Source organism: Moschus berezovskii, chromosome 1 (genome assembly GCF_049115385.1).
Source record: "Moschus berezovskii isolate FMDL1 chromosome 1, NW_MosBer_1.0, whole genome shotgun sequence".
Classification (NCBI taxonomy): Eukaryota; Metazoa; Chordata; class Mammalia; order Artiodactyla; family Moschidae; genus Moschus; species Moschus berezovskii.
Genome location: NC_142460.1, coordinates 92,993,914 through 93,108,169, shown reverse-complemented (window position 1 = coordinate 93,108,169; position 114,256 = coordinate 92,993,914). Strand labels below are relative to the sequence as shown.

Sequence of the window (114,256 nt, the reverse complement as noted above, 5' to 3'; positions counted from 1 at the left end):
TCAATATCCTACATCAGAGTGGTAAATTTATTACATGAACCAACACTGACATATTACCAACCAAAATCCATAATTTATACTAGAGTTCATTCTTTCTATTGAACATTCTATGCAATGTGCAAAATCTATGGGTTTTAACAAATGCATCATGACAAGTATCTATCATTATAGTATCATACAGAAGAGTTTCCCTACCCTAAAAATTCTATACTCCATTTATTCATTCCTTCTACCCCATGGGCCCCTGGGAAACACTAATCCTTTTACTACTTCTATAGTTTTGCCTTTTCTAGAATATTATACAGTTGGAATCAGTGTACAGTTGGCTATAGTATGTAGCCTTTTTAGACTGACTTCTTTCACTTAGCAATATGTACTTCACCTTCCTCCATGTCTTTTCATGGTTTGATGGCTCATTTATTTTAGCACTGAATGATAGTTCATTGTCTGCCTGTACCACAGTTTATTTATTCATTCATCTACTGAAGGACATCTTAGTTGCTACTGACTTTTGGTAATCATGAATCAAGCTGTTATAAACATCTGTGTTCAGCTTTTCATGTGGATATAGGTTTTCAACCCATTTATGTAAATACCAAGGAGTACAACTGCTAGATTGTGTGATAAGAATATGTTTAGTTTTGTAAGGAACCAACAAACTATCTTCCCAAATAGCTGCACCCTTTTGCTTTCCCATGAGCAATGAATGAGCGTTCCTATGGCACCACATTCTCACCAATGTTTGATTTTTAGTATGTTTTGAATCAAATCTTTTGGATTTTCCAGGTATAAAATTATGCCATCTGGGAATAATAACTTTATCGCCTTCTTTCTGAGTTCTATACCTCTATGTTCTATTTTTGTCAACTCGCATTGACTACCATACACAGAAAAATGGAGGCAGCTATAAAATAATAACTCTAATAACTTTCAGTTTAGTTCCATCACTCAGTCGTGTCTGACCCTTTGAAACTCCATGGACTGCAGAATGCCAGGCTTCCCTGTCCATCACCAACTCCCAGAACTTGCTCAAACTCATGTCTGTCAAGTCGGTGATGCCCTCCAACCATCTCATCGTCTGTCATCCCCTTCTCCTCTTGCCTTCACTCTTTCCCAGAATCAGGGTCTTTTCCAGTGAGTCAGTACTTCGCAACAGGTGGCTGAAGTATTGGAGCTTCACCTTCAGCATCAGTCCTTCCAATGAATATTCAGGACTGATTTCCTTTAGGATTGGGTGATTTGGTCTCCTTGCAGTCTAAGGGACTCTCAAGAATCTTCTCCAACACCACAATTCAAAAGTGTCAGTTCTTCAGTGCTCAGCCTTCTTTATGGTCCAACTCTCTCATCCATATATGACTACTGGTAAAACCATACCTTTGACTGCTGCTGCTGCTGCTGCTGCTAAGTCACTTCAGTCGTGTCCGACTCTGTGTGTTCCCATAGACGGAAGCCCACCAGGCTCCCCCTTCCTTGGGATTCTCCAGGCAAGAACACTGGAGTGGGTTGCCATTTCCTTCTCCAATGTGTGAAAGTGAAGAGTGAAAGTGAAGTCGCTCAGTCGTGTCTGACCCTTAGCGACCCCACGGACTGCAGCCTACCAGGATCCTCCGTCCATGGGATTTTCTAGGCAAGAGTACTGGAGTGGCTTGCCATTGCCTTCTCCGATACCTTTGACTAGATGGACCTTTTTCAACAAAGTAATGTCTCTGCTTTTTAATATGTTGTATAGGTTTGTCATAGCTTTTCTTCCAAGGAGCAAGTGTCTTTTAATTTCATGGCTACAATCACCAACTGCAGTGATTTTGGAGCCCCCAAAAATAAAGTCTGTCACTGTTTCCATTGTTTCCCCATCTATTTGCCATGAAGTGATGGGACTGGATGCCATGATCTTCCTTTTCTGAATGTTGAGGTTTAAGCCAGCTTACTTACTCTCCTCTTTCACCTTCATCAAGACGCTCTTCAGTTCCTCTTCACTTTCTGCCATAAGGTGGTGTCATCTGCATACCTGAGGTTATTGATATTTCTCCTGGCAATCTTGATTCCAGCTTGTGCTTCAGCCAGCCCAGCATTTCACATGATGTACTCTGTGTATAAGTTAAATAAGCAGGGTGACAATATACCACCTTGGCATACTCCTTTCCCAGTTTGGAACCAGTCCATTGTTCCAGTCCGGTTCTAACTGTTATTTCTTGACCTGCATACAGGTTCCTCAGGAGGCAGGTAAGGTGATCTGGTATTCCCATCTCTTTCAGAATTTTCCATAGTTTCTTGTTATCCACAGAGTCAAAGGCTTGATGTAGTCAATAAAGCAGAGGTAGATGTTCTTCAGGAATTTGCTTGCTTTTTCGATGATCCAGCGGATGTTGGCAATTTGATCTCTGGTTCCTCTGCCTTTTCTAAATCCAGCTTGAACATCTGGAAGTTCTTGGTTCATGTACTGTTGAAGCCTCTCTCGGAGAATTTTGAACATTACTTTGCTAGCACGTGAGATGAGTGCAACTGTGCAGTACATTCTTTGGGAATGTGTGAACATTCTTTGGCATTGCCTTTCTTTGGGATTGGAATGAAAACTGACCTTTTCCAGTCCTGTGGCCACTGCTGAGTTTTCCAAATTTGCTGGCATATTGAGTGCAGCACTTTCACAGCATTATCTTTCAGGATTTGAGATAGCTCAACTGGAATTCCATCACCTCCATTAGTTTTGTTCAGAGTGATGCTTCATAAGGCCCACTTCACTGCATTCCAGGATGTCTGGCTCTAGGTGAGTAATCACACCATCATGGTTATCTGGGTCATGAAGATATTTTTGGATACTTTTTCTGTGTATTTGTGCCACCTCTTCTTAATACCTTCTGCTTCTATTAGTCCACACCATTTCTGTCCTTTACTGTGCCCATCTTTGCATGAAATGTTCCCTTGGTATCTCTAATTTTCTTGAAGTGATCTCTAGTCTTTCCCATTCTATTGTTTTCCTCTATTTCTTTGCACTGATCTCTGAGGAAGGCTTTCTTATCTTTCCTTGCTATTTTTGGAACTGTGCATTCAAATGGATATATCTTTCCTTTTCTCCTTTGCCTTCCACTTCTTTTCTCAGCTATTTGAAGGCCTTCCTCAGACAACCATTTTGTCTTTTTTTGCATTTTTCTTAGGGATGGTTTTGATCACCACCTCCTGTACAGTGTCATGAGCCACCGTCCACAGGTCTTCAGGCACTCTATCTATCTAATTCCTTGAATCTATTTGTCACTTCCACTGTATAATCATAAGGGAACTGAACTGAGTGGTCTAGTGGTTTTTCCTACTTTCTTCAATTATAATAGCTATAAAACTGGACAAATTTCTCTTCTTCCTGACTTTGAGTTGGGGAGTTTCTCACCATTAAGTTCAATGTTGCCTTTGATATTAAGATAAATATAGTTTATCATGTTAAGGAAGAATACACCTACTCCTATTTTATTGAGTGTTTAGCAAGATTAGTTTGTTGAATTTTTAAACCTTTAGAGAGGTAATCATATGATTCTCTTTTGATCTATTAACAGTAAATTATATTGATAGATCTCCTAATGTTAAATGGTTCTCATACCTTTGGAAGGTAGCCTTTTTAAATTATTTATTTATTTGGCTGCATCAGGTCTTGGTTGAGGCTTGCACAATCCTTGCTGCATCACATGGGATCTTTCCTTGTGGCTCAGGGATTCTCTTGTGGTACCTGGGCTTAGATGCTCCATCACATGTGGGATTTTAGTTCCACAACCAGAGATTGAACCTGCATCCCTGTCATTGCAAGGCAAATTCTTAACCACCGGACCACCAGGGAAGTCCCCAAGATAACCTTTTTTTAAAAAAAAAATTAGGTGAATTCTTCACACTCCAAAAAACTTTATTTTCTGAACACTTGTCTCTGGGGAAAAAAAAAAGTCAAATGTGCAAATATGAAGAAGCTACTCATCAAGTGCTCCTGTTCCTTTAATAGATCCAAGTCACCTTTGTATGAAAAAACCAGGCGCCTGTGGCTGGAGAGGCAGGGAAAATGGCCCAGAGAAAATCCCTTCCCGCCGGTACAGATATGAAGCTTTGTTTAACTGTAGGTCAGACAAGGGGGGTCTTTGCCTGAGGACCATCCCTGGGCCCAGGGAGCTCTGGGGCCCAGAGCCCCGTCCAGCCTTCAGGTGAGGCACTCTCAGCTCTTAGGGTCCCCAGTCAGTTCTGTTAATGATCTCAGATCTGTCTCTCAACTTCTTTCACAATCCTGGGGGCCCAAGGCCAGCACCCCTCGTGAGGGACTGAGGGAACGGGAGGCAAGGAACAGAGATCAGGGTCACCTGGGCATGGTATGTCCTTTGAGTTCCTTAGGAAATGGCTTTCTAGGCTCAGCAAGGAAATTTGAACTCATGGAAAATGGGAGACCTTTGCCTCTACAAATCAAATTCCTGTGATCAGCAGCCTATGGCTTCCCTGGCTCCATCCTTAACTCTGATGTTGTCCTTCCCAGTTTGGATGGGCCCTTTCCCCCTACGTCTCTGGTGTCAACTCTGGGCGGCCCACTGGATATACTGCAGCAGCCTAGGCTGTCAGGGTCGTACAGACCCCGAGCTTCATAAATGCTTCAGCTGGTGAGTCCCTGGACTGTGGCAGGGTTTGCTGAGACAAAGCCAAAGGAAACAGTCCAAGGCAGGCGACACCTCAAAATTTAGGTAGAACCATACAAAACTGGCAACAATCCGCTTTTTTTGACCTTCAAAAAACAGTACTGCTTTGTCCAAAATAGTCACAGAACCAAATCTGTGGTGCCACCCAGTGGTCATAGCAAGAAAATGGTGCTTGTTTCATTAAAACGGTGGTGATTCAAAATAACATTTCTGGAGCTCTCATTACATCCTGGGGATTAGAGCTCTAAACAAGTAATTATTTGATGCTATTGTGGTAACAGTTACTGATTTTTATATACTACAGACATCTCTTCTGAGGTAGGCAGGTAGCTATTACTACCCCCATTTTATAGGTGAGAAACACGAGGCTTAGGGGATTTAAGCAAGTAATGTAGGATCACACAGCTGAGGGAGGCAGACCTAGGTCATACTCCTCACATCCAGTGGTTTCCCTTCCTGCTTTAGGGAGATGAGGCTTCCATGCTGGAGATCAGAACTCTCGGAGGTCCCAGCAGAGGCTGAACCTGGTGAGCACGCTCGATGTCTGAGCACTTACTGTCATACAGGAGCAGAAGATGTTAGTAGAGTCGTTAAGGTAGGCCATTAAATCAATAGATTTTTTACAAATTATATTAAAAATTTATTAAAATTTTAAAACTGTATACTTTAAAAAAAATGATCAAGTAATTGTTGGATTAGTGAAGTTCACTCTGGAAAATTCTATCCAAAAATTATCCAGGATTTGTGTAACTTGGATTAAGTGTTTTAATTCAAATCTTCCTTTGGGATAAAAGTGTCCTTTGAATCAAATGGCGAGGTCCAAATACCATGATGATAATGTTCCGGCTGTTTCCTCCCATCCTTGGCCTGAGGGGCCAAGAGGAAAAGCTGCTTTGTTAGGCAGGCTAAGGAAATGGTAAAGCAGGCAGGACACCCCACCACCACCAAGGCTCCTGAGCTGACTGGGAATAGTGAGTCAGGAGGGCGTTGCAATAGCCAGGCTGTGGGACATTGGTCAGAGCCTTCCTGGCAGAAGAGGGCCAGGGATATTTCAGGTGACTTACTTCCAAGACATTAGAGCTTTGTGGCTTTCTAGAGGTGACTGTCATTTTACAGCTGGAGGAGCTGGAGCACAAACAAAGGAATCAGCCTGCTCAGGATCACACATCTGTCTAGTTGTTGGCAGAGCCAGGTCATTACCCAGGTGCTGACTCCACAGCCCAGCTCCTTCCAGCCCCTGGATCAGAAGGGAAGCACTGTTGCCATATCTGACCTGTGATTTGTGAACTGGGAAAACCCCAGAGGACGTGAGCCAGGACTTCAGCTGTTCCTGAGCCTGCACCACCTGAGAACTTTGTCCCATTCCAAGTGGGCCCAGGGCAGAGAGAGGAGGAACTGAAGTCATTTCCAGCACAGGCTCTGCACTGCCTGCTAGTTTCCCATAGAGTCTAGTCCTGATTTCAGATGTTGACAAGGAGGAGGAAGAAAATTGAGGAGGGGGGACAGAGGAAGAGCAAGGGGACTAGAGGACCAGAAGAAGAGGGCTCTGACCAGAGATGAGAAGGCCTCAGGATTACTAGGTTATGTCTTCAGGCTAAGAAAAGGCTTACATACTCAGTTCAGTTCAGTTCAGTTCAGTCGCTCAGTCGTGTCCGACTCTCCGCGACCCCATGAATCACAGCATGCCAGGCCTCCCTGTCCATCACCAACTCCCGGAGTACACTCAAACTCATGTCCACAGAGTTGGTGATGCCATCCAGCCATCTCATTCTCCGTCGTCCCCTTCTCCTCCCGCCCCCAACCTTTCCCAGCATCAGAGTCTTTTCCAGTGAGTCAACTCGTCGCATGAGGTGGCCAAAGTATTGCAGTTTCAGCTTTAGCATCAGTCCCTCCAATGAACATCCAGGATTGATCTCCTTTAGAATGGACTGGTTGGATCTCCTTACATACTAGGCTGCTGTTTTTCATGTAAGCATTGTATACCCACCTGAACATTTTAGCTGTGTGCATGTATTACTTTGATTAACAACGTAGACTAAATAAAGCAGGAAAGACTTTCATTAGACAGGATACTGAAGAGTGCCAGAGTACTGCCCTGGCAACTAGAGAGATTAAGATCCCCAGGGAGCCAGGGGGCCCAGGGGAAGGGCAAACAGTACCTTCCATCTAGGCCAGAGTGGAGAAAATGAGCCCTTGTCTATACTGTATTCACTACTTAAAATATCTGGTATTTACTATATGCAAATAATATCTCAATAAAGTAGGCAGGGTTTTTTGTTGTTTTTTAATGTGACGGCAGCTGCGAAGCATGAAAGGGAATACAGGTGAAAGGATTCTGCTCAAGACCTTCCAAAAAACCTTTGACTGTTACAAAGGGTGGGAGGCTCTCCTCCAGGCCAGAACAGCCCCTAGGAGGCTTCATGCAACACTCTCCCGCTAGGGGGCAGTAGTTACCAGCGACCGCGCTCCGTCCACAGCCCCGGGCGTGGGCAGGGACGCAGAGGGACCCCGGAGGTGACAAGGTGCCCGGTGGCGCACCGAGCTCAGTCCTGGAGCCCATAAGTTGGGGTGGCTCACCCCGCGGAGGGACCGAGAGCGGCAGGCCCGGCGGGTCTCACCTTGGGGGCAGGGAGCCTGAGCTCCAGGACACACAGTGACCGCCTCCGGCTCTGGGCCAGTGACCTGTCCCCCACCTGCGGAATGTAGGGGGCGGAAGCGGCACCAGCCCCTGGCCTGTTTTCGGGGTGCAGGACGCCGCGGCAGTGGCTGCCGAGAAGAAGCTGCGTCCGGGTGAAACCCACCCTGCGTCTCCTGCGCCGCTGCCCAACCCGGCCGGCGGAGCCTCGCCGCCGCGCCTGGCTTCCCTGAGCTCCACCAGCGGAGCAGGTCTTCCGAGCAGCAGCAAGCCCCACCCCCAGAGAACTCAGATCGCCCTTTGGAATGGCAAAGAGGCAAGGCCTAGACTGTTCTGCTTAATTGTCCCTCATGCTAAACAGGCGGATCTCCAGGCGCCGCCAAGGAGGGGGTTAAAGGGGATGAGCTGAAAAGCGGGGAGGGGAGACCAGCCACTGCCCACGTGCCGTGACCCAAGGCCACCGGGGACCGTCCCCCCGCCCTGGGGCGACCCCGCCCTGGGTGTGCGGGTCTCCAGCCCTCTCCACCACACCCCCGCCCCGCCTGGCGCACTGCCTGGTTTGCCTAATTCCCCGGACCAGACCGAGAGGCCGCTTCGCTGAGGACACGCCGCCGGCTCCAGCCCTTTAGTCCGGGTGGCTCCCGACCCACCCCCTACCCGTGGGGCTCTCGCGGGCCCGGCCGGAGGCCGCCAGCTGGGCAGGTGCAGCCGGGAGCAGCGCGCACTCGGTGAGTCGCCCGAGCGGCTCTGGAAGAATTGATGGGGATCAAGGAGCAAGGAGGGAAGGTCAGGGAGGAAGGTGATTGTTTCCTTTCCTATCTTTGCTAGCTGCCCAGAGACCAGCAGAAGCTAGGGACTCGGGAGGCAGGCTAGGGAGCGACGGCCTCCACGGTTTTAGGGGCAAATTTCCACAAACTGGGATCCACTGGCTCTGAGCCCTGACCTGCCCCAGCCTAGAGACAGGAAGCTCGCCGTGAGGTTTTCTCAGGAAGGGGAAGGGAGGCGGAGGATATCCTCCACTATGGAGCACTAGCTCTGAACCCAGATAGAGGCCTAGACTTAAATCCTTTCCTACTACTCTGCTGCTGGGCGGTTCTGTAACTTTACTGAGCTTCACTTTCCCCATCTATAAAATGGGAATATAATGCTACCTCCCAGGGCCCCTGTGAAGATGAAATCAAAAGGCGCTGTGAAATGCTGCACAGATAGACCTGCATTTGCCAGAGAAGAATCGCAATTTCTGGTCTCATGGGGTGCACTTTGGGCCAGACCTATCCTCTCTAAGGGTGAGGGGATGGCCTCCCTGACCAGGAATCACAGGGGAACACAGGCAAGAGCACTGCTCCAGGAGAGCCTGCGGCACTCTGGTTAGTGGCTGTTCAGGCCTTTGCATGGGCCACGCAATTGACAAGGACAGTTCTCCTTAAGGAGGACATCCCTCACCAGACCTTCTTCCCAGACACCATCTCCTCAGAAAACTGAGAACCCCTGTTGAAATTATGAACATCTGAAAACTCTCTGCTACAGAGCCAAGTTCTCATTTGCAGGTGGCAACTGCAAGGTCAGGGATGGTTACATGTTATGAGTTGGTAGAACTACCTTCCTCTCGTCTACTCTCTCTTGTGTGTGTTTAATGTTGCGTGCTGCCTTCTCTGTTAAGCAAAGGATAAATGTGGGGCCGCGCAGAGAAGAAGGCACCAGGGTCAGACTGGCATGCTTCCAGGACAGAGCGCTCTGCAGGGTTTACTGGGGCCCTCTGGGTCCAGGTGAGGATGAAATGCAGCACCAAACGGGAAAATGAACTCAGGAAAGCCACCCTCACTCTCTGCACCTGGGATGGACCCTGGAGTTTGGAATAAGACCTTGCCCTAGAGGGACATGGTCCTGGCCAGTTTCGAGCCAGAGAAGACTATTATTTGCCTGTTGAGCAGGGGCCCCCTTCTCCAACACTTCCTTCCCCGCAGTCTTTAAAACCTGCTCCTAATCCCGGATCCGGAGAGGGCTGAACCTTCAGCTTGCTGCCCTTTCCTGTAAGCAACAATCTGGCAGTTTTGTCAGGAAGAAGTTTAAGTTGGACACGAATAAGTGACTTCACTTTCACTTTTCACTTTCATGCATTGGAGAAGGAAATGGTAACCCACTCCAGTGTTCTTGCCTGGAGAATCCCAGGGATGGGGGAGCCTGGTGGGCTGCCGTCTATGGGGTCGCACAGAGTCGGACACGACTGAAGCAACTTAGCAGCAGCAGTTTAAGTTGGAAGATAACATGTGATGGCTGCCATTCTGGGCCATGCTCCTTCACAGCTGCGTCCCCAGAGCAAGATGCTGCGCATACAGAAAGATAGGGCACGGAGATCCAGCCCCAGACCTCTGGACTCGGTGAGAAAGACGAGTCTCTCTGCCCAACCGTCCAGTCTTCCAGCCTCCCTGTGGTGCTCTCTTCCCCAGCCACCTTCCCACTCACCCCTACCCACCCCGCGCCCGGCGCAGTGGTTTCTGCTTCTTTGTACCCCTGCCACTAAAATGGTCTCTCCCTGCTGGCTGCACTCAGAGACCCCCCCGCCGTCCCCCCACCGTGCACACGTGCGCTGGCTACCCCTGACTATAGGTACCAGCACCCGCTCCCCTGCTCTGCAGTCGAATCTCCGCGGCCCTGGGTGCTAACCCTTTATTCCAAAGCCTCTTGTTCCCTGTCCTCGCAGAGGGCTGTGGGACCCCCGCTGGGCAGTTCAGGGCGCTTCCTGGTGAATAAACAGGCTTGCATACTGATTGGGTTTAGGTGGGTAGTTGCACGCCCCATGCTGTGGGCTCCGCCCCCTGGTGCTGTTGCGGAGCTCCAACAGCAGCTCCTCCAGCGTGGTCTCAGCCCCGGGAGCCAGCCGCTGGATGAACAGCGGTTGTTTCCTAAAGAACACTTGTTAAGTTCAATGCCCTTCGATGTTGCCATCCGCTCCAGGGATCTCCGACTCTATCCTTGAGCCTAGCCCCGCAGTGGTCCCATCCAGGTGGACTCAAGGGGCTGAGATGAATCCGAATGGATCCCAGATCTGGGGGACCTCAGACAGGACAGAGAAGCGATGAGAAGGCACAGTGCAAGGCCTGGCCCAGGATGTTGCAGAAATGGGCTAGGGATAGCTTCTCGGGGGTCCAGACAGTTTGTTTAATCCATCTTCACAACAGCCCTGAGGTAGGGTTATACTCATTTTACAGATAAATAATGCATTGGAGTTGAGAGATTAAGTGCTCTTTCACCATGACAGAGCAAGAATTTGAAACTAGGTCGGCTCAATGCCAAAGCTTGTCTTAACCTCCACGTTTTAAGGGTATCCTGCAAAGGAAGCAATGTGAACAAAGAATAGAGGAGGAGAATACAGATAAACGTCCTGTTTCCCGAGCACCGAGCTCTGTACACAAAGAGCTGAGAGTGGAGGCTGGAGAGATCGCTGGGGACCTTGGAGAGCCTTGGAAGTCATAATCAGGAATGTGGACTTGGTCTTGAGGGTGGTGAGGGGCTGACCCCCCCTTCAGAGGTTTTATACAGGACAGTAACGCATGCTCTCTGGCTGCAGTTAGGAGGGTGGGTGCAGGTGGGGGAGGAAAAGCAGATAAATGAGTGTGGTCTGCTTTAGACCATCTTGCTTCTCAATATTTTATTATGCACACATAGAAAACGATTCGTTTTTAAGATGGGAGATGACCCTTGGGTCTCTGGACTCAATACCTGGATAAACTAGTTCCCTCTCTGCTGCAGGGAAGGGGGGGCCAGGGGGAGGAGGGGGTAGGACAAGTCATGGGTAAATGATATGTTCTTTTTGGCTGCCCAGTGTTTGAGGGAAGTGCAGAAGCCTAACAGGAAGTGGATTAGGTTTCTGGAGTCAAACAAACTGGGTCCAACTCCTACTTGCATCAACCTGCTCAGCTTTGAGTAAAAAAACTTAATCTCTCTAAACCTATTCTTTCACCTATAAGATAGGGATAAGAATAGAATTTGAGGGTTGTGATGAGAGTAAAATGAGATAACATACTGTGCCTGGAGCATGAAAGTCGCTCATTCTGACTCTTTGTGACCCCATGGAATAGTCCATGTAATTCTCCAGGTCAGAATACTGGAGTGGGTAGCCGTTCCCTTCTCCAGAGGATCTTCCCAACTCAGAGATCGAACCCAGGTTTCCCACATTGCAGGTGGATTCTTTACCAGCTGAACCACCAGGAAAGCCCAAGAATACTGGAGTGGGTAGCCTATCCCTTCTCCATCGGGTCTTTCCAACCCGGGAATCGAAACAGGGTCTCCTGCATTGCAGATTCTTTACCAGCTGAGCTACCAGGGAAGCCCCTGCCTGGAGCATAAGTACCTTCAAGTGGCAATTCTATTATTCTTTTTATTTATTATTATGAGTAAATCTGAATCTCAGGAAAAACAATTTCTGAAGTCATCAAAAGGAGATGGAAATCCTGAAAATAAGTGAGATGCCCCAAAGAGCGTGGATGAGCAGGAGGAAGTGCTGAGTGGACAGTGGCGGACAGAGAGGAGGTGCCTAAGAAGAATCGGTCAGAGGAAGAGAAGGAAAGCCGTGGCCAGAGCCTGGCGTCACAGAGGCCGCACGCATGCCGTGGCCACACAGCCAATCCTCTGTCTCACTTCCGCTTCTAACAGAACCTGATGCGGTTATGGTAAGCCCTCTTCTCTGGATGTCAGTGTGCCTTAACGGTGGCAGCCAAGTGCCCCAACTTCAAACCAGGAAATGGGTCCTCAATGGAAATCCCATTTCCCTTGCCACTGATTGGTTTAGGAAGGTGTATCTGATACCCTTCTGGCCAATGGGATTTAATGAAAAGTCAGGTGGGGGATATCTAGAAATGATTCCCTTGATTTAAAGAGATGTACATGCAAATCAAAACAATAATAAATACCAGTTCACATCCACTAGGATGACTAGAATTAAAAAAGCCAGATAGCAACAAATGTTGGTCATGATATGGGAAATTCAGAGTCCGTACTGATGGGGGGAAACCACTAGAAAAACAACCTGGCTGTTCATCAAATGACTAAACACAAAGTTACCATGTGACCCAGCAGTTCCACTCCTAGATATATGCCAAGGGAAATGAAAATGTGTTTCCACACAGAACTTTCTAGGCAAGTGCTTATAGCAGCATTATTCATGATATCTAGAAGTTCAACTCAAATATTCATCAACAGATGAACGGATACACAAATGTGGTATATCCATGTGATAGAATAGCACTTGGCTATAGAAAAGGAAATCAGTACTGACACCTGCTACAACATGGATGAACCCTGGAAACATTCTGAGAGAAGTTGGCCACCAAAGACCACATACCATGTGACTCCGTTCATACAAAAATCCAGAACAGGAAATCTATAGAGACAGAAAATAGAGTTGTGGTGGCTTAGGGCTGGGGTGGTAAGCAGGGGAATGGGATATGAGGTTTCTTCCTGGAGGTAAATATTCTGAAGATAATGATTACACGTATCTGTGAAAATACTAAAATCACCGAACTATAGACATTAAGTGAATTGTATGCATCTTAGTTGTATGTCAATAAAACTATTTTAAAAGCAGCAACAACAACAAAAGATATACATAAAAAACACAGACTCTTCTCCACATTGTCTTGTTTAGATGGGATGGCTGGAAAGGTACCAGCCATCTTGCTGCCTGTGTGAGGATGATGTCTACACAATAAGAAAGGCAGAATCACAAAGATCGCCGAGAAGCCCAAGGGAACCTTGGCAGCAGCAAACTCTGCTCGTCTTGTTATGAGATGTGATAAATTGTTTACACCATTTTGAGTCAGAGTTTTTGATGATATTCTCCAACAATCATGTACTTTTTAATCCCCAAGGAGTTTCATACAGGAAAACAGTTGCTTATGAAAACTTCAGAGGTGCCAGATGGGCAGGCTCAAGCTGACCCTCCAGGAGCGTCTCCTAGAAGCTGCAAAACTGACCCATTGCTGGTGCTACTACCTTTGTCCCCCTGTCAGGAGGGTGGGACACAGGAAGCCACCCCTGCAATGATTAAGTTCAAGGACACAGTGCAAACACAACACTGTAAATCAACTATCCTCCAATACATTTTTTAAAAAAGAAACACAATGTATTACTTGTGACCTCGGAACCAGCAATGTGTTTGTGACCTCATAACCCAAAGATCTTTGCTCCCTGTCAGCACCTACGAAGCTGGTGAGTGAAACTGGAATGCTGATTGAGAAAACGTACCCATCTCCTTGACCTTACCACCAGAAGAAAACAAGGCAGCAGGAGGATGGCCTTCGCTTGACTTCCACCTTCTGGATATCTCCCATCTAAGGACCAACTCCTACTTCCATCTCAGATCTCTCCTCTGAAGTCATTTTTCCTTCTGCCTGATATATATTTGTGTATACGTCTACATGTATGTATATATGTACATCTTTCAAATGTTCTAGGATCTGCTTGTGAAGGTCCTTCAATTTTGGTTTACCTGAAAATACCTTTGTTTTGTCCTCATTCTTGAATTTTTTTTCCTAGACAAAGAAGATAGACTGGTAGTTATTTTCTCCCCTTTTTTCCTTTTATCTATTTGCTTTAGTTCTTGGGGGAAGGAAGGCAGCATACATCTGGACAATTTGACTGTTCTCTTTCCCCACAGTGTGGACCAGATTGCGAGGTGGAGCCTAGGGACCAGAAGGTCTTCCAACACAGACACAGCAGATGAAAGCACAGTGGTGGGACATGTGGTCAAGGGGGCAAAGCAGGTGGGTGTGGGATGGAGTTTCACTGCTGTGGCAGAGCTGGCCATTGGCCAGGAAGCTCTGGGTAGCCTCGGGATAAGACAAGGGGAGGGTGGATTTCTCAGCCATAGCCCAGGAGAACACGTTCCTGGCCCCAGGAAGGCACAAGCAGTGCCCACACAGCCCCTGACTAACTGACCTGTGACTATTTCTTTCAGCCTATAAATATTCTCTTTCATGAAGGCCGACTGCCTACAGCCACTTCTGATACCAAGTGGCCAGAGTTCAGTATGGGAAATAGAAGTCAATAGAGAATCTAAATAGGCAGTTAGATACTAAAAATCAGTAGGTGCACTGGAAGAATAGGCTATAGTTTGGGCCACTAGGAAAGACTCTGAACACCCAGAAATAACTCTCTGGAGGAGGTATCATTTGTGTGACAGGCAAGTATAAAGGCCACCTCAGAACTCAGTTGAACTTACTAACAGCAATGTTGCTAAGAGTTGGAATGCTGCCATAACTGCCATTACACCCAAAGCCAGGCTGGACACTGGAGAGCAGAAGTTGATGCAGGAAAACCCATGTCTGTATAATCTTGTTTGCCAGGAGAAAGAAACATGGCCTGTTTCAGTTCTGCTTTCTTCTTCTTCTTTTTCAATTGGAGGATAATTGCTTTACAACGTTGTGTTAGTTTCTGCTGTCCAACAAAGTGAATTAGCTACAGGTATACATATATCCCCTCCCTCTTTTTGCCTTTGGCCCCACTGTACAGTTTGAGGAACTTCCCTGACCCAGGTGGAAACTGCGCTCCCTGCAGTAGAAGCACAAAGTCTTAACCATCAGACCGCTAGGGAAGTCTGACATGTGCTTTCTAAATTCTTAAAACCTAACTTGCATAACCCAACTTCAAGGGAATCTACAAAATGTAGCTTTTGGTTTCCCAGCCTCTCACGATGTCAGAGGATCCTCTAGAAGGAGATAGGAATCCCTACTGTCAAATGGCAGGCAATGTAGGGGCCTGCAATGCCATCTCATTGGGTTAATTGGGTTTGACAGTTAGAAAATCAGGCGGCTCTTGAGAAGGCTGTGTCAGGACAGCAGTGGTGAGAAAAGCCAGACTCTATGGCGAAGAACAGTGAATTCAGCAAATGTGAAGGGTTTGAGGTTTCCTGTGAGGGGAAGGGAAGATGGAGGAAGTAGATAGAGGGCACATCCAGTTTCAGGGAGAGTTTTAGTCGCTCGTTTCTGTAAGAATGGTAGAGAATCAAACACGTTTATGAATGGAAGTTCAGTTCAGTCGCTCAGTCATGTCCGACTCTCCGTGACCCCATGAATCACAGCACACCAGGCCTCCCTGTCCATCACCAACTCCCGGAGTTCACTCAAAGTCATGTCCACAGCGTTGGTGATGCCATCCAGCCATCTCATCCTCGGTCGTCCCCTTCTCCTCCCGCCCCCAACCTTTCCCAGCATCAGTCTTTTCCAGTGAGGAAAGGAAGGTGCAAATGAAGAGAGCAGAGGGAGCGAATAGATGCGTGATGGTTGGAGAGCTTGCCGCTGGTGGAAGGGGACGCTCTTGATGTATGGAAAGATGCTTGTGACATTTTGCTAAGTGACAAAATCATGTGTATCATAAAGCAAACATTGTAGGATTCTTTCCTGTTTAAAAAATTATTAGGTACTTTGAAAACACTCACTGAATTGTTAGATAACCCTCACAGAGACCAAAATAAGTTTTTGCAAGGCTGCACCATGGAGATGGAGCAGCCCCAGCCAATGGCATAAGCTTGGGCAGAATAAGAGTGGGCGAGGGTGGGATGGAGGACACAGACTTCTGCAGGCCGCGTGGCCACAGGCTGGCTTGCTCCGTAGGCCTCATGCTCAAGTTGTGATCCCAGCTCACCTTCCCTCCCATGTGCTGAGAAGCAGTCAGCCAGCAGTTGTTCTTGAACCCGCCTCAGAGGCCTAGACATAGCATCTCCCCATTGCATCTGGCTTCAACTGTTGTGGAGCCATTTAGGCTCCCCATAGTCGTCTGGGGCCACATCCTGAAAGAGCACTGATGTGATTGCTGTCCAGTCCTCTCACGTTGGCTTCCCTGGTGGCTCAGACAGTAAAACATCTGCCTGCAATGCAGGAGACCCAAGTTCAATCCCTGGGTCGGGAAGATCCCCTGGAGAAGGAAATGGCAGCCCACTCCAGCACTCTTGCCTAGAAAATCCCATGGAGGGAAGAACCAGGCTACAGTCCATGGGTCACAAAGAGTCAGACACGACTGAGTGACTTCACTTTCACTTTCCTCTCGTGTTGCCTGTTCCCCCACCCCAAATCATGATCACAAAGATTCACTGGCCAAGGCTGACATGTAAGTACATGACTTCCTTGAAGATAACTCGAGATGGCTTTAACTTAGCTTTACTCGAACCTGTCTTATCCCTTTAATTGATGAATATTGACATACAATAGTGTGTTAGTTTCAGGTATACAGCAAATTGCATCACATAAATATACTTTTTATTTCAGATTATTTTCCATTACAAGGTCATTACAAGATATTAAATATAGTTCCCTGTGTTATACACTGAATTGTTTCTGCTCATCTATTTTATGCTTGTTAATTTATATCTGTTAATCCCAGATTCCTAATTTATCCCCCTCCCTCTCCCCTCTGGTAATCGTCAGTTTGTCTTCCATGTCTGTGAATCTGTTTTGTGTATAGGTTCGTTTGTATAATTTTTTTGGATTCTGTGTATAGTGATATCATATCATATTTCTTTCTCTGAATCTGCTCAGAATGATGTTCTCTAGGTCCATTCATGTTGCTGCAGATGGCAGTATTTCATTTTTTGTGGTTAATATTCCGTTGTTTATTTATACCACATCTTTATCCACTCATCTGTTGATGGACACTTAGGTTGCTTACATGTCTTGACTATTGTAAAAGTACTGCTATGAACATTGAAGTGCATGTGTCTTTTTTACTTAGAGTTTTCATCTCTTCTGGATAATTGCCCTGGAATGGGATTGCTGGATGATTGGTAGCTTTATTTTTCATTTTTTAAAGGCACTTCTATATTGTTCTCCATAGTGGCTGCACTAATTTACATCCCCACAAACAGTGTCAGAGGGTTCCCTCTTCTCCCCATCCTCACCATCATTTATTATTTATAGACTTTTGGTGATGGCCATTCTGACTGCTGTGACACGGTACTTCATCGTGGTTTTGTGGTTTAATAATCAGCAATGTTGGGCATTTTCTCATATGCCTGTTGGCAATCTGTATGTCTCCTTTGGAAAAATGTCTATTTAGGTCTTCTGCCCATTTTTTAGATCAGTTGTTTGTTCTTTTGATATTGAGTTGTGTGTGCTGTTTGTATGATACTATGTATGGATATGAGAGTTGGACTGTGAAGAAAGCTGAGCGCCGAAGAATTGATGCTTTTGAACTGTGGTGTTGGAGAAGACTTTTGAGAGTCCCTTGGACTGCAAGGAAGTCCAACCAGTCCATCCTAAAGGAGATCAGTCCTGGGTGTTCATTGGAAGGACTGATACTAAAGCTGAAACTCCAATACTTTGGCCACCTCTTGCAAAGTATTGACTCATTGGAAAAGACCCTTATGTGGGGAGGGATTGGGTGCAGGAGGAGAAGGGGACGACAGAGGGTGAGATGGCTGGATGGCATCACCAACTCGGTGGACATGAGTTTGAATGAACTCTGGGAGTTGGTGTTGGACAGGGATGGCGTGCTGTGATTCATGGGGTCGCAAAGAATCAGACACGACTGAGGGACTGAACTGAACTGAACACCTTGTGGGTGACATCATTTACAAATTTTTCTCCCACTGTAGACTGACTTTTCCTAGTTTCCTTTGCTCTATGGAAAGTTCGTAAAGTTTGGTTAGAGACTAAGTTAACAAAACATTGATACAATTTATGTCAGAGAATGTTTTGCCAATGTTCTCTTCTAGGAGTTTATGATGTCATGTCTTATATTTAAGTCTTTAAGCCATTTTGAGTTTATTTTTGTGTCTAGTATGAGGATATGTTCTAACATCATTGATTTACATGAAGCTGTCCCAATTTTCCATCACCAGATGGTCAACACCAAAATCAGATTGATTATATTCTTTGCAGTCAAAGATGGAGAAGCTCTATACAGTTAGCAAAAACAAGACCAGGAGCTGACTGTGGCTCAGATCACAAACATTTGAAAAGGTGTTGAGGACTTCCCTAGTGGTCTGGTGATTCAGTTCAGTCGCTCAGTCGTGTCTGACTCTTTGCGACCCCATGAATCACAGCACGCCAGGCCTCCCTGTTCATCACCAACTCCCGGAGTTCATTCAAACTCAACTCCATCGAGTCGGTGATGCCATCCAGCCATCTCATTCTCTGTCATCCCCTTCTCCTCCTGTCCCCAATCCCTCCCAGCATCAGAGTCTTTTCCAGAGAGTCAACTCTTCGCATGAGGTGGCCTAGGACTCTGCTTTTCCACTGCAGTGGGCACATGCTCGATCCCTTGTCAGGGAACTAAGATCCTGTGTAGCCAAAAACAAAAGGTTAGTAATCAGAGAAATACATGCTAATGCCTACAAGATTCACAAAATCAAACATCAGACAATACAAAGTATAAATGAGCATATGAAACAGGGGCTCTCCACTATCTGCTAAGCGGTAGTGACCTTTGGGAAACAGTTAGCCTTGTTTGATGAAGCTAAAAGTGAGCATACCCAAATATATCTTTTGCCTATATATTTTTTCTTAATCTTACTGAAAATATTATTTCTTTTCTGAGTTCTTTCTTCCTTTAACTACAACATCTTCATTTTAATATAAAATTTATCCTTCTTATTTTCTCATGATAATGAAATTTTACTTTTTCAGTGGAGATTTAGCCCCTCATCTGCTGCTGCTGCTGCTGCTAAGTCACTTCAGTCGTGTCCGACTCTGTGTGACCCCATAGACGGCAGCCCACCAGGCTCCCCCGTCCCTGGGATTCTCCAGACAAGAACACTGGAGTGGGTTGCCATTTCCTTCTCCAATGTGTGAAAGTGAAAAGTGAAAGTGAAGTCGCTCAGTCATGTGTGACTCGTAGCGACTCCATGGACTGCAGCCTACCAGGCTCCTCTGTCCATGGGATTTTCTAGGCAAGAGTACTGGAATGGCTTGCCATTGCCTTCTCCGAGCCCCTCATCTAGTTGATCTTAAACATTTTAGTATCAAGATTGTATTAAAAATATACTGAGGACCCCCAAGGAGCTTTTTATGTGAGGTATAACTTATTGTTATTTACCAATTAGAAATTAAAACAGAAATTTTTTTAAAGATAAAGTATGCACACCCTATGACTCAGAGATTCCAATTCTAGGTATGTACTTCAGAGAACTCTTGAATAAGAATCTTATAGCAGTGTTATTAAGAATAAAAAAGAAAAAGCTTGTAAACCCCTGGCAATAACCTAGCTGGTAAATAACAATAGAAGGGTAAGTTAGCTTTAGTATATTCACCAGTGGAATACATATAGCAATGAAAGGAACTGCAGCTACAGAGAACAACCTGATGAATACCATTTTCAAATGTTGAATAAAAAAAGCAAGTCATCAATGAGTTACATAAAGAATTACCCCATTAATCTAAAATTCAAACAGTTATAAACACTGAATTGTTTACAGTGTGATGGTCAGTTTTTTTGTGTCCACTTGGCTAGGCTAGAGTTTCCAGTTATTCAAGCAAACACTAAGTGTTGCTGTGAAGGTATTTTATAGATGAATAAAAGCCCATAATCGGTTGATTTTAAGTAAGGGGGATTATTCCAATAATAATCTGTATAGACCTGCTGCAATCAGTTGAACGGCCTTCAGAGCAAAACCAAGGTTTTCCTGAGTAAGAAGAAACCCTCCACAGTGGACTGCAGCTTCAACTTCTGCCCAAAAGTTGCAGCCTGCCTTTCCTAATGGCCTGCCCTACAGATTTCAGACTTGCCTAGCCAGCCCCACAAATGCATAAGCCAATTCATTGCAATAAATCTTAATACTGGTCTCCTACTGATTCTCTTTCTCAGGTTGACCCTTGACTTTTGGATTTTGGTACTGGAGGTGGTTCTAGAGGAATAGAATTTTTTTTTTTTAATTTAGTTATTTGGCTACATTGGGTCTTAGTTGTGGCAGAGGGGATCTTTTCAGTTCAGTTCAGTCACTCAGTCATGTCCAACTCTTTGTGACCCCCATGGACTGCAGCACACCAGGCTTCCCTGTACATCACTAACTCCCAGAACTTGCTCAAACTCATGTCCAATAAGTCGGTGATGCCATCCAACCATCTCATCCTCTGTCGTCCCCTTCTCCTCCTGCCTTCAAAATTTCTCAGCATCAGGGTCTTTTCAAATGAGTCAGTTCTTTTCATCAGGTGGCCAAAGTGTTGGAGCTTCACCACATCAGTCCTTCCAATGAATATTCAGGGTTGATTTCCTTTAGGATTGACTGGTTTGATCTCCTTGCAGTCCAAGGGACTCACAAGAGTCTTCTCCAATACCACAGTTCAAAGCATCAATTCTTTGGCACTCAGCCTTCTTTATGGTCCAACTCTCACATCCATATATGACTTCTGGGAAAAACCATAGCTTTGACTATGCAGAGCTTTGTCAGTAAAGTAATGTCTCTGCTTTTTAATATTCTGTCTAAGTTTGTCATGGCCTTTCTTTCAAAGAGCAAGCATCTTTTAATTTCATAGCTGCAGTCACCATCCACAGTCATGTTGGGGCCCAAGAAAATAAAGTCTGTCACTGTTTCCATTGTTTCCCCATCTATTTGCCATGAAGTGATGGGACCGGATACCGGGATGTGAACTCTGAGTTGCAGCATGTGGGATTTAGTTTCCACCAGGAAAATTACCCTAGAGGAACAGGATCTTAAGGATCTCTGAATACATCCTGGATTTTCTGGAACTGGATCTGTAGTCTAATTAGAGTTCAAGGCACTAATGACTTTATTTCACATGGTAAGGAGGGCACTGGTAGTCCGTGGAGGGATGATATTAGAGCCATGAAAAATATTGCTGTTGGATACTCCAGGCAAGGTTTTGAGTGATGTTCAAATATTTTAGTTAAACTAAATAGTATAATGAAAGTGCCTGGTAGTTCCTAACTGTGCTGGACAAAGTGGGAAAAGAAAAGGATGAGCTCATGATTTCAAATTCCCAGCTCAAGAGCCTCATAAAGTGACCCCAAAACTTGCTGAAAAACAAACCCAGTATCTCACCCAGTGAGTGGCTGAGATACAAGGGAAATTAAATTCCCAGTCTCAATGGCATCTACTGTTAAAAGAAGGGCATTGACTGGGAAGAGACGGGATACTGTATGTTGGAAAGAGAACAAACTGGAAGACCCTGACAGAAATGGGGATGTTGAGTCCCTGAATTCTGATGAGACTCTGACCAGTACTAATGCATCTGAGGGGATTAACTCTACATTGAGAACTGTAATGGCCTCCCTGAAGCAGCTCTTTGCAAGAGTGCTGTTCCTCCTCAGGACCCTCCCCCACCACTCCCTGTGCTTCTAGGTCTGTCATTAGGCTCAAGTCCCAGCACGTCCCTAAGGTGAGGTACAACATGTGACCCACAGGGAGGCGTGCTCTACACCAAAGGCTGCACGGTCTCCCTAGTTTAGCGGCCAGCCAGGGAAGATATAATTTAATGTCAGAGTGGAGCCACTATGCCAGACCTGCTCCCCAGCCCCAGGAGGGCAGAGGACACACTTTTCACCAGCAAAGGAATGAGGTCCCTCCCACCCCTGCAGCCTCACCCCAGCAAGCCAGGCACACACAAGAAGGACCATGACTCACCTTTACCAGTACTTTTCCGAGTCCCTCTGATCAGACCAGTGTGTCATGTGCCCAACCCTGAACCAATCAATGTGGCCAGTGGGATGGCAAATGTTATTTGACTTAAACCTTTCAGGATCTATACCTGGGTTTGGGGATGGAATTAAATCCCAAGCCATATAGCTGAAAATAGGTGATAGAGGGTGAGGAGTGCAAGTTCTGAATGTGAGTTCTAAGTGCTGTTAGGGGAATAGATGGTGAGCGTAAACAAGATGAATTTCCTGTCGCTGCAGAAGGAAAACAGTACAGACTCAGGACCCAGGCTTGTTCTGTAACTACTCACAGCAGAGCAGGGCAGGCTGGTTTCTGTGCTCCCAGTCAGAGTAATGGATTTGGTATTTTAATCTAATCATGCGATAAAAGTTCTTAGAGAAAAGCTTTGAACCCATGCTAAATGTATCTTGACAATTGTACTAAACCAAATCCTGTTTATTTTAGTAGTCAGTAGATGTGTTGGAGGAGACCGTGGAGAACATGTGACCCAGGAGCTGGACTCTGGCCACTGGAGGTCCCTAACCCCCTCCCCATCCTTGGAATGTGTGTTCTGCTTGCCTTCTTCATGCCAGAAGCTGCCCAAGGACAGAACTCTGAGATATTCCTGTGGTGCTGAGACCATCTGGACAGTGTACATAACGGAGCCCAGTTCAGTCCTCTGTATAAACTTTAGGATTCTGACAGGTGGTATGTGGAGGTCTGTTATCCTGCAGTCACCCAAGACAAGCCTGGTAAGTAAGTTCTCTTGCTTAAACCTGCCACCTACCAATCTGCAATGGTCTACCTCTTTCTTCTGGTCTTCCCTGGTGGCTCAGCTGGTAAAGAATCCTCCTGCAATGTGAGAGACCAGGGTTCAATCCCTGGGTTGGGAAGATCCCCTGGAGAAGGGAATGGCAATGCACTCCAGTATTCTGGCCTAGAGAATTCCATGGACTGTATAGTCCATGGGATTGCAGAGTCGGAAATGACCGAGCAACTTTCACTTCACTTCGCCTCTTTCTTCAGGCTTTCCAGGCCCCTCACCTATGGGGCATTTCAGAAGCTCCTAAGGAGACTGTGAACTAACACCTAGGTGTCTGGAGCAGCCTGGATTTATTATTTGTGCCTCAACTGAAAATAGTCATAGCAGTCTCCCATTGGTCACTTGCACACGTGGACCCTGTATACTAAGTGCCCACCGTGCGTGCGTGTGTGCGTGGACGCTCAGTTGTTTCCAACTCTTTGCGGCCCTATGGACTATAGCCTGCCAGGCTCCTCTGTCCATAGAATTTTCCAGGCAAGAATACTGGAGTGGGTTGCCATTTCCTACTCCAAGAGAATCTTCCCAACCCAGGGATCGAACCAGCATCTCTTGCATATCCTGCATTGGCAGGTGGATTTTGAACCACTGACCACCATGCATCAGCTCTCAAATCTCCCTCAACTCTATGAGCTTAATATTATCATCTGACTTTCTCAATGAGGAGTCTGAGGTTAAGGATATAGGCAGCTTGTCCAAGGCAACAAGCTACCTAAGGGCAGAGTTGGGATCTTGGCCAGGCCTGCAGGCCTGCAAAGTCTGTCCTCTATGATGGGTGTCATGCTTCTTCCCCACCCCTGTCTCCACTGCAAGTCCCTGCACTCTCCTGCAGCATCATACTGGCTGTTAATGAAAAAAAAAACTGATTAAACCTTTACATCCCAGTACTAAGTTTGACCTCATCTTCTATCTGAAAGATACTTGACTTCCCTGGTGGCTCAGACTGTAAAGCATTTGCCTACAATGTGGGAGACCTGGGTTCAAACCCTGGGTCGGGAAGATCCTCTAGAGAAGGAAATGGCACCCCACTCCAGTACCCTTGCCTGGAAAATCCCATGGACAGAGGAGCCTGGTAGGCTACAGTCCATGGGGTCTCAAAGAGTCGGACACAACTGAGCGACTAAACTTTCTTTTCTTTCTTTTCTCTCTGAAAACTCTAAAAGTCAGGATATTCACTGGCTCTGGAAAAGCAGTCTGTACAATTCAGTTGTAAAGTTCGAACCAAGGCCCCCAAATTTACCTTTTAAGCTCTGTGAGGTTTTAGTATCAGGAGGCTCCTTGTCAGATTCCTGTTCTGTTGCTGCACTTTGTCTTGTCTCCTCTGTTGTGACTTGGTATCACACCTGTGAACAATAGCTGTTTAAGTTTAAGCTTTAAAAGAAGCCAGGGAGCAGTTACCATATGTTTTTCTGGAGGAGTGACAAACAGGTTGTCAGACCTGTTTTTCTGTTCACCCATGATGAACGCTCCGCCTCTGGCAGAGGCGTGGGTTGGCGGTGGCCTGCTGCAGGGTCGGGCATGGAGTGCCGCAGTGCATGCATGGGGCCTTTTGAAGGACCATTGTCTTCATTGCCCCCACCATGTTTACTTTCAGGTCAGACAATAGGAGGGGAACAGAGCCCTGCAGCATCAACAGGAAATTGGATTAAAGATTTACTGAGCATGGCATCGGAGAAGGCAATGGCAAGCCACTCCAGTACTCTTGCCTAGAAAATCCCATGGAAGGAGAAGCCTGGTGGGCTGCCGTCTATGGGGTCACACAGAGTCGGACACGACTGAAGTGACTTAGCAGCAGCAGCAGTAGCAGAGCATGGCCCCACCCATCAGAACAAAACCCAGTTTCCCCCCAGTCAGTCTCGCCCACCAGGAAGCTTCCATAAGCCTCTTATCCTTATCCATCAGAGGGGAGACAGAATGAAGACCACAAACACAGAAAGCTAATCAAACTGATCACATGGACCACAGCCTTGTCTAGCTCAATGAAACTATGAGCCGTGCCGTGTAGGGCCACTCATGACACTCAAGTCATGAGGAGAGTTCTGCCAAAATATGGTCCACTGGAGAAGGGAATGGCAAACCGCTTCAGTATTCTTACCTTGAGAACCCCATGAACAGTATGAATCCGATGAACAGTATGAACCCCATGATCAGTATGAAAAGGCAAAAAGATAGCACACTGAAAGATGAACTCCCCAGGTTGCTAGGTGCCCAATATGATACTGGAGAAGATAATTTCTCCAAACTGGAAAAATAATTCCAGAAAGAATGAAGAGATGGAGCCAAAGAGAAAACAATGCCCAGTTATGGATGTGACTGGTGATGGAAGTAAAGTCCAATGCTGTAAAGAACAATATTGCATAGGAACCTGGAATGTTAGATCCATGAATCAAGGTAAATTGGAAGTGGTCAAACAGGAGATGAAAGAGTGAACATCGATATTTTAGGAATCAGTGAACTAAAATGGACTAGAATCGGCGAATTTAATCCAGAAGACAATTATATCTACAACTGTGATCAAGAATCCCTTAGAAGAAATGGAGTAGCCCTCACAGTCAAAAAAAGAGTCCAAAATGTAGTACTTAGTGCAATCTCAAAAACTACAGAAGAATCTCTGTTTCCAAGGCAAACCATTCAATATCACAGTAATCCAAGTCTATGCCCCAACCAGTAATGCTGAAGAAGCTGAAGTTGAATGGTTCTATGAAGACCTACAAGACATTCTAGAACTAACACCCAAAAAAGATGTCCTTTTCATTAAAAGGGACTGGAATGCAAAAGTAGGAAGTCAAGAGATATCTGGAGTAACAGGCAAATTTGGCCTTGGAGTACAAAATGAAGCAGGGCAAAGGCTAATAGAGTTTTGCCAAGAGAATGCACTGATCATAGCAAACATCCTCTCTCAATAACACAAAAGGAGACTCTACACATGGACATCACCAGATGGCCAACACTGAAATCAGATTGATTATATTCTCTGCAGCCAAAGATGGAGAAGCTCTATACAGTCAGCAAAAACAAGACCAGGAGCTGACTGTGGCTCAGATCATGAACTCCTTATTGCCAAATTCAGACTTAAATTGAAGAAAGTAGGGTAAACCACTAGACCATTCAGGTATGACCTAAATCAAATCCCTTACGATTATACAGTGGAAGTGACAAATAGATTCCAGGAATTAGATCTGATAGAGTGCCTGAAGAACTATGGACAGAGGTTCATGACATTGTACAGGAGGCAGTGATCAAGACCATCTCCAAGAAAAAGAAAGGCAAAATGGTTGTCTGAGGAAGCCTTATAAATAGCTGAGAAAAGAAGAGACACTAAAGGCAAAGGAGAAAAGGAAAGATACACCCATTTGAATGCAGAGTTCCAAAGAATAGCAAGGAGAGATCCTTGCAAGGAGAGCGCCTTCCTCAGAGATCAGTGCAAAGAAATAGTTAAAAACAGTAGAATGGGAAAGACTAGAGGTCTCTTCAAGAAAATTAGAGATACCAAGGGAACATTTCATGCAAAGATGGGCACAATAAAGGACAAAAATGGTATGGACCTAACAGAAGCAGAAGATATTAAGAACAGGTGGCAAGAATACACAAAAGAACAATACAAAAGAGATCTTCCTGACCCAGATAACCACCACGATGGTGTGATCACTCAACTAGAGTCAGACATCCTGGAATGCAAAGTGAAGTGGGCCGTAGGAAGCATCACTCCAACAAAGCTAGTGGAGGTGATGGAATTCCAGTTGAGCTATTTCAAATCCTAAAAGATGATGCTGTGAAAGGGCTGCACTCAATATGCCAGCAAATTTGAAAAACTCAGCCGTGGCCACAGGACTGGAAAAGATCAATTTTCATTCCAATCCCAAAGAAAGGCAATGCAAAAGAATGTTCAAACTATTGCACAATTGCACTTATCTCACACACTAGCAAAGTAATGCTCAAAATTCTCCAAGCCAGACTTCAATAGAACATGAACCAAGAACTTCCAGACATTCAAGCTGGATTTAGAAAAAGCAGAGGAACCAGAGATCAAATTGCCAATGTCCGTTGAATCATTGAAAAAGCAAGAGAATTCCAGAAAAACATCTACTTCTACTTTATTGACTATGCCAAAGCCTTTGACTGTGTGGATCACAACAAACTGTGGAAAATTTTTAAAGAGATGGTAAATTCTTAAACAGACCACCTTACCTGCCTCCTGAGAAATCTGTATGCAGGTCAAGAAGCAACAGTTAGAACTGGACATAGAACAACAGACTGGTTCCAAATTGGGAAAGAAGTATGCCAAGGTGGTATATTGTCACCCTGCTTATTTAACTTATATGCAGAGTACATCATGTGAAATTCCGGGCTGGATGAAACAGCTGGAATCAAGATTGATGGGAGAAATATCAATAACCTCAGATATGCAGATGACACCACCCTTATGGCAGAAAGTGAAGAAGAACTAAAGAGTCTCTTGATGAAAGTGAAAGAGGAGAGTGAAAAAGCTGGCCTAAAACTCAACATTCAAAAAAGGAAGATCATGGCATCCAGTCCCATCACTTCATGGCAAATAGATGGGAAAACAATGTAAACAGTGAGAGACTTTATTTTTTGGGGCTCCACCATCACTGCAGATGGTGACTGCAGCCATAAAATTAAAAGATGCTTGCTCCTTGGAAGACACGACTGAAGTGAATTAGCAGCAGCAGCTCCTTGGAAGAAAAGCTATGACCAGCCTAGATAGCTTATTAAAAAGCAGAGACATTACTTTGCCGACAAAGGTCCATCTAGTTAAAGGTACGCTTTTTCCAGTAGTCATGTATGGATGAGAGAGTTGGACTATAAAAGCTGAGCACCGAAGAATTGATGCTTTTGAACTGTGGTGTTGGAGAAGACTCTTGAGAGTCCCTTGGACTGCAAGGAGATCAAACCAGTCCATCCTAAAGGAAATCAGTCCTGAATATTCATTGAAAGGACTGATGCTGAATCTGAAACTCCAGTATCTTTGGCCACCTGATGCAAAGAACTGACTCCTTGGAAAAGACCCTGATGCTGGGAAAGATTGGAGGCAGGAGGAGAAGGGGACGACAGAGGATGAGATGGTTGGATGGTATCACCGATTCATTGGACATGAGTTTGAGCAAGCTCCAGGAGCTGGTGATGGGCAGGGAAGTCTGGCGTGCTGCCTTCCATGGGGGTGTCAGAAAGCGACTGGACTGACTGAACAAACAACTGTCAGACCTGTTTTTCTGTTCACCTGTGATGATACACTGGTGTTGACGAAAAGGTCCATTGTTCAGTCAACTCAGATTCCCTCTAATCTTTGAGTCAAAAGAGTGAGACTCCCCATTAGGAAGAGTCCATTTGGGTTGGTTTAACAAGATAACACAGACTTATAAACAACAAAACCTACACTTATGGCTTATTAACAGCATAACCTTATTTCTCACAGTTCTGGAGGCTGAAAGTCTGAGATTACGGCTCTGGCATAATGAGGGCCTTCTTCCCTGTTCATAGTCAGCAACTTCTCACTATGTCCTCACCGTGTGGTGGAAGGAGTGAGGGAGCTCTTTTATAAATGCCTGGTGTCTCTTATAGGAACACTAATCTTATTCATGAGGGCTCCACCCTCATGACCTAAGCAGATCCCGAAGGCCCCACTTCCTGACATCATTACATCAGAATTTCAACATGTAAATTTGGGAAGCACTGTTTCCATCACCTTCCAAAAGGTAGGTTCCAAGGTGTATGACATTTGGAAGGAGTAAACTGGAGACAATGAAGTCAAATGTAGTTCATTTTTTGCAGATAAATGGGTGGAATCCATTGAAGTTCCTACGTTTTCAGAACTCTAAGAGCCAGGCTGCCATGCTTGCTTGTAAATAGGAGCTGGTGAGTAGATTGGGGCTGGAGACCCAGATTTGGAAGGTACTTTAACCCTACTTGCAAATATTGTATTTAGACACTTAACAAATATGGTTAGCAAGTAACCAGGTTACTCAACAGAGGCCTCAATTTCCCCATCTGTAAAATGGAGATAATAAGACTCACTATCTCAGAGAGTGGAAAGGATTAAATGAGATGTGTGTGTAAAGCTCCTGGGTGTCGCAGGCACTTAGTAAACAGCAGCTATTATTATTAAGACTTTTAACTTGTGTAGACCCGTTTTGAGTTTGTTCGGACAACTAAACATATGATTTATGTTACAATAACTAACAAATGTTGTCCTTGGCAGATGTAGAGCTGTGGAGCCAGAATAGCAACTGTAGCAGCTGAAGTCATTCTAGACTCTGGCCCAGTGTCCCTGCCGCGATTTGATATGGAGATGGCAGCCAGGGTGCTGTGGGGCAGCCTTGGCCTGCTCCGCCTGGCGTGGTGTCTCCTTCCACAAACAGGCTACGTGCATCCAGATGAGTTCTTCCAGTCTCCCGAGGTCATGGCAGGTAAAGCTTCCCATGTGTGGTTAAGATAAGTTTGTGCAACAAAGTCTGGTCAAGGAGCTAGTTGGTTATTTAGAGCGTGCATGAATGTTCAGTTGTATCTGACTTTGCAACACCCACCAGGCTCCTCTGTCCACGGAATTTCCCAGGCAAGAATGCTGGAGTGGGTGGCCATTTCCTTCTTGAGGGAGTCTTCCCAACCCAGGGATCGAACCTGTGTCTCCTGCATTGGCAAGTGGATTCTTTACCAACTGTGCCACCTGGGAAGCCCCTGGATATTTAGTGCAGAGGGAGAAAAATGTCTGTGTAAATGAGCAGTAAATCCACAAGCCTCTCTGGCATAAGAATTTCAGAGTAGGAACTTCACATCTCCTTCCTGAGGAGCAACACTGACCTTCTAAATGTTACCAATAAAATGACAGCCTCTTTTATGTTTTCCTTCTCAGTAGAAGGATTTCAAAGTTGGCTTCCCTAGTGGTTGGGGAAGCCTATACAGGGCTGTGACATAATAATGAAACCTTCTATAGGTTCATGTGATGTCTGAGGGAACTCAGACCTAGACTGCTCACTTGTTAGAACTTTGCTTCTAGGTGGTATGCTGCTGCTGCTGCTGCTGCTAAGTCACTTCAGTCGTGTCCGACTCTGTGTGACCCCATAGACGGAAGCCCACCAGGCTCCCCCGTCCCTGGGATTCTCCAGGCAGGAACACTGGAGTGGGTTGCCATTTCCTTCTCCAATGTGTGAAAGTGAAAAGGGAAAGTGAAGGCGCTCAGTATAGGACATATCGTTAAGACAGTTGCTGGAAACCTTGAGGCTTTTCCGATGCTGTGGTCACAAGCCTTCTTCCTCATGGCTCAAGATGTCTGCTTGAGCTCCAGCCATCAGGTTAAACACCAGGTCTTTCCCACCACCAGAAAAGAGATAGGCATTCCTACTTTCTTTAAGGGAATATTTTGAAAGTCACATACTTTTTGCTCATTTTCATTTTTTTGGTCAGAATATGTCATGTGACCACACCTAGCTGCAAAGGGATGCTAAAAAATATAGTCTTTATATCTGACCACATGCCCAGCTAAAGAGACTAAGGATGAAGGAAGAAATGGATATTAAGGAGGTATCAGTCCTTTCTGCCATAGACCTCAACAGGGGGATTTGTTTTTCAAGTTGAAAAGTCCAGTCTGATTCGTTTTTTAACCTTATTTATTTTTGTCTTGCTGGGTCTTCACTGCTTCACGGGCATTTTTCTCCAGCTGTGCTGAGCGGGGATATTCTTAGTTACGGTGCGAGGGCTTCCCATTGAGGTGGCTGGTCTGAGGGCTTCAGTAGTTGTGACACGCGGGCTCAATAGCTGTGGCCCACAGGCTTAGTTGCTTCGCAGCATGTGGGATCTTCCTGGATTGGGGATTGAACCCATGTCTCCTGCACTGACAGGAAGATTCTTTACCACTGAGCCACCAGGGAAGCCCAGGTCTGGTCTTCTTTTCCACCCCGTTTTAACCTGAGCCAGTAAAAAGCAGCCGGATGATCTGACCCGAGACTTTATTTTTTCCCTTTCACCTTCTGACATAGAGAAAACTGCCAAAAGGCTGGACGAATAGGAGGAGAAGCAAAGAGCCTTAAACAACCTGCAGTGTTATCAAGTGGGAGATGTTGTGAGACCTGGAGCTAAGATGCAGAAATTAAGTTTTTTCCCTCATCCCCACTCCAAGCTCTGTGACAGTGGGGTACAGGGTCACAGACTAGCCCCACACAGCAAGTAATTTTAATTACACAAGTATATTCGTTTTAGAAACTAGGAATCCTAGATAGAACTAGTAACCTTGAACCATGAGCACAGTTGCTTACTCCCTTCCGCACTCACACTGCCTGTCCTGGAGGACAGTCATGATCACAGAGATGCGTTTTTGACTCTGCAGACCTTAGACCGCCAAGAAGAGGAATGGTGCCTCCCCCTGCTCCTCCCCACACATGCTGTCCAGGGCGCAGTGTTACCTCACTTCCCAGGTGTGGGGCTGCACAGCAGACCATCACAGGGCTAGCAGCTTAACCCTGGGGTTTCACCCCAGCAACCCCTGCCACATGGTGATCTTCCCACTGCTGACCTGGAAGCTCACAGTTCTGTAAATCAGAAGTCCCACCCAGGCTCCCTGCTCAGGGTATCACAAGGTATGGGCTGGGCTAGTTCTTGTCTGGAAGCTCTGGGGAGATATTTGCTTCCAAGCTCGTCTTTGCTGTTGGATAGATATAGTTTGTTGAGGCTATGAACCAAAGTCTCATTTCCCTGCCTTGTTGTGGGTCAATGGTTGCTCTCCACTCGCAGAGGCTGCCCACCTTCCTTGCCAACAGCCCCTCCACCTTTAAGCCAGCAGATCCTCGCCGTCTCTGATGGCCTCTTCAGCACCAGCTGAAGATGCCTCTGGTCTGAAGGGTTCTTGTGATTTTTGTCACAGCCACCCAGGTGCCCTCCCTGCCTTGGGGCCAGCTGTCCCCCACGACATCACCTAATCTCAGGAGTGGACTCTGTCAGCTTCATAGCCCTAGGGTTGTGTGGGGCACAGACAGTCCTGGGGGCCATGCTGGGGTTTGGTCTACCGTGTTCTGGAGCTGGGATCGGGCTCACCTCTCCTCTCTCTCTGCAGAGGACGTCCTGGGTGTCGAGGCCGCCCGGCCCTGGGAGTTTCACCCCAGCAGCCCCTGCCGCACGGTGGTCTTCCCACTGCTGACCTCTGGCTCTGCCTTCTGGCTGCTCAGGCTCTGGGAAGAGTGGAGGCCGTGGCCGGGCATGGTGAGTGGCTACATGCTGCTGGTGGGGCCCCGCCTGCTCCTCACCGCCCTCTCCTTCGCCCTGGACCTGGCCGTGTACCACCTGGCTGCAGGCTGGGGGGCGCAGCGCTGGGACGCCCTGCTCCTGCTGTCGGGCTCCTACGTCACCCTGGTCTTCTACACGAGGACCTTCTCCAACGCCATCGAGGGACTGCTCTTCGCCTGGCTGCTGGTCCTCGTGTCCCCCGGGGCGGCCGGGAGCCGCGCACCAAGGAAGCCCGCTCCAGGCCCGCGGCGGCGTGGCTGGCTTCTTGGGGGCCTCGTGGTGGCTGGCTTCTTCAACCGGCCCACCTTTCTGGCCTTTGCTTTGGTACCCCTCTTGCTCTGGGGCACTTGCGGAGCCACAGACCCCAGCTTCAAGTCGCTGACCCAGCAAGCCCTGGCGCTGCTCCCAGGGGCGAGCCTCACTGCGGTGGTGTTCGTGGCTGCGGACAGCTGGTACTTCTCCAGTCCATCCAGACCCAGCACCCTGGTCCTTACGCCTGCCAACTTCTTGCGCTACAACCTGGATCCGGTGAACCTGGCGAGGCACGGCACACACACGAGGCTCACTCACCTGGCTGTCAACGGCTTCCTGCTCTTTGGGGCGCTGCACGCCCACACCCTGCAGGCCGCGTGGCAGCAGCTGCGGGCTGGCCTGCAGGCCTTGGCCCAGACGGGCTTCCCAAGGACACGGGCAGCCTGGAGCCTGCGGCCCAGCCCCAGGTCTCTCCTCCTGCTCTTCTACTTTGTGCCCCTCGCCCTGCTGTCTGCCTTTAGCCACCAGGAGGCTCGGTTCCTGATTCCCCTGCTGGTGCCTCTTGTCCTGCTCTGTAGTCTGCAGGCCCAGCCGGCCCCCCGCAGGGGCACCCTGGCCGTCTTCAATATCCTGGGCGCCCTCTTCTTTGGCTGTCTGCACCAGGGGGGTCTCGTGCCTGGCCTGGGGCACCTGGAGCGGCTGGTCCATGCCCCTGAGCCCCTGAATGTGCCCACCCACTTCACACTCATCTTCACCCACACCTACATGCCCCCCCGGCACCTCCTGCACCTCCCAGGCTCGGGCTTGCTGGTGGACGTGGTGGACATGGGCGGGGCTGGGGACCGAGTCCTGTGCCAAGCCCTGAACAACTTCACCAGACACCCAGCCTGCCAAGCAGCTGGGGGGCCGTGGCTCTGCCGCCTGTTTGTGGTGACCCCTGGCACTGCCAGGCCGGCCGTGAGGAAGTGCCGCCTCCCACTCAGGAGTGAGACGCTCATCTTTCCCCACCTGACCCTGGAGGACCCACCGGCCCTGTCCTCCCTGCTGAGCAGGGCTTGGAGGGACCATCTTAGCCTTCATATCCTGGAGCTGGGGGAGAAGCCTGACAATATGACACAGAAGCCACTGCCCAAGACTCAGCCCTAGGTGAGGGCCCCTTTCCACCTCTCAGTGTGGGCTGCACTTGATTCTCTTCCTTTCCCTTCCAGAATCCCCACCGCTGCCCCTCCTGTGCACAGCCTTTGACTGTTCCAGCTCCTGAGTAAACTGACATCCACTTCCCATCCAAAACCAAAGATCTGACCAGTCATAGGTCCCCAGTGACTCCAAATATAATCAGTGACTCCAAATGTCTATTCCTGCCCTATTCCTTCCGGTCACTGTGATGTTTTAAATAAATTGCACCTGACTGTGAAAGGAGACAGCAATCTCCTAATGACATTCCTGAATGACCTCCCCTAAGGCTTCCAGGATGCCTTACCTCTTGCTGTTATGACAACCCTTTGACCTCCTAGATACCTGGAAGGAGGCAATATAGTGATATTCAAAAGAAGGTAGCTCAGATTCAGGAGGCCTAGTTCAAGTCCCTGGTCTTCCACACGATGGCTGCATGCTCTTAAGAAAGCTCCTTCCCCTCGCCCAGCCTGCACAATGGTCTCTGAGGTGTCTGCCAGCTAACACTGTGTTGTTCCTGGGTCTACAGTACAAGTTCCTTCCCAAAGCTCCGTAAGCATAGAGGTGGGTGTGGTGTCTTTAATGGCACTTTGGTATCTGTCTCAATGCTTGGTTACTACCAAAACAAGTAGTTCTGGAATTTTTCTCCTGTCCACTCTCCTACTCCTGTCCCTGAGAGAGGAGATGGAAAATTTCTGCATCTCACTAATATTTATTTGACTGTGCTGGGTCTTAGCTGTGGCATGCAGGATCTTTGTCACGTCATGTGGGAACTTTGTGGCAGAGCACAAACTCTAGTTGTGGCTCACAGGCTCCAGAGTATGGGCTCAGTAGTTGCGGTATGCGGGCTTAGTTGTTTTGAGGCATGTGGGATCTTAGTTCCCTGACCAAGGATTGAACCTGTGTCCCCTACACTGCAAAGCAGATTCTTAAGCACTGCACCACCAGGGAAGTCCCTGCATCTCACTCTTCAGGGGTCAGAGAGCCCAGATGTTCTCCCAGATGTTCAGCCCCATGGGAATGGAGACAGAAGGCTGGATCCTGGTGGCACTTGAGCACAAAACCTTAAATGTGGTCTAGTCACTCTCCATGTTCAAAGCCTGTCTGAAGCCCCTTCACAGGCTCAAGAGCAAACCCCATGCCCAACCCATACCTGCTGTGTTGGTGGAAGCCATCACACCCGGACATGCTGCTCCCTGCAACACAGGGCACCCCTGCCCAGTCCACTGGGATTGTGAGGAGCTGTGGCACTCAGCCTGTCCTCATTCTCCCTGCTCACAACCCTGCCGTCTCTGGAGAACCAGAGGTACCCAGGCCTCTGCGAGCAGTGGGCTGGAGGAGCACCTTCTGCCAGCTAGAGCTGGGTCATCTTGAAGCTCCACTTCCCACAGGCTGCTGCTGGGGTCCCTATGCCACATTTGCCTCAGGACTCCAGTCCTGACAGAGAGGAATCAGTGGCATGCTGGTAAATGTTTAGCAACCCATTCTCTAGGGGCAAAATAGCCCTTATTTCTGGTGTTTGCCAACTTGTGTGTTGTATATACTCTCACCATGGCTGATTTCAAACTACTAAAATGTTACTGAACTTGGGAGATGCCAAGGATCCCTCTCCTGAGCCGGCCTAACTGTAGCACACTACCCAATAGTTCCCTCTTTAAAATTATAGGACCTGTTCATGATGGTTTCATGGTATTGTGGTTTGTTACTAACTTTGGGTTTCTTTTCCTACCTGTAGTGCTTAGCATCATCTTGGGCACCTGTAAGCACTTACTTTGCAGCCAGAGAGGTTTTTTTTGCCTAACAGGTAAAACCCAAGTGCTGCCTGGAGATAACTCAGATTCTAAGGTCCCAGATTCCTCTGGGATTCTTGGGACTTGTTTCTCTCCTTCGCCAGGTAGGTTCACAACCCCAGAATTCCCTAGAGGAGCTGTTGGTGTAGCAGTCCATGTAGATTGTAGTGGCCTGAGTGCTAACAATTTGTTTGTAAAGTGTTGGTATCTACATTTGTGTGGCATTAAGGGGTGATTTGAAATTGTCCTGCAGGATAGTGGAGTGAGTTGTTTCCTGGCTTCACATTCTGGCAAAGTTTAGCAGTGCTTGAAAGGCATGTTGGGAGACAGTTGCCACTGGGGGTGGTGGGACGAATTTGGTCTGTTTCTTTAGTAGTAGGGTAAGTGGTGTGACAGAGAATGAGATGGCTGGATGGCATCACCGACTCTGCGGACATGAGTTTGAGTGAACTCCGGGAGTTGGTGATGGACAGGGAGGCCTGGCGTGCTGTGATTCATGGGGTCGCGGAGAGTCGGACACGACTGAGCGACTGAACTGAACTGAAAGTGGTGGGATGACAAGCCAGACTATACTGGAGGCTTCCAAAGCCGGGAGGCATCCAAGTCACCTCTAGCTGGAGAAGAAAGGACCATTTTCTTGCTCTGTTCTCAGACTCCTTCTACAAATGGAGGGAATTTAGTTCCCGCACACTACCACAAAATACAAAACATCTGCCTTCATTTTTTGCTTTCCTTCCTTACCAAATGGCCAGCTTGTCTAAAAGCTTCATTGCTTCCTGCAGTTTCCCTTTTTGTTTCTGCCAGTCTAGAAAAATACCCAACTGTGAGTGTGCTTGAAGGTTGCTTATGTTGAAGGTAAGGGGTTGGGTTGGGGACTGCTAACATTGTGCTGCTCTGATATCCAGATCCAGAGACAAACGAGTGGGACTGAGACCAATGAGGCAATCAAGGCAGAATAAACAAGCTCCTTGGGCTCTTTACTGCCAAGCTCAAAGGAGAATTCAGTGAGTTGCCTCTGGTCTGGGAGATGGACAGGAGGGCAGGGTGCCAAACTAAAACTTTTGTCATTAGGAGTGGGACACTGGCCTCAGAGAGGATTAACTAGAAGCACTTCTGATGGGAAGGCTGGAGGGTAGAATGTCAAGTCAGATCTTTGACCACCAGGAAAGTGGAGGACAAGCCGCTCTTGCTGCCTCACCCCCAGGGTGGGTCTCCATGCTATCCAGCTCCCTCTGTGACTACCACAAAGTCAGAATATAAATTGTTTCTCCTGCTTTGAGCTTTCTAGATTGCATGATTAACTCTGTAGTCTGATTAGAGATGATCAGTGCATACATGGATTGCCTAATTGTGGGTCTGTTAGCTGTAGCATAGTCTTTATAGAGTGTATCCCAGACCCTCTAAAATAGGGACAAGGAATTCAGGTGGCTTGTTCCATGATAGACAGTTGTCCTGATACCCAGTGGTGGTGGTGGCGGAGGCAGCAGAAAATGAAAGTTAAGAAATGGTGATACACTTCCTCATGTGAAAGTGACTGTTAAGGAGTGAGATAACAGTGCATTAAGGAAGTGCCCGGAACAGAGGAAATATTCAGTATGTGTTAACTAGTATTATAATGTATAATAATATATATTATTATTATACTGTAGGACTCTATAATTCCTACAGTCCCAGGAATCCTAATCCACCTTCCCAGATAAGCACCAGGTTCATACTGAAGGCATGGGTGGATCCATCTCATCTGTCTTCACTAGTCAAGGTCATCTTATGACTCCCTCATCCTGGAAGCAGCACCAAGCCGAGCTATGTTTGATGGTGAGTTGTTTTCCAGGTTCTTGGAATCAGCTATGTCTAGTTCAAGGTGAGCTGGTTAAGACTGGATAGGACCACCAACCCTCCAACTGGGCATGCTCCTGACCTTTTGACATCAGACAGCAGAAAACTCTACCCTCAGATGGTGCCAAGAACCTCCATTTTTCAAGCTGCAGATGCATGTGGCACAGTTACACCTGTGCAGAATTACAATTACCACACCTTTCTCCAATCATCTTTCCCCACACCTCCAGCCGCCTTGCTGCTGCTTTATCCCATAAATACCCCAACCCCTTTCCCTTGAGGAAGACCAGATCTGAGACTAGTTCTCCTCCCCTGGCTGCCTTGCCAGTAAATCCTCTTCGCTGGAAACCTTTGCATCTCCGCATCTGGCTTCCTACGCACGGGGCAAAAGAACCTTGTCCTGTAACAATACCCATTACTCAGATCACACATTTAATCAGAGGACTTTTGGCAGTTGCAGGATTGTCTTTCCATCCAGGATCTCCCCTGGAAGTAGCGACCTGCTACATCAGTGCAGCGGCAGCAGCATGGATCACTAGTTTTAGTCCCATTTGCTGAGGTTAAACCTCTCCGGTTGTACTTAGGTCCATGGCTCTCTGCCCGCGGTGAATCAGGGCCGAGCCTATCTGTCAGACTTCGGGGAGTTTCTTCCTTCGCTGTGTCCTATCCGAACACGGCCTCTCTGCGGGTGTCAAGTTTGGCCCGGGCTCTCTGATGAATGGGGCGTATGTAGGCAAACAACCTGAGTCAGGATTCCAGGCCGTGCGTATTGTCGGGGATGACTCCTTAGCGCCGAGGCCGGTGTCCAGCCCAGAGGGAAAGCAGGCGACCTCGACCTGGCCCAGCCTGGGTTTAGGGGTTTGCTCCCGGGCCTTTCTGGCTTCCTGGTGGTGGCCGCGGGCGTTCCCGGAGGCCCCGGCGTAGCTCCTGAGTGAAGGTGTCTCTGAAACGGGCAGCGCGGCGGCCCAGGGAGCCAGCGGGCCCAGCCGCGATGGCTCGCAGGCGCCGGGCCGCGTCCTGGCCGCGTAGCTGGGCCTGCAGCAGCGCAAAGGCGGTGAGCTGTGCCGCGCGCCGGATGGGCCGAGACTCTGAGAGACGCTCCACCAGCTGCGGGCTGTGCAGGAGCGCGGCCAGCAGCCGCCGCAGAACCATCCTCGGAGCGACCCGGAACCCGGAGCACGCCGCTCTCGCTTCTGACCGGCGACACCTGACTACGGGGCGCGTCTGCGCCGGCGCCGCCCGGTGACGACACTGCCGCGCTGGGATTGGAGCACGGCATTCCGACTTTCCGCAGCCGTACCTGCGCGTTTCCGGTTCCGCCACTGCGGGGGCCACCTCGTTATCCTCCTGAGTGGCGGTGTCCTCCGCCACCTCTCTGCGCTATGTCTGGTGGCCTCCTGAAGGCGCTGCGCAGCGACTCCTATGTCGAGCTGAGCCAGTACCGGGACCAGCACTTCCGGGTGAGGGAAGCCGGGTCTGAGAAGGGGGAGCCTCGGGCCAGAACGCTGAGACACGGTTTGCTCTTGTCTCCTTGCGTCGTCTCCCATTCTCTGGTATCCCGAAATGCGAAGGGAAGCCTCGGTGCCTGTTGGGAAATGGATGCTGAAAGGGCGTTTGGCTATCATCGAATCCCCTTCTCTCGTAGGAAGGGAATTTGAGGCAGGCCCTAGCAGCTGCTCTGTTTCCCAGCCATTGCAGATGGACGGCAGTAGTAGTGGTGGCTTGCGTTTTCACGAACGGTATCGCGGGAAAGTGACTTTGTGATTTTGCTGCAAGTATCAAAAAAGGGTGTCTTTTTGATACGTGCAGTATGTGGAAGCGCCATCTTGATCCAGATACCGGGACTTTTGTTTTTAAGATACAGCTACCTAACTGCATTTGGCGTTTCCCGTCTTTTCCATAGGCTAGTAAAACGGTCCTACAAAAGATGTACCTGGTGGCAGACAAAGTTGAGCCCTGCCTCCACCTTTAGGGAGCCCTCGATGTGAGGAGGGGGACCAACATGTTAAGGGTCTGGATGTCAAAATCGGAGACCTGCTGGGTTTCCGAAGAGGGAAATTTTCTTTTGGCCCATGTCATAGCAGATTCTGTGAAATGGGCGAGGCTGCAGATATTCAAGGTGGGTTCTTCAGTATCAGCAAAGACAGGGATGGAGTGAAGGTGACACTCATTAACTATGGGTTATTTAGTAAATTTGTATTGAGTGCTGTTGTGGAAGCCTCTGCTAAACCGTAGAGAGGGAAGACAGTTTTCCACATTCTGCTGCTGCTGCTAAGTCGGTTCAGTCGTGTCCGACCCTGTGCGACCCCATAGACGGCAGCCCACCAGGCTCCCCCGTCCCTGGGATTCTCCAGGCAAGAACACTGGAGTGGGTTGCCATTTCCTTCTCCAATGCACGAAAGTGAAAAGTGAAAGTGAAGTCGCTCAGCTCAGTCGTGTCCGACTCTTAGCGACCCCATGGACTGCAGCCCACCAGGATCCTCCGCCCATGGGATTTTCCAGGCAAGAGTTCTGGAGTGGGTTGCCATTGCCTTCTCCGTTCCACATACTAAGAGTTCATTATTCTCTAGAGATTATGGGATTGTAAACGGAGGGACTGTAAATGTAGGGATTTACAATGGAGGTAAGTAATCTTAATCCAGCACCTTCAGAAGATTGAGAAAGGAGGGATCAGGTATAGAAGAGGGTAGGTGTGGAGAAAGTCTAAAATGTGTTTGTAGGGTAGGAAAACAAATTTGAGGCAAAATTGAGAAAGATCTTAGATTTATTCCACGTTTAGTTTTTTTAAATGTTTACTATATATCAGACATGATTATGGGCTTCCCTGGTAGCTCAGCTGGTAAAGAATCCTTCTGCAATACAGGAGACCGGGGTTTGATCCCTGGGTTGAGAAGATATGCTGGAGGAGGGCATGGCAACCTACTCTAGTATTCTCTCCTCTGGAGAATCCCATGGACAGAGGAGCCATGGGGTTGAAAAGAGTAGGGCATGACTGAATGAATAAACACACGCACAGACATTATTTTACACGTCTATCGCTCATTACTTTAGAAAGTTCCACATCATAGCCATGTTGAATTTCAAGCATCCTGCAGGATTACAACAATGAAAGGATTAAACTTTTACTGTCGTCTATCTTCAGTCTAAAGCCTATAGCTTCATTTAGACTACTGTAAGATACTGTCTTGTAGAATTTCTATAGTATTTCCTGAATGGTATCTACATTATGTCATACCTTAAATAAGTACTGACACTAGTTATCTTAAACTGTAAGCTATTTGTTGGGACATGACTTAAACATGTGAGAAAAAAGAGGAAAAAGGTTCTTGACCATAATTTTAACAAGTCAGTAACTGCAGTAATAAACTTGTTTAGTGTCTCATTCCAAAGTCCTGAAAAACCTATTTTTATTGCAGAATGACTCTTGTCCTGTGAACTTTTTAAGGAAATATGGGATTAGGCAAAAGACTGGACTTGGGTTCCAACTGCAACTACTGATTAGCTGCGTGTTCTTGGGCAAGTTATTTAACCATCTTCCCTCAGGTAGATTGATGAGAATAAATTAAATGAGACCATACAAAGAAACCTGACTTGCAGTCCCTTGATTCTCCCTAGAGGGGACATAATACCTGTTGCTTCTGTATGGCATCCATGTTAAATTCATACGTCTAAAAAATGTAACTTGGAGCATACCCTTCATATCGTTTTGTGCCTTTTTTTCCCCCACTTTGCTCCCTATCTTGGAAATTCTAGGGTGACAATGAAGAACAGGAAAAATTACTGAAGAAAAGCTGTACACTGTATGTTGGAAATCTTTCCTTTTATACAACGGAAGAACAAATCTATGAGCTCTTCAGCAAAAGTGGTGACATAAAGAAAATCATCATGGGCCTGGATAAAATGAAGAAGACAGCATGTGGGTTCTGCTTTGTGGAGTATCCTTCCTGTGTGTCTCGTGTAGCTGTTGACGGAAGGTGGGGCCAAGAGCAGCTGATAGCCTGTTTTGAGAGATGAGCGAGGACATTTGTTGATTAGCATCCCTGCACTTACCTCTTCTTCTTCTTCCTTCATCTACTCCTACCTTCTGTCCAATATGTCTATACTGTTTACACTGGGAAAGCTAGTAACATATACATTCTGTTCTGAAATCCATTCTTTTTTCATAGTTGGTTAGGTAAATCTTTGAAAATGTATATGCTTATGGTATTCAGAAAGTCCAAAGAATAAGAGCCTCATTATCATTCTGAGTTCAGAGACATTAGTTATCAATCTCATTGGTGTCTTTCCAGAAGTAATTCTATGTATGTGTGGTAGCATACTGTGTGCACTTTTTTCCACCTACTTTAGAGATTGTTCCATGTAGGTTACCTCTTTTTATAACAGCTACATAGTATTATGTAGATGCATATAGCTTGATTCTATATGTCAGCCATATTTACTTGTGACTATTCTCTCCCTGGAAGCTCTCCATACATTTGACCTTCTGGATTTACCCTTTCATATTTTTTTTAACTGTTATTTCTTTTTTGGTTATTTTGAGAAATTTTCCAGACCTAGTCCGCCATGTCATTTGAATTTTCTGTGCCTTGAATTGTTTCTTTCTGTTGTATTTATGCTGTAAAATTTCCTTAAATTTCTGGTGATCCCTTGGTTTCCGGGGGAAAAGGCTGACTTTGTGGATCTATGCAGAGCTTCTTAAGTTGCTGCCTTGACTTTGGGACATGTGGGTTTCTTAAATGCTAGAATGAAAATAGATTTCATCTTGCTGATGTTAAAGACAATGCCATAGTTCCTTCAGTTAGTTAGTTCACAGCCCTATCTTTTTTATTTGCCTGGAATTATTTTGTTTTTTTGGCTGCATCGCCTGGCATGTGTAACTTCCCTAACCGGGGATCGAACCCACGCCCCCTGCATTGGAAGCACAGAGTCTTAACCACTGCACTTATTTGCCAGGAATTAAATGTGTTCCTGTTAACAGGTCTTCTTCCCACATGCTGCTGCTGCTGCTAAGTCACTTCAGTCGTGTCCGACTCTGTTTGACCCCATAGATGGAAGCCCACCAGGCTCTCCCGTCCCTGGGATTCTCCAGGCAAGAACACTGGAGTGGGTTGCCATTTCCTTCTCCAATGTGTGAAAGTGAAAAGTGAAAGTGAAGTCGCTCAGTCGTGTCCGACCCATAGCGACCCCATGGACTACAGCCTACCAGGCTCCTCCATCCATGGGATTTTCTAGGCAAGAGTACTGGAGTGGCTTGCCATTGCCTTCTCCGTCTTCCCACATAGAGACCTTTAGTTAAACCCTATTGCAGCCTTACTACTTAACAACTTGGAATTAAGAGCTTCCTGGGTTTACTGTCTCCTTTAAGCCTTTCAGGAGTATTTGTTTCAGGAGTACTTTGTTTCACCCATTATTAATTTTTAGCTTTTGCATCTCTAATTTGCTGATGGCCTCTTCTACTCTTTGGGTATATGTTTCTTTCCTGTTGTCTAATGGAGGCCCTGAGAAGGAAAGAAGACAAAATGTGCTCACTATCAGGTTGAATCAGAAGCCCCACGTTTTGAACCTATTCCCCACTTCTGACTTCGGTGTCTGATTTCTGGGCTCTGCAAGCTTCTTTTACTCCTTCAGACACAAGGGACGAGTGCCCAGGTTTTGCTTTCACCTCTGGTACCAAGAGTGTAAAATAATTCACAGGGGACAAAAAAGACAAAGAAAATATTAGATACTAATCAGTGTTTAAGAATTGGAGTGTTTTTGCATTTGCCTTGAATGTCAAAGATCAATAATCAAAATGACAAATACCCAAAAGGCTACCTTTCATTGTCAGTATTCCCCCCACCCCCCCACCCCCGTTTGCCCTTTAGCATTCCTTTCATTCAACAAAGAATTACTGAATGCCCATGTGTGCTAGGCATTGTGTAGACACTGGAATTTCAGCAAGTGTTTCCCTACCCGTGTAATTAAAGACAAGGGGAAAGGTCCAGATCAGTATTTCCTAGACCCAGTTATAATCATACTTACATATATTTTTTAATACCATCCCAAAGACAGATTTAGTAAATCTGGTTTAGAACTGCTGACCTGAGTGATACTTTTTGAGTGTTTCCTTCTAATGAAATGCGATGGCAGGTCTTATGCAGTGACCTCTTTTTAAGGTTGTTCTTGAATGTACAGCTTCGTATTCAGCAAACTGAAAGATCCTTTTGTTTCCTTGGATAACAGTTTGTGGTTTAAACCTGCACAGAACATATCTGTATTTTGCAAACCAAAATATGGAGACAGTGGGATTGTGTATTTAACAGGATTATCCAAAAAGCCATCAGTGTAGCTGAGGATGAGGTATCATTTTTGACTGCTTCTGGACCAACCTCAACAGCCAAATTATGTCTTTGATCTCCATCTGGTTGGATTAGTTTTTGTACTCTTTAACTCAGCTTCATTTAGATGTTTCTTCCTCTATTTACAAAAATGTCTGGAGAAATGCTAATTCCTTAATAATCATAATTAAGATACTATTCAAGAGCAGATGCAGAAAATGCCATGCGGTATATAAATGGAACTCGTCTGGATGACCGGATCATTCGTACAGACTGGGATGCAGGCTTTAAGGAGGGCAGGCAGTATGGCCGTGGGCGTTCTGGGGGCCAGGTACGCAGGAAGCTTTTCTGTGCTCAGCCTTTGCCTAGGGTGCCAGTCCTAAACGATGTGTTTGGTCAGTTTGTATTTGCTCTTTTCAAAATAACTGTGCCTATAACCTTGGCTTGAAGTGAATCCACCCATTGGGGTTGATACATTATTAATATTTTTAAATACCATTAAATAGTATATTTATACATCTTCGCAAGCAACCATTACTGGACTTCTGCAAGGGCCTGAATATTCTCCTGCAGGAATGATGAGCAAAGTAGAATGTACTAAAGCAACTTTTCCATTTTTATTTCAGTATAGTTTAAATATTCTTTGGAATGTGCTATCTTTGAATGCTGAGTGTAAGTCTGATGTTTGGTTTTAAAAAAAAAAGCAGTATTAAAATAATTTTGCAGGGCAGTTGAACTTTATGATCAGTGCTCAAAATCATGTTATGCTTGTAATGTTTATATTATGACACCTGAAAAGGCTTAGTTATTTGTCTGACATATTTTGGAAGGCATGTTTGTTACACTAATCTTCTCTGTACTGTAACATGTTCTTTTCAATTAAGGTACGAGATGAATATCGTCAGGACTATGATGCTGGAAGAGGTGGCTATGGAAAACTGGCCCAAAACCAGTGAGTGGTTGAGAGCCCCATCATGAAAGCCCACTCCTTTGGCCTGTTGAATTTGACGGGTGTTAACCCAAGGTCTGCAAACCTGCCTTTTTTTTTTTTTTTTAAAACCAAGCTTTAATCAATGTCTCTGCTGAGCTGGAAGCCTTGTCATGGTTTTCCTCGTAAAAATTATTAAAGAACAGAATCCAAAAGAATGCCTTTAATTCTGTAGAGTTAAATCTTAGAATCTTGGTTTTGTGTCAGATTACCAAAATGATTTCTGTTACCAGGTAAAAAATTGTGTTCCTTAGCAACAGACTTGAAGTATAATGTTGATCTGTCAGCCAAAAACACTTCTTTTAGAAGACTGGAAAAAAATTTTAAAGTGTTTACCATGTTGGCATCTGAGTAGGTTCATGGCCTGCCTTGGGACCTGGAATTACTATTTTTAAAATTTTAAGTTTTCATAAGATAAAGTTTAATAAGTGGACTTTTGCTATGTTATGTAGCTTTGCTCTAAATTAGGGGAACAGATGCTTGATAACTATTTTTTTTCCTGTGTTGATTTTTAATCTGTAAAGGCAAAACTTAATGGAAATTCCTAAACGGTTGGTATAAAAGTAAGCTTTAGACAGTCCCAGGGACCACCACCTGCTTTACATGCTTTGTATATCAGGATATAGGGGACAGGTATTGAAGGGTATTTATCTACTAAACACATTTTTTAAAATGTGAGATGTGAGCGCCATCAGATCTATTTTTTTCATGGAGTGTTTTCTGGTGTTTGTTTTTTTAAAGAGCTTACAGATTGAGAGAAAGACTTAACAAAATCAGAAATGCTTCCCTCGGGAAATGTTTTGGCCAGTTCTTATATTGAAGTCTGTCTTGGTTTTTCCCTAACTGTGCTGTTTCAGAGGCTGGACAGTCAGCTGATGGTCTCTACAACTCCCAGAAGGGAGTCGAGGATTTATTTTGCATTTGTAAGACAACAGATGATTTCTCGAATGTTACATGAATTCTTGCTCATTTTAAACTGCTAGTCTAGTATAATTCTTCCTGACCTAAGTGAGATTTTTTCATCTAGCAACAAAGTATCTCCTAATTTCCAGGAGTTTGTGAAGTTGGGGCTGGAGTATCTCAATGTGAACAGCTTTCATGTTACAGTAAGTGTGTTTTCTCAAATTTAAATTGGCTATTGGCTATCTCTAAATTAGTTTTAAGTATTTAGGAAAACATGTGCAAGTAATTTAATGAGGACATAAGTTTTTACAGTAGTTTGAATTAATGTATTTTATATTATTTTGCAGTAAAACATGATTCAGATTTCTATAGGCCTTTAAACCACAAACAGTATTTCATATTTGAATTGTCTTCTGTAACAGATTTCAATAAAATTGGACCAACTTAACTGTGTTTTTCCTCACCAAGAGACATTGAAACACTCTTACCCTGGAATATTAATACATTTTGGGGGAGAATCTGAATAGTGTGCAGAATTTGCATGTCCATTTTGATTTGAGAGTTACTAACATGGTAGTCTCTTGCTACATGCAGCTAATTAAAACTGTTCCTCAGTCACATTAGCCACATTTCAGATGCTCAATACCTACCTGTGGTAATGGCTATTGTAGTGGATGCAGATACAGAACATTTCCATTCCTGTAGGAAGTGCTACTACTGGACAGTGAGCTGCTTAGAGCCTGTGCAGATAAGCCTTATCATGTCTGGAATGCCACTGGGAAAAATTACTGCTCACCAAACAGTACATGTTATCCAACACAAGAGAACACACATTTATAAAGGCATTTAGTTTATTTTTCAAAAAATATTTTTGCTAGAAGGTTTGAGTAATTTTACATGATCACAATCTTTAAATAAATTTTTTCTGACCAAAAGGTACCATTTAAGTGGACAACTTGTCTAGATCTGCTTTTGTTAACACCCAAATATAATTAGCACGTCTGATGGTATTCCCTAGGTCTTCTTAAATTATCTACAGGCCAGGAGGCAGAGCCTAGCACATAACAAAGTATGTGCTTTATAACTGCTTATATTTAGTTTCATAACAGTTAAGCAGAGCAGGTAGTCAGCATATCTGATTCACACTATTAACACACTGGTTCTTGCCTGAAGGGTCTGATCCATGCAGAGCTCCCAGTTATTCCTTCCAACCCAGGAAGCAGTAAACCACAACTGCAGAGGAAGGGGGCAGCTCTGCTCAGGCTAGTGCTGGCGGTGTCTCAGGTCTGTTCCTCTGTTCCAACTATGAATCCAAGGTGACCAGTGTTAGTTATAGTCAATGATACACAGAAAATAAAACTCAAAGCCAAAAAAAAGATTTGGGACTGCTGGCAGCAAGCAGCTGCTGCTTCTCCCTTTCTTAAGAGAGGACTGGTTCTCTATGACTGAGAGAACTAAAAGTGAAAGTGAAGTCGCTCAGTCGTGCCTGACTCTTTGCGACCCCATGGACACTAGCCTACCAGGCTTCTCCGTCCATGGGATTTTCCAGGCAAGAGTACGGGAGTGGGCTGCCATTTCCTTCTCCAGGGGATCTTCCCAACCCAGGGATCGAACCCGGGTCTCCTGCATTGCAGACAGATCTTTACCGTCTGAGCCATTTAGTTTGAGAGAACTAAAAGTCGAGCTAAATCTACATTCATTGCTATAGATTTTACAAAAGGATAAAAGCAACTACAGATTGGTAAGTTTGCTGATGGAGAGGACTGAGCAGCTTGTTGAAGGCACATCATAAGCAGCTTTTAGTTTGTGTAAGGCCTGCCCTCAACCCCCAAAGCATAAGGTCTGCCCACCTTGTGGGCACCCAGACAATTCAGTGCCAAGCTAGTGACAGTAAAACAAACAATGCCTGTGTCTTCTACCAACAGCCCACACTATATTTCAGAAATTTCTGTTGCAAGGAAACCATTATTGCAAACATCAGGGGAAAAAGGCCATCCTAATGGAGGACTTGGGCTAAATGGAGGTTTATGCCTAATCACAAGACAGGGCAGGAAGGGCAGGTGGGAAGCAACTGTGTGCACTGAAACAAGCTTCGTGAGGAACAGAAACAGTTTAACCAGACTTAAAATCTTTGACATTTAGGCTAAAGCATGCTGGACGGTGTAGCTCAAGATGCCCTATTAAGCTGGACATGAAACAGACCCGTGACTTGGGACAGTTCACTGTAGGTTCTCTTTGCCTCACTGCTAAGAGAATGACCATTTCTCAGACTGAAAGAAATGACAACTCAAGCTTGGGGCATTAAGATTTTTTGCCAGAACACAACTCTTGCATGCCTGGTTCTGTCAATGAGATATGAACTATGGCGCTCTAAAATATAAGACATTTTTAACAGCCTACTAATTACCAAAAAAAAAAAAGTAAGCAAACGTCTGGCATACAGATTTGAAAAATCTCGTTTGCATAATTATACCTGAAAACCTCAAGAAAACACCCAACCCATTTTGTCATCTTTCCCATGTGGATGCAGCCCTACCTGTAGCAGCACAAAGTGCCTCTAATCTCAATCTTTCTAATGATATGAAGCACAAGAAGAAATACTGACCTGGTTTTATACTAAGAAGTTGTGAGTCTGAGGGAGTAGGAAAGTGCTGGCCTGTTTATAATGTAAACACTGGTGTTGGTGCTTGGAATGTCTGGGGATAGGGAACCCTGCACGTAAACATGTTCTAACTCCACCCTCAACTGCTGGCAGTCAGCCCTACCTTATGGCCAAGTAAAACTGCACGTTTTGGCTTTTTATTTTCAACACCGCACACCTAACAAGGCATTAACCCAAGTATCTTTTGCCATTTGCTTGTTCCTCCTTTCCTTTCCAGTTATCACAAAACTCTGTTAAAGATGCAAGATCCATTACTTTAATCGTAATGCAGCAAAGGGTAAGGATGGGGCCACTTCTGCTTTCCCCCAGATGAGGTTCATGGAAGCAAAATAAAAGGACTCCTGTGCTGGAGCCTCAGAGATGGTCAAGCAGAGAGAGATAAGCCCTGCATGTTGCTGAGATCATTAGAGAAATGAGGGGAAACACTCATACAACATCTGCTGTAACCCCCACAGTATCAAGTCTCCCTTATTACCTTTTCTGTTCTCTTCCCCATCCACGTCCAAAAGACCTAAAATTAGTCTTTGGTTTTGAATGTTTAAATACGTTTGAAATAGGTATTTGGCAAATCTTAATTTCTTCCATGTAGGAAACAATACAGGGGAAGTGACAACTTGTAAATTACTCTTAGGCTGGATTCTCATTTGACCACTAGTTTGACAGATAATAATTTTTTAATGGGTCAAAACCAAAAGAATCCAAGGAGTTCAATGTTCCAGCAAAAGCTTTTTATAAGATTAAAGCATTCATTATAAATCTTAAAGCCAAGGCTAAAATCTCATTTGTGAAGATAATTGGACCCTCAAGGTCACTTTCATTGTCTCATATCTTAACTTTTCCCAAGGCAGGCACTGTGCTTACAAGTGTGCCACCATAAATAGAACATATCAGTCAGTTTATGGCCACTTCCTTTTCATCCTTTAAAAAGAATGGGACTCACTGAAGAGAGAAGTCAGTGAAAGGTGCTGCTGGTAAAAATAAAACAGGACTGACTGTCAAAACCCCTCCTAGCTACCCTTTATGCCCAGGGAACATCTACTACTCTCAGAGTTATGTTCTAACAAAAACATCCTGTGTTTTTAGGTTCTGGAATTAAAATTTAAACCTGTATTCAGTTCACGTCTAACTAAGTTTCAAAAGCTGCACCAAATCTACTAGGCTTTTTTTTTTTTTAATACTCTGCACTGCATGCTCTGTCTATATGCATGCGTTTGGATAATAAATATTAAATATGGGGGGACACACACAGAATCCATAAAATTAAAAATGAAACCAAACTGAACATTAAAAAATAGTACATGGTCACTAGAGAAATGAGTTAAGGGCAGAAAATAAACTTGAGGTAACAATAGTGGCCCAACACCACTGATCTGAAATACCTGTAAAAATTCAAATAAGTGTGGAGATTCAAGTAACAAACCACCTGCTCCAACTTGGTCAGACTTCCCAGAGTCCCTGCTGATTCAGTCCATGAGCCGGCACTCACACAGCTCCTTGTAAATCCTCTTTCGCACTCGGGGCATGTCTTCTTGGGAAAACTGGAAAGGCTGCTCTAAGGCGAGGCACTTGCAGTACTGGAAAGGTCCCAGAAACACTTAAGTGGCATGTGGAGTTATGTACCAGCCCAATGCACCATTTTACCAGATGCAGACTTAACAGAATAGGGTCTAAGGCAAATGTTAAAGTTGGTTTAGACTTGTAAAACATACTGTTTTAAAACATTTACCTCCAAAAAAAAAAAAGTTACCTCCAAATTTTCAGGTAAGTATATGGCTTGAGATACTCCCTCCCTCCCCACTCAATACTGTGAAAAGCAAAACTGCCAAAGGGGCTCCAATTTTCAAGATGAAACCTGCTGAGAATGCAGTCAAACCTAATATGGCCTTTAAGTGAGAACCTGAGTTTGTTTACAAACCCCAGACATTCATGAGTCATATGAGTGAGCCCATTTTCCAAGATCTTTGGAAATCTGTAAATCATGGATTATAAACTATGATTTCCTTCATAAATATAATAACGTTTTCAATAGCTCTTTGAAACCTAAGGGAACCTGCAGCATGAGAAAGCACAGTGTCTGAATGTGGCCCTTATTTAAAATCTAGTTAGTTTTTACTCTGTGGTAAAAAGACTACTTGCCAATGGTTAAAAAAAATTTAGTTAATTCGTATGACAGGACCAATTCAGGTCAGTCTCCAATGTGACTTGCCAATAACCTCTGATAATACACGGGTGATACCAATTATTTATCCTCAGCCTTAGAAGGTGGTTCTTCATAATGATAACATATGAAAACGCAAAGAACTGCTTTTCAATGACGTAGGAGGTTTGGGAGGAAAAGTGTTGTGTTACCTGTACCTAGTACCATGCACACATCAAGAGGGATCCCCCTTCCCTTCTCTAAACCTGACATGTTTATAAATTGTAAATACAAAAAAAAAAAAAATTCTTTACCTGGAGCACAAATACTCCACAGTCACTATCGTTTTTCTGTTGTGGAATACACTAAGGGGAAAAACAAAACAATTATTAAAATAAAATCAAGTGTTCCTTGTCAGATAAGAAAAGCTGCAGGAAACTTGCATCCAAGACAGCTGGTATATACCTCTGGTTTACAAAGTGTTTGAGTTTATGGAGGCACCTGGTCGCATGAAAAGAGCTATCAATCAGTAACTTATAGAACATTTGCCTAAACATAAGAAATGGGAAGTCAAAAATCCTATTTTAAAACTTCCATGGATAATCAGTTTTGCTATCAGTTTACTGACAATGGAATCAAAATGGAATTGTGACTCAGAGAACGCAAACCTGGACTCTGAATACTCAGTACTAAATGCAGGTTGGCAGTCTTCACTCTTCATCTCGTATTTCACAACTCTGTCCTATTCTTTTAAAGACACTGTAAAGGTAAACAATGTTTTCCAAAGAACTGGTTACTATATTCTGCCTGAAGTGTTGAAACATGAAAGATCCTGATTAAATTTAGGGGAATACCTGGATATACTGTTGGGTAAGTTCAAAATATTCACAAGAGCAATTCTGGTTTCAATTAATAAACTAGGGTATTTAAAACACGAAATGTAAGTTTAAAAGTTAGCATTTAGTTCAAGGATAAATGAATAAACCTTATCCCTTTGGGTTTGGGTTAAAGGTTTATTTCAAGATTGTGCTTCTTTAACATTGTGTCATTGATCCAAATAGACCTGAGTTCAAGGACCTGATGATTAATGGTTTTGATGAACTTTGGGGAAGGTCACAGATGCTTCTTACTCCTAAATGACTTGCCTACCTCAGATTAAAAGGATCAAATGAGATCATACATATAAAAACACCTGGAAAACAAAGCAGTGCCCCATAAAATGCAAGACCCTGGTATCTGTGACAGAGTTAAGAGGGTAGGCCTGCTTATTCTGCCCCATATACAGCTTTACTGTCTATGGCTAAACATAGTGCTGCCTCTAGACTGTGTTCAGAACTGAAGCTCTCAAGCTACTTGTCTTCCCCAAATGCCTGGAAAGCAGCCCAGTGCACTTGCTCCCTTGGTGAATCCAAAATAGTCATGTCAGTATTTCTCTGGGTCTATATGAATCATCTGGAAATAAGAGCCATGAGGCAAGAAGCAGATTTCTTTTTTTTCAACAGAGCAACTATATCATCAGAAGCTGCCCCAGGGATGAAATAACTGAATTTACTTGCTCCAGCAAGCAGTGGGAAACTGGGCAGCCAGATGATGAATACTGAACTAACATTTATTCTGAGCTGCCTCCCTGCAGCCTCCAGACTCTCCTTTGGTTATCTTCATGATCAATCTTCATATACATTTAAAAACACCCACCCCTTAGATAATTTCAGCCCCTTGACATGCCTGGGTTTTCATTTTTTATCACTTACTTACCTTTGTAACAGCAGTCTGCCAACCCTGAAGAAATTCAGGTCTATTTTTTTCTCTGGCTTCAGTCAGCAAATACTTTCTTATATTCTGGTTAAAAAGAAACCACAACACAGATGCTGTGTTCCATCAGTTGGTGAAAAATGGAACCTGCCCACAGCAGATAGAAGCAAAGGAGGAGGCTGTGGCCCCACCACTGGGCAGAGTATGCATTAAAGAGTTTAGAACTGGAACTTGACGTCAGACCTTTTTCACTTTATAGAGTGAAGGACTCAGACCTTGTATACTGTATGCACTTAAGACTGTGGACACTGGTATATGTTTTAATTAGATCTTTTTAATAAGATGGTCAACCTTTACCAGGAATAAGTCAGCTTGGTGAATTTGAAACTTAAAATGAAATACTGGCAAAACAAAAAGAATGTCTTAATTACTGCCAATGCTCAACAGAGAGAAGGAATCCATGGCAGAAATCATTAATAACTGAAACTAAATTTAAACATTATAGCCTTAGATATATTCCATATTTATGAGGGCTGCAAGTAAAAGTATCACTCAGTTTCTAGAAAGTTATATTATTTAAACTCATCCTGGATACAGTCAAGTCCAATGCTGAAATCTCTCCCAAGACAAAGCCTATTGGAGTTTATACTTTTCCCCTATGCTCTCCACCTCTTTGTGCATATCTTTCTCTGCCTATCTTTTTGTAAGGGTGAAGTCAGAGGTTACATGAATTAAATTAACCCTCTGAAGGTGGAGGAGAAATGTGTGTGAGCATGTATATATACATGTGTATGTCTATACACATACATATACATGTCTGTATATCTGTATTTTTTTCCTCATATATTGTATCATTCTGCAACTTGCCTTTTCAAACTCAGTAGGTCTTGTAAATCTTTCCATGTTAAGACACAGAGATCTATTGGGTTGGCCAAAAAGTTAGTCAAGTATTTCTGTAAGATGGTATGGAAAAATCCAAATGAACTTTTTGGCCAACCCAATACTATATATTCTGTAACTGCTATGGTCTGTTTAATATTGTGAATATATTACAGTGTATCTATTTAGCTATTCTGTTGGTAGAGCTAAGTTGAGTTCATTTGGACTTTTCACTATTATCAATAATGCTGCAATGAACACCCTGGTGTGTGCCCCATTCTTGTGTGCATACACAAGTACTTTTATGGAGTATATACCAAGAAACAGACTAGTCTGTAATAGGAAATGCATCTTTTTGACTTAAAAGGCACTTAGAAGCAACTAGAACTGCAGTTATTCCCCAAATGGCTGTATCAATTTATACACTCCACCAGAAAATATGAGAATGCCTATTTCCTTACACCCACTTTAGTACCATCAAACTTTTCCTAACATAATAGGCAAAAAATGGAACCCTGAGGTAATTTTAATTTGTTGCTGTTCATTCACTAGATCGTGACCAACTCTTTGCAACCCCACTGACTGCAACACATTTCCCATTTTCTGGTGAGCATCTCTCCATGGGTTTAACAGCTACAGGCATTTTTCCTAAAAATTACTTATTTTATCCTTTGTCCATTTCTTAGATCCTTCTTTTTTTTTTTACTCATTTATAGTTCTTTTTATATTCTAGAAAGTGACTGTTATGTATGTCAGTAACATTTTCTCCAAGTCAATCCCTTTTAACTTTATGACATATGTTAAGTTTCAAATTATGATATAGTCTTTGCTTTTTTGGTTCTGGATAAGAAGGCTTTTCATATTCTGAGAACATAACATCTATATTTTAGTCTAACTTTCATAGTTTTATGTTTTATATTTAGATCATTATTCCATCTGGAATTTGTTTTTCTTATGTATGAATAGTATGAAACAGAATTTGTATTTTACTTTTCCAAATAGCTAACTTTCCCAAGGCATACATCAAATAGCCTATCCTTCCTCAACTTTATCATATATTAAGTTCCCACATATTCATGAGTTATTCCGAGATTCTCTATGTTGTTCCACCAATCTGCATGTCTACTCCTAACCAATATAATTAAAAGTTTTAATTATTAAAACTTTGTGATATGGTTTGACATCTAGTAGACCAAGTATTCGGAGAAGGCAATGGCAACCCACTCTAGTACTCTTTCCTGGAAAATCCCACGGATGGAGGAGCCTGGTAGGCTGCAGTCCATGGGGTCGCTTCACTTTCACTTTTCACTTTCATGCACTGGAGAAGGAAATGTCAACCCACTCCACTATTCTTGCCTGGAGAATCCCAGGGACAGAGGAGCCTAGTGGGCTGCCGTCTATGGGGGTGCAGAGTCAGACACGATTGAAGTGACTTAGCAGCAGCAGCAGCAGCAAACCAAGTATTCCTCCCTTCAGTTTTTTTCTACCTCAAAACTATTTTAGCTGTTCATGACATGAATTCTGCAATATAAATTCTAGGATGAGTTTATCAGGTTTCATTCAAAATCCTTCTGAGAAACTGATTAGGACAAAAATTGGTTTATATTAGTTCAGGGAGAATTAATCTAATATTGAGTGTGCCTATCTTTCCATCTATTCAGATTTCCTTTATATAGGTTAGAGTTTTCATCTCAAAGAATGTCCCCTTTTTTGTTAGGGTATATTCCTGGGTAATTCACCTCTTTGTTGCTTTTAAAAATGAAATCTGTTTACATTTTCTAACTAGCTCTTGCTAGTGCAGGAAAACAGGAAACATACTGATTTTTCTTGCTTTGTGTCCTGCCATCTTGTTGAACTCTTATTAGTTGAACTCTAATATTTTGCCAGCTGATTCTCTTGGCTATGATTCATTCTACAGAAGTTATTTTGAAGATACAAACCAATTTTAGCTCTAGGAGAAACCAAGAAAAATGATTTCTGTTTTTTGGCTGCACCTTGCAGCATGCAGGATCTTAGTTCCTTAAGGGATAAAATCTGTGCCCCTTGCAGTGGAAGCATGGAGTCTTAGCTACTGGACCACCAGGGAAGTCCCAGAAAATTATTTCTATCCATATTCAAAATGTAGTTTGAAGGGAATGACTGAAAAAAAATCTGATGAAATCCAAATACAGCAGGTATCTCAGAGAGGGATCCAGATCCTGGACTGCTACCTCTTCCCATCTGGAGGTTCCTCTTATAGTCCATTTTTCTGCCAACATTTTGACATGACATGACAAACTGATCACCTGTGGTAATGACTTCTGCTGTTCTGTCCTAGAGCTGAGATACCATTTGGTCAATGACAAAATAAATAGGAAAAAAGGAGTGGGGGAGTGTATTAACTTACCTCTACACAAAACTTAAAATGAATGCCTTGGGAATCATAAAATGAAATAATTCGATTAGAGAGTGTCACAGTAATGAGAGACCAGTGGACTTCCAGGTGAATAGGGATCAACAGAAGACTCTTTTTAAATAAATCCACCTGATCAAGAAAAAATAAAACACATGCAGCCATCACCATGGGCGTTACAAACCAACAAGAAACAGCAGTTTCCATTTACTAACTTTTCATCTGTCCAAGGACATAAATCTAGGAAGTGAAGCCAGAATTTGAAGCCAGATCTTAATCTAAAGCCCATGTTTATAACTAGTAAGCTAAAATACACAAAAATAAGGAAACTGAAGGTACAGAAAGCACTGTTTTCCACTTAACCTGCTAAACCTGTGCTTATTAACTACCTAACATGATTTAACTTATTTTTAGGCTTAAATGATTTTCTTTTATATATATTTGACCTAGACTCAATTCCTATCTAGGAAGGAACTGTGGTATTAGAAAACAGCATAACCTTCTTTTAGCCTTCTTCTAGAGACTCAGTATAGTAAGTCTGGTCAAGTTCAAATTGTAGCTCTGTGGTCAGAAGACTGGCAATTTGCGTAGCTTCTTTGTGCTTTGATTTCCTCAAGTGTAAACTACAGATAACAACAGTATCCACTTTATGAAGTTGTTGAGAGTGACAATACATGTAAAATGCACAAAGCATGCTTAACCATTATTTGTAGCCAATAAATCTTAGCTGTTATCATTATCACTACCTTGGATCTCTGAGTTGTCGAAATTGAGAAAAATATCCTTGATAATTACTCCACATTTAAGATTAGGAGGGTCAGCCGTGAGGCGATACCCCTCATCCAAGGTAAGGTGCAGCGGCTGCACTTTGCTGGAGAAGCCGTGAAGAGATACCCCACGACCAAGGTAAGAGAAACCGAAATAAGACGGTAGGTATTGCGAGACAGCATCAGTGGGCAGACACACTGAAATCGTAATCACAGAAAACTAGTCGATCTGATCACACAGACCACAGCCTTGTCTAACTCAGTGAAACTAACCCATGCCGTGTGGGGTCACCCAAGATGGGCGGGTCATGGTGGAGAGGTCTGACAGAATGTAGTCCACTGGAGAAGGGAATGGCAAACCACTTCAGTATATTTGCCTTGAGAACCCCAGGAACAGTATGAAAAGGCAAAATAATAGGATAATGAATGAGGAACTCCCCAGGTCGGTAGGTGCCCAGTATGCAACTGGAGCTCAGTGGAGAAATAACTCTAGAAAGAATGAAGGGATGGAGCCAAAGCAAAACCAATACCCAGCAGTGAATGTGACTGGTGATAGAAACAAGGTTTGATGCGGCAAAGAGCAATATTGCATAGGAACCTGGAATGTTAGGTCCAAGAATCAAAGCAAATTGGAAGTGGTCAAACAGGAGATGGCAAGAGTGAATGTAGACATTCTAGGAATCAGTGAACTAAAATAGACTGGAATGGGTGAAATTTAACTCAGATGACCATTATATCTACTACTGTGGGCAGGAATCCCTTAGAAGAAATGGAGTAGCCATCATGGTCAACAAAAGAGTCCAAAGTGCTGTACTTGGATGCAATGTCAAAAACGACAGAATGATCTCTGTTCGTTTCCAAGGCAAACCATTCAATATTACAGTAATCCAAGCCTATGCCCCAACCAGTAATGCTGAAGAAGCCGAAGTTGAACAGTTCTATGAAGACCTACAAGACCTTTTAGAACTAACACTCACAAAAGATGTCCTTTTCATTATAGGGGACTGGAATGCAAAAGTAGGAAGTCAAGAAACACCTGGAATAACAGGCAAATTTGGCCCTGGAGCACGGAATGAAGCAGGGTAAAGGCTAATAGAGTTTTGCCAAGAGAACACACTGGTCATAGCAAACACCCTCTATCAACAACACAAGAAAAGACTCTACACATGAACATCACCAGATGGTTAACACCGAAATCAGATTGATTATATTCTTTGCAGCCAAAGATGGAGAAGCTCTATACAGTTAGCAAAAACAAGACCAGGAGCTGACTGTGGCTCAGATCATGAACTCCTTATTGCTAAATTCAGACTTAAACTGAAGAAAGTAGGGACCACTACTAGACCATTCAGATATGACCTAAGTCAAATCCCTTATGATTATACACTGGAAGTGAGAAATAGATTTAAGGGACTAGATCTGATAGATAAGAGTGCCTGATGAACTATGGACAGAGGTTCGTGACATTGTACAGGAGACAGGGACAAAGACCATCCCCATGGAAAAGAAATGCAAAAAAGCAAAATGGCTGTCTGAGGAGGCCTTACAAATAGCTGTGAAAAGAAGAGAAGCAAAAAGCAAAGGAGAAAAGGAAAGATATAAGCATCTGAATGCAGAGTTCCAAAGAACAGCAAGGAGAGATAAGAAAGCCTTCCTCAGCGATCAATGCAAAGAAATAGAGGAAAACAATAGAATGGGAAAGACAAGAGATCTCTTCGAGAAAATCAGAGATACAAAGGGAACATTTCATGCAAAAATGGGCTCGATAAAGGACAGAAATGGTGTGGACCTAACGGAAGCAGAAGATATTAAGAAGAGGTGGCAAGAATACACAGAAGAACTGTACAAAAAAGATCTTTACGAGCAAGATAATCACGATGGTGTGATCACTCACCTAGAGCCAGACATCTTGGAATGTGAAGTCAAGTGGACCTTAGGAAGCATCACTATGAACAAAGCTAGTGGAGGTGATGGAATTCCAGTTGAGCTCTTTCAAATCCTCAAAGATGATGCTGTGAAAGTGCTGCATTCAATATGCCAGCAGATTTGGAAAACTCAGCAATGGCCACAGGACTGGAAAAGGTCAGTCTTCATTCCAATCCCAAAGAAAGGCAATGCCAAAGAATGCTCAAACTACCACACAATTGCACTCATCTCACAAGCTAGTAAAGTCATGCTCAAAATTCTCCAAGCCAGGCTTCAGCAATACGTGAACTGTGAACTTCCAGATGTTCAAGCTGGTTTTAGAAAAGGCAGAGGAACCAGAGATCAAATTGCCAACATCCACTCGATCATGGAAAAAGCAAGAGGGTTCCAGAAAAACATCTATTTCTGCTTTACTGACTATACAAAGCCTTTGACTGTGTGGATCACAATAAACTGTGGAAAATTCTGAAAGAGATGGGAATACCAGACCACCTGACTTGCCTCTTGAGAAACCTGTATGCAGGTCAGGAAGCAACAGTCAGAACTATACATGGAACAACAGACTGGTTCCAAATAGGAAAAGGAGTACATCAAGGCTGCATATTTAACTTATATGCAGAGTACATCATGAGGAACGTTGGGCTGGAAGAAGCACAAGCTGGAATCAAGATTGCTGGGAGAAATATCAATAACCTCAGATATGCAGATGACACCACCCTTATGGCAGAAAGTGGAGAGGAAGTCAAAAGCCCCTTGATGAAAGTGAAAGAGGACAGTGAAAAAGTTGGCTTGAAGCTCAACATTCAGAAAACTAAGATCATGGCATCTGGTCCCATCACTTCATGGCAAATAGATGGGAAAACAGTGGAAAGTTATTTTTTTGGGCTTCAAAATCACTGCGGATGCTGATTGCAGCCATGAAGTTAAAAGACGCTTATTCCTTGGAAGGAAAGTTATGATTAACCTGGATAGCATATTAAAAAGCAGAGACATTACTTTGCCAACCAAGGTCCGTCTAGTCAAGGCTATGGTTTTTCCAGTGGTCATGTATGGATGTGAGAGTTGGACTGTGAAAGCTGAGTGCTGAAGAATCGATGCTTTTGAACTATGGTGTTGGAGAAGGCTCTTGAGAGTCCCTTGGACTGCAAGGAGATCCAACCAGTCCATTCTAAAGGACATCAGTCCTGGGTGTTCATTGGAAGGACTGATGCTAAAGCTCCAATACTTTGGCCACCTCATGCAAAGAGTTGACTCACTGGAAAAGACTCTGATGCTGGGAGGGACTGGGGGCAGGAGGAGAAGGGGATGAGAGAATGAGATGGCTGGATGGCATCACTGACTCGATGGAGGTGGGTTTGAGTGAACTTCGGGAGTTGGTGATGGGCAGGGAGGCCTGGCGTGCTGTGATTCATGTGGTCAGAAAGAGTCAGACACGACTGAGCGACTGAACTGAACTGAATTATTTATATGTCCTTTATATCCCAATTCACGCTTCATATCCTAATACATGTCCTTTAAAATCTAGAAGCATTCACTGTAGCACTTAAAATCCTAGTTGTAGACTGGATGATATAGAAGTAAGTATTCTAATGGACATTTTATAGAAGGATGAATGGACTTTTCTTAACTGTTTTTGTGAGTATTTTAGTGATTCCTTGAGTTAAAACAATTACAAGACTATTTTAAACTAGATTCTTAGCAACTATTTCTCAAGCCTTCTTTGCTTTCTGATATTCAGATAATGTTCTACTCTAGAAGAATCTTCCACTAGTTTACATGGAACAAACCACTTCTGCAAAGTTTCTGTATCCATAAACCTGGGAGATAAGGTGGTCAGGTTTAAACAGGACAGACAACTGGTCCTTTCTGGCTCAAAAATTCTGAGTATCTAAAACAAGGAATCATATTTAAAATACAGTATTAAATGAGACCAAATTTAATTTTTCTTAAAAAGAAACTTAATTATAAAGCAATTTTAAAATAAAAATTACAAAGTACAGATAAAGATACACTTCAGTTTATCTTTCCAGATCTTTTTCTTCTTTAATCTATTAATTTTCACACACACAACCTTATTACATACAATTAAGAATGATATGTGTGGTCAATGATATTACTGATATCAATTATTTGTTGTCTTCCCTATAAGAGGGAGGCTCAAACGGTAAAGAATCTGCCTACAGTGCAGGAGACCCAGGTTCGATCCCTGGGTCAGGAAGATACCCTAGAAAAGGGAATGGCAACCCACTCCAGTATTCTTGCTGGTGAATCCCATGGACAGAGGAGCCTGGAAGGCTACAGTCCATGGGGTCGCAGAAAGTCAGACACAGACATGACTGAGCAACTAACGCTTTCAGTTTCGTATAAGAACTACCTATTGCCATGTGGCTTCACTGCCCCTCCCAGGGGGAGAAATGTAGTCACATGATTTGCTTTAACCTATGCATGGTAAAGAGAAGTGAATTTATGTCATGACCAAGCTGAAGCTTCAAGAACCATCATGTAGCTCTAAGACTGACATATCTCAAGATGGTGCTGCCCCTTCAGTTTGAATCCCATTAATGGGATAAAGATGAAAAAACATAGCACCATCTCTTAGATGCAGGGAAAGCATTTGGTAAAACTCAACATCCATCTATAATTAAAAGCTCTCAGCAAACCACAAATAGGAGGTATCTTCCTTAACTTGATAAAGAGTATCTATAAAAAAACTACAAATGACATCATAAATAGCAGTGAAAAACTGAATTCTTTCCTCCTAATATTAAGAACAAGGCAAAGGTGTCTTCCCTCATTACTTTTATTCAACAATGTACTGGAAGTCCTAGCCAGTGCAATCAAGCAAGAAAAAGATGCCATACAGTTTGGAAAGGAAGAAATAAAACAGTCACTACCTGTTGACATGATCGTTTATGAAAATCTCATAGAATCTACAAAAATCTCCTAGAATCAGTGAGTTTGACAAGTCATAGGATACAAGGTAAATATAGAGAAATCAACTGTGTTTCTCTATACCAACTGAAAATAATTGAAAGATAACATTTTAGAAATTCTGTTTATAGCAGTTTCAGAAACATGAAATACCTATGGATACATTTAGGTGCAAGATCTGTACACTAAGATTTAAAAAATATTGCTGAGAAAAATTAAAGATCCAAATAAATGGAAAATATACCATGTTCATAGACTGAGAGACAATACTGTTAACGCCTCCATTCTCTCTAAATGAACATACAGATTAAACACAATCCCAATCATAACCCAGCAAATTGTTTTTAAAAGTAGAGATTGACAAACTGATTCTGAAATTTCGAAAAGAATGCAAAAGGACCTAAGATTGCCAAAGCTATCTGAAAAAGAAGGCTAAACCTGGCCACTCACACTGATTTTAAGACAAACTATAAAGACAGTGATCAAGACAGTGTGGTATTAGCATAAGAACAAAGAAATCAGTGCAAAAGAACATAAAGTCCGGAAATAGACCCATACATATAAGGTTAATTAACTTTCTACAAAGATGCCAAAGCAATTAAAGTGGGAAAGAGAAGTCTTTTCAGGAAATGCCACTGAAACAACTGGATATGTATATGGAGGGGGGAACAAAACCTCGATCCCTATCTTATGATTACACAAAAACTGAGTTGCACCACAGATGTAAATGCAAAACCTAAAGCTATAAAGCTGTTAGAAGAAAATATATGAGGCAAATATTTCTTAGGCTGGATATTGAAAGCAAGACTATAAAAGAAAAGAGTATGATAAATTAGATTTCATCAAAATAAAAATCTCTAGTCATCAAAACACATGTTAGAGAAAGAAGGAGAAAAGTTAAGAGACTGAGACAAAACAATAAAAAATACAGATCTGACAGACGACTTCTACCCAGAACTCAAGAACTTCTTTATAATACTTTTCATTCTTATCATTCACTCATTTTTCTATTGAGTTGGTGAGGTTGTTTTCTTACTGATATGTAGAAGCACTTATATATTTAAAAAATAGTTCTTGATATTTGATATAAATATACATTTGATATCAAATATTTGACATAAATATATTTTTCCCAGTTTACTGAATTTATCTTTTTATATAGTTGAATTCATTTTTCTTTTATATCATCAGAGTATTAAGTTGTACACAGAATGGACTCCGCTGCTTTGAGATTAACTTTTTAAAATTCTGCTGTGGGAGCATGGGAAGATGGCGGAGGAATAGGACGGGGTGACCACTTTCTCCCCCACAAAATCAGCAAAAGAACATTTGAACGCTGAGTAAATCCCACAAAACAACTTCTGAACCGGCAGAGGACATCAGGCACTCAGAAAAGCAGCCCACAGTCCTCAAAAGGAGGTAGGAAATAGAATAAAAGATAAAAAGAGAGACAAAAGAGGGAGGGACAGAGCTCCATCCTGGGAAGGGAGGCTTAAAAAAAAAAAAGAAGTTTCCAAACACCTGCAAACACTGGCGAGTGGAACCTCAGAGGGCCGCATAACTGGGAGACAAAAGAAATAAATAATTAAAACTTACATACTAAGTGCCCAGAGAAATCTCTCAGCGGAGAAGCGGCACGGACGCCCCCCGCCCCCCACTAGCAGGCGGAGGCTGGCAGGGAGGCGCTGGCGGCAGCGCTCAGAGGGAGAACTGGGCTTGAACGCCCCAGGGCAAACTGAGGGCATGAACTTAAAATATCGAAGCAGAAGCTGCAGCTAAAAGGCGAAAAGGCTAGGAAAAGCCTGTGAAAAGCCCCAACCCAGGACTCCGCCAGCCCCACCCACAGAACAGGGCGCTGAGCAGAGCAAGCCGGCAGCGGGCGGCCCATCCCCCAGGCCCCGCCAAAGCAGGCGGGGAGGGCAGCCAGCGACGGGGCAGGGGCAGCCCCGGCCCCAGAGAGGCTTCCCGTGCCAAGCTGTAGGCAGGCTTCCTTGCTGCCCAGGATTTCTTGGGTTCGGGCCGGTGGATATCCGCCTGAGAAACTGCGCTGGTTGTACTCCCAGAAAACCGAGCGGCAGGGACCGGGAAGGCGATAAGTCGCAGTGACTGTGCTCGCCAAACGCCTGGTCACCTGAGCTGCTAGGACAGGGGAAGGCAGAAAACGCAGGCCCAGCCAAGTCTGCGCCTTTGTGGAGGACCCAAGGACCTGAACCTGAGCCTCTCAGACCTGGGAAGTGCATGCAACCCAGCGCCAGCCACGGACAGCTCCTGGCAGAGCAACCTAGAGCCTAAGCAGCATAAACAGGGAAAGCACACATGCCTCGAGTGGGAGCATTCCCAGTGTAGCCGCGACACTGCGAGCACTCCCTACAGACACCAGGGATATTTGTTAGCTGCGTTCCTCCCTCCCCACAGCAGGACTGAACAGGTGAGCCGGGGGGAAGAAAAAAAAAAGTGTCCACCACCGCATCCTGGTGTCAGGACGGGAATTAGACACTGAGAAGACCAGAAAACAGAAGAGCTTTTTCAACAGAAGGAACTGCCTTGGAAGTAACAGAGGTAGAAGCCTTGAGCCTACTGCAAGAATAAGACTGAAAAACAGAGGCAGAGGCTTAAGTCCAAATCCTGAGAACACCAGAGGTCTCCTGTTCCAGAGAACATTAATTGATAGGTACTCTTCAAATGCCTCCATACATACACTGAAACCAGGCATCACCCAAGGGTCAACAAGTTTCAGTGAAAGACATATTACACAAACTATCCAGCAACACAGGAGAATAGCACTGAGCTTCAATATACAGGCTGCCCAAAGCCATTCCAAACCCACTGACATCTCAAACTCATTACTGGACACTTCATTGCACTCCAGAGAGAAGAAATCCAGCTCCACCCACCAGAACATCGACACAAGCTTCCCAAACCAGGGAAACTTGACAAGTCACCCATCCAACCCCACACACAACAAGGTAACTACATAATAAAGAGAACTCCACAAACTGCCAGAAGATGGAAAGGCCACCCCAAACACAGCAATATAAGCAAGATGAAGAGGCAGAGAAATACCCAGCAAGTAAAGGAACAGGATAAATGCCCACCAACACAAACAAAAGAGGAAGATACAGGGAACCTACCCGATAAAGAATTTCGAATTTTAATTGTGAAAATGATTCAAAATCTGGAAAGCAAAATGGAGTTACAGATAAATAAAGTGGAGAAAAGGACTGAGAAGATGCAAGAAATGTTTAATAAAGAATTAGAGGAAATAAAAAAGAGTCAATATACAATGAATAATGCAATAGATGAGATCAGAAACACTCTGGAGGGAACAAACAGTAGAATAACGGAGGCAGAAGACAGGATAAGCGAGCTAGAAGATAGAATTGTAGAAATAAATGAAACAGAGATGGAAAAAGAAAAAAGAATTAAAAGAAATGAGGACAATATTAGAGACATATGGGACAATATTAAACGTCCCAACATTCGAATCATAGGAGTCCCAGAAGAAGAAGACAAAAAGAAAGACCATGAGAGAATACTTGAGGAGATAATAGCTGAAAACTTCCCTAAAATAGGGAGGGAAATAATCACCAAGTCCAAGAAACACAGAGAGTCCCCAACGGGATAAACCCAAGGCAAAATACTCCAAGGCACATATTAATCAAATTAACAAAGATCAAACACAAAGAACAAATATTAAAAGCAGCAAGTGAAAAAAAACAAATAACACACAAGGGGATCCCCATAAGGATAACAGCTGATCTTTCAGCAGAAACTCTTCAGGCCAGGAGGGAATGGCAAGACATACTTAAAGTGATGAAAGAAAGTAACCTACAGCCCAGATTACTATACCCAGCAAGGACCTCATTCAAATATGAAGGAGAAATCAAAAGCTTTACAGACAAGCAAAAGCTGAGAGAATTCAGCATCACCAAACCAGCTCTCCAACAAATACTAAAGGATCTTCTCTAAACACGAAACACAGAAAGGGTATATAAACTCGAACCCAAAACAATAAAGAAAATGGCAACGGGATCATACTTATCAATAATTACCATAAATGTAAATGGGTTCAATGCCCCAACCAAAAGACAAAGGCTGGCTGAATGGATACAAAAACAAGACCCCCATATACGTTGTCTACAAGAGACACACCTCAAAACGAGGGACACATACAGACTGAAAGTGAAGGGCTGGAAAAAGATATTCCATGCAAATAGAGACCAAAAGAAAGCAGGAGCAGCAATACTCATATCAGATAAAATAGATTTTAAAACAAAGGCTGTGAAAAGTGACAAAGAAGGAAACTACATAATGATCAAAGGATCAATCCAAGAAGAAAATGTAACAATTATAAATATTTATGCACCCAACATAGGAGCACAGCAATATGTAAGACAATTACTAACAAGTATGAAAGGGGAAATTAACAATAACACAGTAATAGTGGGAGACTTTAATACCCCACTTACATCTATGGATAGATCAACTAAACAGAAAATTAACAAGAAAACACAAACTTTAAATGATACAATAGACCAGTTAGACCTAATAGATCTCTATAGGGCATTTCACCCCAAAACAATGAATTTCATCTTTTTCTCAAGCACACACGGAACCTTTTCCAGGATAGATCACATCCTGGGCCATAAATCTAGCCTTGGTAAATTCAAAATAACTGAAATCATTCCAAGCACCTTTTCTGACCACAATGCAGTAAGATTAGATCTCAATTACAGGAGAAAAACTATTAAAAATGCCAACATATGGAGGCTGAACAACACGCTGCTGAATAATGAACAAATCATAGAAGAAATCAAAAGAGAAATCAAAAGAGAAATCAAAATATGCATAGAAATGAATGAAAATGAAAACACAACAACCCCAAACCTCTGGGACACTGTAAAAGCACTGCTAAGGGTGAAGTTCATAGCAATACAGGCACACCTCAAGAAACAAGAAAAAAGTCAACTAAATAACCTAACTCTACATCTAAAGAAACTAGAAAAGGAAGAAATGAAGAACCCCAGGGTTAGTAGAAGGAAAGAAATCGTAAAAATTAGGGCAGAAATAAATGCAAAAGAAACAAAAGAGACCATAGCAAAAATCAACAAAGCCAAAAGCTGGTTCTTTGAGAAGGTAAATAAAATTGACAAACCACTAGCCAGACTCATCAAGAAACAAAGGGAGAAGAACCAAATCAATAAAATTAGAAATGAAAATGGAGAGATCACAACCGACAACACAGAAATACAAAGGATTATTAGAGAATACTATCAGCAATTATATGGCAATAAAATGAACAACTTGGAAGAAATGGACAAATTCCTAGAAAAGTACACTTTGCCAAAACTGAACCAGGAAGAAATAGAAAATCTGAATAGACCCATCACAAGCATGGAACTAGAGGAAGTAATCAGAAATCTTCCAGCAAACAAAAGCCCAGGTCCAGACGGCTTCACAGCTGAATTCTACCAAAAATTTAGAGCAGAACTAACACCTATTCTACTCAAACTCTTCCAGAAAATTGCTAAGGAAGGGAAACTTCCAAACTCATTCTATGAGGCCACCATCACCCTAATCCCAAAACCTGGTAAAGATCCCACAAAAAAAGAAAACTACAGGCCAATATCACTGATGAACATAGATGCAAAAATCCTTAACAAAATTCTAGCAATCAGAATCCAACAACACATTAAGAAGATCATACATCATGACCAAGTGGGCTTTATCCCAGGAATGCAAGGATTCTTCAATATCCGCAAATCAATCAACGTAATACACCACATTAACAAACTGAAAAATAAAAATCATATGATTATCTCAATAGATGCAGAGAAAGCCTTCAACAAAATACAATATCCATTTATGATAAAAACCCTCCAGAAAGTGGGAATAGAAGGGACATATCTCAACATAATAAAAGCTATATATGACAAACCCACAGCAAATATTATCCTCAATGGTGAAAAACTGAAAGCATTTCCCTTAAAGTCAGGAACAAGACAAGGGTGCCCACTCTCACCACTACTATTCAACATAGTTCTGGAAGTTTTGGCCACAGCAATCAGAGCAGAAAAAGACATAAAAGGAATACAAATTGGAAAAGAAGAAGTAAAACTTTCACTATTCGCTGATGACATGATCCTCTACACAAAAAACCCTAAACACTCTACCAGAAAACTACTAGAGCTAATCAATGAATACAGTAAAGTTGCAGGATATAAAATCAACACACAGAAATCCCTTGCATTCCTATACACTAGTAATGAGAAAATAGAGAAATTAAGGAAACTATTCCATTCACTGTTGCAACGAAAAGAATTAAATACTTAGGAATATATCTACCTAAGGAAACAAAACACTTGTACATAGAAAACTATAAAACACTAGTGAAAGTAATCAAAGAGGACACTAATAGATGGAGAAATATACCGTGTTCGTGGATTGGAAGAATAAATATTGTAAAAATGAGTATACTATCCAAAGTAATTTATACATTCAATGCAATCCCTATCAAGCTACCAACGATATTTTTCACAGAACTAGAACAAATAATCTCACAATTTGTATGGAAATACAAAAAACGTCGAATAGCCAAAGCAATCTTGAAGAATAATGGAACTAGAGGAGTTAACCTGCTGGACTTCAGGCTCTACTACAAAGCCACAGTCATCAAGACAGTACTGGCATAAAGACAGAAATATAGATCAATGGAACAAAATAGAAAGCCCAGAGATAAATCCACGCACCTATGGACACCTTATCTTTGACAAAGGAGGCAAGAATGTACAATGGAGAAAAGACAGTCTCTTTAACAAGTGGTGCTGGGAAAACTGGTCAGCCACGTGTAAATGAGTGAAACTAGAACACTTCCTAACACCATACACCAAAATAAACTCAAAATAGATTAGAGAGCTAAATGTAAGACCAGATTCTATAAAACTCCTAGAGGAGAACGTAGGCAAAACACTCTCCGACATAAATCACAGCAGGATCCTCCAAGACCCACCTCCCAGAATATTAGAAATAAAAGCAAAAATAAACAAATGGGACCTAATTAAAATCAAAAGCTTCTGCAGAGCAAAGGAAACTATAAGTAAGGTGAAAAGACAGCCTTCAGAATGGGAGAAAATAATAGCAAATGAAGCAACTGATAAAGGATTAATCTCTAAAATATACAAGCAGCTCCTGCAGCTCAATTCCAGAAAAATAAGTGACCCAATAAAAAAATGGGCCAAAGAACTAAACAGACATTTCTCCAAAGAAGACATAAGGATGGCTAACAAAAACATGAAAAAATGCTCAACATCCCTCATAATCAGAGAAATGCAAATCAAAACCACAATGAGATACCATTTCACACCAGTCAGAATGGCTGCTATCCAAAAGTCTACATGCTGGAGAGGGTGTGGAGAAAAGGGAACCCTCTTACACTGTTGGTGGGAATGCAAACTAGTACAGCCACTATGGAGAACAGTGTGGAGATTCCTCAAAAAACTGGAAATAGAACTGCCATATGATCCAGCAATTGCACTCCTGGGCATACACACTGAGGAAATCAGAATTGAAAGAGACACGTGAACTCCAATGTTCATTGCAGCATCGTTTATAATAGCCAGGACATGGAAGCAACCTAGATGTCCATCTGTAGATGAATGGATAAGAAAGCTTTGGTACATATGCACAATGGAGTATTTTTCAGCCATCAAAAAGAATGCATTTGAATCAGTTTTAATGAGGTGGATGAAATTGGAGCCTATTATACAAAGTGAAGTAAGCCAGAAAGAAAAACATCAATACAGTATACTAACGCATATATATGGAATTTAGAAAGATGGTAACCTTAACCCTGTATATGAGACTGCAAAAGAGACATAGGTGTATAGAACAGTCTTTGGGACTCTGTAGGAGAGAGTGAAGGTGGGATGATTGGGGAGAACGGCATTGTAGCATGTATATTATCATATGTGAAATGAATCACCAGTCCACGTTTGATGCATGATACAGGATGCTTGGGGCTGGTGCACGGGGATGACCTGGAGGGAGGATATGGGGAAGAGGGAGGTAGGAGGGGGATTCAAGAAAGGGAACACATGTACACCCGGGGCGGATTCGTGTCAATGTATGGCAAAACCAACCAATATATTAATGTAAGGTAATTGGCCTCCAATAAAATAAATTTTAAAAAAAATTCTGCTGTGGATTTTCTTTGTCCTTTCACTCTTTCACTATTTGTTGCATTCCAAATTCTTGGTTATTCCATAATTTTTTTAATGTAATCAAACTTAGTAAGCACTTAATTCTTCTATTTTTCCTTTTTTCTTTAATAATAATGGCATTTATGACTATTACTTTTTTTCTCAAAAGAGAGTTCATTTTATTCCATAGCAGCTGCTAAGACTGTGTTCCCTTTTCTGTCTTTGTATATAGTCTATTTTCTTTTAGACCCAAGGGTTTTATCAAGTAATATGCATATGTGTGAAAATTTTAAGTATTTTTTTAGACATCTTTTATTATTTATTTTTAATATGATTGAACTGTGGTTAAGGAATAGTATATGTAATAATTTAGGCCAAGTGCATGATTAATTTTTACAAATGTCCTTGGATATAAGACTAAATGTATAGTCTCTTAATTGAGGGGTATAAAAATCGAGTATAAATCCATTAAACCAAAAGCACTGGTTGTATTTTTTATATATGATCTTATTTTTTATCTGCTAGATTTGCCCAACTACTCTCAATATCACTACTGACCAGTCTCCTTGCTTTTGTAATCACTGTTGTATCTCCTATGTACTAAAATGTTATCAGTGTACTTTTCAGCCTAAATTCTACCTCATCTGCTGTTAATACTACCGTTCCTCACTTTTGCTTGCCACTGCCACTCCTTTCTTTTGGTTTGCATTTGCCTAGTACCTGTCACTTTACTTTCAAGCTTTTTCATATTATTTCATGTTTGTTTCTTAAACACACATATAGTTGGATTTTCTGATTTAATCCAATCTGAGAGGGTCCACAGGATGGAACAATTTATTCTATTTAATGAAATGACACTGAATTATACTTGACTTTATTCCTTCAATTTCATGTTGTTTATTATTCAGAAATTTTTCCATGCTAGATACAAGACATACCTTGTTTTACAATACTGTGCAGATACTGCATATTTTGTAAATTAAAGATTTATGGCAACCCTGCTTAGATAACGCCTATTGGCACCATTTTCCCAATATTTGTTTACTTCATGTCTCTTTGCCACATTCTGGTAATTCTTGCAATATTTCACATTTTTATTATATTCATTATAGTTATTCGTGATCAGTGACCTTTGATATTACTGCTCTAACTCACTCAGGCTCAGGGGATGGTTAACAATTTTTTTTTTTTTTAGCAAAAAGGTACTTTTAATTAAGGTATGCACATTATTTTTTTTATACATAATACTATTACAAACATAAGGGACTACTGTGTAAAATAACTTTTATATGCACTGGGAAAACAAAAAATCTGGTGACTCACTTTTTTGCAATATTCACTTTATTGCTGTGGTCTGGAACCAAACCAACAATACCGTCGAGATATACCTGTCTAACCTTTCTCTCCTGAGAAGGCAATGGCAAGCCACTCCAGTACTATTGCCTAGAAAATCCCATGGACGGAGGAGCCTGGTAGGCTGCAGTCCATGGGGTCGCTAAGGGTTGGACACCACTGAGCGACTTCACTTTCAATTTTCACTTTCACACATTGGAGAAGGAAATGGCAACCCACTCCAGTGTTCTTGCCTGGAGAATCCCAGGGACGGGGGAGCCTGGTGGGCTTCTGTCTATGGGGTCACACAGAGTCGGACACGACTGAAGTGACTTAGCAGCAGCAGCAGCAGCAACCTTTCTCTCGGAGAAGGCAATGGCAAGCCACTCCAGTACTATTGCCTAGAAAATTCCATGGATGGAGGAGCCTGGTAGGCTGCAGTCCGTGGGGTCGCTAAGGGTCGGACACGACTGAGCGACTTCACTTTCACTTTTCACTTTCACACACTGGAGAAGGAAATGGCAACCCACTCTAGTGTTCTTGCTGGAGAATTCCAGGGAAGGGGGAGCCTGGTGGGCTTCCAAATATGGGGTCACACAGAGTCGGACACGACTGAAGTGACTTAGCAGCAGCAGCAGCAGCAACCTTTCTCTACCCCGTACTACATATGATCATCTTTCCTCAGCTATGTCACTTCTCCTGGTTAAGTAGCATCCTATTATATGGATGTATATACCACTGGAAAAGACTCTGATGCTGGGAAAGGTTGGGGGCGGGAGGAGAAGGGGACAACAGAAAATGAGATGGCTGGATGGCATCACCGACTCTGTGGACATGAGTTTGAGTGAACTCCGGGAGTTGGTAATGGACAGGGAGGCCTGGCTTGCTGTGATTCACGGGGTCGCGGAGAGTCGGACACGACTGAGCGACTGAACTGAACTGATATACATATCTTTATTTATATAGATTTTATATTTACTTTTATCTATTTGGCTGCACCAGGTCTTAATTGTGGCACTCGCAATCTCTGTTGCAGCATGTGGGATGGATCTAGTTCCCTGACAGGGATCAAATCCAGACCCTGCACTGGGAGCCCAGAGTCTTAGCCACTGGATCACCAAGGAAGTCTCAGACATGTATTTTTCATTTGACCAATCCCCTACTAATTAGCTGTCCTCAATTTTTCTAATATAAACACCACCACAGCCCATCTAGAGGCACAAGTTACATACTCAGAGGTCATCTTTCACAATTCTTCTTCTTCATCCCCCATAACCTACTCATCACCAAGTCCTGTTAATTTACTTCCTACGTCACAGTCGTATTTGTGTACAACTCCCATCTCTTCTACTATTGTAATTTAAAGTACAGTTAATCTGCAGTGGCCTCCTACTCACATCAACTTTGCTCCCACATTCATCCCTCTTCAGTGCCACTAGAGCAAAATACAAATTGGATGTCGTCACCTAAAACCCTTCAATAGATTCTTACACATTCAGGATAAAATTTAAAACGCAGACCACAAGGCCCTGCATCTCTGAATCAGATTCACTTCATGCCAGTCTCTTCTTTGGTCTCTACATTCCGGCTATTCTTTCTTCTCCCATGCTTCTACCAGCATAATATAAAAATGATGACCACTTAATGTGTGTTTATCGTGTGCTTAGTGATTTACATGCATTCTCATTTAATTCTCACAAGATAAATATAACTGACATTCCCATTTTTTAGATGAGAAAACTGAAGCTTAAGGGAATTAAGTAATTTGCCTAAGGTCTTATAACTAGTTAAGTGGCTGAACCAGGATATGAACCCAGGTCTAAATCCTGAGTTCATTATTTCCCCAGGTGTGCACTCTTCAATTTAGTTTATCTTGGCACTACTGATGATTCCTTGCACAAAAAACCTACCTAGCAATGTTCAATCAGCTGTTTGTACTTTGCAAAACTAATTTACATCCACAACTTCATAAGACTTAATATCAAAAATAGAACATAAATAGGCTTTTAAAATAATCTTTCTGACATAGTCAATGAATAAAGAGAGAAATTAAGATCGGAAAGAACCTTAGGGATTGTTTTATCATTTTGTTTTTATAAATAAGCAATCTGAAGCCCAAAATAACCATCTTATCTAAATTGCACAGCCAGCTAATAACAGTGTCAGAACATTTAACTTCCAGTCCAGTGCTTTCTGTTATAGCAGATTCCAATCAACTGGATAGATTCAGAAACTTTACTAGTGTCTTGTCTTTCAAACAAAAAAATTTAGAAGAAATAATAAAAAGCAACTTTAAGTTAATGGGTCTGTTTCTACTATATATCATATTGGTGTAAAGATAGCTTCATCTGCATTTCAAATTTAGAATAAAAAAGAAATAAAGCAAATACCTTTTTAGTCCATCTTTTTACTCCATTATATCCTTTGGTAACCAGCTGTCTATGAAAAAAGCTGTTGAAGAAGTGAACCTAGAAAGATATCAAGTATAAGCACTCAAGATTATATTAGGCTGTGTCAGGACTTAAATTCACAACAAAAGGGAAATTTAAAAATCCCTGAATGTAAGATAGACCAAAAAATGAGGAAAAGTTTTTTCTTAAAAATAATGACCAAAAATACATTCCAACAGTTCACAGAAGACTATTTTAAATTTTCATTAGAATGACCTTACAGATGTGGTCTATTATCAGAACTGGACTGGGGCAGTAAACAGATGACCTGAATCCAATCAAGTAAAGAAACAATCTGATAAATCTTGTCAAATCAGGTGATAAAGCTGAAAAAGGCTATGAAAGAATAAGGTAACAGTTACCTTGAACTCAAGGGATGGGAAGTACAAAACTAATCCCATCTGAGGAGTGTAGATTTGGAGACTCCTATATCCTTGCCTGGAAAATCTCATGGACAGAGGAGCCTAGTGGTCTGCAGTCCTTGGGGTCGCAAAGAGTCGGGCATGATTGAGTGACTAACACTTACTTATAATAACTATAAAAAGGTCACTGCTAACACTGAAAAATACTCTAGTCATATGGCACATCATGTTCTGCATCCTTGGCCTTTTCAAAATTCTGGCTTATAAATGAGTATCAGCTCACCAGAGAGAGTAAACATACTATGGTCTTCAAGGGTTTACTCAGTAACTTTGACTCATTTGAGATGATAAAACTGCTCCCGTTAGTGCTGAGGTTCTCAGGATGTGGCCATCAGAACAGCAGTGCAAGTATCACCTGGGAACTTGTCACAATACAAATTCTCAGGCCTCACTCCAGATTTAATAAAGCGGAAACTATGAGAGTGGGCTCAGCAATCTGGTATCTGAGGATTCTGATGCACATTTGTTTTGAGAACCGTGGAGCTTTCAGTTCAGTTCAGTTCCGTTCAGTCGCTCAGTCGTGTCCGACTCTTTGCAACCCCATGAATCACAGCACGCCAGGCCTCCCTGCCCATCACCAACTCCCGGAGTTCACTCAAACTCACGTCCATTGGGTTGGTGATGCCATCCAGCCATCTCATTCTCTGTCGTCCCCTTCTCCTCCCACCCCCAATCCCTCCCAGCATCAGAGTCTTTTCCAGTGAGTCAACTCTTCGCATGAGGTGGCCAAAGTATTGGAGTTTCAGCTTTAGCATCAGTCCTTCCAATGAACACCCAGACTGATCTCCTTTAGGATGGATTGGTTGGACCTCCTTGCAGTCCAAGGGACTCTCAAGAGTGTTCTCCAACACCACAGTCCAAAAGCATCAATTCTTCGGCGATCAGCTTTCTTCACAGTCCAACTCTCACATCCATACACGACCACGGGAAAAACCATAGCCTTGACTAGATGGACCTTGGTTGGCAAAGCAATGTCTCTGCTTTTTAATGTGCTATCTAGGTTGGTCATAACTTTCCTTCCAAGGAGTAAGCTTTTAATTTCACGGCTGCAATCAGCATCTGCAGTGATTTTGGAGCCCCAAAAAATAAAGTCTGACACTGTCTCCACTGTTTCCCCATCTATTTCCCATGAAGTGATGGGACCAGATGCCATGATCTTTGTTTTCTGAATGTTGAGTTTTAAGCCAACTTTTTCACTCTCCTCTTTCAATTTCATCAAGAGGCTCTTCACTTTCTGCTATAAAGGGTGGTGTCATCTGCATATCTGAGGTTATTGATATTTCTCCCGGCAATCTAGATTCCAGCTTGTGCTTCTTCCAGCCCAGGGTTCCTCATGATGTACTCTGCATATAAGTTAAATCAGCAGGGTGACAATATACAGCTTTGACATACTCCTTTCCCGATTTGGAACCAGTCTGTTGTTCCATGTCTGGTTCGGTTCTAACTGATGCTTTTTGACCTGCATACAGATGTTTCAGGAGGCAGGTAAGGTGGTCTGATATTCCCATCCCTTTAAGAATTTTCCAAGTTTGTTGTGATCCACACAGTCAAAGGCTTTAGCATAGTCAATAAAGCAGAAGTAGACGTTTTTCTGGAATTCTCTTGCTTTTTGATCATCCAGAGGATGTTGGCAATGTGATCTCTCGTTCTTCTGCCTTTTCTAAATCCAGCTTGAATGTCTGGAAGTTCATGTACTGTTGAAGCCTGGCTTGAAGAATTTGAGGCATTACTTTGCTAGCATGTGAGATGAGTGCAATTGTTGGGTAGTTTGAACATTCTTTAGCATTGCCTTTCTTTGGGACTGAAATGAAAACTGACCTTTTCCAGTCCTGTGGCCACTGCCGAGTTTTCCAAATTTACTGTCATATTGAGTGCAGCACTTTCACAGCATCATCTTTTAGGATTTGAAATTGAAGTTCAGCTGGAATTCCATCACCTCCACTAGCTTTGTTGTAGTGATGCTTTCCTAAGGCCCACTTCACTTCACATTCCAGGATGTCTGGCCCAAAGTGAGTGATCACACCATCATGATTATCTGGGTCATGAAGGTCTTTTTTGTATCGTTCTTCTGTGTATTCTTGCCACTTATTCTTAATATCTTCTGCTTCTGTTAGGTCTATACAATTTCTGTCCTTTATTGTGCCCATCTTTGCATGAAATGTTCCCTTGGTATCTCTAATTTTCTTGAAGAGATCTCTAGTTTTCCCATTCTATTTTTCACCCACTATTTCATTGCACTGATCTCTGAGGAAGGCTTTCTTATCTCTCCTTGGAAGAGAGATAAGAATTCTCTCTCTTGGAGAGAGAATTGGAACTCTACGTTCAACTCTTAAGAACTCTGCATTCAAATAGTTGTATCTTTCTTCTTCTCCTTTGCGTTTAGCTCTTCTTCTTTTTTCAGCTATTTGTAAGGCCTCCTGAGACAGCCATTTTGCCTTTTTACATTTCTTTTTCTTGGGGACGCTCTTGATCACTGCCTCCTGTATAATGTCACGAACTTCTGTCCATAGTTCTTCAGGCACTCCATCAGATCTAATTCTTTGAATCTACTTGTTACTTTCACTGTATAATCATAAAAGATTTGATTTAGGTCATACCTGAATGGTCTAGTGGTTTTCCCTACTTTCTTCAAAAATTTGCATTTCTAGTAAATTTCTACGTGATGCTGATGCTGCTGGTTTGACGATCATACCTTGAGAACCACTTTCAGTTGTGTCTTTTTTATACCATGAAGGTTTAGAATTAAATGTAGTTGTAATAAAGGGAAATTATAGTTTTGAAATGAATACTTTTGTTAAAAATCATCTGTATGTTTACACTTTAAGAGAATTTGACAAAATAGAGAATTTGACAGATTAGCTTCATGATTCCAATTTAAAATGTTTAATAAATTTAAGTGGAAAGTTATGACATTTTGTCTCTATTAATAAAGTGTTGGAATCTGAGATTCCTTATATTTACCTGTTTAAATTATTAGACTTATGAAAGTTTATAAAATACTTAAAAAGGTTTTGCTTTATTGGAAAGGTTTTGCCTGCTGAAATTAATCAGGTAATGGGTATTCAGAAACAAAATATATTAAATTTAAAAAAATAGCTTTGTGATATGTAACTAAGCTCCTGAGGGAATTTTAGATTTTAATGGGAGTTCAGTTCAGTTCAGTCGCTCAGTCATGTCCGACTCTTTGCAACCCCATGAATCACAGCACGCCAGGCCTCCCTGTCCATCACCAACTCCTGGAGTTCACTCAAACTCATGTCCATTGAGTCGGTGATGCCATCCAGCCATCTCATTCTCTGTCGTCCCCTTCTCCTCCCACCCCCCAACCTTTCCCAGCATCAGTCTTTTCCAGTGAGTCAACTCGTCGCATGAGGTGGCCAAAGTATTGCAGTTTCAGCTTCACCATCAGTCCTTCCAATGAACACCCAGGACTGATCTCCTTTAGAATGGACTGGTTGGATCTCCTTGCAGTACAAGGGACTCTCAAGAGTCTTCTCCAGCACCACAGTTCAAGAGCATCAATTCTTCAGCGATCAGCTTTCTTCACAGTCCAACTCTCACATCCATACATGACCACTGGAAAAACCATAGCCTTGACTAGACGGACCTTTGTTGGCAAAGTAATGTCTCTGCTTTAGTTTGTATTTAAACTGAGTATCAAAGATTAATCCAATAAAAAGTGAAGATGAACACACTTTACTACATTTTTAAAGAGAATAAGACATTAAGTTAAATTCTTTAAGTTAAATTTAAAAGCTTAAAGCAAACAGTCTTTTTTGTGCATGTTAAAAAAAAAAGCCTCCCCAAGATATCAAAAACACACCCACTCTGAAATAAATAAGCAGGAAAACACATGACTTTATGCTCACATTATTTTATAGAACTTATGCCCAATTCTAGCACATGATCAAGACAAACATTTTTTAAAAAATCTAAGAAATATCAAATAATTAAACAAAATTTTTTAAAAAAGAAAAAGCTTCTTTCTTTAATACATAGGACCCTTTCTCCTGTAGAAAATGTTTTCACTTACTTTGTCTGGGACTGCATCCATTATCAGCTCACCATACATATTTATGACCTATAAAAAGTCAATATAAAACCCATTAACCCGACATACAATTCAGAACAACCACTCAGAAGGAATAACATAGCTACTGCTAATACTAATCAAACCTTTCTAATACTAGGTGAGTGAGCAGTCACTTCAGTTAGGAATGAAGAATACTTGACTTCAAAAGATAATTGTGAGGCCAACCCAGAGGTTGCATTTTACATTTCATTGTCCAACATCCTCTGCAACTTTTCCATGGTGAGAATATACAATATACTCACCTGGTCATTCAGCCAATTCTGACCATCCAGAGTTGCTAGATCATCCATATCCAGCATGTGCTTATTGTAGAAGATGCGGAAGTTGCATTTTTGATGTCTGGCCCGATAATTTGTTATTTCCCTATTGATAAACGGTTTTCTGAAACAGAAATATTTTGAAAGTAAAACAACAACAATGTAAGTTTAAGTCAGTTTATTGTTAAGTATCAGGTTTTCTTTTTTTTTTAATTAAAAGTCCTATAAGCCAATAATTTTCTTTTCAAGGGCTTAACTTAAGCATCATTGACAAACCTATTAGAAAAGTCTTCATTAAAGACATCTTTTAATCTTCCAAGGACATCTTTTTCACTGAGTGGGACCAAACTGCCATACTTCTTCATAACCTCATCTAGGAATCCTTAAATAAAGGAAGAAAGAAAAGTTAAGATGGAAGAAGCCGTTTGCAGCAAAGCCATTGTCCCAATACTTAACCTATACCCAACATATAACATACGTTTAATTACTAAATGTATTATACTAAAATCTTTTAAAAGGTAAGGATCATTTTGCATTGGATTGCTAGAAAGAGAATAGCTAGCTGAAATTAAAGATGGATATTTTTCAGTAGCTTAACCTTGGAGAAGAATCCTGTCTCCTAAAGGTAAAATCTACAGGGTCTAATCACCTGGTTAAATGTATCTATCACATTTGGTAACTGAAATTATCTTTTTAAAAATCACTATTAGGGAATTGTTGAGATCACTGTCAGCTGTATTTACTATTTGATAAAGGTATGAAATTTCACATCTCAACAGCGGACAAATTCTAAGGCATTTTTAATATCATACAATTTGATAGTTATTATACTTATGATACTGCATAGCCGTATGAGTTGAGCTTAACTGGATAATAGCTGGTGAGGCACGTTTTAAAAGAGGAAACAGAATTAAAAGGATGACTTCTTAGCCAGAATACAGGCTAGTCTTTACATCAATTTAAGTAACATGTATATGCATTTTAATGGCTTCCAAGAAGATCTACTGAAGAAATATACCTAAAAATATCTTAGGAAATAAGACCAGGATATTATTTCTAAGTAACTTCAAAGAAGCTGAGGGAAGGCTTAGAGGTTAAGAGCAGATATGACAGGCTATTCATTGATGCTCAGTGGGGAAGAGCAACAGTCTGCTGACCATCAGTCTGACAGTTAAGTCCACTGTGTTTAGAAAGAAAAAACGAGGACTGTTAGCTACTTATTTTACCCAGTCCTCTTTCTGACTTCAAGAAGGGCCTCTGTTAAGGGTCAATATAAAATGGGCAGGAATGATCACAAGAAAGTCTGTTCTAGGCAAGGAGTGTTTTGTATGGGGCAGGACCAGACAAAGGTGTGGAAAACTTACTTTCCTCCTTTTACTCTCCCACCAGAGGCTCCCAATTTGAAAGGCTTAAGACAAGAGTATAGTAAGAAGAGTTGCTTGCCTATGTCTGGTTCTGGTCTAGGATTTAGCCACACAGAAGAGAAAGGGAGTTCCATTTTCCAGTTTAGTTAGAGGAGGAAATGAAAATTTGGGATTTCTAAACTAGGAATTCATTCAGCCTTAAGTTTGTCAATAAGATCTAGTAGGCAACATACGTATACACTATGTGCAGTGCTCAGCCGTGTCCAACTGTTTGCAACCCCAAGGATTGCAGCCTGCCCAGCTTCTCTGTCCATGGGGATTCGCTAGGCAAAAATACTGGAATGGGTTGCCATCCCCTCCTCCAGGGGATCTTCCCTACCCAGGGATTAAATGGGATCAAACCCAGGTCTCCCGCTTTGCAGGCGGATTCTTTACCAAATGAGCTACCAGGGAAGCCTGGTGAGCTTGCCTATCAGTTCAGTTCAGTTGCTCAGTCATGTCTGACTCTTATAGTGTTTACTGTATCTTATAGTTGTCTAAGCACAATCTTGTCTCTACATGGGAGAATGGACACAAACAGAAGATAAAAATTCCCAATATTTGAGAAATTGCATTTAAGGAACAAATTTTATACAAAAATATTGCCCCCAGTAACAAAAAATTAAACTTTTGGCCCAACAACCTTAACTGAGACTCTTCAAGTAAGAAAACAATCTTCTCTACCAAATGAATATGGACCCAATCCCAAACTTGTAACAAGAGGTGTCCTCATTAACAATGTCATTTCTGGATGACAGTGTTTAGGGGATTTTAAGTTATGTTTTCTTTTATCCATATTTTTTTTTCACTTTCAGATGATAAACAAGGATTCATAATGCACTGCTGCTGCTGCTGCTAAGTCACTTCAGTCGTGTCCGACTCTGTGTGACCCCATAGACGGAAGCCCACCAGGCTCCCCCTTCCCTGGGATTCTCCAGGCAAGAATACTGGAGTGGGTTGCCACTGGTTCTTCAAGGAGAGCCCTAATAACAATGACTCACTGATGCACACCATTATCTCACTGGCACAAGAAATATAAAGAACAGTCAAAAAACACTTAAAAGTCAAGCACTGCTGCTGCTGCTGCTAAGTCGCTTCAGTCATATCTGACTCTGTGCGACCCCACAGATGGCCTCTCACCAGGCTCCCCGGCTCCCCTGTCCCTGGGATTCTCCAGGCAAGAACACTGGAGTGGGTTGCCATTTCCTTCTCCAATGCATGAAAGTGAAAAGTGAAAGTGAAGTCGCTCAGTCATGTCCGACTCTTAGCGACCTCATGAACTGCTGCCTACCAGCCTCCTCCATCCATAGGATTTTCCAGGCAAGAGTACTGGAGTGGGGTGCCATTGCCTTTTCCAAAGCCAAGCACTAGAATATCTCATTTCATCCTTATAACTATCCTATGCATTAGATAGCATCCCTACTTTTAAAATGGAGACAGGAGGCTTGCTGCTGCTGCTGCTAAGTCACTTCAGTCATGTCTGACTCTGTGCGACCCCACAGATGGCAGCCCACTAGGCTTCCCCATCCCTGGGATTCTCTAGGCAAGAACACTGGAGTGGGTTGCCATTTCCTTCTCCAATGTATGCAAGTGAAAAGTGAAAGTGAAGTCGTGTCTGACTCTTATTGACCCCATGGACTGCAGCCTACCAGGCTGCTCTGTCCATGGGATTTCCCAGGCAAGAGTACTGGAGTGGGGTGCCATTGCCTTCTCCTTAAATAACTTCCCCCAGGACCCTCAACCAGCATATGGCAGAACTCAAGATTCTGATGTAGGTTATGTGATGACAGAAACTGTGCCGTTAACTTGTATGGTGTGCCACCTCCAAAGCAGTAAGTATCTCTGACCTGTTGTTCTCTACAAAAACAACATAGTTCTTCATTTTACTTTTCCCTTTTAATACCCATGGGTCAAGACTAACCCAGAAAACAGACTTCTTAAAATGAGAGGGAATTTCCTAGCAGTCCAGCAGTCAGGAGACAGCTTCCACTGCAGGGGGCAGGGTTCAATCTCTGGTTGGGGAACTAAAACCTAACATGTTGCAGGGTGTAGCCAAATAATAATAAAACAAGAGTTACAGCCATTATTTACCCACTTGTTTTCATATAACCAATGAGCTAAAAAAGGAAAATGCATTTGGAACATACAATTTCTTTCACTCCAAGAGTACCAAAATTTTAGTATAACCAAGAAACAAACGATACAGTATTAGTAAAAAACAAAACAATGAAAAACTAGAGTTCAAATTATATTCCACCCTGTAAGTACAAGAGATAATTATATGAAAAACAAAAACTGAGTTGTTTTTTAGAAGTTAAATTACTGATGATGTTAAACCATGTTAGTTTTTTTAAATAACTGACATGGGGTCACTTGGATCACTTGAAAGTGGAAAGGAGTTCATTATGTTAGGCATGTAAGAAATGCCAATACTTGGTTCTCCAACAAAATAAAATACACACATCAGAAAGGTCTCAACAAAAATAAGAGAGGTACAATCTATATAAGAATAAATCTAAGGAATAAGCAAAACCTAAGTGAAAAACACTACCAAATTCTAGTAAGAGACATAGGTCAGTAAATGGAGTAATTCTTTGATTTTTAAACAGGAAAGCTCCATATTAAAATGAATGCAATTTCCCCCTAAATTAGTCTACTAATGTAATACCAATCAAAAGCCACTGTTTGTTGGGTTAACTGAAAAAACAAATCCAAATGTATCTTGGGACAAACATGTGAGAAATTCTTAGAAATTTCTGAAAAAGGTTAAAGGGGAGAAGTGAAGAGGGGCAAGAGAAAAGAGGAGTAGGAGGGCCTAGTCCCATTGAATTATAAAACCAGGTGCAAGTGACTGAAGCAGAATAGCGCTATCACAGAAACCATCCAGAAAGGAATCCAAATAAGGGGCAGCATTCCATAATCATGCGGAAAAGATGAATTAACAAACAGCATTAGAAATACAAACTAAATCTTTTATTCACAGCTGAAATTCATTTTGGTGTAAAGAATGCAGTAAGAATCCATTTTTTAAAAATAGCTACATGTAAAAATAACACAACAGTCTAGAAAATAGGATTGAATATTTTTATAAACTTGAAATGGGAAAAAGCTCTGAGTACTTTTTCTAGTATATGACTGTAAACATTTTAAAATAATGTGGCAGCCACCTCATAATTCCTTTAGAATTTTTATGCCCTTCTGAAGATGTATATCTTAAAAATGTAAGTAGTAAGCTATATTCATTCTTCTTGAAGCTCCTTTTTTATGTTCAACACATGAATTTTTTTCCTAAGTCAATTCAAAACAATCTAGTAGTCCATTAAATTGATTTGCCATATTTTAACCAATGCTCTACTGACAACCATTTGTTACTTTTTAGCTGTCTAAATAATGTGACAATTAAAGCCCTCAATATATCCTCATTCTAGTGTTTCCTTATAACACAGTTGCTAAAATTCAAATTTCTGGGTCAAAGGACACATGTATCTAAACTTTTCAAATTTCTACTTATGAATTTTCTTATCTATACTTACGAGATTTTAATGTTTATGGAATCAAACCAGTATATATATATTTTTTTTACTGCTTCTGAGTTTTCTATCATGCTTTAAAATGTCTTATTATTGTTAGATTGGGCTTCCTTGGTGGCTCAGTGGTAAAAAATCTGCCTGCCAATGCAGGAGATGCAGATTTGATCTGGTTGTGAAGATCCACTGGAGAAGGAAATGACAACCCACTCCAGTATTCTTGCCTAGGCAATCCCATGGACAGAGGAGCCTAATGGGCTACAGTCAATGGGGCTGCAAAGAGTTGGACACAACTAAACAACAGGCTTTCAGTACTTGCTGAGATGCCATGATTTTTCTCTTTTAGCCTGTTAAAATAATTATACGTCACTAAATGTGTAAAAACTATAAAGCTGTAAAAACTCCTATATCCTCACGTTATGCTAAAGTCTAGGATGCATTCAGTTTATCAACTATTTTTTGGAAGTGCTCCATCTATATTTGTAAGTTAATTGATTGTTGTTCAGTCACTCAGTCACATCCAATTCTTTGCAACCCCATGGACTGCAGTATGCCAGGCTTCCCTGCCCTTCGCTAACTCCCGGGGCTTGCTCAAACTTGTGTCCATCAAGTTGGTGATGCCATCCAATGATCTCATACTCCGTTTTCCCCTTCTCCTCCTGCCTTCAATCTTCCCCAGCATCAGGGTCTTTTCTAATGAGTCGGCTCTTTGCATCAGGTGGCCAAAGTATTGGAGTTTCAGCTTCAGCATCAGTCCTTCCAATGAATATTCAGCACTGATTTCCTTTAGGATTGACTAGTTAGATCTCCTTGCATTCCAAGGGAATCTCAAGGGTCTTCTCCAATACCAGAGTTCAAAAGCATCCATTCTTTGGTGCTCAGCCTTCTTTATGATCCAACTCTCACATCTATACGTGACTACTGGAAAAACCATAGCTTTGACTAGATGGACCATTTTTGGCAAAGTAATGTCTCTGTTTTTTAATACACCATCTAGGTTTGTCATAGCTTTTCTTCCAAGGATAAGGCTTCTTTTAATTTTATGGCTGCAGTCACCATTTGTAATGATTTTGGAGCCCAAAAAAATAAAAGTCTGTCACTGTTTCCACTGTCTTCCCATCTATTTGCCATGAAGTGATAGGACTGGATGCCATGATCTTTGTCTTCCGAATACTGAGTTTTAAGCCAGCTTTTTCACTCTCCTCTTTCACCTTAATCAAGAGGCTCTTTAGTTCCTCTTAGCTTTCAGCCATAGGGTGGTGTCATCTGCATATCTGAGGTTATTGATATTTCTCCCAGCAATCTTGATTCGGGCTTGTGCTTCATTCAGCCCAGCATTTTGCATGATGTACTCTGCTCTCTTAATTTAAATAAGCAGGGTGATAATACAGCCTTGATGCAGTCCTTTCCCAATACGGAACCAGTCCATTGTTCCCTGTCCGGTTCTTACTGTTGCTTCTTGACCTGCATACAGGTTTCTCAGGAGGCAGGTAGGATGGTCTGGTATTCCTGTCTCTTTAAGAATTTTCCACAGTTTGTTGTGATCCACACAGTAAAAGGCTTTATCGTAGTCAATGAAGCAGAAGTATATGTTTTTCTGGAATTCTCTTGCTTTTCCTTATGACCCAACAGATGTTGGCAATTTGATCTCTGGTTCCTCTGCCTTTTCTAAATCCAGCTTGAACATCTGGAAGTTCTTGATACAAGTTAATTGGTATTTGTAGGTAAATGCTAACCTGTTCAGGTTTAGAAATCATGGTTCTGCTAACCTCACAGCAGGAAAATTTGTCTTCATTCTAGGACAGCATAAACAACAGGAAAAAAATTTTTTTAATATTTTTCTAGGACTGTCATTTTGTGGGAAAACGTTTTTTATACATACTGGACTTCCCAGGTGGCACTAGTGGTAAAGAATCTGCCTGCAGTTCAGGAGATGAAAGAGATGTGGGTTCAATCCCTGGGTCAGGAATATCCCTTGGGGGAGGCAACCCACTCCATTATTCCTGAGTGAAAAATTCAATGGATAAGGAGCCTGGCAGGGGTTGCAAACAGTCAGACATGAGCGAGCATGTACATATAACTGGTGGAAAAAACAGTGTTCAGAATTGTTTAAACCACCAAGAAGTAACTCTCCTAATTCCCCCCAAAAGCCACTTATAACAATTTAATATATGTGTCATGTCCTATTGGAAAAGGAAATGGCAACCCACACCAGTATTCTTGCCTGAAGAATTCCATGGACAGAGGAGCCCAGCGGGCTACAGTACATGGAGGTGTAAGAGTCAGACACGACTTGGCGACTAAATCAGCCAATCAATCATGTCCTATACAAATGCATGTACATATGGATATACATGCACTCATCTGTGCACATGTATCTTTTAACAAAATGGCCTCCTGTTCTGCTACTTGGTTTTTTCACTTTATATAGACAATGGTCAGTATCAAGATACAGATCGAATTTATTCTTTAACAGCTTCATGGTATACTGCCTGAACATGCCATAAATTGTAAGTCCAGAGCAACAATTGTTTTAGTTATCCTCAGTGTTGTACTACTAAGACAATACTATAAGTAATGTCCCTCTACAAATATATTTGTACTCTTCTGTGTCTTAGCTAAATGGCAAAAAGGGGAAAGGGCCGAAGACTGATACTGCCATACTGTCTGCCAGAAGTGTTTATACTAAACAACTTCATGGGGTAGATTGTGACAGGAAGACATTAAAGCATGATGTAAAAACTTGAGCCATAAAAGAAAAGACAGATACATTTTACCATGTAAGAGTTGAAATTTTCTGTTAGACAAAAATAATATACACAAAGTCAGGGTACTGAGGGCTTTTACAAAAATTTAATTTAAAACCTTTAAAATTATAATGACACTAAAGACTATGAGGATAAGAATCAGTGTATCCTGTTTGCTGCTACATTCTTAGAGCCAGCACTGGTACACAGGTGCTTCTCACACACTAAACAAAATATAAACAATCCAATAGGAAAATAGGCAAAATAAAATTGTATACAAAAAATGGCAAGTGACTATAGAAAAATATGTTCAAACTTTAAACTTAAAAAGGCAAATTAAGACAATTCTCATGTGATCTATGAGACTGGCAAAATTTCACAAGTGCAAACTGGTTTAACTGTGAATGGGTAATTTAACAATTCTCTTAAAGTGTAAGTATTCTTTCACCATTATTTCTACTATGAGGAATTTAACTTACAGAAACAATCATATAAGTATAAAGAAGTAATTTCACTGTACCACTGCTTATAGAAGGGAACAACTAGAAGCAACACAAGTGTTGTCGATCAAAAATCAAATCAAAACTATGGGACATCTATATAATAATATAAAAGGAAAATTTCTAATTGCTTAAAGGGAAACTTGGGGAAGGGAAAAAGAAAGGACTCTCCTAGAAAGTATAACATACAGCAGGTGTGGGCTGGAGACTGGGGGAAAATAAAGAGTGCATACCAGAAAGGCAGATTGACAGTTGTTCATCATCCACTGGAGAGGTTTTCTGACTGTTCTTCCCACCTCCCACTTGATTTTCTAGTTTGAGTCCACTGCACATCAGAGGAGCCTCCAGTGGACTTTTACAGTAAGGGTGGTCCAGCAACTTAGAACTAAGAATATTCTGCTTGAAAGAGCCATCCTCATCCATCTGGCACGGGCTCTCATTCTGAACAGTCTCTTCGGACACAGGCCCATCTACACTCCTCACAGACTGATCTGCCCCGGACACTGACAGTTTTACTCTGTCATCACTGACAGTACTTGTCCGATTTTCTTGACCCAGAGTCATAACTTCTCTCTCGGATTCCAAGATGAACATGTTACTAGAATGATGTTCTGGTAAAGGGATGTCATGAATCAGCTCTGTATACTCCCACTTAGGAGAGGAACAGGGTGACTGGTCCCAGGTGTATGTGGCACTGCCATTCTGTTGGTCAGGGAATGCTTCATCTAAACTAAGCTCCTTGTCCAAGAGAGGGCTTCCTTTAGTGTGGCCCTCAGGCACATCAGAGTTCTTTCCCTTCACCACAGCATCGCTGTCCATATCTGGAAAGTATGGTTGATGCTGACAAGAAGAGTCTTTAGGTTCCAGGGAAGGGAATGGGCTGCAACTGCCACCCTCACCGTTCTCCCTAAGGGTCTCTTGATGGTCCCCAGTGGCCTGCACCCAGCTTTGCTGGGTTTTTTTTAGCTTGCAAACTTTGCTTTTTGTTCTGAAGTGCTGGGATCTGAGAATCCTGTACCGAAATCTAATCATGGATAATTTCTCATACATCATATGAGGAGATACTTTTATTCTTCTGTGTTGGTTAAGTTGAAATTTTTTTGGAATCAAGGGTCCCCCGTTCCTGTGGTGCTCCAGCCCTGGGTAGCAGCCATAACAAAAGCGCTTTCTCTTATGGTTGCTTAAGGTGACCACAATTCTGTCACTCTCACCTGGATTCTGGCTCTCCCCATTGAACTTCATAGGAAAATCAGAAGCTTGGGGCTCCGTCCTAGGTCTGTGACTATTGGCCTGACCTAAAACACTACTCACTGGTAAGTCAGCAGCTGGCTTCAAGAGATTTTTCTCTCCAGAATATTCATGATCAGAGTTCTTTGCTGATGACAGCAACTTCTCTGCCTGGAGTTTCAGGAAGGTCCTTGAGGAGGAAATGAAGTGCTTGGTGTCCTTTCTTTTCACTTTAGAGGCGAAAGTACAAAGATTCTGGACAGCCACATTGCCTTTTGACTTAGCAAAAAGTGGTTCATCTTGGATCCATGTTTTCTGGATTTGAAGGGCCTTCTTTCTGCACTGGAAATGCCTCAAATGCCTGCTCCAAGTAATTGGCCTTCCCAGCTTGGCTTTCAGAATGCACAAGTGTTGGTGAAAGTAGAACTTCTTAAAGCCACCAAACCCAGTATTCCATTTCTCAGAAAAGGCTAAGTGGATTCCTTTCCTCCATAGAATTTTCCTCTGTTTTTTCATTTTTCTGATGCATAATGAGACCTGTATGCAGCTGTAAAGAAGAGAAAGAAAATTTATACTTCTACCCTAAAAATAAGGTCATTACGATATATTCACAGCAAACTTTAGAAAACTGAAAAAAAGCATATGACGCTCAATATAAGATATAATGAAATCCTACCTGATCAAGGCTTTTCCCACAATGAAAATAGGGATAAGAGAACACATGACTGACTGCTCCAACATAACCCCATTTACTGTATCTGCCTCTGATAGAAACAACTTTCAGTAATCATTTCCCAACATGCAGCCAGTTTCTGATGAAGCAGAAAGGGCAGGGAGTTAGGAGAGAATTTGTAAGTTTTAGCTTTGTTTCTCATTAGCTAAGTGATTTTAAGCAAGTCACCTGAATTCTGTATTCTCATTTGTAAAATGGATGGAGAAGGGAGATGCAACCAGACACCATTTAAAACTGAGTCTACATCAAAACAATTTGTTCCATACAACAAATTTTGTACAGATGGAAATACAAAGGAAAGGCAAGGCAGGGACTTTTACTCTGTAAACAGTCATCCACAGGCAGATAGTCAATAAACGCATGCACTCAGTGCCTCAAAAGGGAGACCAGCCTCCTCTCTGTCAGTCAGACTTTCTGAATGACTATGCAAAGACAGGACCCTATCGGGTGCTCTCATTCAGGTATGGTTCTCTCAGTCAAGTGAATATAAGAAAAAAGAACCAACACAAGTATGTGTATCTGTGTATGAACTTTAGAAACATACTTATAGGAAAGGGTAGATGAAAATGATGGTCAAAATCAAACAATTTCCCCTCAGATTTAATAAGATCTAACACCACTGAGGGTCGCAAAGAGTCGGACACAACTGAGCGACTAAACTGAACTGAACTGAACACCACTGAAGGTTCTTTAACCTAGAAAGAAAGGCACCAGCCATTGCAGGTCTAACAGAAGAAGTGAAAAACCAATATCCTAATTTCAGCTACTATTAATAGTAACTTACTAGGAAAAGCTGTATTACCTTTCTGTGCATTAGTTTTCTCTGGAGGAAAAGAAAAAAGAAGGACTGAACACGTTTGCCTCTGTTCTCTTCACAAATCTCATTAAGATGCAGAAATGAAGTTTTAAAAAAAGATCAAAACTCTCTATGACAACAAAAAAGGAGGCAAGAGCAATAAAACTGTTGAAAGAAAAAAGCAGATGAATGACTGATAACAGACAGAGCAGGCCAAAAGAGCTGAAATCTAAGCCAGAAGTAGAGGAAGCCAAGTAGCAAGTTACAGGACCCCAGAAAGGCTCAGGAAGCAGAACAACAATACCCATGAACGTCAGGGAATGAGGAGAGCAGAAAAAGGAAGGACTGGCTGAAAGTCTGAATAAGCAGCAGTTAGACTCCAAGATCTCTTCCCCTACCATGGCAGATGATCAAAGTTTCACTTTCTCAGAGGAATGAACCACAACAGTCAGGCACATCATATACAACTGAGAGCAGGGGCACAAACAAGAGGATAACTTAGTTGTTTTGGTTTTTTGCTCATGACTTTTTATTTAACACCAAAAACACTTTGTATTGCGGGACACAACTGAGTGACTAATGCCCACACACACAGCCAATTAACAAGCTGTGATAGTTTCAGGTGAACAGCCAAGCGACTTGGATATAGATGTATCCATTCTCTCCCAAACGTCCCTCCCATCAAGGCTGGCACATAACATTGAGCAGAGTTCCATGTGCTATACAATAGGTCTTTATTGGTTTTCCATTTTAAATATAGAATTGTGTACATGACCTTCCCAAAGTTCCCAACTATCCCTCCACCCTGCACCGGGCAACCATAAGTTCCTTTTCTAAGTCTATAGCTTTCTGTTTTGTGAGTTCATTTGTAATACTTCTTTTTAGATTCCACATATAAGGGATGTCATATGATATTTCTTCTTTTCTGTCTGACTTACTTCACTCAGTATGACACTCTCTAGGTCTATCCATGTTGCTTCAAATGGCCTTATTTCATTCTTTTTAATGGCTGAGTAATATTCCATTTAATATATGTACCACATCTTCATTATCCATGAGGATAGTTTTACATAGTGAATTCCTCCTGAATCTCTTTCCCCATTGAGTTCCCAGAAAGGTGTATACCCTCAAAGAGGAGACCAGTTCTGGGAGTGAGCGAGGGGTGGGGTAGCGATAGATCACTCAAAGAGAAAAGACCAACAGTATACTGGTATTAGGGGATGCCACAAGGACACAGGCCCAAATAATAACCCTCAAGTTTAAGAAACAATGAGACCCCAAATCCCTCCCCTACCCAAGACTGGAAGTTTCTCCTTCAGAAACGAAGTTCTGCAGACAAGGGGATCCCAGGAACAGCAAGAAAATGGAATTATAGCAATTGTACATTGATCATAAGCCCCTCAACACTTTCCCACTCATCTCCCCAAACCCTGGCATGCTATCTTATCCATCCAAGCAGGAGATTGGAAGATTCTTCTTTGGAGAATTTGATTAATACACAAGAGAATACATAAATACAAATATCCCCCCACAAAATGGCCCAACATGGCTCACAGTGCACCCTGTAGCTGACAAGTCTCACCACAAGCTCAGAATTTCCAAGCAACTTCTTATTGGTAAAATGACAGCATAACTAAGAATCACCAGACTTCTACGGATAAAAAGTAGACCAAAACAAACAGATAAAACTGAACGCATATTTAGAAAAGCTAACTTAAAAAAACCAAGGAGGACTTACTTCCCTGGTGGTACAGTGGATAGGAATCTGCCTGCCAATGCAGCAGATAGGGGTTCAATCCCTGGTCCGGAAAGATTCTTTATGTCCTGGAGCAACCAAGCACCAGTGCCACAACAGCTAAGCCCATGCCCTTGAGCCCATGAGCCATAATTACTGAGGCCCAAGGGCCCAGAGCCTATGCTCCCCAGCAAAAGCAGCCGAATAATGAGAAGCCGGCACACCACAATGAAGAGTAGCTCCTGCTCACTGCAACTAGAGAAAGCCCACGCTCAGCAATGAAGAACCAGTGCCACCAAATCGATAAATATTACTTTTTAAAAAATGAGGAGGGGAGAGAAGGGAAGTTACTGTTTAATGGAAACAATTTCGGTTTAGGAAAACGAAGATGGGTCTGAGGATGGATGGTGGTGATGGTTGCACAACAATGTGAACATATTTAATGCCACTGAACTGTATATCTAACAATGATTAAAATGGTAAATTTTATGCTATGTATACTTTACCACATTATTTTATTTAAAAAAGAGAGAGGAGAAAAAAACCCAGTACTATCCTCAAGGAAGAAAATATTGCAGCCACTGGGGAAAAAAGAATATGTTACATTTTTTAAAGGAACGATGAAAAACAACAAAAGGCTTAGGCTTAGCTTAAAATAGGGCTGCTACTGCTAAGTCACTTCAGTTGTGTCCGACTCTGCGACCCCATAGATGATAGCCCACCAGGCTCCGCCATCTCTGGGATTCTCCAGGCAAGAACACTGGAGTGGGTTGCCATTTCCTTCTCCAATGCATGAAAGTGAAAAGTGAAAGTGAAAAGTGAAAGTGAAGTCGCTCAGTCGTATCCGACTCTTCGTGACCCCATGGACTACAGCCTACCAGGCTCCTCCACCTATGGGATTTTCCAGGCAAGAGTACTGGAGTGGGTTGCCATTGCCTTCTCCCTAAAATAGGGCTAATATTACTTATATTTAAAATTGAACAATAAAGGCTGATGGAGAAATGGAAAAAAGACATAAGGAAACAATTCAAAAGTAAGGATTTTTAAATTTCCTTTGAATATAACATGTTCAACTTCATACATTAAAAAACTGTCAAGGGGGCTTAGAAGATAGGCAAAATGGGTGAAGGGGGTTAAATGTACGAACTTCCATAAATAAATATATAAACAAGTCATTCATGATGATGTAATGTACAGCATGGTGACTATAGTTAGTAATACTGTACTGCGTATTTGAAAGTTGCTAAGAGTAAATCTCCAAAACCTTCATCACAAGAAAAAAATTTGGGAGGTGGGGAGCTATGTATGGCGATGGATTTAGCTAGATTTATTGTATTCATTTTGCAAAGCATACAAATATTAAATCATTATGTTGTACATCTGAAACTAGTATGTCAATCATACTTCAAAAATTTTGGCAAAAGTTATTACAACATATACTGTTGGTGGGAGAAAAAAAACTTTTATACTTTCCTTGTGGGAACAAATTGATAAAGTCATTCTGGAGAGGAATTTGGTAATATCTAACAAAACCATACAAATACTTACCTTTTAATCCAACAACTCTGCTTTTAGGAATTTACCTTGAAGATAATAATGAAAACACATAGAAAAGTTATTCACTGCAATGTTTGTAACTGCAAAATATTGGAAACAACCTAAATGCCCATACATAGGACAGTGGTTGCATAAACTATGGTTCATCCACACAATGAATGAAGCTATAATATAGAATAAGGATAAGGTCTATGAACATGGAGTACTCTTCAGGTTAAATGATAAAAGCAAAGTTCAAATGAGTGTCAGTGATATGCCACTGCAATAGTTTAGCCAAGTGTGCAGTTAGAGAAAACAGTCCATCCAAGATCACTTCTACTTCTGGCAACATATGAAAGTTTGGGGAGTTTCCAAAACCACCCCCAGATTTGATAATTTATCAAAAGGACTCATAGAACAGACTGAAAACTGTTAAATTAATAGCTATGGCTTATTACAGTTGAAGAATGTGGATTAAAATCACCCAAGAGAAGAAGTTGACCAGAAGTTCACCATATGGTCAACACCGAAATCAGATTGATTATATTCTTTGCAGCCAAAGATGGAGAAGCTCTATACAGTTAGCAAAAACAAGACCAGGAGCTGACTGTGGCCCAGATCATGAACTCCTTATTGCCAAACTCAGACTTAAATTGAAGAAAGTAGGGAAAACCACTAGACCATTCAGATATGACCTAAATCAAATCCCTCATGATTATACAGTGGAAGTGAGAAATAGATTTAAGGGACTAGATCTGATAGAGTGCCTGATGAACTCTGGACGGAGGTTCGTGACATTGTACAGGAGACAGGGACAAAGACCATCCCCATGGAAAAGAAATGCAAAAAAGCAAAATGTCTGTCTGAAGAGGCCTTACAAATAGCTATGAAAAGAAGAGAAGCTAAGAGAAAAGGCGAAAAGGAAAGATACAAGCATCTGAATGCAGAGTTCCAAAGAATAGCAAGGAGAGATAAGAAAGCCTTCCTCAGCGATCAATGCAAAGAAATAGAGGAAAACAACAGAACAGGAAAAACAAGAGATCGCCTCAAGAAAATTAGAGATTCCAAGGGAACTTTTCATGCAAAGACGGGCTCGATAAAGGACAGAAATGGTATGGACCTAACAGAAGCAGAAGATATTAAGAAGAGGTGGCAAGAATACACAGAAGAACTGTACAAAAAAGATATTCACGACCAAGATAATCACAATAATGTGATCACTGACCTAGAGCCAGACATCTTGGAATGTGAAGTCAAATGGGCCTTAAAAAGCATCACTACGAACAAAGCTAGTGGAAGTGATAGAATTCCAGTTGAGCTTTTTCAAATCATAAAAGATGATGCTGTGAAAGTGCTGTACTCAATATGCAAGCAAATTTGGAAAACTCAGCAGTGGCCACAGGACTGGAAAAGGTCAGTCTTCATTCCAATCCCAAAGAAAGGCAATGCCAAAGAATGCTCAAACTACCGCACAATTGCACTCATCTCACACGCTAGTAAAGTCATGCTCAAAATTCTCCAAGCCAGGCTTCAGCAATATGTGAACCGTGAACTCCCAGATGTTCAAGCAGGTTTTAGAAAAGGCAGAGGAACCAGAGATCAAATTACCAACATCTGCTGGATCATGGAGAAGGCAAGAGAGTTCCAGAAAAACATCTATTTCTGCCTCATTGACTATGCCAAAGCCTTTGACTGTGTGGATCACAATAAACTGTGGAACATTCTGAAAGAGATGGGAATACCAGACCACCTGACCTGCCTCTTGAGAAACCTGTATGCAGGTCAGGAAGCAACAGTCAGAACTATACATGGAACAACAGACTGGTTCCAAATAGGAAAAGGAGTACGTCAAGGTTGTATATTGTCACCTTGCTTATTTAACTTATATGCAGAGTACATCATGAGGAACGCTGGGCTGGAAGAAGCACAAGCTGGAATCAAGATTGCCGGGAGAAATATCAATAACCTCAGATATGCAGATGACACCACCCTTATGGCAGAAAGTGAAGAGGAACTCAAAAGCCTCTTGATGAAAGTGAAAGAGGAGAGTGAAAAGGTTGGCTTGAAGCTCAACATTCAGAAAACGAAGATCATGGCATCTGGTCCCATTACTTCATGGGAAATAGGCGGAAAAACAGTGGAAACAGTGTCAGACTTTATTTTTTGGGGCTCCAAAATCACTACGGATGCTGATTGCAGCCATGAAATTAAAAGACGCTTACTCCTTGGAAGGAAAGTTATGCCCAACCTTGATAGTATATTAAAAAGCAGAGACATTACTTTGCCAACCAAGGTCCGTCTAGTCAAGGCTATGGTTTTTCCAGTGGTCATGTATGGATGTGAGAGTTGGACTGTGAAGAAAGCTGAGCGCCAAAGAATTGATGCTTTTGAACTGTGGTGCTGGAGAAGACTCTCGAGAGTCCCTTGGACTGCAAGGAGATCCAACCAGTCCATTCTAAAGGAGATCAATCCTGGGTGTTCATTGGAAGGACTGATGCTAAAGCTGAAACTGCAATACTTTGGCCACCTCATGCGACGAGTTGACTCACTGGAAAAGAGTTTGATGCTGGGAAGGATTGGGGGTGGGAGGAGACGGGGACGACAGAGAATGAGATGGCTGGATGGCATCACTTACTTGATGGACATGAGTTTGAGCGAACTCCGGGATTTGGTGATGGACAGGGAGGCCTGGCGTGATGTGATTAATGGGGTCGCAAAGAGTCGGACACAACTGAGCGACTGAACTGAACTGAAGAGAAGTACATACTGAAGAGTCCAGGGGAAGTAACAAATGCATAGCTTCCAGTTGTCCTCTCCCCATGGAGTAGAGTTAGCATTACTCTCCCACGATCAATGTGTGACTAAGTGTGACAAGAACTGCAATCCAGTGAGGCTCATCGAAGTCTTGACATCCAGAATTTTTATTGGGGTTCACAGGCATAACCGATTGCTCACATGACAGAGCTCAATCTTTAACTCCCCTGGAGATCCACCGATGTCAAAGTCATTACCTTAAATCACACTGCTGGTTTTTTCTGGTGGGGCCAATCCCATTCTAAATCATATTGTTAGACTACCAGTGACCCAAGCCCCCCAGACGAATCAGACATTGCATTCTGAGGATTTAGAGATTACCTCTTAAAAGCCAAGGATAAAGGCTTTCATCCTGCACAAGTTTAAATTCTTTACTATACTATATACAGCCACCTTTCATAAAAGAAAAAAATAGTATACATGTATCTGCCTTTTTGTGCCCCCAAATCAATTAACAGGAAGACAAACCAAAACTAATGAGAATAGTTACCTACAGGGCATGGTAGATGGGAATAGGGTGAAAAGGAAGAGGAATAGGAAAATGTAGAAGGGATGAGAGGGGAGTGGTGCTTCTCACATACACCTTTTTTGTAAAGTTCTGACTTTCAGGACTATGCTAATGTTTCATATAATTTAAAAATATACATATAATTAAAATGAAACACAAATAATAACAAATGAGCCTAACTGTATTGCAAATAAATAACCACACTGAAAGAATATAGCAGAAAAGAATTAGCCAAAGTAACTTGGAAAACATTATTCTGACTGTATACATCCAGATAGCTCAGTTGGTAAAGAATCTGCCTGCAATGCAGGAGACCCCAGTTCGATTCCTGGGTCAGGAAGATCTGCTGGAGAAGAGATAGGCTACCCACTCCAGTATTCTTGTGCTTCCCTTGTGGCTCAGCTGGTAAAGACTCTCCCTGCAATGCGGGAGACCTGGGTTTGATCCCTGGATTGGGAAGATACCCTGGAGAAGGGAAAGGCTACCTACTCCAGTATTCTGGCCTGGAGAATTCCATGGATTCTACAGACCAATGGGTCACAAAGAGTCGGACATGACTGAGTGACTTTCACTTTTTCAGTTTCACACCCCAGAAACAAAAGGATTATATTCAAATACTGTTCTTTAATTAACAAATTTGCTTTTCACAGAGGAGTGAGTTAATTCTTAACCTACATTCTCAGTATTCAAAAATTGAGCAAGTAAGTAAATATGTTGTACATAATCAGAGCTAGGTTTCAGAATGTTGGTGAAAGCAGCTACATTTTGTGGTATCCACATGAATTCATGGTGTGTTATACACGCTTACACACAGGTACAGATCTAGAGATGCACATACTCCTATTGATTTCCTAGCTCTATCTGCTTAAAGAGACTAGAAGCAATTACATCCCAGTAACAAAAGAAATGGCTGATTCCAGAGCTGGGGCAGAAGTAGAAGATGAGCCTGGAATATCACTGTAGTGCCAGAAAGTAAACAAGTGCTCAAAAAAACAATGACATGTCAAAAGAACACAGGAGCCAATTTGAAGGGACCCATAAAGGCCAAAACTCCTGAGCAACTGTGTATGTAATGATAGTAATGGCTGATAACTCAAGAATAAAACAAATAGCCTGAGTCTATAAATAAATGAGGATAAGAGACAATCCTTACAGAGATTTTTCAAATTAATAAATATAGAAGAAATAACGGAATAGAAAAGTTACAGTTTGCAACTCCTCTCAGAAATAACTGACTCAGGCAAGAATCTAAAACTAGAGGGTGAAAATACATTGAGATATAAGCTATTTAATAATCTCAAAGTACCTTCCACAAGATACTTCAAATTACAAAAGATAAAATTGTGCCTTTCAATGGAAAAAATTCAGCAAACATCTCCTTCATCCCCAGTGAAGAGACACATGGACAGCATATGCCTCCTGATGTGGCACAAGATCATATGTGTGGTATTCTTGTCAAAAAAAACCACCTGAATCTAATCATAAGGAAATAATAGACAAATATACATTAAGGAACACTCTACAAGAAAACTGGTCATGGACTTCCTTGGCAGTCTAGCAGTTAAGACTGCTTCCACTGTATGGGGTGTGGGTTCAACCCCTGGTCAGGAAACTAAGATCCCACATGTCCTGTGATGCAGCCAAAAAGTAAAAAACAAGCAAACAAAAAACTGGCCAATATTCTTCAAAAGTGTCCATCAAGAAAGAAAAAAATGGACTGAGCAACGGTCCCAGATTAAAGAGCTAAGACTAAGGAGACAAAACAACTAATGTAATGTGTAATCCTGGATTGGGTCCTAGTCTAGAAAAAGGAAATTGGTGGGAAAACCAAAATAAGATACATAGGACAGTTAATTCCAGGTTTTGACAACATAATATAAACTGAGGGAAAGCTGGGTGAAGTGTAAATATTTTTGGAAATCTGAAGTTACTTAAAAGTGTGAAAAGTTTAAATTTTTCTTAAACATTTAAAAATCTGAGGACACTCCTGGGTGGCTCAGTGGTAAAAAATCCGCTTGCCAGTGCAGGAGACGTGGGTTCAATCCCTGGGTGGGGAAGATCCCCAGGAGGAGAAAATAGCAACCCACTCTAGTATTCTTGCCTGGGAAATCCCATGGACAGAGGAGCCTGGTGGGCTACAGTCCATGGGGGTCGCAAAGAGTTGGACATGACTAAGCTCAGCACAGCAGCAGCAGTACACAGAATGTAGCACAAGATGACAGAGATTGAAAATAATGAAAATTAAAAAATGAAAAGATCAAGTCAGGAGATCAAATATTCAAAAATGCCAAATACATGATTCAAAAAAATTCTCAGAATTAAAGGACAGGATTTTGTACATGGAAAGAACCTATTAATGAATGAAAACAGGGTCATCAATCTGACAATCAAACAAGACATATCAATTATCAAATTTCGGAATACTGGAGACAAAACAACCTTCTATGAGCTTTGGTGAGGGGGTAATGACAAAAAAGGATCCATATATAAAATAGATAAAACATTAAATGTAAAATATATAGATTACAGAAATATATTTATATGATTAATATACAATATTTACATTATATACATATACATAAGTAAAATCAGAAATAAGAATGGCAATGGATTTCTTTAACAGTAAGACTGAGAACTAGAAGAAAATATACTAATGCTTTCAAAGTTCCAAGGGAAAATTATTTTCAAAACAGAATTTTACCAGCCAAATTATCAATCAAAATTGAGGATAGCAGGAAGTATGTCTCCTGAAACTGACAGAATGTGAAACTGACAGAATTTCTAAACTATCTGAATGCAAAGACAGGAGATATAGACAACTGGAAAAGAGTCTGAAGATAAATTACTAATAAGTACACAGATGGCTACCCACTCCAGTATTTTTACCTGGAGAATTCCACGGACAGAGGAATTCTTCCTGGCTGGCCACAGTCTATGGAGTCACAATGAGTCGGACACGACTGAGTGACTAACACTTTTACTTTCACACAGAACACTAAACAGAAGAGACTACTAATTTCAGGGACAAAAAAAGTTGTACAAGAAAGGAAAGAGTCACTGCAAATCATAGTATACTACATACTTTTAGTTGTGACTACCACTTACATAATTGTAATAAGGTAAACACTGATCTAATTGATCTTTCCAAAATCAATTTAGAACAGGAAATATGGGTGGCAATGTTGAATGATTCCAAGATTTGAGAAGTTCATAGTGCCCAACAAATGCATAAAGTAACTTTGAATATTTAAGAATGAAATAAAAATACTATTTTGTCTTTCAACTATTAGCTTGATAGAAAATAAACACTTTAATAAGCTATTTAGACCCAATTACTTAATAAATTAAACTACTAGACCTAAAGGCATTATGAAAAAGACATTAAGGGGGTATGAACAGAGAAAATTTGGGAACCTCTGTTTTAGAGTACTGTATTTTACTTTAGTTTTTACCAATGTAAAAATCACTTTTAAATAAACGTCTTAATATGAAATTCAAATATGCTTTCATTGTGTACTGCCAATATAAAAGGAGATTTGGGATTTATTCTTCATAATACTTAAAAGTAATATACTTGTTGAGTAGTCATCAATAAGATATTTATTAAAAACTTTTAAAAAAATGTTATTTATCTATTTTGGCTGTGCTACAGGAGCTTCTCATTGAAGTGGCTTCTCTTGTTGCAGAGCATTAGCTCATGGGCTTCAGTAGTTGTGGCTCCCGGGCTCTAGGGCACAGGTTCAACAGTTCTGTCCCAAGGGTTTAGCTGCTCTACCTGGATCAGGGATCAAACCTGTGTCTCCTGCATTGGCAGGCAAATTCTTTACCACAAGCTATCAGGAAAGCCCAGATATTTATTCTATTAAGAACATCACATAAAAGTACACACAAAGCTCTATAAGTACACACAAATTTCTATAAGAAATTTCAATTGAAGTAGGAAAAAGAATATAATTAAGTTCTTAAAAAATCTTCCCCCAATTAGAGAAAGCTACCTGGACTGTTCCTTTAAATTAGACAATTCCTGGGTAGTCCAGTGGTTAGGACTCCATCTGTCACTGCTGAGGGCCTGGGTTCAAGCCCTGGTTAGGGAACTAAAATCCCACAAGCCACGCGGTGTGGTCAAAAAGAAAAGAAGAAAAGGTAAATTAATCTAACACTTTCGATGGTGATTTTAACAATCACCATCAGAATAGCTGATTATAATGGCTGAAATTATAAAAATATACAAGTAACTATTAAATTTCAGTTCAATAAATATTTGAGCTTCTACAAAGAGAACAGCGCTGTGCTTTCAAAAAATATATAGTCTAGTGGGAGAGTTATCTGAACAAGTATAAACAAATGTGATGCATATAAGAACGGTAGAATTCAGAGCCATGGGTATATCTGGCAAGAGGGTCAAGGAAGACCTCTCTGAAAGAATTATTTTTAAGCTCAGACAAAGGATGATAAAGAGTTACTAGTTAAAGTGAACAGATAAATAGAAGTCTGGGAGAGGGCATGTAGCACTAAAAGGGGCTGGAGAGGTAGGCAAGAAATAGAAAAACTAAATTAATGATGCTGCTATTTAACATAAAGGTAGTGTTAAGCCACTGAAAGAAAAAGACAGGTCTAAGATCCAATTTGCATGCTTAAAAAGATCATTCTATCTGTAGAATGCCTGGGAGAAGACCACAGGAAAGGAAACCTATTAGGAGCCTGTTACAGGTAAATGAAGGCACAGTGAATGGATGAAAGGAAAACTGGGAGAAGTAGCAAAGTGAACTGATCTTGAGATTTTTCAGGTCAGAAATGTCAAGACTGTGGGAAAGCCAGTATGCAGGGGTAAGAACTTCGGTATGAGTAGGGGAGATTGTGTTATCATTTATATGGAACAAATAAAGACTGGAGGAAAATTATACTGGCTATCTCTTCAGTTTTAGACATGTTAGATTTGAGGTGAATGTAAGAAATCTAAGTGGATGCATAATGGTGGATACACAAGTCAGGAATTCTAAAAAGAGAACAACACAGAAATTCCACTTTAAGTCATCAACTGATAGTAACCAAAGCTACAGAAAATGTTAAACTCACCAAGGAAAATTTGTAAAACACAGAAGAGAATGCCCAGGAGGGTAGTGTCCTGAGGAACTGTAGAATGTAAGAGTTGAGGAAAAGGAAGAAGACTACTTTGCAAAGGAAAGTAAGAAGGAACGATTAGGGAAATAAAGTGGAAAATCACGTAAGTATGGTGCCCAGAAAGCTAGGGAAAGTTTCTAGAAAGAGGGAAATGGTCAGTCAAAGGCTATTGAGAGGTCAAGTAAGATAAGGATTAAAAAGTGTCCATCTGATTCTCATGACATTCACAAGAGGAATTTTAGTAAAATGGAGAGGACAAAAGTCAAGATGGAGTAAAGAAAACAATACATAAAACTGCTCAGGAATCATGAGTAAATATGAGGGCAGATTTTTTAAAAATGGAGACAATTGTATGTGTTTAAATGTTGATGGAGTGCTTTACTTACAGATACAGATGGCTGTAACTGTATACAGATGACTAAAGATGTATTTTACTTTTAGTCCCTCCTAAAACCCCATTAAGATGAGAATAAAGAATTTTTTAACTTATCTTTTAAAACTAAAATTGACACACAGTGAAATGCACAGATTTTAAGGTTGTTTTTTTTTTAAAGCACGTGGAAGAGAGGAAGTTGGAATGCAGATTGACTTAAAGACCTAAGAAAGTTAAATGTCAAGCTTGCAATGAAAAAAGCAATTCAATTTACATAACAGTGCCTCAAAACAGGTCAGGAATCAGCAGCAGCAGCTTCTATGAAAGGGGTGTGAACACCATGATAAAAACAAGGGGATGGATCAATTGTTTAGATACCCTTCTACTCTCCACAAAACCCAGCCAACTGCCCCTCCCCCCAACCTTGCCTTCTAGACTATAACAGCGCTAACCAACAGAAGTTCTGCAATGAAAGAAATATGCTATACTGGCCCTGTCCCATATGGAAGTCTCTGGAAACACGTGGTTATTGACCACCTGAAACGTGTCTACTGTAACTGAGGAACTAAATATTTAATGTTACTTAATTTTAATTATTTAAATTTTAGTTGCTACATGTGGCTAGGGGCTACCACACTGGATAAGGCAGCTCTGAAGGGAAAACAAAGGGTTCCTGGACCGGACAGCATCTGGTCCAGTTGAGAATGAGGGTATCATACTGAAAATAGTTGAGTTCAATGAGCATAAGTGAATGTTTATACACTGAATGCTAAAATCTCTACGATTTTCCCCAGGTTAGCTACAAGACTGCTGACAGCCCAGTTTATAAGCTCCAAGCCAGAGATTTGAAGATTCTTTGGGAAATCTAAGGAGCCTAAGGAAAAAAAGACAAGGATAACACTGTTGAAGGCTATCCAATAAGAGTCCAACCAGTGTACCCTAAAATCAATAAATCCCAAGCATGAACTCAGAGCACGTGTAATTAAAATTAAAAGCAGCCTCCACATAGGGTCCCTTAACATTTTTGCTCCTATATTCTCGGCCATGCGGTTGTGTGTTCACCAAATACCAACATTCCTTCTAAGATAAACCAGGAGAATTCCCTGATGGTCAAGTGGTTAGTACTCTGAGTTTTCATTGGTGAGGGCTGGGGTTTAATCCCTGGTCGGGGAACTAAGATCCCACAAGCCATAAGGCAAGGCCAAAAAAATAATAAACAGCAAGCAGATATGGATAGTATATATTAAAAAGAGATAAAACACAAACACACAAGGGAAACAGAAGTGAGCTTTCAACTCTTACTAGATATTCACTGACCCAAGGAGAGCCTAAAGTCTGAACAATCCTTAAGAGGCCTGGTATTTATTTGTGTTTGCAGTGGAACCACTGTGTAGGTTAACTCAACCATCACTAAGAGAAGTTCTTTCTCCTGTAGTTAGGTGCCTTCCAAGTGCCTCAGTGGTAATGAGTCCACCTGCCGATGCAAGAGGCATGGGTTTGATCCCTGGGTCGGGAAGATCCCCTGGAGAAGGAGATGGCAACCCACCCCAGCATTCTTGCCTGGGAAGTCCCATGGACAGAGGAGCCTGGTGGCGGGCTCCTGGCTACAGTCCATGGGGTAGCAAAGAGTTGGACATGACTGAGCGACTAAACAACAAGACAGTAATGAGAACAGTTGTGTAGTAAGTGAACAGGGGGGAGGTTCAGTTCAGTTCAGTCGCTCAGTCATGTCCGACTCTCCGCGACCCCATGAATCACAGCACGCCAGGCCTCCCTGTCCATCACCAAATGGGAAATAGATGGAAAAACAGTGGAAACAGTGTCAGACTTTATTTTTTGGGGCTCCAAAATCACTGCAGATGCTGACTGAAGCCAGGAAATTAAAAGACGCTTACTCCTTGGAAGGAAAGTTATGACCAACCTTGATAGTATATTAAAAAGCAGAGACATTACTTTGCCAACCAAGGTCTGTCTAGTCAAAGCTATGGTTTTTCCCGTGGTCATGTATGGATGTGAGAGTTGGACTGTGAAGAAAGCTGAGCGCCAAAGAATTGATGCTTTTGAACTGTGGTGTTGGAGAAGACTCTTGAGAGTCCCTTGGACTACAAGGAGATCCAACCAGTCCATTCTAAAGGAGATCAATCCTGGGTGTTCATTGGAAGGACTGACGTTAAAGCTGAAACTCCAATACTTTGGCCACCTCATGCGACGAGTTGACTCACTGGAAAAGACTCTGATGCTGGGAAAGGTTGGTGGCGGAAGGGGACGACAGAGAATGAGATGGCTGGATGGCATCACCGACTCTGTGGATATGAGTTACCTGCTCTTCAAAAATGAGAATGAATGGTGGTGTGGTTTGTTTTTTTTCTTAAGATTTTTTGATGTGGACCATTTTTTTTTTTAAAGTCTCTCTTGACTTTGTTACAATATTGCTTCTGTATTATGCTTTGGTTTCTTGGCCAGGAGACAGGTGGGATCTTAGCTCCTCAACCAGGGATCGTGCTCCCTGTATTGGAAGGTGGAGCATTATCCACCGGACCGCCAGGGAAGTCCCAGAATGAATGGGCCATAGCAGGAAATAAGATCAAAAACAAAAAATAAAAATAAAAAATACTGCCCACTGGCATCACAGGACATGAAAGCATCATACAAACATCAAGACTGAAAAGTGAAGACCTGCGTGTTTACGGCGCTTCCTGGTGACGGGCAGTTCAGCCACCAGATACAAAGTGGACCGAGTCAAATATCCAATTTTGGTCTCAAGTCCTTACAGACAGAGAAGACTGCCTCAAGGACCAACAAATGACTTCCAAACTCCGCTTCTCAGAGGGTCTTCAAGTTGTCACTATCCCATCCCTGCCTTTGCTTCTATGTTAAATCTGTAACACCAGTTTATATTAAAACTGTGAACCCTGGGTTCGCATTTAGCCTTTCTAAATACCTCTACTTGGAAAGCGTACTCCATCAGAATCTGACTTAGGCTTCAGAATTAAGGAACTTCAGACACAAAATTTTAAAATTTAAAGACTTAGCAACTCAGTTTTTCATCTTAGACACATACCAAAGTCTCTCTAAATTCTGAATGTATAAATTACCTGTTACCATGACTTAAATAGGGTCATTTTTAGAGAGAAAATAATTCAGTATCTTTAGATTCGGGACACAGGATCCATTTCTGAATCTACTACTAACAGAGCCTTTTCATTGCTTCAGTGATTCTTATTTTATCAAAGAATAATTTGATAATGAATATATCTCCCCAAAAGAGAATGTTCAAATCTGATAATAATAATTGTGCTTAATAATCTATTATCTTACGAATCCTGAAAATATCACTCCCCCTCCCCCAGCAAAAGTCACATTTTCATTATAATGAGTAAGAAAAATACATATAAAGCACTGTTACTTCCCCATCAGTTGATCCTTTCTAGACATTTACTAAATTCTTTGAATCAGTGGTACAGTACAATTAATCAAAAAAGAAAAAGGGACTAAAATTCAAGGACCAGCTTAAAGCAATCCTGAGAACCTCTAGTTAAATCAGGTGCTTATAAGGCAATTAGAGATGTTACAGGGCTTCTCTAACAGTTCTCACATGAATTCCATAGGAAGCTGGCTAGTGATACAAAGAGGTCATGCGTACCAGGATGAAGGAGAGGGTGGGAGGACACCTGTGGATAGTACAGTGGGTTCATGACAAGCCAGAACAAAAGCAACATTTTTCTGAATCAGAATTTTTCCACGGTTTATGAAGGCCTGGCATAAAAGTCTAAAAAACTGATTTAAAAAGTGACATGACCTTTATATAATTCTACCAACAACACCTAAGCAATACTGAGTAAAAAAATTTTAGTGTAAAATCTATTATTTTCATTAAAGAGCATTAAGGAGTCTAACTGCACAGAGAACTATGAAAACAGGACTACACAGTTAAGCCACTCAGTTGTGTCTGACTCTTTGTGAACCGGTGGACTGTAGTCTACCAGGTTCCTCCGTCCATGGGATTCTCCAGGCAAGGATACTGGAGTGGGTTGCCATTTCCTTCTCCAGGGGATCTTCCCGACCCAGGGATCAAACCCGGTTCTCCCACACTGCAGGCAGACGCTCTACCCTCTGAGCCACCAGGGAAGCCCCAAACTACTAACAAATGACATTTTTTCCACGTCAGTGCTCTCAGCACTAGAAAACCTGAAACAGTACTATTGATTCAAGTCAGGTTATCTGTTAAGAAATGGAAGAGAAACAAAAAATTAAAGAGGCATAGGCAACAAACTAATTGAGCACGGCACTTCACCTCTCTGAGCCTGTTTATAAACTAAAATACGATCTACATGTATTTTCAAACTATGAATATCACCTGAAAGGCTTTTGAAAAATCACAAATACCAGGGTCCTATTTCAGATCTATTAAGGTAGTGACTGGGCATCAGGGGTTTTAATTCCCCAACTGATTGTGATGTCCTGCAGATTTTGGACCACTGGATTAGATGACCCTCAAGGTTCCTTTCGTATCCATGACTTAAAATCCCAAACTGACAATCCTGTGTTCAAAGGAAGGGAAGATTACACTTCATCATGCTCCACTGACCATATCATGCTCCAATGAGGAAAGGCTGCTGCTGCTGTTGCTAAGTCACTTCAGTCGTGTCCGACTCTGTGTGACCCCACAGACGGAAGTCCACCAGGCTCCCCCGTCCCTGGGATTCTCCAGACAAGAACACTGGAGTGGGTTGCCATTTCCTTAATTTGTGAGACCAAGCAACTGTAAGAACAGGTGCTACTCATTCAAGTCACTAACTGCATCGCCCTTCTCTCCACCCCAAACACTTCTCTAACTTAGAGACTACTAAACTTCAGAGCGGGGAAACTTCTTCTCAACTTACCAACACAGAGAAAGGTCTCTCTCCTCATGTCAACTTGGAACTGTAATGTCTGGCCACCCAAAGGATTCAAGTTCCTGTATTTATTCTCTGAACATTTTTAATTAACATGAAATGTTTCAGAGGCAGAGGGAGAAGTCCTCAGAAACGTGCAAAGAATTCCTTCAAGAGTGGGCCAAGGTGTGAATGAAGCCCTTCCCAGCTTTTTTGCTAGAAAGGACCCACTAACTATACTGAGAAAGGAGCAAAACTGATTCAGGTCATCCCTCATATATTAATAATGTGTAATCAATAAGCATGAGAAGTCCGGGTGACTAGGAGAAACTGACTTCTTTCTAATGCTGCCCAACCCAAAGCAGAGACTACAGTCAGATTTTAACACACAAGATACTAGTATCTCCTCTGGCACCCTTACCCACACCAAGCGTAGTTATTCTGGGTAAAAGACAAAACTAAGAACATTAAGTGTCCTGGGTATTCTTAAGCCATGTTTAACCTGATTCCCCAAATATATTATGATTAACATTCTGATTTCATTTAATTCAAACTAATTTTTATAGATAAAAGAAAGTTCCATTTTACATGGGTTAAAAATGTCTAACGAGATTAATACCACTACCAAATGGCAGGCCAGAATTTCAACTCAGTTCTTCTGACTCCAAGTCCAAAACCCATACCTCTGACATCCTCGCTGCATCCCTCCTCCGCAAAAGAGTGGTCACTCTTGTATGACCAAGAGTGGTCATACAGTAGAACGGAGGTTGATATTACCTAGCATAAACAGAATGGGAAAACAGGCTTCCGACCATTCAAATACTCAGTTGTGCCATACCCGTTCACTAGAACCGGGTCCCAGGAGTGTGAAGGATGGAACCAAAGGTTTGACGGAAGCAGAGTTGTCGGAACAAAACCCAGGACGGCAGGAGCCGGAGGACCTCTACCAGCCGCAGTTCCTCTTAAAGCTTCCCCCGGCTTCAGGAGGAGTGGCCGGGGGCGCTAGTCCTCTCCGCTTCTGCCTCTTACAGCTCGAACTGGTGAGAAGGCGGGGAGGACACTGGTCCCTCGGGACGAGCTCCTTCCCCGCGCCCAGAAAGGCACAGAAGCACGGGGGAGAAACCCACTGCCTCTGGTTCGGTGGTAGGGGAAGAGCATCGCACCAGGCCTCCAGGCCGGGGTGCTGAGCTGGCGCGCACTGACGCGGGAATGGCCAGCCAGCCAGCTCGGTCCGCCAGTCATTCGCCGGATTTGACACCCAGGTTCCCGCTTACCTACGTCCCTCGCTGCCGGCACCTGCCCCGTCGTGGGTCCAGATACTGCGGCAGCTCGGACTGCGGCCCCGCCTTCGCCAGCTTTAGAGGAAGCCTCGTCAGCCAGCAGGAATCCGGCCTGCTTACAGCAGCCACCGCCGCCGAGCTTCCTCTGGATCCGCTGCCGCGACGCCGGCGCTCACTTACACCGTCACCTCCTTCGGTGCTCTTCCGCCTCGGCCCCGCCCGAGCCGTGTGTAGAGGGCGGGGGAGCGAGGGAGGGCTCGGCGCTGGGGGCGTGGCCCAGCTTGCCTCCGCTTCCGGCGGCGCACGCTCCCCCGCCCTCCCGGGACGTGTGCGTTTGGTTCCGCGCTGGCGCCTCCTTTCTAGCGCCTGAGGGTTATAGAAACAGGGATCTGAACGTCAAACCGGGTGTGAGGCTTCTTTACATACTGCTCTCAAGTTTGTAAGGGCTTGGCAGACCACAGCTACTATACGACCTCTCTCTTCACTAGTCTCTCTGGCCAAAAAGCGAAAGACACGTTGCTGCCCTGGATGCACTGGGAAGCCTGGCCTAGGTTTTTCGATGGAGATCTTTCCGCTTGGCATTGCTATGTGCCTCCATAATCCCTGCTTTGCCTCTCTTCGGCTGAGAACACTCCCCCAGGAGGGAAGAGCCTGGGCTTATTCACCACTATAGCCTCAGCCAGCACCAGTGACTGACTTACAGGTGTTTAGTAAGTCTGTGCAATAAACCTAACCGTGCATAACTCGATTGGGACCTACTACCTTTTTCATATATTGCAAGGTGTAGTTTTTCATGAATGAGACAGCCTTGTAACTTTCACATATTGTTTTCGTATCACTTTTTATGCTATTTTCGAAAAAGATTTTGAGGGGTGTTTTCTACATCCTGAAATAGTTTGTGCAGGACTGGAATTATTTTTCCTTGAATATTCTAAGAACTTACTGGTAAAGCTGCCTGAGTCTTTTTTCTAAATTTCATCCAGGGAAAAGGGAAGAACTAGCCCCATGAAATGGATTGGAGAAGGAACAAAAATAAATGTTCTTTGCACCCTTCAAGAACGGCTTGGTCTACATAACTGCATCTAGATGTAATGCATAGAAAGGCGGCAAGAATACACAGAAGAACTGTAGGAAGAAGTCCTGATGACCCAGATAACCATGATGGTGTGGTTACTCACTACAGCCAGACATCCTGGAGTGTGAAGTGGCTTAGGAAGCATTACCACCAATAAAACTAGTGGAGGTGATGGAATTCCAGCTGAGCTATTTAAAATCCTAAAAGATGATGGTGTTAAAAGTGCTGCACTAGCTATGTCAGCGAATTTGGAAAACCCGTCAGTGGCCACAGGACTCCCCAACTCCAAAGAAGGGCAGGGCCAAAGAAGTTCAAACTACCACAGAGTTGTGCTCACTTCCCATCCTAGTAAGGTTATGCTCAAAATCCTTCAAGCTACACTTCAGCAGTACTTGAATCGAGAATTTCCAGATGTATAAGCTGGATTTAAAAAAGACAGAGGAACCAGAGACCAAATTGCCAACATTCACTGGATCACAGAGAAAGCAAGGGAATTCCAGAAAAACACCTATTTCTGTTTCATTGATTATGCAAAAGTTTTTGTTTGGTTAACAACAAACTGGAAAATTCTTAGAGATGGGCATACCAGACCATCTTACCTGTCTCCTGAGAAACTTGTACACGGGTCAAGAAGCATCAATTAGAACCTTACATGGAACGAATGGTTCAAAATTGGGAAAGGAATTCAACAAGGCTGTGTATCTCTCACCCTGTTTATTTAAATTGTATTCAGAGTACATCATGCAAAATGCCGGGCTGGATGAGCTACAAGCTGGAATCAAGAGTGCAGGGAGAAATATCAACAACTTCAGATATGCTGATGACACCACTCTAATGACAGAAAGCAAAGAGGAACTAAGAGCCTCTTGATGAGGGTGAAGGAGTGGAAAAGCTGGTTTAAAACTTAACATTAAAAAATGTGAAGTGATGCCATGGCATTCTCTCCCCACGAGAATGTGACTTTTTAGATAGTTTGACTCAAGAACCAAGTCTGTGCTTCTGAACAGATTGTTATATATAATTCTTACAGAATAGTGTAAACCTGAGTGCTCAGTCACTCCATTGTGTCTGACTCTTTCTGACCCTTGGTGAACTATAGCCCACCATGCTCTTCTGTCTATGGGATTCTCCAGGCATGAATACTAGAATGGGTTGCCATTTCCTCCTCCAGCAGACCTTCCCAACCCTGAGTATCACACGGCAGTGGCAAGAATCAGGTTTTTTATGCTCAGCATCATCTATCTTTGAGACCAGCAGTGGCAGCAATGCCCTTTAGAGGGAACCCAAGGGCAAGGCAAAACCATGGAAGGCCATTTACTTTGGGCAAGTGGGTCATTTCTGCTCCTGCTCTGGATGGCTGCCTTGCCTCAGCTAAGTTAAACCAGTCACTCCATAAAGAATTCATAGCAGCTACTTGTGGTCTTTTCTGACTGATGTATTACTAAATATGTAACAATGCATCTACATTTAAATTGCATTTAAGTTTTCATAAGCTATGTAAACAATGGGCTTACAAGGTGCAGTGATGAAAGAATTTGTCTGACAATGCAAGGGACACTGGTTCAATTCCTGGGTTAGGAAAATCCCCTGGAGTATGCAATGACAACCAGGTAAAGAATCCACCTACAATGTAAACAATTACGGCCCTTCAAAATCAGCTATCCAGGGGCTTCGCAGGTGGCACTAGTGGTAAAGAACCAGCCTTCCAATGCAGGAAACATAATGAGATTCGGGTTTGATCCCAGGGTCTGGAAGATTGATCCCCTGGAGGAGGGCCGGACAACCCACTCCAGCATTCTTGCATGGAGAATCCCATGGATGGAGGAGCCTGGTGGGATATAGTCCATGAGGTAACAGAGTTGGACAAAGCTAAAGCAACTTAGCATGTATGCAAGGACTTCTCCAGTGGTTCAGTGATTAAGAATCTGCCTTGTAATGCAGGGGAGGCAGGTTTTACCCCTGGTTGGGGAACTAAGATCCCTCATGCCACAACTTGTGAGCTCACGCACAGAAACTGGGCACTGCAATGAAAGATTCCACATGACCCAACAAAGACCTGACACAGCCAAATAAATTTTTTAGAAAATCAGCTATCTATACAACTGAAGTAAGGGCTACTGAGCTGAAAGTTGTTTCAAGTTAACTCCCTAGGAGTTGATGGGAAAGGCTGAAAATCCAGCTGGGTAATTACCGAGCAAAATAGCCTCTGTGACCCTTTCTAGTCTAAAAATGAGTTATATAGTATTAACGGAGACAAAGATAAGAAAGGGGATGCCATACACTGAATGTTTTTGTCTCCCCTAAAATTCATAGGTTGAGACAACCTCCAATATGACTCTATAAAGAGGTGGGGCCTTTGGGAGATGATTAGGTCATGAGGGTGCCCTTGTAAGAGAGACCCCAAGAAGTAACTTTGCCCCTTCCACCATATGAGGACATAGTGAGAACAAAGCTATAAATGAGGAAGAGGGACCTCACCAGATATCAAATCTCTGGCACCTTGATCTTGAACTTCCAGCCTGCAAAACTGTGAGAAATAAGCTTGTTTATAAGCGACTCAGTGTATGATACTCCATTAGAGCAGCACGAACAGATTAAGGAGAGTTATAAAAAATTGAAATTGTGCATTTTCACATGCAAGCTATGGTGGCTACTGCTGTGTACACCCATTTCCCCTTTATTAACAAGTCTGATTTTGTCTGGGGAAGCAATAGCTTTTTACAACTCTTCCCCAGAATCTTTTGCAGCTAGGAGATGCCAAGTAAGTTATGGCCAGTGAGACAGAAGCTAAGGGTTTCTGGGAACATGTACTTTACTGACATAGACACTGCTCCTTCCTGCTTTCCTCGTGCCTTCTGCCCATGTTTCTTCTTCCCGCTTGACGTGAAACTGGAGGTGGAGCAGCCATTTTGCATCTGCACGGCCAGGCATAAGGATACAGGCCTCCATGCAAAGAATGGTGGAGTCAAATTAAGGACAAAGTCCAAGTACCTGGTGGCATTGCTGAACTCCATGAAACCCAAACCACCAGTGGACTTTTTTTGTGGGACTTACTGCTTGTTCATTCACTCTTGGGTACCTGTTACTTATAGTCAAACTGACTGTAATAGATATATATAAACCAATTCCCAAAGTATGTTTTTTCTTTAAAAAACCCCTTTCAGGAAAATGATTATACAACCTATAAAACACAGAGTGCATCATGTTGCAAGTTGGGCAATACTACAAAATAAGATATGCAATTTCATAGTGTATTACCAAACAATGATGTACTGGGAATGTCTTCATATAATACTTGAAATGTAATTTCCTTAAGATGTATTATGCATACATTTTTCAAAAGATGAAGTATGGGGAAAGGGCAGATGGCTCTGCAGCATTCTCAGTTCATTAGCCCCCTGCCTGCTACTGCATTATCATAAAGGACTGTCCAATGAGGACGGTTTTAAAAAGTGACAGATCACACTTACTGAATGCTTAATATGTGCTAAGCACATTCCAAGCATTTTATGTGACATTAACTCATTTGACCCTAAAAATCCCTATGATGTAATACGCACTTTTATCACCCAAAACAAATAAAAAGAAAACTATCACTTCAAAGTAGCATTTTTAGAACACAGTCTACTAATATGGTTACTAGTTAAAAGCATAAATGGTTCTCCCACTGGCAGTAAAATTTAAAATTATACACTCCTATTTTTAATTAGAAGAAACTCCCAACAAATAACTGTATGATGAAACCAAGTTTAAAAAAAGCTTTAATAAAGCTCTGTTTTACAGTGTTTATAGTGATGGATGAAGAAATGTGCAGCAAGAAATACTCAAGTACTTAGATTTCTTGTGTCAAGACCAGGGTCACCTGTGCTTTGTCATTAAAATAAATATTGAAACAGGACACACAGTGGCACACAGTGGGGAATATCAGTAGTAAATTAAGCATATATGAAAGGAAGTGGAAAAGTATTAATATTTGATTGGCTGCAACACAAGTTATATGAAATTGGCTGATCCATGTAGCACCCAATAGCCCATGGCCTAAATTTATTTTTCAACGATGTCTTGGTTTTCGAACATACCCCAAAAGATCTACAGATGAACAAAAGAAAAGGTAAAACATTTACATACTTTTCATATTATCAAGAAGAGTGTAATGAAAACTGTAGCAATGTCTATAGTAAAAAGTCAAATGGTTTAAGTTTATTTTTTTAGTTTATTGAAAAACAAAGCTCTTCAACAAAGTTACTAGCAGCAAAATTTATAGTATCCTAAAGAATAAGGAATACTGAATGTGATTAAGATGTCTTCTAGCTTCAACCACAAAACTCCTTAAAGATTTTAAAGACAATATATTAATCAGAATCAGATTGTACTGTTAGACTTTCTTTAATCTTATGGCCCAGATCAAATAGTTTTTGAAAATGGTGCACTTCTTTTCTACATTTAAAAAATATAGCAGAAGTCAAGGTAAAGTAGTTAAAAAATAGAGAAAAACATTTTTTTGGGCAATGCATTCATAGCAACACTGTATATATCTACAGATCTAAAAATGAAAGATGAGAATGTATGTGGTACTGTTACTCCATTTTGACTGTTAAAAAAAAGGGGGAGGAGCAGCACAAGGGTAAATTTTTTCACCTGTTACAGAACATACACTGAGATCTGTGGATTAAAAAGTAATGAGATATCTTTTAAACAAGTATACCAGAAATTATACATCCACGAGTGTTGTTCCTTTCAAAATAATCTTCTTGGGTTACAAATTTATACAAAGGCTATCAATATATACTGAACACATTCTGTTTTCTAGAAAGACTATCCTTTTAGTCTTTTCCTCTAACCAAAAACTAAAATGCATAGGTTAAAATGTTATCACGGTGACAGGCTATATAAATCTCAAAAAAAAAAAAAAGAGGTACTCATCAACTCTTAATTTCTGACTAAGAATTTATGCCTTTTTTAAATAGAGCTGGCTTTCTTCTATCACTCTGCACATTCCTAGATAAGTCTTTCTCCTCTAGTCTTTCTGCCCATGTTAATATGCTCAAGAACATAAACATATTTCAGAGCTAAAAATTATCAGCAAGGCAAATCCATTACTCAAATGTACACTGCAAATTAAGTTCTGAAGAAATTTTTAAGAATTTGCTCTTTTTATCCTCATCACTCTTCCTTCACAACTGCCAAGTTTACCAAGAGCTGTTTGCATATTTTATATTCAGTGTTGAAAACATAATCCTACTGATTAAAAGCTTACCAAAGCTACACCTACATCACATTCTGAACCTTAGCTTCAAATAAGTATCTGGTCATAACATTTTTAAAAATCGATGAAGGAAAGTCCTCTACTTTGTACAAAGGAAGACTGATAATGAGTAGAATCGTGGAAATCCTCAAATACACCAGTAAGCCCATTAGTTACCTGTCGAGGAAAGTCATCTTTTTGATGTTTTGAAAATCTTGGAAATTCAGTGAGTCTGAGATACTGGTAAGGGTATTTTCAAAGACATGCTGATGGTAGATGCAACATGATAATGAAGAGAAACAGCAAGTCTGGTCTCCGTTAGTTAGAACAGAAGGACAGGTCAAAGGCACAGCAGAGTTAGGATCAAAGTGGCTTGGAGACCTAGGAGGTGGCAGAATACTGAGAATGGGTCCCTGGTGAGGCTGGTCACCAAGAGGAAAAACATCTTTCACTGAGACCAAAAGGAAGACAAAGAGAAAAACTCACAGAATGTTAGCTGTAAGGGAGAAGTTAAGTGTTGAGATGGTGAGGTAAAAGGGTTGGGAGTCAGGTGATAGACAGTTTGGAGAAAAAAAGAGAAAGGAAAAAAAAAAAAAGACCCAGAAGTGAAATGAATGAGCAGTGGGCAGCACCAAGCGTCCCACTGAGAATTAAGAAAAATCAATGTGAAATGTTTGGTGCAGTTCCAGACAGTGTTATACTTAAGAGTGAACAATTCCAGATAACTAAAAAAAAAAAAAAAGGACCTATTTTGGCTTGAATATTTGTGTCTGCCCCTGAATTCATATACTGAAGCCCTAGCCCTTACTGTATTGAAATTTGGAGATGGAGGTCTTTGGGAGGTCACTAAAGTTAGATGAGGTCATAAGGGTGAGATCTTATGATGAGATTAGTGTTCTTATAAGAGAGAGACTGCTCTTTCCAAGTGTACATACATAGAATGGGGTTCAGGGAGCACACAGCAAAATGATGGCACCTACAGGGCAAAAAGCCTCACAATGAAACCTACTTTGCCAGCATCCTGATCTTCAAGTCTCTGGGCCTGTGAGAAATAAATTTCTGCTGTTGAAGCCACTCAGCATATGATATTTTGTTATGGCAACCTGAGGTAAGGAACAACTCTTTAATACACCAGGGGAGGATACTGGATTTATGAAACAAGACCAGAAACCTATAAAAAATCAAAAAGGAAGAATGACGTTTTGGAAATTAAAAACACGAGGTAGTTCCCTGGCCCTCGAGTGGTTAAAACTTGGTGCTTTCATTGCCATGGCCCCGGGATCAACCCCTCGTTGAAGAACTAAAAAAAATCTCATCAGAAGCACAGTGTGGGGGTGAAATACAATTGAAACAAGAAGCGACAGGTGCTGTGTGTTCAGAACAGGG

General features: G+C 42.3%; 4 protein-coding genes across 19 annotated transcripts; 2 read left to right on the top strand and 2 right to left on the bottom strand.

Annotated features, from left to right (window-relative positions):
* The first annotated feature begins 7,151 nt into the window (after nt 1–7,151).
* Nucleotides 7,152–33,526, top strand: PIGZ (phosphatidylinositol glycan anchor biosynthesis class Z (Gwada blood group)). Of its 12 annotated transcripts, none has more exons than XM_055406315.2 (4): nt 7,153–8,012; nt 28,479–28,562; nt 28,906–29,113; nt 31,750–33,526. In XM_055406315.2, exons 3-4 carry the CDS (start codon nt 28,990–28,992, stop codon nt 33,315–33,317), a joined length of 1,692 nt encoding a protein of 563 aa, XP_055262290.2. In that variant the 5' UTR covers nt 7,153–8,012; nt 28,479–28,562; nt 28,906–28,989; the 3' UTR covers nt 33,318–33,526. The 12 variants fall into 12 exon arrangements, with proteins under 12 accessions (XP_055262369.2, XP_055262290.2, XP_055262117.2 ...); XM_055406142.2 differs by having other exon boundaries at nt 22,337–28,562; XM_055405808.2 differs by having other exon boundaries at nt 22,334–28,562.
* A 3,863-nt stretch (nt 33,527–37,389) lies between these two features.
* Nucleotides 37,390–38,195, bottom strand: NCBP2AS2 (NCBP2 antisense 2 (head to head)). Its single transcript, XM_055406755.2, has one exon. The coding sequence runs from the start codon at nt 38,120–38,122 to the stop codon at nt 37,823–37,825; it is 300 nt and encodes a 99-aa protein (XP_055262730.1). The 5' UTR covers nt 38,123–38,195; the 3' UTR covers nt 37,390–37,822.
* Nucleotides 38,196–38,239: 44 nt separating this feature from the next.
* Nucleotides 38,240–44,474, top strand: NCBP2 (nuclear cap binding protein subunit 2). The gene is made up of 4 exons (XM_055406629.2): nt 38,240–38,430; nt 40,724–40,905; nt 43,480–43,618; nt 44,172–44,474. Exons 1-4 carry the CDS (start codon nt 38,353–38,355, stop codon nt 44,241–44,243), a joined length of 471 nt encoding a protein of 156 aa, XP_055262604.1. The 5' UTR covers nt 38,240–38,352; the 3' UTR covers nt 44,244–44,474.
* Nucleotides 44,327–106,682, bottom strand: SENP5 (SUMO specific peptidase 5). Of its 5 annotated transcripts, none has more exons than XR_008683132.2 (11): nt 106,545–106,682; nt 85,787–87,327; nt 77,653–77,758; nt 77,362–77,500; nt 77,060–77,107; nt 72,545–72,622; nt 54,995–55,132; nt 51,733–51,816; nt 50,292–50,342; nt 49,220–49,414; nt 44,327–46,481 (listed from the first exon to the last, which is right to left on the bottom strand). XR_008683132.2 is itself a non-coding variant. In XM_055405440.2 (11 exons), exons 2-10 carry the CDS (start codon nt 87,294–87,296, stop codon nt 49,304–49,306), a joined length of 2,265 nt encoding a protein of 754 aa, XP_055261415.2. In that variant the 5' UTR covers nt 87,297–87,327; nt 106,545–106,682; the 3' UTR covers nt 44,327–46,481; nt 49,264–49,303. The 5 variants fall into 5 exon arrangements, 4 of the variants coding, with proteins under 4 accessions (XP_055261415.2, XP_055261304.2, XP_055261491.2 ...); XM_055405440.2 differs by having other exon boundaries at nt 49,264–49,414; XM_055405329.2 differs by having other exon boundaries at nt 44,327–49,414.
* Between the last annotated feature and the right edge of the window lie 7,574 nt (nt 106,683–114,256).

What these genes read in the sequence shown, in the direction of transcription:
- NCBP2AS2 (XM_055406755.2), bottom strand. Translation starts at nt 38,122, where the DNA reads ATGGTTCTGCGGCGGCTGCTGGCCGCGCTCCTGCACAGCCCGCAGCTG.
- PIGZ (XM_055406394.2), top strand. Translation starts at nt 28,990, where the DNA reads ATGGAGATGGCAGCCAGGGTGCTGTGGGGCAGCCTTGGCCTGCTCCGC. An exon ending in GTCTCCCGAGGTCATGGCAG is followed by an intron (nt 29,114 to 31,749) that starts GTAAAGCTTCCC and finishes CTCTCTCTGCAG; the next exon opens with AGGACGTCCTGGGTGTCGAG.
- NCBP2 (XM_055406629.2), top strand. Translation starts at nt 38,353, where the DNA reads ATGTCTGGTGGCCTCCTGAAGGCGCTGCGCAGCGACTCCTATGTCGAG. An exon ending in ACCGGGACCAGCACTTCCGG is followed by an intron (nt 38,431 to 40,723) that starts GTGAGGGAAGCC and finishes TGGAAATTCTAG; the next exon opens with GGTGACAATGAAGAACAGGA. An exon ending in GTGGGCGTTCTGGGGGCCAG is followed by an intron (nt 43,619 to 44,171) that starts GTACGCAGGAAG and finishes TTTTCAATTAAG; the next exon opens with GTACGAGATGAATATCGTCA.
- SENP5 (XM_055405329.2), bottom strand. Translation starts at nt 87,296, where the DNA reads ATGAAAAAACAGAGGAAAATTCTATGGAGGAAAGGAATCCACTTAGCC. An exon ending in TGGATGCAGTCCCAGACAAA is followed by an intron (nt 72,623 to 77,059) that starts GTAAGTGAAAAC and finishes ATATCTTTCTAG; the next exon opens with GTTCACTTCTTCAACAGCTT. An exon ending in TAAAAAGATGGACTAAAAAG is followed by an intron (nt 55,133 to 72,544) that starts GTATTTGCTTTA and finishes TTTCTTGATCAG; the next exon opens with GTGGATTTATTTAAAAAGAG.